Raw genomic sequence first — 130376 nt, 5'->3', positions numbered from 1 at the left:
TACCCCCCGCTCCCCCTCCCCTAACCCCGCTCCTCCTCCCCTACCCCGCCTCGCCTACCCCCCGCTCCTCCTCCCCCTACCCCCCGCTCCTCTTCCCCTACCCCGCCTCGCCTACCCCCGCTCCTCCTCCCCTACCCCCGCTCCTCCTCCCCTACCCCCACTCCTCCTCCCCCTACCCCCGCTCCTCCTCCCCTACACCTGGGCTAGACAGCAAGGCATCTGTTTCAGGCCACAGCTTGCACCCCCGACCCCAGGCTCTGTCTGGCCTCCACATGCAGGCCCTAAATCAGTGACCACAGAGAGACTACAGAGGTCACCTCCCCTCAACCCCCACATGGCCATATTGTGACATCCAAGTGTCGCTTCAACAGACTTGTGGTGTGTGGAGTCGGCTTCTGACCCGTGAGACAGAAATACTGCCTTCATTTCCTTTTTCTTTACATTTTTCAATGTCTGTTTGTGTGCTTCTCCACCAGCTTTATGAAGACCTATAGAAAAGAAATGTAGTCAGTGTTCCAACAGAGAAGTTAACCTATACTGTGGAAAGTTGTGTGCGTACCATGTTAAGCATAGTCCTTTTGGTGCACAGAGAACCTAAATCATTTTCTGTTACAGTGTGTGTTAAGTGTGTGTGTTATGAGAGAGAGAGAGAGAGAGAGAGAGAGAGAGAGAGAGAGAGGGGGGGTCCTGGGGCTCTGTTCACAAACACAAACAGACCCCACAGAGCCCCAGGACAGCAACACAATTAGTCCCAACCAAATCATGAGAAAACAAAAAGATAATTACCTGTCACATTGGAAAAAATTTACAAAAAAACAAAGAAAACTAGAATTAGATTTGGCACTAAACAGAGTACACAGTGGGACAATACCTGACCACTGTGACTGACCCAAAATGAAGGAAAGCTTTGACTATGTACCAACTCAGTGAGCATAGCCTTACTTTTGAGAGAGGCCTCCGTAGGCAGACTTGGCTCTCAAGAGAAGACAGGCTGTGCATACTGCCCACAAAATGAGGTGGAAACTGAGCTGCACTTCCTAACCTCGTGTCAAATGTATGACCATATTAGAGACACGTTTCCCTGAGATTACACAGACCCACAAAGAATTTGAAAACAAACCCAATTTTGATAAACTCCCATATCTATTCGGTGAAATACCTCACTGTGCAATCACAGCAGCAACTTCTGTGACCTGTTGCCACAAGAAAAGGGCAACCAGTGAAGAAAAAACACACCATTGTAAATACAACCCATATTTATTTGTTTTCTCTTTTCTACTTTAACTATTTGCACATCGCTACAAAACTGTATATAGACGTAATATGACATTTTATATGTCTTTATTCTTTTGGAATTGTGTGATTGTAATATTTACTGTTCACTTTTTATTGTTTATTTCAATTTTGTTTATCCATTTCACTTGCTTTGGCAATGTAAACATATGTTTCCCATGCCAATAAAGCCCCTTGAATTGAATTGAATTGAATTGAGAGAGCTGTGTAAAACCTCACTCTCCTTAACTTGACCAGTGACCCAGGAGTATGCCCTATGTATTATGTGCTGTCCTCATAGCCCTCTGAGGAGCCCTTAGAGTGCTTGTTTGTACCTGTCATGTCGCTCTGCTCAGCATGTCATTCTGTAACCCCTCAGAGATTGTTGTCAGTTAATATTCCTCTCCTCCTCTCCTCCTCCCTGCTCAATGCAGACTCCCTCACAGCACTGTGTTGACCTGAACTGCCCACGCTGCTCCTGATGGCACTTTGACCTTTTCCTCCTCTTATCAATATGAAGGGCTTGCCTGGATAAGGTAGGCAGTCCCTCGTAAGGACAGAGTGAGTGTGCTGCTTTCTTTCCCTGCCCTTTCCCAGCCAAATAGACTCCTTCTCCGTATTTAATTGGACATTGAAGCTAAAACTTTTGATGTGGCTCTATACTCAAGCATTTTGGATTTAAGATCAAAGGTTTCATATGTTGTTATTGTTGATCCATTTGCAGTTTGTTTTGGTTGTGTTTCCGATGATGTTGTGCCTAATAGAAATGAATGGTAAATAATGTCATAAGTGAGAAAGTTAGAGGCATAAATATCATACAGATTACAGAGGCACAAAGATCTTTGTGCCTCTGTAATCTGTAATCATGGTAGCATCCTTTAGTGTTCAGAAATATATTATATTCTTATTTACAATACAAGTGACTCCAAAACGACACAATATATTATTTACCATTCATTTTTATTGGGCACAACATAATCCGAAACACAACCAGAACAAACTGCTAATGCATCCAACACAGAGTCACAAGCTTTATGTAGTCATTGCGTGATAAGAATATGGGACCAAATACAAAACTTTTGGCTACTTTAATACAGTAAAAGTGAATTTGTCCAAATACTTATGACACCTTCAAATGGGGGGACTAGATACATAAAGTGCTTTCATTTCTAAACGGTAAAACAGACATGTATGAAAATACCCTTAAATATAAGATGTCATTTTGTATTGTCACCTCATATAAAATGTTTGATCTCATATCCAAAATGAAGTAAGTAGCCTTGAACCGGAAGGCTCCTGCTCCTATGAGCCCTATCTCCTGTTTCTTTAGCTTGAAGCAGCTTGATGTACAAGTACACCCCCTGGACAGGATGCTTGTCTATCACAGGGCCTCACCCCAAATCTATCTCCTGTTTCTTTAGCTTAAGGATGCTAGTCTATTGCAGGGCCTCACCCCAAATCTATCTCCTTAATAATGATGCATCTGGTCCCATTTTTAGTCTTTGATATGACTAGTGCCGGGATTCAAACTCCTATTCTTCCAACCTCAGGGCGGACACTCTAACCACCAGGTCAAATAAATACATAGGGGAGAGTAGCTGGGCCTATTATTCATGTTAGCTGAGAGGCTATCTTAGACCAGTAAGTCTGGTTATATATTTAAGTAATAAGGCCTGAGGGGGTGTGGTATGTGGCCAATATACCACGACTAAGGGCTGTTCTTATGCACGACACAACACAGAGTGCCTGGATACAGCCCTTAGCTGTGGTATATTGGCCATATACCACAAACCTCTGAGGTCCCTTCTTGCTATTATTAACTGGTAGTCAATGTAATTAGAGCAGTAAAAATAAATGTTTTGTCATACCCATGGTATACGGTCTGCTATACCACAGCTTTCAGCCAATCAGCATTCAGGGCTCTGACCACCCAGTTTATAATTTACAATAAGTACAATTAGAGCTTGTGACATGTCTCTCACTTTGACCATGCAGACTCAAGGACGACCCAGACGTGATCTGCACAACGATGCCTCTCTACCAGACGAACTCAATGCATTTTACGCTTTGACAATAACAACACCTTGCCGTGCACGAGGGCCCACATCGACCCAGAGGGCTGTGTGATCTTGCTCTCCGAGGACGATGTGAGTAAGGTCTTTAATCAGGTCGACACTCACAAGGCTGAGGGGCCGGACGGTATTCCAGGGCGCGTTCTCAGAGCATGAGCAGAACAGCTGGCAGGCATATTCACAGTCATTTTCAACCTTTCCTCGTCCCAGTCTGTAATCCCGACAATAACTCTAAGGCTTCATGCCACAATGACTACCGCCCTGTAGTACTCACATCCGTAATCATGAAGTGCTTTGAAAGGATGGTTATGGCATGCATCAACTCCATCATCCCAGACACTCTAAACCCATAGATGACGCAATCTCAGTTGCACTCCACACTGCCTTCCCCCACCGAGATAAGAGGAATACCTATGTGAGAAAGCTGTTCATTGACTACAGCTCAGCGTTCAACACCATTGTCCCCTCCAAGCTCGTCACCAAGCTTGGGACCCTGGGACTGAACACCTCCCTCTGCAACTGGATCCTGGACATCCTGACGGGCCACCCCCAGGTGATGAGTGTAGGCAACAACACATCCGCCACGCTGACACTCAACACGGGGTCCCCACAGAGGTGTGTGCTTAGTCCCCTCCTGTACTCCCTGTTCACCCACGACTGCGTGGCCACGCACGACCCCAACACCATCATCAAGTTTGCTGAAGACACGACGGTGGTAGGCCTGATCACCAGCGACGATGAGACAGACTACAGGGAGGAGGTTACAACAACCTCTCCCTCAACGTCAGTAAGTCCAAGGAACTGATTGTGGACTACAGTAAACGGGGAGAGCAAGCACGCCCCCATCCACATCGACAGGGCTGCAGTGGAGCAGGTCGAGAGCTTCAAGTTCTTCGGTGTTCAAATCACTAAGGACTTAAAATGGTCCACATACACACAGTCGTGAAGAAGGCATGACAGCGCATCTTCCCCCTCAGGACGTTAAAAAGGTTTGGAATGGGCCCTCAAATCCTCAAAAAACTCAACAGCTGTACCATTGAGAGCATCTTGACTGGTATGGCAACAGCACCGCCATCAAATATATATATTTGTTTTTTTTTTTGCACTGTCTCTATGCACACTCTCAGGACTCTACACACACACACACACACACACACACACACACACACACACACACACACACACACACACACACACACACACACACACACACACACACTCCATTTGCTCACACTACCCTAACATGCACACACATTTATACTGACTCTACACACATGCACACACACTCACATACAATCATCATATAGGCTGCTGTTACTCTGTTTACCATATATCCTGATGCCTAATCACCTTACCCCTATATATACTGTGCATTCGGAAAGTATTCAGACCCCTTGACTTTTTCCACATTTTGTTATGTTACAGCCTTACTCTAAAATGGATTAAAGTCCTTTTCCCCCCTCATTAATCTACACACAATACCCCATAATGACAAAGCGAAAATAGGTTTTTAGACTTTTTTGCATATTTCTAAAAAATTTAAAACAGAAACACCTAAATTACATAAGTATTCAGACCCTTTGCTATGAGACTCGAAATTGAGCTCAGGTGCATCCTGTTTCCATTGATCATCCTTGAGATGTTTCTACAACTTGATTGGAGTCCACCTGTGATAAATTCAATTCATTCGACATGATTTGAAAAGGCACACACCTGTCTATATGAGGTCGCACTGTTGACAGTACATGTCAGAGCAAAAACCAAGCCATGACGTCGAAGGAATTGTCTGTAGAGCTCAGAGACAGAACTCTGTCGAGGCACAGATCTGGGGAAGGGTACCAAAAAATGTCTGCAGCATTGAATGTCCCCAAGAACACAGTGGCCTCCATCATTCTTAAATGGAAGAAGTTTGGAACCACCAAGACTCTTCCTAGAGCTGGCCGCCCGGCCAAATTGAGCAATCGGGGGAGAAGGGCCATGGTCAGGGAGGTGACCAAGATCTCGATGGTCACTCTGACAGAGCTCCAGAGTTCCTCTGTGGCGATGGGAGAACCTTCCAGAAGGACAACCATCTCTCTAGCACTCCACCAATCAGGCCTTTATGGTAGAGTGGCCAGACAGAAGCCATGCTTCAGTAAAAGGCACATGACAGCCCGCTTGGAGTTTGCCAAGAGGCACTTAAATGACTCTCAGACCCTGAGAAACAAGATTCTCTAGTCTGATGAAAGCAAGATTGAACTATTTGGCCTGAATGCCAAGCAGCACGCTGGCACCATCCCTACGGTAAAGCATGGTGGTGGCAGCATCATGCTGTGGGGAAGTTTTTCAGCGGCAGGGACTGGGAGACTAGTCAGGATTGAGGGAAAGATGATTGGAGCAAAGTACAGAGAGATCCTTGATGAAAACCTGCTCCAGAGCACTCAGGACCTCAGACTTGGGCGAAGGTTCACCTTCCAACAGGACAACGACCCTAAGCACACAGCCAAGACAACGCAGAAGTGGCTTCGGGACAACTCTCTGAATGTCCTTGAGCGGCAGAGCCAGAGCCCGGACTTGAACCCTGTTGAACATCTCAGGAGAGACCTGAAAATAGCTGTGCAGCGACGCTCCCCATCTAACCTGACAGAGCTTGAGAGGATCAGCAGAAATGAATAGGAGAAGCTCCCCAAGTACAGGTGTGCCAAGTTTGTAGCATCATACCCAAGAAGACTCGAGGCTGTAATCGCTGCCGAAGGTGCTTCTATAAAGTACTGAGTAAAGGGTCTAAATACTTATGTAAATGTGATACATTACATTTTTTACTTTTAATGTATTTGCAAAAATTTCTAAAAACCTGTTTTTGATTTGTCATTATGGGGAATTGTGTGTAGATTGATGAGGGGGGGAAAAACTATTAAATCAAGTTTAGAATAAGGTTGAAAAGTAACACAATTTGGGAAAGGTCAAGGGGTTTGAATACTTTCCGAATGCACTGTATCTACCTCTGTTTTATGCTATTGGAATTGACTGACCCTGTATATAGCTTACTTACTTCTTGTGTTCTTCTTATTTCTTATTTGTATTACTTGTGTGTTTTTGTTCTACCTTGTGTATTTTTAGTCCTACATTATATATATTAATTACTGCATTGCTGGGTTTAGAGCATGCCAGAAAGGCATTTCACTTTCCTTGTGCACGTGACATTAAAACTTGAACTGTGTCACGGCTGGGACCTATTGACCCAAGAAGTATTCAACCAGTCAACCAAGTCATAACCCACGGGTTTATTCAACCATTTAGGTCATGTTATATGTGGATGACCTAAATGCTCTTAGAAAGACATACAACTTTTCCATATTACTTGACCAGTACCTGTTTGTGAAAAATACATTTAATCATGTTTTCAATCCTCTTCTCCTCAGCCTTACAAGGCACACAAGGGGTTAAATAGTTACCTTTTCCCAGTAATGTCACAACAGCCCATCTGGCTACCGTTGTGTGTATTTATGGGTGTGCAGACCGCAAAGTCAGACAGGGAGGACTTGTGTTCAAAGTCACAACGTAGTCCTGCCCTGGATGAAGGAAATGGTCCCATTGCTGAAGACAAAGCAGGTTGGGGAGAGAGTCTGAGGGGCTGGGCGGTCGAGTTCTAACAATGGGGGCTGTGCACTCAGACTGTGGGCCACACAAAGGCCAGGGTAGCCCCCTCCTCCCCGCTCACACATTGCAATAGAGCTGTCATTTCACACTGGCCTGTGAACAGCCATTCAATCAAACTACTGTTTAACCTGACCTCTGGCCTACACAGAAATCAAGATGAGTCTGGTGGGATGCATTTCGGAAGGTGACCCCATCGACGACCCCCCTAGTCAGTTGTACAACTGAATGCATTCAACTGAAATGTGTCTTCCGCATTTAACCCAATCCCTCTGAATCAGAAAGGTGTGGAGGGCTGCCTTAACCTTTCCCTTTCTCCTCCCACCCCCGCAGCCTATACCCTCTCCACTATTGCCGCTAAATCAAGTCAAAGTTTATTGGTCATGTGCACAGGACACAGGTGTAAACTGTACAGTAAAATGCTTACTTGCTAACTCTTCTCAACAGTGAGGTACAATATCAATATAAATCGAGGATTAAATGCCAAATAAAGTCCAAGAATAACAAATAGTTCTCACGTCTGCTCCCACTCCCCCTCTCTGGCGCTCGAGGTCGCCAGGCTGCTCATCATTACGCACACCTGTCACCATTGTTACGCGCACCAGCACTTCATCGGACTCACCTGGACTCCATCACGTCATTGATTACCTCCCCAATACCTGTCACTTCCTCAGTTTTATTCCCGTGTCTGCATTGATGTTGTTATATTTCTCCTGTCCAGACGCTGTTCTTGTTTTGTTTCATGTCTATTTATTATTAAATCCACACCCTGTACTTGCTTCTCGTCTCCCAGTGTCTGTCGTTACAGAACCGTTACAGAATGCTGACTCCCCCAGCCTACGTCCAGGGTGCAGCTGCAACGTTTCCTGGCATTCGCCAACTTTTATCGCTGCTTTATCCGGGGTTACAGCACCCTGGCTTCCCCCCTGTCTGCTCTCACCCCTCCAAAGGTTCCGTTCACGTGGTCCCCAGCTGCTGACTGAGCACTCCAGGATCTCTAAAACTGTTTTACCAGAGCTCCCATCTTGGTTCATCCTGACCTGTCCCGCCAGTTCGTGGTGGAGGCAGATGCTTCGGATGTCGGAGTGGGGGCTGTCCTGTCCCAGCGTTCTGCCCTGGACCTCAAGTTACATGCCTGTGCATTCTTCTCCCATCGCCTCAACACCATGGAGAGGAACTACAATGTGGGGAATCATGAGATTCTTGCGGTAAAGACGGCATTGGAGGAGTGGAGGCACTGGCTGAAGGGGCGGAACATCCGTTCATTGTGTGGACCAACCACAAGAACCTGGAATATCTCCGCACCGCCAAGCGTCTCAATTCCAGGCAAGATAGGTGGGCCCTGCTTTTCACCCAGTTCAAGTTCTTCCTCTCATACCGACCGGGATCCAAGAATGTCAAGCCGCTATAGCCCCACGGCTACTACCTCGTAACCCTAGACCATCCTTCCCACCTCGTGCCTGGAGATGGCACTCAGCTGGGGAATAGGGAAGCATGTTCGTGAGGCGCAGCGTTCCCAGCCGAACCCCGAGGGGGAGGGGGGTGTGAGATAACCAGATGTTTGTTCCTGACGCAGTCCGCTCCTTGGTCCTGGAGTGCCTCTCATCCGGGCTCCCGTCGGACCCTGGCCTTTGTGCGACAATGCTTTTGTTGGCCTACCATGGTTTCTGACGTCTCCACGTTCATCGCCGCATGCATGATCTGTGCGCAGAACAAGACTCCTCGGCAAGCTCCGACTGGTCTCCTTTAACCTCTGCCTGTCCCAACCGTCCCTGGTCTCACATATCCCTGGACTTTGTCACAGGTCTCCGCCCGTCTGATGGCAACACCGCCATCCTGACAGTAGTGGACCGGTTTTCCAAAGCCCCCCACTTCATTCCTCTCCCTGAGCTACCCTCTGCCAAAGAGACGGCCCAACTCATGGTGCAGCATGTCTTCCGGATCCATAGACTCCAATGGACATGGTCTCCGACTGGGGTCATCAGTTCTTGTCCCGGTTCTGGAAGGCGTTCTGCCCACTCATTGGGTTGTCGGCCAGCCTGTCCTCCGGGTTCCACCCCCAGTCCAACGGCCAGTCGAAGCGAGCCAACCAAGACCTGGAGTCGACTCTTCACTGCTTGGTCTCCGCCAACCCAATCCAGGAAGTATCACATCCGGCCGTGATTGGGAGTCCCATAGGGCAGCGCACAATTGGTCCAGCATCGTCTGGGTTTGGCCGGAGTAGGCCGTCATTGTAAATAATAATTTGTTCTTAACTGACTTGCCGAGTTAAATAAAAGGTTAAATAAAAAATGTATTTAAAAAAACACCTCCTGGAGCCAGCAACTAGTGTGGGTTGAATATGCCCGCAACACCCTTCCTTGCTCTGCCACAGGTCTCTTGCCCTTTGAGTGTTCCCTGGGTTATCAGCCCCCGCTCTTCTCTGAGCAAGAGGAAGAGGTCGGTATGCCTTCGGCCCAGATGTTTGTCCGCCACTGTCATCGTACCTGGAAGAGAGCCCGGTCAGCACTTCTCAAGACCACCTCCAGGTATCGACGACAAGTGGATCACCACCGGAACCCGGTCCCCGGTATCGTCTCGGGCAAAAGATATGGCTGTCCATCCGAGATCTGCCCCTCCAGGTGGAGTCCCGCAAACCTTCCCCCTGGTTTATCGGCCCTTTCCCCATCTCCAAGGTCATTAGCCCCTTTGCTGTTCGTCTTCTATTGCCCCGTACCCTCCGTATGTCTCCCACTTTTCATGTGTCTAGAATCAAACCCATTTCTCACAGCCCCTTGCTCCTGTCTGTTTCTAGTTTTCCCAGTTTTGACCATTCTGCCTGCCCTGACCTTGAGCCTGCCTGCCATTCTGTACATTGTCACTTCACACTGGATTATTGACCTCTGCCTGCCCTGACCCTGAGACTGCCTGCCGTTCTGTACCTTTTGGACTCTGATCTGGATTACCGACCTCTGCCTGCCCTTGACTTGTCGTTTTGCCTGCCCCCTGTGACTTTGACACTGTCTGCATCTGGGTCTTCCCTAAAATGTGATAATAGTAATAAAGAGTAGAAGGAAATAAAGGAAGAAAAACATTATGATGACTGTTATATACAAGTAGCAAAGTGAGAAGTGACTTGGTATAGCAGCTTAAATAAATAGCAATAATAAATGGTAACAGCAGTGGTGACCATTGTGTGTGTGTGTGTGTGTGTGAGAGAGAGTCAGTGCAAATAGTCTCTTAAGGTGCAGGCGGGTAGATAGCTAAGGTTTAGCCGTTCAACAGTCTGCTGGCAGAAGCTGTCTCGGAGCCTATTGGTCTGACACCCAATGTTCAAGACTGGAGTCCTTGACGATCTTCTGGGCATTCCTCACACACTGGCTGGCGTAAATGTTCTAGAGGGCAGGGAGCTCTTCCCCAGGAATGTATTGGGCCGTCCTCATCACCCTCTGTAGAGCCTTGCGGTTGATCACGGTGCAGTTGCCATACCAGGTGGTGATGCAGCCATAATAATTTATAATTTGGGGGTGCTTGTATTTGTCTTGTACAAGGGTGTAATGATTTTTTTTATTGCGTATCCCAACTTGATATATGTAAAAAAAAAAGTTAAGGATACAAGACTGTGTAGTGTCAATACCGGAGTTAGGAGGCAAACAAATGACTCATCGCATACAGCATTGAGGTCTTTGTTGTCCAGTCACAGAGCAGATGCAAGTCACATGATCTGTTGGCGAGCACATGATGCCGTTTGATAGATGTGGTATTGTCCAATCACGGGGCAGATGCAAGTGGCGTGATCCGTTGGCACACACACGTGTTCGCTCGCGGATCACGTAACTTGTATCTACTATGTGATTGGACGACACAGACCCCAAGGCTCGTGGTTAGTGTCGGTTTTTTTCACCAGAAACTGAGAGTAAAAACATTACATCAACATATGAATTGTGTCGCAATCTCGGGAGAAAATAAAATGTCTACATTGCACAGTAATATTGCTATCGCTAATATTTATTATCACAATGGGTGATTGAATTGAGAATTCACTTCCTGGAACCTCTTGTCAGTGCTCTATGGTGCACCTAAAAAGTGTAATGGTGGACTCAAAGAAGCCAGTTTTCATGGTGACTGAGTATAAGACAGGCAAAGAGTGACGTACTGTACCTTATTGAGTATAAAAGTATTGGCTGCTGAGTATTTAATGAGATCTGTGGATAGCTCATCTGAATATGGCATCTACAGAGGCATGTACAGTATGTACTCAACAGGGCAGCCTTACATTGCTTGAGGTATGTGTGAAGGGGCCAATTGCACGCTAGGGAATGAGAGGCACCGCCAGACCCCTCGTCTGGGTCAACTGCCCTTTGCCCAGGGCTGTGGAGAGACCACAAGCCCCCTTTCCTCTCAATGGACTGCTCCTCCCCTCTCTACCTGTCCACGGCATGGATCAAGGTGTGGGGCTGAATATCAAACAAGCCTGAGCCTTTGATGTGGATGGAAACACAAACACTGATTTGACCTGAGTCGTAACAGCTTATTTGTCCCCTTTAGTCATTCATGGGCTTCTTGTTGAATGTCTATGCCTTCTACGGGCTTTCTTCCATGGGCCGGTTGTACACTAGCCATGGTGGCTCTGAGAGGGCTCTGACCTGCTAGGTCAAGGAGGTCTGGGGGAAGGCCATCTGGCTTCCTGTTCCTTAGATTTTATATTGATTTAATGATCGTACATGTGAAGATAGGAGGACATCAAATGGCCACCCGGACTATTTACATTGACCCCCACCCCCTTTGTTTTTACACTGCTGCTACTCGCTGTTCATTATCTATGCATAGTCACTTTACAAATTACCTTGATTAACCTGTACCCCTGCACATTGACATGGTACCAGTATCCCCTGTATATAGCCTCGTTATTGTTATGTAAATGTGTTACTTTTTGATAGATTTTTTTTACTTTAGTTTATTTAGTAAATATTTTATTAACTCTATTTCTTGAACTGCATTGTTGGTTAAGGGCCTGTAAGTAAGCATTTCATGGTAATCGATGTATATGACAAATACAATTTGATTTGATCAGCTGCCAGGAGGAGCCCAGAGCTTTTAGTTCTACCCCTACCCAGCCTCCTCCTCACAGATAGGCAATGGGCCTCTTCATCTGCATCCTTGAAGACAAAGCCAAATCTCAGAGTGTAGTGAGTTACACAGTAATACATAATATCTAGCATTTTTCAAAGCATAGATATTCATTATTTTGCCTAATATGCAAATAGACACATTTTGCAAACAGGAGAGGGAAAAAAACTGTTGGGCATGTAATTTCTCCCTGAAAATATTACCTAAACAAAAGAAAATTCTGGAACGTCAGTCAAGGTTTTATTTGATTTTGAAAGCTATTAGACTGTGCTGGTCTGGTTGATGTAAAATGTAATATATCTGAAAGTGCAGTATGCCGTAATAAATATAAAGTACACTTTGTTCGTCACTACTGAATTTCTGTGCTGTGTGGGTCATTGCAAACAGTCAGTGGTAAGCTTTCACAGTTAACCCATTACTGAAACCATTCATTTAAAAGCAGGCTTCTGTGCATAACAACTCTATCCTCCCTGTGAAGTGGGTCAGAGAGTGTGTCTTGAGTCTCTCTACTGTAGGCCGGAGGTGTTGACACAGTGCCTGGATTCTGCTTATCCTTCATCTCTCCCACCATTTCATCCCTCACCCAACCACACCATCCCCACCCCATCCTCTCTTTCCCCTCCTCCTCCATCCTCCCCTCCCTTCCCAACACAGGTCTGTGATGTGGCTGTCCCAGATAATGAGGTGCGATTGTATTGCAGTAGTCTCTGGGCCTGGCACCAGTCTGTGAGGAGGAGGGGGGAACCCCAGTCTGCCTGGTGCAAATCCCCAGCAACATCCCAAATCCCAGTTACAGTTCCTCCAGCACTCCCACTTCAAAGTGGGAGATCAGGGGTAGATTTGCGCATGACATGCCAGGGCATGACAATGCCCCACCCAGCCTTCTCCTGCTGCTGCTATATGCCAGGCCCTGGGACATGGAGATAATGGACAAAAAAAGAGGCTGGTGGCTCCTGAGCCTAAGAGTGGAGGAAATACTTATTTAAGGAGAGGGCTGGGCAAGCAGGAGGGCACTAGGTGTAGACATACAGGATAGAGCCAGTGCTCTATCCCTATCCCATACAAAGGGCTGTGGGGGATGACATTGTGAGTGAGGGGGAAAGAATGGACACCAGATGACACTGCTGTCCAGGCAGTGGAGACCGTGTGGCAACACACCCTGGGTGTCCTGTGAAATCGCTCAGGCACTAATTGATAAGATGCAGCACACACACTTCACACCACTTATCTTTCAAGAATCCAGCCCATTATCTTGTATTAGGAACCACATGCATATGACAGTGAGATCAAAGGGGTCTTTCCTAGCACTTTCAAAGGAAGCACTGGGTCTTTTATTGCTCTTGGGACCAGGGAAAATTCTCATTCCCACTCTGACATTCTTCAGTTGGAGCGAGGTGACACAGTCAAGAGGAGAACCTCTGAAACCGAGCGCCTTCCCAGGCTGAGACGTCATTTGAGTGCGAAATTACTTCAAGCATGACTCCTGTCGATCTCCAACAAAGGCACTTACTGCCTGTAGAAATTAAAATAGTTTATGTTGACTTCAGGAAGGCCTTTGGTGACTTACTATCGGTTCCCTACTTAATGATATGAACCAATTATACACTACATACAAATGTCTGTGGACACCTGCTCGTCGAACATCTCATTCCAAAATCATGGGCGTTAATATGGAGTTGGTCCCCCCTTTGCTGCTATAACAGACTCCACTCTTCTGGGAAGGTTTTCCACTAGATGGTAGAACATGGCTGCTGGGACTTGGTTCCATTCAGACACAAGACCCTTAGTGAGGTCGAGGACTGATGTTGGGCTATTAGGCCAGGCTTGCAGTCGGCGTTCCAATTCATCCCAAAGGTGTTCGATGGGGTTGAAGTCAGGGCTCTGTGCAGGCCAGTCAAGTTCTTCCACACCGATCTCGACAAACCACTTCTGTATGGACCTCGCTTTGTGCACGGGAGAATTGTCATGCTGAAACAGGAAAGGGCCTTCCCCAAACTGTTGCCACAAAGTTGGAAGCACAGAATCATCTAGAATGTCATTGTATAGTGTAGCGTTAATATTTCCCTTCACTGGAACTAAGGGCCTAGCCGGAACCAGGAAAAACAGCCCCAGACCATTATTCCTCCTCCACCAAATTTTACAGTTGGCACTATGCATTGGGGTAGGTAGCGTTCTCCTGGCATCTGCCAAAACCTAGATTCATCTGTCGGACTGCCAGATGGTGAAGCATGATTCATCACTCCAGAGAACACGTTTCCACTGCTCTAGAGTCCAATATCAGCGAGCTTTACACAACTCCAGCCAATGCTTGGCTTTGCGTATGGCGATCTTAGGCTTGTGTGTGGCTGCTCGGCCATGGAACCCATTTCATGAAGCTCCCGACGAACAGTTATTGTGCTAACGTTGCTTCCAGAGGCAGTTTGAAACTCGGTAGTGAGTGTTGCAACCAAAGACATGCAACAACCTTCAGCGGTCCCATTCTATGATCTTGTGTGGTCTACCACTTCGCCGCTGAGCCGTTGTTGCACCTAGATGTTTCCACTTCACAATAACAGCACTTACAGATGACCGGGGCAGCTCTAGCAGGGCAGAAATTGTACAAACTGACTTGTTGGAAAGGTAGCATTCTATGACAGTGCCATGTTGAAAGGCACTGAGCTCATCAGTATTTATTTTACCTTTATTTAACAAGTCAGTTAAGAACAAATTCTTATTTACAATGACGGCCTAGGAACAGTGGGTTAACTGCCTTGTTCAGGGGCAGAACTATAGATTTTTACCTTGCTCGGGGATTCGATCTAGGAACCTTTCGGTTGCTGGCCCAATGCTCTAACCACTAGGCTACCTGCCAATGCCAATGTTTCTCTATGGAGATTTCATGGCTGTCTGCTCGATTTTATACACCTGTCAGCAACGGGTGTGGCTGAAATAGCCGAATACACTAATTTGAAGGGGTGTCCACACACCTTTGTATATATAGTGTAATTGTCTGTCTACAACATTTCCATATCAATATGAACGAGTGAACCATTTTACTTTAATTGATCATCCATAATCTAGGTTTATCCTCTTTGCCCCCATTTTCATCAAGATCAGTAGCTCAGCATTTAGTGGTAAACAGTATTCCCCCTCACCCACCCACCCAACCACACCCTGCCCCACCCCCGGTGAAGACGCAGAGCGAGGAGGAACAAGAGGGGGAGAAACCTCTTTTGAACAGGCTGTCATTTCCTCTGGAGGGTTCTGTTATTCCAGTAGCCTTTGTGAATGAGCCAAGTGGCCCAGCCACCGACAGGAGGTGGGCTCTTCACAGGCAGCTGAGGTTGTCAGCCCAGCAGGGGACACAGGCAGACACAGGCAGAAAACAAACATGGGCCTTAACAGGAAAGGAACTACAAGACCCTGTTGGTAAATAGGAGAGAGAGAGATGAGGGAGAAGTGGAGGTATATGTATGGCCAATGTATAGAGGGTTCCAACTTAATATGAAAATGGGAATGTCTTGGTCAATCATGAACTTTTCACCTTTAATTGAAAGCTTTCCTACCTAAACCCAAATAATAATGAATGTAGAAAGTATTTCTATGACATGCATGATCAATACACAAGGGGAGGATTATTCATAAAACTACCACCACAGCAAAATTGTTACCAGTCAACTATACTGTACTATATTATATTAATGCATACCATACTCAGAATATATGAGAGTAAACTGTTAATAACCTCATGGATTTTCTGAAGTTTTCGGAATGGCCTCCTGGCACCAGAAAAAGCTCTTATTATATAGGCATGTGTGCTCTGAGTGCGCCATCTTGTGACAAAAACAAACAACAGGGTGCTGTGCTTTTGGGACAGGGGGTAGAACCATGCAACCTGTAATCTGATGCAAGTGACCGACTGCATAGTGTTCCACTGCATAAGGTTACTGGGTTTAGACCACCCCCTAGAGGTCTTTTAAATAAGTACATGAATTGATCATAAGTGGAAGCTGAACGCTTTCCACTAGTTACCACAGCCATAGAAATTGGCTATATCTTGAAATGATTGAAAACAATAATGTGCTTTTTGGTCTTAATTTAAGGTTATGGTTAGGAATACGATTATCAGTGTGGTAAAGGTTAGCGTTAGGTTTAAAATCACATATTAAGAAGATACATTGTAGAAATATGAGAGGTTTATGACTTTGTGGCTGTGATAACTAGTCACTAGCAAACTGAACCCCTTCATGAATCTTATTTGTATCCTGTGAACAATGGAGTTTGTGGATCACTTAACCCTAAAAGCACACATTTCGACCCCTAAAAGCAACAACAGGGGACATTTCTGACTCCAAGTTGGAAATTATGGCAAAAATACCCATTCTGTCAAACAGTAACTGATGTTATTTTATTAATTAACCTTTTGTAACACAAGTAAATGGTTTCAATTCCCCAAAATATGCATATATTTTTCAAATCTTCACACATTTATATAAAAATGTATGTTTCATTTTGTATGTTTTTCCTGTTTATAACATATACTGTAGTTTGATCAATTTCATCCATCGCCACTTACATTTCAGTTAAAGGCATTCAGTTGTACAACTGACTAGGTATCCCACTTTCCCTTTGTAATGAAAATGTGTCTGTCATTCATTCAAAGTATTGTACTGTCTTGACATTCAGAGGCTGCGAAATTGGCTATTGAGCTAATCTGACATACCGGGTACGACCTAAAATGGCCACCGATATGGTCAATTTAGGTGATATGGATGCCGGTGACATCAGACTTTAAGCTCTAACTATGGAATTCTATGGGCTATCAACTCAGTTCCAGTTGCATCTACACTAAACAAACATATGTAAAGTGTTGGTCCCATGTCTCATGAGCTGAAATAAAAAATCCTAGAAATGTTCCCTACGCACAAAAAAAGTTAATTTCTCTAAAATGTTGTGCACAAATTTGTTAACATCCCTGTTAATGAGCGTTTCTCCTTGGCCAAGATAATCCACCCATTCATTTCTATTGGGAACAAAATAATCTGAAACACAACCAAAACAAAGAGCAAAGCATCCAACAATGTTTTGTTGTTGTTGTTGATGTAGTCATTGCGTGCTATGAATATGGGACCAAATACTTAACCTTTTACTACTTTAATACACATATAATTGAATTTGTCTCAATACTTTTGGTCTCCTAAAATGGGGGGACTATCTATTTACAAAAAGTGCTGTAATTTCTAAATGGTTCACCCGATACGGAATTAAATACCCTCAAATTAAAGCTAACAGTCTGCACTTTAACCTCACAGTCATTGTATCACTTCCAAAGTGCTGGAGTACAGAGCCAAAACAACCAAAAATGTGTCCCTGTCCAAATACTTTTGTAGCTCACTGTATACCTTTCCAGGATACATAAATCTATCTCTATGCCAAAGTTGGTGCTTTTATCACAAAGTTGACTATTGATTCCACATTTTTAGCACATTTTCATACTAGCACGCACAACTAGATATTCTATTTAATTCCTCCATATTAACACTAAATCATGATACATGTTTTTGGGATTGGTAACTAGTTGCTTGACAAAGTCCTAAAACTTCAGAAGGATAAAAAAAAAACGTTTTTGAAATTATGTGCTTTTAGGGTTAAATCATCATTAAATTATTATTAAGAAATTAAATATATGAACCTCTTGGCTTGCCAGATCTTATGGCCATTCTACAGGCAGCTAACTTTTACCTACTACCACGTGCTCATGTTTTCATGAATTTTTATATCATACAAGATAGTAAAGTAGTCCTACAGTAGGCGAGATGTTAGTGATGTGCGGGTTGACTCATAACGCGCATAGCCGCGGGGCTGGCGGGTTTAGGGTCATTTCATATTGGGTGGATGAAGGGCGAATGGTCATTCTATCGATTTAGACTGAGGCAGTTGCGGATTGGTTATTAGCAATTGCGGGTGAACAAACAGCTGACCCGCGCACCACTAGTAAAGTTAGCCGACATATATACATTAATAGCCACCAGGGGCCAAACATTTTCCTGGAAAGAGAACCTTAAACGTCCCCATGCCCAGTGCACTCAGTACCTCCTCCCCTCAGAGCAACGTGACAGGAATCAGGACACCGGATGATAAACAATATGTGCTGCTGGTCCTACAGACCCTACCGATTAGGTAGCAGCATCGGCTGAGGAAAATTGGTTACATACATATTGAGAGTAATAATGGCAACAGTTAAACAAGATGACAGACTGACAAGTTCTCAGGGCTTCATGTGCGTTGGTTTTGCGGGAGTTTTCAGTAAAACTGTCACGTCGCCCCTGGAGGTGGTGAAAATCAAGAGTCAAGTGGGCACATTTCACTGTAAAAAAGGCTTTCTCCACAGCTTTCTTGTTGTCTACCAGAAAGAAGGCATACGAGGATTTTGGAAGGGGAACCTCGTCTCCTGTCTCCGCCTGTTTCCTTACAGCGCCGTCCATTTGGCAACATACAAACAGTGAGTGAATAAGCAATTTGGTGTGTTGTTTCTCATTTATGAAAACGTTCATCTTAGACAAGTAGCTAGGTTGCTACTAGCTAGCTATAACGTTACAGCTAGCTAGCAGTATAGTTCATTTAATTACCATGCTAGTTAGCTATATTCAACCAGGCTGATACTGCCTTTTGTCCCAAACATGCCCTACGTCTTTATACTGGGTTGACATATTTGCAAATACATATTATGATTACTTAGACGTCGTCAGCGGAACTGGTTTAGCTAACGATAGTGCCACACATTTCCATCCAATTCACTTCCGTTGTTTCTAAGAATCTTGTGAGACACGCCTTCTATCATTGTCCAATCAGACTGCTCTTAAAACTCATCCGAGTATGGTGTCACTTCATATCCAAACAAACTCCGAAGTAGTCATGTCTAACTTCTCGACGTTTATGGTTGTTGTACTCCCATTCGACCATACCATGGTAACTGAGGCGATATGGTACATGGTGTTTTCTAATTCTAGCGCTGACAGTAAGACCTAACGCGTCAGTGTATGGGCACAGGTAAACACGAACCCTGCCCCGCGCCCCAGGGAAATGTTATGTACATCGTGTTCCACGCAGGGGTTCCAAGTAGAGGGCAGCACCTCTCCTTTCTTGACTCAAAGTGAATATTTATTAAATCAAGTTTGCCAGACTTTATGGCTGTTTATTACATATCAGATGAGATTTACTGCAGATCTACTTCGACACCCATCTTAATTTTCGGACGTATGGTTTGGATTCTCAATGGAGAATATCATGTTTACTTTGCATGGTATGTTTACTCTATGAAACATACATTTGAACTGTTCTTGAATTAGATGCTCAGTCTATTACAGTTATGTAACATGCAGTTACTTACTACTAGGATTTCTGGCAGTATCTTGAAAAACCTGAAGACATAATAATACCTATATTCACTGGCTGTACTTGCCTCATGAATAACGTACGCAATGATGAAAGTAAATATATTTAAGGTAATTATCTTTATAAATGAGCCTAAGATCCAAAACATTGACCTCTGTGTTCTTGACTTTCCAGGATCGTCCACCTCCACATGGATGAATTGGGCTACGTCTCTCAGTGGAGGGCCATTTTTGCTGGTGGGCTAGCTGGTATAGGTGCAGCGCTGGCCACGTACCCTCTGGAGGTGGCAGAGACTCGCCTCATAGCTCAGAACTGCAGAGAGCCTACATACAGGGGGGTGGTCCACACGCTTTCCAAGATATACCAGACCGAAGGCCTTCAAGCACTCTACAGGGGCTTCTCTCTCACAATCCTAGGTACGCACTTATGTCTGTATACTACAGAAATGTGGAGAAAGATATTCCTAAGAAAAGCCACACAATGATTTAGTATAACTTATAGTATCACTCTACATAAAGTTTGTCTAGTCTGCTTACTTGTGAAACACATTTCTTACAGCTTATAGAGCTTTCATTGTTGTTTGAAATTTGGAACAGCCAAACGGAGAATATTTCTATCATGATGATAAGTTTTTCTATGGGGCAGTGTTGACATAGCTAGTAACTGTGGATCTATTCTGCAACAGGTGCATTTCCCTTCTCTATTGGTTGTTATGCAGTCTACATCAACTTGGACAAGCTGTGGCGGGAGCCCCAATTCCGGTTCACTGCCCTACAGAACTTCATCAATGGCTGCATAGCCGCAGGAGTGGCCCAAACCCTCTCCTACCCCTTTGAAACTGTGAAAAGGAAAATGCAGGTAAGTGCGCCCAACTCATTGGGCCATTTTATGAGACACAAAGAGTTTGGTAATACCACATCCGGCCATATGGTGGTGCATTTGTACACATTTTTACCGGTGCCTCTGACAAGTACATACCGGTAGTAAAATAACTTGTCCTTACACAGCAAAACACTTGCCCTTGATAAAGTAGCCTACGGTTGGATGCGTTTTTTCTACTTTCTAAACAAAATGCAACATACAAGCTTAGAAAATAGCCAAAAAATAAATGTTTAAACTAAGACTAATAATACATCTTCATAGACTTTAACTACAATAACTGACCATAGTTATTGGCACATACCATACATTGGGCTGATGTATGAGTTCATGTCTCCCCTCATATGTCCTTCTCTGTATGTATGAGAGGACACACAGGGTTCAATAGGACTTCTATGAAGGACAGAATACTACATCCGTTTTTATCAATTTATTATTAGCGACCACAAGGTGCTGCAGCAGCTGAGAATGTGAATGCTGTTCAGGGTCTGCCTGAGCTATAGAGAAGTTCTCTAAATATAGCTGACAGCTATCACACAGTGGACAAGCACAGTCACTCCAATTGAGAAGGCCATAAAACAAACTGCACCTCTCTTTAATTTCCTCTGTCTAGTTTTAGACACACAGAATTAATAAATATATTTTGTTCATGTTTTGTATAGAAGTATATCAGATTTTTTGGGGGCCAAAACAAGAAGTTCAATTTGAAACGGATGACACAACCCACAAGGAAATACTTTGAAGGAAGCTTAAAGCATGGGTGCAGTTCTTGTTTCTTCAGCCAGTAACATAGCATTTCCTTAACAAACTCAGCCTGTCGTGACTGGAAGTGTGTTGTCTTTGGGGGATGGTTATTCTCATGGATTAAAGTGCCCTCCAAGGTGGAGTGGTTCATGCTTGACAAAAGGAAATTACAGTTTGTTTTGGAACTTGTAAAATACCGACGTCCTGTCTGTGAAAGTACTGAGACCACACCCACATTTGCTCAGTTCATTTGGTTTCACATATATACCATTTTTGAGTGAAGAGTCATTGTAATGAATTACTTCAGTGCTGCAGTCAGGATATAGCTAGTCATGTGACATCCAAGTTACAAATGTCCCGTAGCACAGATCCCTGGTTTGAGCAATTATTGTAAATGTCAGGAATTTCCATTCATAAAAATCATTCCATTAATTCCATAGTCTCTCTCCCCACATAAAAAAAATACTACAGTTTACTATATTACTTACTATGGAATTCTATAGTACATTATTTTTTTATTTAACTAGGGAAGTCAGTTAAGAACATTCTTATTTACAATGACGGCCAAACCCGGACGACGCTGGGCCAATTGTACGGCACCCTATGGGACTCCCAATCACGGTCGGGTGTGATACAGCCTGGAATCGTACCAGGGACTGTAGTGACGCCTCTTGCACTGAGATCCAGTGCCTTAGACCGCTGCGCCAGTATACTGTAGAATACTATACTACACACTTGTATCCCTCATCATTTAGTGCTTTCTTTAGAATTTTTAGATCGATTGGACTGCTAGATAGCTTTGTCGATGCAGAAATTAGATCAAAACGGATTTGAGTTTTCCGGCATTAAAATCACCAGCCACTAGGAGTGCTGCCTTTGGATGAGCTTTTTCTTGTTGACTTACAGCCCTATATACAGTTGAAGTCAGAAGTTTACATACACCTTAGCCAAATACATTTAAACTCCGTTTTTCACAATTCCTGACATTTAATCCTAGTAAAAATTCCCTGTTTTAGGCCAGTTAGGATCACCACTTTATTTTAAGAACGTGAAATGTCAGAATAATAGTAGAGAGATTTTATTTCAGCTTTAATTTCTTTCATCACATTCCCAGTGGGTCAGAAGTTTACATGCACTCAGTTAGTATTTGGTAGCATTGCCTTTAAATTGTTTAACTTGGGTCAAACGTTTCGAGTAGCCTTCCACAAGCTTCCCTTTTTCCTCCAAATATAATGATGGTCATCACGGCCAAACAGTTCTATTTTTGTTTCATCAGACCAGGGGACATTTCTCTAAAAAGTACAATCTTTGACACCCATGTGCAGTTGCAAACTGTAGTCTGGCTTTTTTATGGCGGTTTTGGAGCAGTGGCTTCTTCCTTGCTGAGCGGCCTTTCAGGTTATGTCGATATAGGACTCGTTTTACTGTGGATATAGATACTTTTGTACCTGTTTCCTCCAGCATCTTCACAAGGTTCTTTGCTGCTGTTCTGGGATTGATTTGCACTTTTCGCACCAAAGTACATTCATCTCTAGGAGACAGAACGCGTCTCCTTCCTGAGCGGTATGACAGCTGCGTGGTCCCATGGTGTTTATACTTGCATACTATTGTTTGTACAGATGAATGTGGTACCTTCAGGCGTTTGGAAATTTGGGACCAAATTTTCCCATGTTGTCAAGCAAAGAGACACTGAGTTTGGAGGTAGGCCTTGAAATACATCCACAGGTACACCTCCAATTGACCCAAATGATGTTAATTAGCCTATCAGAAGTTTCTAAAGCTTCTAAGGCACAGTCAACTTAGTGTATGTAAACTTCTGACTTCAACTGTAGTTTGTTGAGTGCAGTCTTAGCTATACATCTCAGCACCATTCGTTATACTGCAGTCATGTCTGCAAAAACACTACAGTAAATAATACAGTATACTACAGTCATGTCCGCAAAAACACTACAGTAAATAATATAGTATAAAAATATAGTAATACTACAGCATTTAGACCATAGTATTGTTTTCATGTGGGTCACTACTTGGATCACACGCTTATGAGTTTGTCCCAAATATCTGTCATTCATTTATCCTAAATGCATTTATTTTATACTGGTGCTCTCTAGGGTCACTTTCCTAGTAACTGGAAATCTCTCATTACATAATGGAGTGTCATAACTCATCTAATCAGGAATGTTTGTCGTCCTCTCTTTCTCTCGCCAGGCCCAGAACCCTCAGCTCCCCCATTATGGCGGCGCTGATATCCACTTCACTGGAATGTTGGACTGCTTCAGGCAGGTGATCAGAAACAAGGGCATCCTGACACTGTGGAGTGGCATCACAGCCAACATGGTCAAGGTAGGACCACCTAAGTCATGTTCCCATTTTTTTTTTTATACATTAGCCTATTACTGTAATGATTTATTGTGCTCTACCCCCAACCCTCTACCAGTCCTCCTCAGTCTTGTCTGCTGTAGATATAGTGCAGTAATAGATATAGTAATATACAGCCAATGCTGTTTTTATATCAGAGTGAAACAGTAGAATGGCCCAGAACTTGGGAGATGGACCTTGAGAGAGATGTGCTTTGTGGGTAATTTATAACAGGGTTATTACAAGCTGGCAGATGTGGGCCTGATCCTAGAACAGCATGCAGTGCTCTCATCTTTCATCCCCAAATGGCTTTTCACGATGGCAGTGGAGTTGTTTCTTTTACTGATCTAAAATCTCCTCTCATGATCAGTCTACCAAGTAAATTGTGTACTTTGTGGACAAGAAGATCATAACCAGGTCCTACTACCAGGGCAGATTTTAACCTAGCTCTTCACAGTTTATAGAGACCTTTCAAAAGCAATTGATCTGTTTGTCCTCCTCAGATTGTCCCCTACTTTGGCCTTCTCTTCAGCTGCTTTGAGATGTGCAAGCAGGTCTGTCTGTACCGCAACGGGTACATTGTGTCTCCATTGAGCTATAAGTTGGCACCAGGCGTGGACCAGAGCATGGGGCCTACTGAGGTGGAGGAGGTGAAACGGTACCTGAAGAATAGGAAGTTTCAGTCACAGCAAGGAAGTCGCTGGTGAAACTGGTGGAACAAATCCTGCAGAAGGGGATGATGACCATTGGTATAGGAAAGTGTCTGAACTATCAAAAAGAGTCAGGAATATTTGTTGGAATGCAATACTTTGAAGATGACAATTTGGTTGATGTCAGGTCTTTTACAGCTTTTTGTTTGTGAATTAGCAACCATTTCAGAATCAGAGGTAGATCCATTGATAGACGAATCATGCTGTATTGTTTTTTTAAAGTTGCAATGCAATCATAGGAATTGCACTTTTATACTTGACACATGGATTTAGTTTTTTACTGTTTTGTTCAGAGCAAGGTTATGGTATTTTCTAATGTTGTTATACAGTTTGACAGTATTTGATACTATTCCACTCATTCCGCTCCAGCCATTACCAGGAGCTCGTCTTCCCCAATTAAGGTGCCACCAACCTCCTGTGTAATATGTTCGGCCTTACGTAAAGGTCATGAAGAGGAACACAAAGCACAAACCTGTTATAAGATGGAATTAGCTTATTAATGCCAATTAACGTCATGGCTATTTTAACAGACTTGGGTATATCATATTTATATGCCTTAAAGTTTCCTTATTTATTATAAGGCTTATTTCACTGACTGTTTTAATTATGCGTGGTAGTTATTCACCCAAAGGATCTGATTGTGTCCTAGCCACTAATCAGTCACTAACTTTCATAGCACATACTGTATGTATCATTGTGTTGTGAATCTAGCAATACGATTGTAACTGAAGCACACCAATGTCACTGAGAATTAAGTTTACGGTATGTAATACATTGGATTGATGAAACAATGCAAATCTCTGTTTTAGATTGAGATGATTCAGAATCATTGAAGTGAAATGTACTTGAACAGTCATTGTAATGGCTGATATTTGTACTGTACATCAACGCACAATTAGAGAAGTGAAAGAGGTGGCGCGAGAGAGGCTGATGTGCGGGCACCCTGACAAAACTACACTATATATACAAAAGTATGTGGACACCCCTTCAAATTAGTGGATTCGGCTGTTTCAGCCACACCTGACAGGTGTATAAAATTGAGCACACATCCATACAATCTTCATAGACAAACATTGGCAGCAGAATGGCCTTACTGAAGAGCTGAGTGACTTTTAACGTGGCACCGTCATAGGATGCCACCTTTCCAACAAGTCAGTTCATCAAATTTCTGCACTTGTCAACTGTAAGTGCTGTTATTGTGAAGTGGAAACGACTAGGAGCAACAACGGCTTAGCCGCGAAGTGGTAAGCCACAGAATGGGACCGCCGAGTGCTGAAGCGTGTACAAAATTGTCTGTCCTCAGTTGCAACACTCACTACCGAGTAACAAACTGCCTCTGGAAGCAACCAGTTCGTTGGGAGATTCATGAAATGGGTTTCCATGGCCGAGCAGCCACACACAAGCCTAAGATCACCATGCACAATGCCAAGCGTCAGCTGGAGTGGTGTAAAGCTCGCCGCCGTTGCACTCTGGAACAGTGGAAACGTGTTCTCTGGAGTGATGAATCACACTTCACCGTCTGGCACTCAGACAGATGAATCTGGGCTTGGCAGATGCCAGGAGAACGCTCCAGTGAAGTGAAATCTTAACGCTACTGCATACAATGACATAGTCGATTCTGTGCTTCCAACTTTGTGGCTACAGTTTGGGGAAGGCCCTTTCCTGTTTCAGCATGACAATGCCCCTGTGCACAAAGCAAGCTCCAGAAGTGATTTGTTGAGATCTGTGTGGAAGAACTTGACTGGCCTGCACAGAGCCCTGACCTTAACCCCATCGAACACCTTTGGGATGAATTGGAATGCCGACTGCGAGCTAGGCCATTCAGCTCTTGTGGCTGAATGGAAACAAGACCATGCATTAATGTTCCAACATCTAGTGGAAAGCCTTCACAGAAGAGTGGAGGCTGTTATAGTAGCAAAGGGGGGACCAACTCCATATTAGTGCCCATGATTTTGGAAATGAGAATTTCGACTAGCAGGTGTCCACATACTTTGTAGTGTATCACAGATTACAAAGGGAAACCCAGCCACGAACTGCCCAGTGAGGTGAGCTTACCAGATGAGCTAAATGCCTTCTATGCTCGCAAGCAACACTGAACCATGCATGAGAGCACCAGCTGTTTCGGATGACTGTGTGATCACATTCTCCGTAGTCGATGTAAGACTTTTAAACAGGTTAACATTCACAAGGCCACAGGGCCAGACAGCTTACCAGGACACACTCAGAGCATGCACTGACCAGGTGGCAAGTGTCTTCACTGAAAGTTTCAACTTCTCCTTGGCCCAGTCTGTAATACCTACATGTTTCAAGCAGACCACCATAGTCTCTGTGCCAAAGAGCGCCATGATAACCTGTCTAAATGACTATTGCCCCATAGCACTCACATCTGTAGACATTAAATGCTTTTAAAGGCTGGTCATGACTCACATCAACACTATCATCCCAGACACCCTGGACCCACTACAATTCGCATACTTCCAACAGATCCACCGATGACGCAATCTATATTGCACCCCACACTGCCCTCTCCCACCTCGACACTAAACTAAGGACCCTGGGACTGAACACCTCCATCTGAAACTGGATCCTGGACTTCCTGACGGGCCACCCCCAGGTGGTGAGGGTAGACAACAACTCATCCACCATGCTGACCCTCAACACGGGGGCCCCTCAGGAGTGCGTGCTTAGTCCCCTCTTGTACTCCCTGTTCACCCAATGACTGCTTGGCTGCGCACCACTCCAACACCATCATTAAGTTTGCTGATGACACGATGGTGGTAGACCTGATCACCGACCACAATGAGACAGCCTATAGGGAAGAGGTCAGAGAACTGGCAGTGTGGTGCCAGGACAACATCTCTCCTTCAACATCACCAAGACAAAGGAGCTGATCGTGGACCACAGGAAAACAGAGAGCCGAGCACGCCCCCATCCACATTGACAGGGTTGTAGTGGAGCAGGTCAAGAGCTTCAAGTTCCTCAGTGTCCACATCACTAAGGATCTATCATGGTCCACACACACACACACACACACACACCTGACAACACCTCTTCCCCCTCAGGAGGTGGAAACGATTTGGCATGGGCCCTCAGATCCTCAAAATGTTCTACAGCTGCACCATTGAGAGCATCTTGACTGGCTGCATCACCGCTTGGTATGGTAAATGCTTGGCGTCTGACCGCAAGGCGCTGCAGAGGGTAGTGCGTTCGGCCCAGTACATCACTGGGGCCGAGCTCCCTGCCATCCAGGACCTCTATACCAGGTGGTGTCAGAGGAAGGCCCTAAAAATTGTCAAAGCCACCCAAGTCATAGACTGTTGTCTCTGCTACCGCACGGCAAGCGGTACCAATGCACCAAGTCTGGAACCAACAGGACCCTGAACAGCTTCTACCCCCAAGCCATATGACTGCTAAATAGTCAGTTCGGGTAGGTATTTGGTTAAAGCTACAATATAAAACTTTTTGGGCAACCCCACAAAATTCACATAGAAATGTGAGTTATAGATCTGTCATACTCATTGAAAGCAAGTCTAAGAAGCAGTAGACCTGCTCTATGTGAGATATTTCTATGCTTCCCGTTAAGTTTTGTTTTTGTATCTTTTACTTTTGGTTTTGTACACCAGTTTCAATCATCTGAAAATACAATCTTTTTGGTTATGGAAAAGATATTTCAGATGGGGCGGCAGATAGCCTAGTGGTTAGAGCATTGGGCCAGTAACTGAAAGATTGCTAGATTGAATCTCTGAGTTTACGAGGTGAAAATCTGTCGTTCTGCCCCTGAACAAGGCAGTTAACCCACTGTTCCTAGGCTGTCATTGTAAATAAGAATTTGTTCTTAACTGACTTGCCTAGTTAAATGGTACAATGATTCTCAACACAATGAATGCTTGTTTTGTCGCAAACTTTTTGAATATTAGCAACCAGGTAAAAGTGGAGCGATTTCTACGTAGTGCATCTTTATCTATCTGCGTTGACCCTTTTTGGACTAACTTTTAAAAAAAATTATAAACGCATACGCTGCTGTTACTGTTTTATTAACCATCCTGTTGCTTAGCCACTTTATTCCTAGATATGTACATATCTACCTCAATTACCTCGTACCCCTGCACATCGACTCGATACTGGTACCCCGTGTATATAGCCAAGTTATCATTACTCATTGTGTATTTATTATTACTTTTATTATTGTGTTATTACTTTTCTATCTCTTGTTTCTCTGCATTGTTGGGAAGGACCCGTAAGGATGTATTTCACTGTTCAAATTTTATTGGTCACATACATATGATTAGCAGATGCTATTGCGAGTGTAGCGAAAATACGTAAAATTATTAGTGGCATTATTAAAGTGACTAGTGTTCCATTTATTAAAATGGCCAGTGATTACAAGTCTGTATGTAGACAGTGTGCTAGTGATGGCTGTTTAACAGTCAGATGGCCTTGAGATAGAAGCTGTTTTTCAGTCTCTCGGTCCCAGCTTTGATGCACCTGTACTGACCTCACCTTCTGGATGGTAGCAGGGTGAACAGGCAGTGGCTCGGGTGGTTGTTGTCCTTGATGATCTTTTTGGCCTTCCTGTGACATCGGATGCTAGAGGGCAGGTAGTTTGCCCCCGGTGATGCGTTGAGCAGACCGCACCACCCTCTGGAGAGCCCTGCTGTTGTTGGGGGCGGTGCAGTTGCCGTACCAGACGGTGATGCAGCCGACAGGAGGCTCTCAATTGTGCATCTGTAAAAGTTTGTCTGGGTTTTAGGTGACAAGCCAAATTTCTTCAGCCTCCTGAGGTTGAAGAGGCGCTGTTGCGCCTTCTTCGCCACACTGTCTGTGTGGGTGGACCATTTGTTTGTCTGATGTGTACTCCGAGGAACTTAAAACGTTCTACCTTCTCCACTGCTGTCCCTTCGATGTGGATAGGGGGGTGCTCCCTCTACTGTTTCCTGAAGTCCACGATAATTTCCTTTGTTTTGTTGACGTTGAGTGAGAGGTTATTTTCCTGACACCACACTCCGAGAGCCCTCACCTTCACCCTGTAGGCTGTCTCATCGTTGTTGTTAATCAAGCCTACTACTGTTGTTGTCGTCTGCAAACTTAATGATTAACTTGGAGGCTTGCATGGCCACGCAGTCATGGGTGAACAAGGAGTACAGGAGAGGGCTGAGCACGTACCCTTGTGGGGCCCCAGTGTTGAGGATCAGCGAAGTGGAGATGTTTCCAACATTCACCGCCTGGAGGTGGCCCATCAGGAAGTCCAGGACCCAATTGCACAGGGTGGGGTTGAGAACCAGGGCCTCAAGCTTAATGATGAGCTTGGAGGGTACTATGGTGTTGAATGCTGAGCTATGGTCAATGAACAGCATTCTTACATAGGTATTACTCTTGTCCAGATGGGATAGGGCAGTGTGATGGTGATTGGACTTATTGGGGTGGTAAGCAAATTGAAGTGGGTCTAGGGTGACAGGTAAGGTGGAGGTGACATGATCCTTGACTAGTCTCTCAAAGCACTTCATGATGACAGAAGTGAGTGCTACGGGGTGATAGTCATTGGTCTGCGCATGCTCTGAGGACGCGGATAGGGATCTGGGCCGGCAGCCCTGCGAGGGTTAACACGTTTAAATGTCTTACTCACGTCGGCCACGGAATAGGAGAGCCCACAGTCCTTGGTAGAGGGCCGTGTCGGTGGCACTGTATTATCCTCAAAGCGGGCAAAGAAGGTGTTTAGTTTGTCTAGAAGCAAGACGTCGGTGTCCGCGACGTGGCTGGTTTTCCTTTTGTAGTCCGTGATTGTCTGTAGGCCCTGCTACATACTTCTTGTGTCTGAGCCGTTGAATTGCGACTCCACTTTGTTTCTATATTGACATTTTTCTTGTTTGATTGCCTTGCGGAGGGAATGATTACTCTGTTTGTATTCTGCCATATTCCCAGTCGCCTTGCCATGGTTAAATACGTTTGTAAGTCTACGCCTGTTGTTTACGAAGAATGTGACGAATAAAATTGTATTTGAATTAAATTAATTTGCTAAACACGGTGTGGCTTTCCTGAATATGAGTTGACAATGTATGTATGAATGACAACACAGCTGTTTGTACTTATACAAAGGATCTGAATGGAGCAATTGCTCCCTCATCATATTTGGCAGGACATTCAGAAGAACGTCTCTGATGGAAATGTTGAATACAGATAAGATTTATTGTTCACATGTAGTTCTTTCATGAGTTCTATCTCAAAGGCTCTGAGCGGTGCACCCTGAGAAACCCCTAGTCTGGTGACTGTAACCTGATCTGCTAGTTCCCCTAGTCCCAGCTGACCTCACCACTACCACCTTACTACAGTAGGCCAATGTCATACAAGGAAGACAGCAACATTTTATTTTCCCAAAAGATGTAGGTTGTTGAATGGATATTTGAGGAGAAGATGCATTCTTTTTTCCCCCCCAAGGAAGTTTGATCACAGGACTGATTATCATTATTGTCACTTAATTGTAAGACTAAGATGAGTTGTCATTGTCATAATAATATAACATCATTATGCCAATTATATCAATTATAATATCATTAGATCTGCTTGACCGTGGTATATAATCTAAAAGGAATTCTATATCAAATCAAATTTTATTGGTCACATACACATATTTAGCAGATGCTATTGTGGGTGTAGCAAAATGCTTGTGTTCCTAGCTCCAACAGTGCAGTATTATCTAACAATACACATATCTAAAAGTAAAAGAATGCAATTAAGAAATATATAAATAGATATTGTGAGGAAATGCAGAGTCAAGGACATTTTAACCTGGTAGTGAATGGGATGACCTTTTTCCCCCTATATGTAAGCACCCTCTCACAGCTGATCATTAACTCAAGAGTATACAGGAGTTTCAGCCAAAGATGATGGATCACTCAGGCCACTTTAGGGGGGTGGCTCTCCCATAGGCACCGATGCCATTGCAGCTGGGTCTAGTATACTCAGGCTGCGTTTACACACGCAGCCCAATTCTGATATTTTTTCCACTAATTTGACTTTTAACCAATCAAATCTGATCTGATTGTTCAAAGGACCAATTAGTGGAAAAAAAATATCAGAATTGGGCTGCCTGTGTAAACGCAGCCTTCCTCTTCTGTCTGTTTCAGCTACTCCAAGCTTCCATGCTTTTCACATGACCTTGGGTCCAGAACTCACCAACCAAAAGCTTGGTTGGTAAGGCATAATCAAGGTGTGTCAAATGTCATTCACAACCATGTAGGCCTACTTAGCCAGCAACCTATTGAATGACAACTCAAAATTAGCTATTTAAACCTTGGATAACTTTAATGTTATCACATTTAATATTATAGGCCAGTCTTTCATGTATGATATTAATTAAATGTTTATTTTGAAAGAAAGAAATACTCTTGGACACAGGCCAACAACACAGTTAAATTCATGAAGGCAGGACAAATTTCTCAGGCCAGGGGACGTTCATAAAAACATCGTCTCCGCCCACTAAATCCACCAGCGCACCAATGGCATGCCGCCTTTCAGCTTCCTCTTTGTCTCGCGAACACAGTGGTATTAAATCCGCTCTCAACTAAACGTATCGGCCATTTCGACTGAGCCGGCATACCTCAGCAGTCTTTGGTTGAGCGGGAAGGTTTCCGTGTATCAACGTCCCCGATAACAACACAAAAATGAATGAGACCGTCGTCTCGTTCGCTAAGGACTTCTTGGCTGGTGGTATTTCCGCTGCCATCTCCAAAACAGCTGTAGCTCCTATTGAAAGAATCAAGCTTCTGCTTCAGGTAAGTTTGACTGGCTTTTCAGAAATTAACTTTAGCTATAGTACAGTACTATAACGTTAACACCGATGAAAGGGATTCGTTTGGTACTACCTGGCTAAGTTACTAACGTAACTCTCGTACATAACATTTAGTTTATCTTTAAAAAAATATATATATACTTGGGTTACCTAGCTAACTAGCTTCTGTAACTTAGCTAATGTCATTGGTGCCTTGCAAGGTTGAAAAGATGCGAGTGACTCGTCCATTTTGGTTCATTTTGGGACTGTCAGTTCAGCAGCAAACCGGTGTCTGTCTTGTCTGGGTATTTGGCTAACGTTAACTATTTTGCTTGCTGCAAATGACAAACGTTATTATGCAACCACGTAACGTTGAGTTTTTAAAGATATGTGTTATGCTTATTGGCATTCCTACTTACTAGTTATTTGTTCACGAGCTAGCTTGGACATTGAACATCGTTGTGTCCTCCGTCATCAAATTACGTAACTTGCAGTTACTAGGCCCGAGAAGTTGCCAAGGTCGTAGCAAGGGGAGGCTTCATCCTGTGTTTAGCTGAGGCCTAGCGAGAACCACTCTAGTGCTGAGGAGGCGCGTCCTTATGCTGAATGGAATGTGGAAAGGCAAAGTGCTTGGTGCTGATGGACAACGTTACCTAGCTTGCTTCTTGTCTACATGATTTTAGCTACTATTAGCCGTGTATCCACAATGTTGCCAACATTTAATTACTATGAATGGTATTGTTAGGGGTGTTGACTTATTTAGTTGACCTAGTTGGCTAAGGACATTGAATGTTTGAAGCACACCTGTTACACTTTTATTGATAAAGGTAGGCCTTGTCCTCTATCTTTGTCATTAAACTGCTGTTTCCTTTTCTTATCAAAAATATTGTATGAAGACTGAGCGTTGGCTTTTGATGTGTTTGTGAATACAGGTGCAACATGCTAGCAAACAGATCACCGTTGACAAGCAGTACAAGGGTATCATGGATTGCGTCGTCCGTATCCCCAAGGAGCAGGGCTTCCTGTCGTTCTGGAGAGGCAACTTGGCCAATGTCATCAGATACTTCCCCACCCAGGCTCTCAACTTTGCATTCAAGGACAAATACAAGCAAATCTTCCTGGATGGCGTGGACAAGAAACAGTTCTGGAGGTACTTCGCTGGTAACCTGGCCTCTGGCGGTGCTGCTGGCGCTACCTCGCTGTGTTTTGTGTACCCCCTCGACTTTGCCAGAACCCGACTGGCTGCTGATGTTGGCAAGGCCGGTGCTGGGCGTGAGTTCAACGGCCTGGGCGACTGCTTGAAGAAGATCTACAAGGCTGACGGTCTGAAGGGCCTGTACCAGGGATTCTCCGTGTCGGTCCAGGGCATCATAATCTACAGAGCATCTTACTTTGGCGTCTATGACACAGCCAAGGGTGAGTCCATGGACTGCTCTGCGCACAGGCCTCAATCCTCATGTCTGAGAAGCACTGCAAGTGTGTGTTTATTTCACAAATCTTAAAGCCTGTTTTAATCTGCTTGATTTCTCTGTAGGCATGCTGCCAGATCCCAAGAACGCAAGCATCTTGGTCAGCTGGGCCATCGCTCAGTCTGTGACTGCAGTCGCTGGTCTTACATCCTACCCCTTCGATACCGTCCGTCGTCGTATGATGATGCAGTCTGGACGTAAAGGAGGTAATTGTCAACTTTTGAACACTTGTCTGTATTTTTGTTTCAAGTTATGTATTCACTGTCATGCTATCCACCAACAGTGGGCAACTGCTTGTGAGTAACATTCAGCCAAGGCATGACCTGTGTTGCTTTTGTTTTGCAGGTGACATTATGTACACTGGCACCATTGACTGTTGGAAGAAGATTGCGAAGGATGAGGGCGGCAAGGCCTTCTTCAAAGGAGCCTGGTCCAATGTTCTCCGAGGCATGGGTGGTGCCTTTGTGCTGGTCTTGTACGATGAGTTGAAGAAGGTCCTCTAAACTGTTTTTAGATGTCTCCCCATAAATGTTTAAACTGTAACATAACTTGTACATTTGGAAGGACTGTCAAATTCCGCCTTATTTATAGGGACCAACTAGTATGTTTGTGCTAGTTGTACTGGAGAAATCGTTTTTGCGCTTTTAATTTGCCCAATGTTTGTTTCTATTTTCCCCTCCAGAATGTCATTCCCATTTCAAAAAAAAAAAGTTACTATGCCAGGTCTTCAAATGTCAACCTGTTTCATCCAGATGGCCTGTTTCTAGTCAATACTGTAAAAATAAAGGCAACCTACTGAATGAACCTACAATGAGCTTTCCACTTGGTTTGTGTTTCTTTGGCAGTAGCATCACTGAATGGCATGTAGTGTTACTCCTGGCCTTTCCCCTGGTGTGGTTTCTCTTGAGAGCCAGCTGGTGTCTTATTCGTTGAGGTGTAATCTTAAGAGCTGGGTTGTCCTTGACAGTTATGGTTGGGCTCCAGCCAAAGTCAGCTGTCTGGCGCTAGGACTGGGTGGGTGTAATCTATAAACTGGTGATAAGGTTCTAAACATGGACGGTGAGAAAGAAACTGCTACAGAGTCGTGGCATGAAGTTGGCTTGTTTTTACCTGGCTCAAAATGCATATTTGAGCAGAACTTACTCAAACGAAGTAACTGACATCCACTTCTGAGAGGAATACTAGGATTATCTGTTGCGAAGTGGATTACTTCAGGCTTCTAAATATACTCTTCGTTCTCTCAAGCCTCTTCTGTCTCAAGCTGGATGCTGGACCGTTACCTCTATGTGGAGTCAACTGTTTATAAAATGACAATCCTGCTCAAAGATCGTTGAACGTGAGTTTGACTGGGTGCCAATCTACATTGCTCCAGCAAATAGACTGCAGAGAAGCAAACTCAACCCTCCCTTTTTAGAGAAGTTACCTGGAAAATGTTGGGTGAACGTCGGAATAAAGTACTAGGAAATAGTGGGTGCCGACATGTTAAGTCTGAGGCTCTCCTGCACTAGTGACATTGCTGAGAAATTCCTCCAGATCGCGGCAGCTGTTAAATGGGAGCCTATCCAAACTCATGTCATCAAGAAGTCAGAACGCGCCTTAAAACTTTTCACAACTACACCGTTAAGACTTCGGTACATCAGTGCTGGCTGCAATATCCGGTTGTAATCCCGTCTTTCGGTTACTTTCACCAGCTAATGTCAACTACCAGAGTAGGCAGGCCAATGTCATGCTCTTTGTAGACATGGTATTGTCTATGATGTTCTTCAATGGAGGACACTCTTAATTTAGCTCTCAATGCCTCTCAGATTACACATGATTTACCCAGCAGGGTATGGAGTATCTAATCTTCCCTGGGCTGCTGGGAGTTAGGAAGTCATCCTTGGCATCAGCATTGCTTTAGTGACACACCAAATATGGTCCTGACTGGTGATTTACCCAAATTGTTGGTAAGTAACTTCAAATGTTTCAGCATGCCCTTTCCACTTCTGCATCATTACAGCTGAAATAGGAGGCATATACGAGTCGCTTAGGTAACACCCATTTGAGGTCATTGGTGAGAGCTCAGACAAGCATGCTTTCAGTAGTACCACACCTTTGGACTTAAACTTTAGTGTCTTATGGTCTATTGCAGATTGAAATAAAACCAGTATTACAATTACTCACAGTATGGGCTGTTATGTAAGAGGCATATTTTTGCAGTGAGGTCATTGACAGGTGAGACTGGTTTGATCTGCCCTTAACTGGCGTCAACCTAATGTCAAAGAACAGATCCTGCTGATGGATCACATGGTTTTAGCAGATTACTCATCACCACTGGGGGCATATACTTGGCTGCTGTTTCATAATCCTGTCCTGCTGAATGACGTCATTTACACGTCTCTGCTCGTCACTGATATGAAAGGAATGTGATTATGGAACCGCAGAATTGGTTTCAAATCAGATCGGTGACTTAGATTTTTTTTTTGCTATATATATATATATATATATATATATATATATAGCCAATTAGCTGCTTCACTACAGCACCTTAGACTTAAGTAAATACATCCTAAAACATATGAGAAACACTGGATAAGAGGCAGGGGGTGCTCATTTAGACTACTTAGTAAATATTTTAATTATACTCCATATTTAAAATGGCATTTTGAATGTTAAACATGTAGGATCTGAATGTCTTTTTATGCACCGTTTTACCATCGCAAGTATGGTTGATGGTTACCTGCCAGCTCAAAGAAATGCAGAGATTGCCATCATGTGGTGAATCTGTTATTTGCATTTTTTCTATTCTCTTTACACACTGTTGGTGGAGTGGGTCACCAACAAAATCGTAAATGGAGCAAAAGCATTCCTTGACATTTCGCATTTTATTTCTATGATAAATCTATAGTGCTCAAAGGAAATTCCTTGAGAGCAATTTTTTTATTTTCAAATGTATATCATTTGTTTACAAAGTCTCATGACAAAACAATGGTCCTTAGTTTTTGGGTTATGATAAAGTAAGAGTTGTGCTAGTGAGGTATCTTATTGAGAAAGGTATAGTTAGTGTGTAACAGATTCCCAGGATTTTAATTTGCTCACAACAATATATTGCAGCCATTAAGCATACCAAATGTAAAAAACCATGGCAACTTTGGTTGGCCTGCTTCAGGTTTCCAGGAAGCTGTACTTGTACAACTGTTCATGTAGCCATAACACGTAATTGTTTTCATAGGTCAGCCTGTCCATAGGTCAGATCAGTGCCCAGTTCAGGCCGCACATCCTGAACAGTCTCAGGTCTCTGTTTGGCACTACACTTGCAATTTGTGGTTAATTAAACAAAAATACAGCACGAGCTTGGATCCACCAAGGGGGGAAAAAAGTGTCATTATGGTTGTAATATCCAATTAACTTTAAAACATTGATGGGAAAACGTAAGGATTTTTTGGGGGAAAAAACAAAGATGTTATCCCCCCTGTATGTGAATGTACTACTAGACAATGACTTATACGGTATTACAGCCTAACGAGATAAAATCTGATTTATATTGGATATTTGGTTCTCTGCTCAATAGCTACTGAACCGAGCATGCCATGACTATGAAGATGGTATATTCTGAATCGGGTGGATGGAGAACAATCCACTTTTTAAATATTTTATAAAAAAAAAAAGATTTCAATCTTCAACTACCTCTTACACAAAGCGTGCCATTACTATAAAAATATATTCTGAATCAGGGGAAGATATAATTTTTTTTGTTTTCCATTCTCCCCGATTGAGAATATCCTTTTCAAAGTCATGGCATGCTTTGTGACTCCCTCCCCAAATAAAAAATAATATACAAAAAGTATGTAGACACCTCTAAAAATTATTGGATTTATTGCTGACAGGTGTATAAAATCGAGCACACAGCCATGCAATCTCCATAGACAAACATTGGCAGTAGAATGGCCTTGCTGAAGAGCTCAGTGACTTTCAACGAAGCACTGTCATAGCATGCCACCTTTCCAACAAGTCAGTTCGTCAAATCTGCCCTGCTAGTGCTGGCCCCGGTCAACTGTAAGTGCTGTTATTTTGAAGTGGAAAGTCTAGGAGCAACAACGGCTCAGCCACAAAGTGGTAGGCCACACAAGCTCACAGAACAGGACCGCCGAGTGCTGAAGCGCGTAGCGAGTATAAATCGTCTGTCCTCGGTTGCAACACTCACTACCGAGTTCCAAACTGCCTCTGCCAGCAACGTCAGCACAATAACTGTTTGTCGGGAGCATCATGTAATGGGGTTCCCTGTCCGAGCAGCCGCACACAAGCCTAAGATCACCATGCGCAATGCCAAGCATCGGCTGGAGTGGTGTAAATATCGCCGCCATTGGACTTCATCCATCTGGCAGTCCGATGATGAATCAGGGTTTGGTGGATACCAGGAGAACACTACCTGCCCCAATGCATAGTGCCAACTGTAAAATTTGGTGGAGGAGGAATAATGGTCTGGGGCTGTTTTTCATGGTTCGGGCTAGGCCCCTTAGTTCCAGTGACAGGAGAGCTTAACCATACAGCATACAATTACACTTTAGATGATTCTGTTCTTCCAACTTTGTGACAACAGTTTTGGGAAATCCCTTTCCTGTTTGAATGACAATGACCCCGTGCACAAAGCGAGGTCCATACAGAAGTGGTTTGTCGAGATTGGTGTGGAAGAACTTGATTGGCCTGCACAGAGCACCTGAATTTAACCCCATCGAACAACTTCAGGATGAATTTGAATGCTGACTATCCTCCTGATTCCTGCTTACAAGCAAAAATTAAAGCAGGAAGCACCAGTGACTAGATCAATAAAAGAGTGGTCAGATGAAGCAGATGTTAAGCTACAGGACTGTTTTGCTAGCACAGACTGGAATATGTTCTGGGATTCCTCCTATGGCATTGAGGAGTACACCACATCAGTTATTGGCTTCATCAATAAGTGCATCGATGATGTCATCCCCACAGTGACCGTACGTACATACCCCAACCAGAAGCTATGGATTACAGGCAACATCCGCACTGAGCTAAATGCTAGAGCTGCCGCTTTCAAGGAGCGGGAAGCTTTAAACCCGGAAGCTTAGAAAAAAATCCCACTATGCCCTCCAACGAACCATCAATACAGGACTAAGATCAAATCGTACTACACCTGCTCTGACGCTCGTCGGATGTGGCAGGGCTTGCAAACCATTACAGACTACAAAGGGAAGCACAGCCGAGAGCTGCCCAGTGACACAGGCCTACCAGATGAGCTAAACTACTTCTATGATCACTTCGAGGCAAATAACACTGAAACATGCATGAGAGCACCCGTTGTTCCGGAAGACTGTGTGATCACACTCTCTGCAGCCGATGTGGGTAAGACCTTTAAACAGGTTAACATTCACAAGGCCGCAGGGCCAGATGGATTACCAGGACGTGTACTGTGAGCATGCACTAACCAACTGGCAAGTGTCTTCACTGACCTTTTAAACCTCTTCCTGTCCGAGTCTGTAATACCAACATGTTTTAAGCAGACCACCATAGTAACCTGCCTAAATCACTACCGACCCGTAGCACTCACGTCTGTAGCCATGAAGTGCTTTGAAAGGCTGGTCGTGGCTCACATCAACACCATTATCCCAGAAACACTAGACCCACACCAATTTGCATACTGTCCCAACAGATCCACAGATGATGCAATCTCTATTGCACTCCACACTGCCCTTTCCAACCTGGATAAAAGGAACACCTCAGTGAGAATGATATTCATTGACTACAGCTTAGCGTTCAACAGCATACTGCCCTCAAAGCTCATCAATAAGCTAAGGACCATGGTCTAAACACCTCCCTCTGAAACTGGATCCTGGACTTCCTGACGGGCCGTCCCCAGGTGGTAAGGGTAGGTAACAACACATCCGCCACGCTGATCCTCAACATAGGGGCCCCTCAGGGGTGCGTGCTCAGTTCCCTCCTGTACTCCCTGTTCACTCATGAGTGCACGGCCAGGCATGACTCCAACACCATCATTAAGTTTGCAGATGACACAACAGTGGTAGGCCTGATCACTGACAACGACGAGACAGCCTTTGAGGAGGTCAGAGACCTGGCTGTGTGGTGCCAGGACAACAACCTCTCCCTCAATGTGATCAAGACAAAAGGAGTTGTGAGCTACAGGAAAAAGATGACAGAGCACGCCCCCATTCTCATCGATGGGGGTGCAGTGGAGCAGGTTGAGAGCTTCAAGTTCCTTGGTGTCCACATCACCAGCAAATTAACATGGTCCAAGCACACCAAGACAGTAGTGAATAGGGCATGACAAAACCTATTCCCCCTCAGGAGACTGAAAAGACTTGGCTTGGGTCCTCAGATCCTCAAAAGGTTCTACAACTGCACCATCGAAAGTATCCTGACTGGTTGCATCACTGCCTGGTATGGCAACTGCTCGGCCTCCCACCGCAAGGCACCACAGAGGGTAGTGCGAACGGCCCAGTACATCACTGGGGCCAAGCTTCCTGCCATCCAGGACCTCTATACCAGGCGGTGTCAGAGGAAGGCCCTAAAAATTGTCAAAGACTCCAGCCACTCTAGTCATAGACTGTACTTAGTCATAGACTGTTACTTTTATTTTTTATTCTTATCTGTATTTTTTAAAACTGCTTTGTTGGTTAGGGGGTCGTAAGTAAGCATTTCACTGTATGGTCTACACCTGTTGTATTCGGCGCATGTGACTAATAACATTTGATTTCAGCCAGGCCTAATCACCCAACATCAGTGCCCGACCTCACTAATGATCTTGTAGCTGAATGGACGCTGAAGCTGAAGTCCCTGCAGAAATGTTCCAACATCTAGTGGAAAGCCTTATCAGAAGAGTGGAGGCTGTTATAGCAGCAAAGGAGAACCAACTCCATATTAATGACCATGATTTTGGAATGACAAGTTCGACAAGCAGGTGTCCACATACTTTTGGTAATGTAGTGTATATACAGCAAATTCGGAATGTATTCAGACCCCTTTACTTTTTCCACATTGTTATGTTACAGCCTTATTCAAAAAAATATTACATTGTTTTTTTCCTCATCAATCTACACACAATACTCCATAATGACAAAGTGACAACAGGTTTTTTGAATTTTTTGCAAATTTAATACAAATTCCCCACAGATCTGGGGAAGGGTACCAAAACATTTCTGCAACATTGAAGGTCCCCAAGAACACAGTGACCTCCATCATTCTTAAATGGAAGAAGTTTGGAACCACCAAGACTCTTCCTGGAGCTGCCGCTCAGCAAACTGAGCAATCAAGGGAGAAGGGCCTTGGTCATGGAGGTGATTAAGAACCGAATGGTCACTCTGACAGAGTTCCAGAGTTCCTCTGTGGAGATGAGAGAATATTCCAGAAGGACAACCCTCTCTGCAGAACCCCCAATCAGGCCTTTATGGTAGTGGCCAGATGGAAGCCACTCATTAAAGGCATATGACAACCCGCTTGGAGTTTGCCAAAAGGAACCTAAAGGACTCTCAGACCATGAGAAACAAGATTCTTCTGATGAAACCAAGATTGAACTCTTTGGCCTGAATGTCAAGTGTCACGTCTGGAGGAAACCTGGCACCATCCCTACGATGAAGCATGATGGTGGCAGCATCAGGCTGTGGGGATGTTTTTCAGCGGCAGGGACTGGCAGACTAGTCAGGATTGGGGGAAAGATGAACAGAGCAAAATACAGAGAGATCCTTAATGAAAACCGGCTCCAGAGCACTAGACCTCAGACTGGGGCAAAGGTTCACCTTCCAACAGGACAACAACCATAAGCACAAGGCCAAGATAATGCAGGAGTGGCTTTGGGTCAAGTCTTTGAATGTCCTTGAGTGGCCCAGCCAGAGCCCGGACTTGAACTCGATCAAACATCTCTGGAGATCTGAAAATAGCTGTGCAGCGACACTCCCCTTCTAAGAATGGGAGAAAGTCCCCAAATACAGGTGTGCCAAGCTTGTAACATCATACCCAAGAAGACTTGAGGTTGTAATCAGTACCAAAAGTGCTTCAACAAAAGTACTGGGTAAAGGGTCTGAATACTTATGTAAATGGGACATTTCAGTTTGTTGTGTTTATCTTCCATAAATTTGCAAAAATGTCTAAAAACCTGTTTTTGCTTTGTCATTTTGGTCATTGGATTGGTGCGGGGAAAAAACTATTTAATGTAACATGACAAAAAAATATATTCTATATATAAAAACGTGGATATTTGTCCATCCTCTCCTGATATATATATATTACACAAACCAAAAAGGTCCACATGTCATATAGAATATACCATCTTCATAGTCATGGCATGCTTGGTTCAATAGCTATTGACGAGAGAAACCGGAATATCCAATATAAAACACATTTTACCTAGGTCTCTGACCTAGAGGTCCAGAATTTAAGCACTCACCCAGGGGATCACTGGATTAAGCCCCAGTCCATCTGTTCCAAATTTGTGGTAGGCAACAAAAATACTCGTGGTTAAAAAGAAGTGAAAGAAATTGAGCCGTGAAAAATGTCATCTTAAATGTTTTAGTTTTGTTGTTTTCCATTCGCCTCTGAAAAAAGGTGGCGCATGCTACATCAGACTTACCTTTGTCAGTCGTTTGAAATTATTTTTGAATTTTAACAAATCTTGGCAAGCTCAGTTGATCCAACTATGGCCAATAAATAGCATGTCATGCCATAAATCAGTATCAGATACCCAAAGAGTAAAAATCATCCCTCTGACCAATCAGTGCCCTCCCCTGGGTGCACTGTATTTTTTTTCTTCTTAATGTTTTTTTTTTTTTTTCAAGACCAAGGACAAGCAAGTTGAAAATGGCTTTTGCCATAACTCCATGCTTTTGTTGATTAAGATCTATATTTTAAGTCTGAAAAGCTACACGAATGGAAACTTCGTAGTGGAAGGAATGTTACTGGTGTCTTGCAAAGATAGAAAATGTACCTTTGGCGCTTCTCTATCGCCATGATTCTTGGGCTTGTTTGGTATTTCTCGGACTGCGGACAGGTTGTGGCTCAAATAGTTTTGTGTTTACTGTTTTGGCCATCAACCCCTAATTTTTTCATAAAGACCGGACGGGAAAGCGGCACTCAAACATACGATGTGGCTGAAGACAACTCATTTCAGGTAATTTAAATCGTCATATACATTTCATACGATTCACTATTCAATTGCAGTTATTTTTTCGTCTGTCCTAGAGATCATCATCGCAACAATGTAACGCTGGTCACGAGATTCAATGTAACATGGCGTGAGCCATGCACGTTACTTCTGTTTATAAAATGACACAATGAAACTAAGCTTATGGATCATGTCGTTAATACCACCAAACATTTTAATATTTCAACGGATTGTCAGTCTGTGATCTATTACAAATCGTTAGACCATGAACGATTACTGTTGTCTAGTAACTTAGTTGTGGTATCAAATGACACTAAACTTATGACATATCATTTTAATGACATGTTCTTGACATGGACCTCCTCGTGCCCTATAAAGCTGGTGGAAAATTGCCCATATTTTTGCAAGTGGATGGAAAATAAGGTGAGAGTTGAATATACACATTGGCAATGAAAGCAGTGCTATGACAACAGCTGAGAAATAATGGTGTCCCTCATGGTGTAGCCATACACAAAGGTGAAGCTATCTTCCATGCACATTACTCTTTGTAGTTTAGCTGGTTTCTTGCTGTGTACACATGCTATAGGGACTGGACTTGTGCCATCTTTCTACTAGGTTTAATCTACATGGTAAGGAATGAATGATGTCAAAACACTATAATCCTTTCTGAATTGTTTTACAGGCAACACTAAAGGATGAACATTTAGGTTGTGGTGTGACTGATACAACAAGCACTAAAGCTAAAACATCACAGGAGATACAGTTTCCCCATGTGAAGAGGTCTCTCCAGCAAGGTGTGTAGTTGTGCTCCGCATGAGCTGAGGGCCTTACAGAATTTGCCATTATAACGTAGAACATTTTTGTAAATCATCCTGTCAGGCTTTTTTCCAGGTTGAGAGATTTGTAAAGAAGTGTCTGTTCCTAAGATCGGTTAGTAACAAGACAAGGACGAATAACGGAAACATTTTGTGCCGAGATTCTGCCATTTGTTTTAGTGATATATGGTCAGCCAAATGTAGGTCTGTATTCTGCGACAGTTGAATAGGACAGCAAATGCGGCTGCAGACATATCTCATGGTACATGATCTGGGAGGGGCTTGGGTATCAAAGATGTTGGGGGAATAGACATTCCACACCCTTTCAATGTGCTTTGCTTTGGAATATGGAAAGTGGAGGTTTTACCAAGTTGTGCATGAAAGAGGAAATGGAACAACTTTGTTTGCATATTTTGTATAAGGCATACTCAGAGAGGTTTGGGCTGTTTTCTGTTAGGAAGTTGTTTTGACAATCCTGCTAAAATGGACACAGCTCACTTCAAACTGCACAATATGTAAGTACAATATGTAGCCTAGCTTATTGTTTACAATAGTCCGGGCTCTTTTAAATGTAAGTTATTTTTGTCCATGGCAGCTGTTTTGCTTTTGGGTTGATTTTGAATGTGTGTTCTCAGTGTTTGAGTGTGCCTACGCCCAGCTAGTCCTCCCCTGGTACTGCGTCCCTGAGCCCTGTGACAGTCAGCTCCTGCACGAGGTGCTGTGGAGGGAGTTTGACCAAGTCATTGATCAAGTCATCAGCAGAGGCAAAGACTTTGATGTCTGCGCAGCAAGTGTGGGCTGCATTCGCATCTTGACCCAGCACCTCCATAGTGCCAAACAGTCTGATGGGTAATGAGGCTCTCCTGAAGTCACTTGTAGAATACGTATTAAGTTGCCGTTCTCCAGCTATATCGCTTGCCTATACTGTTGAATTGGTTTCTGTATATTTTAATGTTTAGGATAAATCATTATCAATCGAAGTTCTGAAATTCAAACTTTTATTGGGTGTAATGCATGTTTTTGACAGATTTCATGTGACCTAGCTAGGGAACTATGTATGTTTTCACATGTTGGAACAATGACCTGTATTGAGGTGATAGAATTTATCGCTAATACATTTGTAATGCTCTGTCCTAATGTCATTTATCTTCATAGTAATACTCTGTTTGTCATTAGTCCAAAAAGGCAATTTTTATTGACTTTGTCTCTCTGTTTGGCTCTGTCTGTCTCAGAGAACCATTGTTCAGCTCTAGAGGAGAGGAGGTTGAAGTTCTAAGAGTGTTCTCTGAAGCACTGGTGCGAAATCTTTTCCCTCAGTCTCTATGGGGACTGGCAATCAGCCACTGTGCCTTAAATGAGATTGTTGCCTTAAAAGGTAAACCCCACAACATAAGCCTATCAGTGCCTCACTTTGCTCTCACTGCTCAACTTTTGAAAACGAGAATAAATTAGCATCAAACATCATGGATAGCGATACTGTACATACTGTGCTACAACTAAAATAAGGGCTGTCCTTAGAGGACAGCTAAAACAGTGTGTTATCATCGAAACCTACTGATAATGGTTAGTGGCCTTCAGTGGCTCTGATCACAGGAGTCAGTGAAATGAGTTGAACAATTACATATATGGCTTAGTAATGGTAAGGGATTTTACTGTTGTTGATAAAATATTAACTTCTATATTCTGCATCTGTAACTCTTGAAATGTATCACAATTCTTTTTTTTGCCTGGGAGACATGGACAATGGTGGATACTGGATATGTCCGTTAGTATAAAAGTGAAACCAGTGGAAAGTGTCACAGTAATTCTGAGACTAGGTGTGTTTGTTTTTCCTATGTATATTGAACATGGCTTTGTCCTACCATAAGACTTTACTCTGTATAGCCCTTCACATTGACTTTGTCATCCATGCCCTCAGTGCTGGACCTGCTGGTGCGGTGGCTATCAGACCCTGACAACCTCAACCAGCTGGTGGTGAGTCAGCTGGATGGAGGGACCCCCAAGAGCTCTGTGGAAGAGCTGTGTGAGTCTAACTCTGACAGGGCCTCTCCAGCCGCCCTGGAGAGCCAGGCCAGTGAAGCGTGAGTGACCCTTTTCTTACCAGGCTGCTTCTCTTTTTTTCTTTGGTAGACACGCTTCAGTGCTGTTAGGGTGATGTGCCGAGAACACCAATAAATAAATTGTGCTTTGATTTTGTTTGGTGGCCATTCTAGAACACTGGAAGAAACCGAGAATGCTCAAACCGGTGACGGCAAGTCCAAAAAGAAAGGTGTGGGTGTGTTTATTTGGAACAATAACTAGGCTAAATTGAAACACTTGTTTGGCACAAACAACATTCCATGGACCAAAATAAAGTTAATTTATTTTGTGTCCAGTTGTTTCTGTTTGTGCCGTCATGTTTACATTTTTTTTTTTTTATGTTAGTTTTGTTTCCCCTGTGCCTTAAGATTATTGCCGTTTGCAGTCAACTTGTGACACAGTAAAGGCCACGGAAATGTGGAAACTTAGCTAATTGGATATGTGTTGTTTTTCCAGCCAACAAATTGAAGGAAGGCTGGTCTAAAATCCTTGACAAGATGAAATCAAAGAAAGATAAAAGGAAGAAGATGAAGAAAAAGGAGCAGGTGCTGGTGGTCAGAGCCAAGTCTATCCAGGATCGTCCATCAAAGGAAAGTGAAGGTAGTAGCCGGGAGTGCTCCATCCAGAGCCAGCAGGACCCCGACTGCGTAAGAACACTGCACCAGATAGAGCAGGTCTGCACTCAGCACTGCACTATTCACTCTGCTCTAATCCTTTTCATAGGAAATGTAATAGATTTTTATCAATTTTATTTGATATCTTACAGACAGTACATGTTTTGCCATCTATCCAATAGAAGATAAACCTGAAAGCCTTATTTCAGGATGCCCTCTGAGTTTGAAACATAACACGGCTGACGTTAGGTTTTGTAATTGGTTTGGTTCACCAGGAGGATGGTGATCTGGAGAGCTACTTGACCAGCGTACAAGAAGAAATGATGGAATTCAAGCTGTCATATGAGATGTGGCGGGTTGGCCACTGGGCTGTCAGCGTCCCTCATGTGAGTCACAAATCACACACAAGTCACTGTGGAATGCAACTACTGCTCAGTATGAAAGTGAGTTTTGTGAAGACATGTCCTTGGTCGTTCTGTTATCTATTAATGTTTGCGCCAGAATGGTGTGTAAAGTAAGATGTTACTGTCTGCAGATGGAGAGGGAAAACGAGGAGCTGTGTTTTACAGTTCACCTAGAGGAGAGGGACAACCCTGAGAACCTTCACTGGGACGTAAGGAAGACCCAGACGGACATCATCCATTTCCGCAACCTATGGCAGGTTAGAGATGGACGAAGAGGGAGATTTTATTGTTGCAATTGTGTTCCACAAGGTACCGTTTTCCTATGTAACCTCATGGCCATTGAAATGAGGTAAATCCACTATGCGGTTCGGTATTGAATCAGTGTAAAAGTTTTTGAGAAATGGGACCAATGCATCCAGTTACATATTTATAGAAGTGTAACACTGCTGTTGTCAGAACAGACTGCTGTAGGAGTTTGGAATGCATCAGATACTGCACTGTTTAATTTCATCTCTGACATCTTATGAATGTTGTACAATTAGATAAAAACATTGCAGGTTCTAATAGTCTGAGTGCACCCTCTTTTGACAGTAGTCTCTTTTGCATCCTCTATATCATATCATATAATTATGTCACACATCATCATTCTTAAATATCTTTCATGGTTTGTGTTTTTTGTTTTGTAGGACTCTGCTAATTTACCCTCCCTGTCTGTGTTAGAGGCAAGCACTGAGGGTAACAGTGAGGATTTTAGAGAAGCCAGAACGTCCCTCAAGCTCTTCTTACAGGTACACTTGCACACTTCAGACACGAGCAGAAATGCACATGCTATAATAAAAAATGCATGTCTTAATCTCCATGCCCTCTCCAGGAGCTGGTCTCTGATGCTCTGATGGGCCACACTCAGCCAGTGTTTCAGTTTCTGTGTCCTCTGGACAAGCTGCTGAGTGAAGAGGAGCATGTGGGGGGAGTGTGGGGTCTCCTCAGTGGCCTGGCCTACTTCCTGACTCCAGGGCAAGAGGAAGATGAGGTAGGCATTTTAATTACATGTTGAGCAAGGCATTCAAGATCATCCATCATAATGGGTCACCACAGATGGCAAATAATGCCCTCTGCTGGTGCATTAAGAAATCACAGCAGCTGTGAATCTTAAGCAGTCAGTCCGTATTTGTAAAGGTATTGCAATGCACTTTGCATTTTTTAGGACAAGCACAACACTCTTCAAAGAGGGACCAAATCAGATGATTCCAACACAACTGAGAATGCAGACCCATCTGCAACTGAGAAGCTGGATGAAAACATTGACGATACAAGGGATGGTTCTCCTTCAGAACCAAGTTCCATTGAGCGCTGCAGAGGTAAAGCGACGGTACCAGTAGAGAAATCAGACTGTTTGGTTAATGCAGGCAAAACAGAGGACAAAATAGAGGAATCGGAGAACCCTGTAACTTATCACCTACAGATGCTCAACAAAGAGCTATCCAGATCAGAGGAGTGTCTGACCCAAACAAAATCAGACAACCCTGAAGACCAGACCGACTCTGTCTGTAGGCCGCGACATTTCAGTCAAAATGGAGTTTCGCAATATGACCTCACTGACAGTCCGTCGTGGTGTTATTTAGTTGGAAAGTCAAATAAAAAGGAGAAACTCACTTTCAAAATGTCAGGAGGGATCCACAGGAGTAAAGGAAAGGACATGGAGAGTCAGTCAAAATTAGAAGACTCGCAGTGCTTGAAAAAGAACCAATCCAGCTGGGAACAAATGGAAGCAACCAAAGCCATTTTTGATTTGTTGAAAGCAATATCTGGTTAGTTTTCACTTCCTAATTTGTTCGAAATTGTAATTTTTGATGTTTTATATTTGAATCAGTCACCTGTAGTAGTGTGTAATAATCAGCGCCCTACTTTTCCCTCCAGGTAATTCCATCCTCCTGAACATATTTGATGCGATTCTGAAACCCGTCATGCCGATATTGAAAAAGTAAGAGGTGAAATATTCTCCCGTTTTCCATTGCAGTCCTGGTTCGTCATAGTGACAGAGTAATAAGATGATCTACATTTGGCCTTTTGAGAATCCCAGCATGACTTTTTATAATCTCCTCTAGGAAAGTGAACAGCTTCTTGAATAAGATGAACCCAACGGATGCCCAGATGGCCTCCTATATCGACAACCTATGTGAGAAACAGTGGCCCGAGGGCTCGCCAGAGGTGACCAGCCCTAAACCCCATCGCAGCAGTGAGGAGAAGAACGAGACCAAAGACCGAGCTCAGCACCTCATCAATGCCAGATGTACAGGATATACACACTGTTTTTCACTCTGATCAACACAGCTTCTAGAGTTTTTCATTCTATGCTTTTCATTCTAAGACGGAGATGTGGGAATTGGCCCAGTTTACTAACATCGTGTTATCCATTATAGATTCAAACTATTTAATCTTGAAGAAGACCGATATGGAGACGGTGTTTAAGCTCTTCCAGGACTGTGAAGAAAACAAGAAGCTGGTCTATGTGAGTGTTTAGCCTCTTGACTTTCTGTGGCGAGCACTGGAAGAGATGTCAATGTCCTCTCATCAGTGTTGCAGCGCTCGCTCTCTGATGTTTGTCAAATGCCATAAAAATGTGTCTAGACTTTCTTGTACAGTTTGGTAGAAACATTGGCTCAACTTTTGCTTCTCTTTATTTTCAATAGATGCTGCTTTCATTCCTTTTGAGAGAGCTTCTGCCGGGTGAGGATGCCCTTAATGTGAGTGCCGTAACCCTGCAGAAAGTGAACGCCAACTAATTCATTTTAAGATGTTCACAGGTCATGCTTTTAAGTGAACTGTAGTTCTGATGTTTTAGAAAATTAAACCATTTATTTGATTGGTTGTCATGCCTTAACAGTCCCATTTACGTCTACACTTGGTTGGAGTATTATAATAAAGAAATCTTATGATACATTTCCAGAAAAGTATATTTTACCTCATGCATTAAACATGCTGTGAATCATGCCTATTATTTTAAATGGATCATATGTTGATTATGAAATAAGTTGACGTGTTATGTATTTGGCAATATCAGCACACTAATGTGAGGTTATTCAAGTTAAAATATCCTCTACCAGTGTAGAAAATAGAAACATTTGCTATCAAGATGGTAACAATGTACTCTATTGTCAATCTCAGAGGGGGCATAAATGTACTTTGATTTCACTGGTAGGTACACACAGAGCACTTTGAATAAAATGTTGAAGTTTTGACCTAAAGGTTTTTGAGCACTTTGAGCACTTTCATAGTTGACGGGGAGATGTGTTAAATAAGAAGCATTTGAAGAATGTTGTTCATATTTTGTCATTCGGTTTTGAGAATTTCCAGTAATTGCACATAAAAGAAATTTTGCAAAGACACTGAATGTGAAATTATGTGCCTTTTTAATAAAGCTATTTTATATATATATATTAGATTTTCCTTGCTTCTTTGGCTGCGTTTTACACAGGCAGCCCAATTCTGATGTTTTTTTTTTACCAATTGGCCTTTTGACCAATCAGATCAGAATCTGAAAAAGAGCTGATGTGATATTATTGGTCGTAAGACCAAATCATGGGGGGGAAAAATCAGAATTGGGCTGCCTGTGTTAGCACAGCCTCAGACATATGTATGCTTTAGATTGTGCAGTAGGTATATTCTGTCTTCTGACTGTGGCTTCTTCCAGTCCTGCCATATGGGATTAATGAGCTTTAACGACTTTCTCTATGTTGAGCATTTTTTATGTTCACAATTTTTTAAATAATTAAAGTAACTATTTAGCGTTTCCAGATGTCTATGAAATAGAACCTTAGAATGTGATTGAAATTGTTTTCCTTCCCCAAAATGTTGTAAGTATATTAAAAGGCAGCTTTTCTTTGTTGGAATACTGTGTGCGTACCCCAACAACAGAATGGTGTGGGTGTATACCGGTAGATAGAAATATTAACCCATGTAGACGGCTGATTGGCCAGTTGAGGATGACATCATCCTCTAAGTAAATGGCAAGCATTTTTTTAACTGTCTGAGATGTGGGTTCGAAGTGCTTTGGCCACATGAGTATAGGATGAGTCAACAACTTTATTTGGGTATGAGTTAACAGAATATACATTTATAAAAGTCAGATTTCACTGGACAGTTTCTTTTAAAAAAGACTGCATGTGGGCTTTAAAGTATTTTTAAATCACTATGTCCATGAAAATAACTTTATCTTATTAACTTTAAATATATTTACATACACAGCCCTGATTGGCTGATATAATTGTCTAGACCAGTGTTTCCCAAACTCTGTTCTGGGCCCCCACCTGGGTGCAAGTTTTGGTTTTTGCCCTAGCACTACACAGCTGATTCAAATAACCAACTCATAAAGCTTTAATTATTTGAATCAGCTGTGTAGTGCTAGGGCAAAAACCAAAATGTGCACCCAGGAGGGGCCACAGGACCAAGTATGGGAAACCCTGCTCTAGAGAAGTGATTCCCAACCTTTTTTGGTCACTGTACCCCAATTGACGTTACATTTGCTCTGTCTGGAGAACCCACAAAGTACCCCCTCATGTGCATGTTACCAGTAGGCCTATGGTCACTCATGAGTTTTCCCAAGTACTTCCTGTGGATAGCACAAGTATCCCAGGTTGGGAACCACTGCTATAAAACCTACCCTGCTTACCCCATCAAAGAAGGAGGATACATATGCAAATAAAAGATGACTGGTCATTGGTCTGAATAATCAGATCATATTGTGATGTCATGCTGTGGACCAAAAATTCAATCCCACCTGAACCGGCTGAATTATAAATATTTTGCTCAAAAAGCTCTTACACTAAAAGAGCATTATCAAAATGTTACAAATTCCAGACTGTTATTTCGACCTCATAGTGTGGAAATGTTATAATAATTTTAAAAAATGGGAAATCACATTGTTAACTGCACTGCACCTTTAATGATTAGCCTAATGATGATACCCAATTAATATTTGGGTATCATCAAAACAGTAATATTGATCTAGCTACTCTATTCAAGCCAGTCAGTGTTGTTTTCAATATCTTTTTTTGAATGAGAAGAAAGTATCTGAAAATAGTAAAAATACTTCTGTCTTAAACAGCTTCTTTATTTGAAAGCATGTACTCTAGGCCTTAGAGTATCGTTGTGTTTAGTGCTCCTTTACTCTGATGAATCTGCAGAAGGGCATGAGACAAAGGAATCTGTAACATTAGGGAGAGTAGTGGTATGTGTTAATTGTAGGGGTGCCCATGGGGCTGGGGATCAGAAATGTGAAGTGTGATAGAGGCAGGTTGAGGTTTCCAGGGTTAGAGTAGTGCATCCGTTTTCATATGCTGAGGCAGTTAAGAAAGTAGAGGAAGATGGGTAAAGGGAAGGGATCCTGAGAGGAGTGGTGTGAGTAGTAGATCTGTATCAGTACAGAGGGATAGGCCAATAAGTGATATATGTTTCAGTAAGATTGGATTTTTAGCATTAATTGCAATGGTTATCAACTGTACTGCAGGGATGGAACGTAAGTCTCAGAAATTTTAGGTTGTGGTGGCAGCTGCAGAGAGCTATTTGGGTGTGTGAGACTTGACATCAGAAGAGTTACAGGGTGTGTTAAGTGGTGGTGTTCCATCCCTTCAGGTTGTTGGCCTGAGGTAGGTCTAAATAGATTGAAATAGTGGAGTAGGGTGGTGTGATTTTTATTTAATTTTTGTGAGTGTAGTGTTATATGGTAGGGTATTTGTTTATTAATTTATTTTCAAGCAAAGTATAAGGGGCTTGTACTTCAGTCTAGTAGGTGGTGGTAATGCAATAATTATTGGATGCCAACCGCCGTTAAACATCATCGAAGAAGAAGATGAACGCGATTCCTGTTTCCCTCCAACACAGTAGGTGGCGTCCTCACCAGCGTGTCTGGTTAATCCAAGATGGCTGCGCCCTGAGAATTAGTTACAACGTGAAGGTGCTTCTGCTTTGGACATTGAATAACGGATAGGTATGGTACAAATTACAATTTCTTACTTACATTGAAGTGTTTGCAAGCTACGTTTTTCCTATTTCGTCATCTCTAATGTGTAGATTTATTTAGCTAGCTTGTTTCAATCGTGCGATTGCTAGCTAACGTTATTTCCTATTCTGCAAAGTAGCTAGCACGAGCTGACACTAACTTGCGAAGTGTAAAGTTATTAACTAAATGTTGTATGAGTGTCTTTGCAATAATGCTCAAATCAGTATTTTCCACGTTATCCATCTTCCTATTGTTGCAGGCTTTGGTTTTTCCATTTATGTTTTAAGGTTGGACTTTAGCACATAGGGCCCACTGATCTGTGTCATCTCGTTAGTGGGAAGGTCTTTCTCTCCATATTTGATTTCTAGAAAAACATTTATTTGTCTTCCCTGTTTTTCGTTTTGCTCCACTTTTGGTTTGCATCCTGTCTTTAAGTTTGGTGTGGACTTTAATTTTGTTAGTCTGTTAGTGGGCACATTTAGTGGGCGCTCATGGCGGATGTCTTATTAGGTTCCAGTTGTTGTTACCGAGGTAAAAACAGTTTCTGGTTGGATATTCGCCTGTAGTTTTCCTTACGTCCACCAACAGCAGTTAGGGACCGTCAACATAGTGACAAATCACATTTTTCAAATTTCAATAGTTATTTATTAACCAATACTCCTAAAACTTTCAAAGCTGGTTCTAGCTAACCCGATGGTATAGACACACATTGCACGCATTTATTTTTTGTTGATTTGCATCTCGCACTATTTTAAATTATTTATTTACATTTTTAAATTTCAATAGCTCATTGGTCATATGACCTACTGGACTCAAACAAGGTTCAGAATGCCCACTGACTACCCTTCTATATTGCACAACCTTTAGTTTGTCCATTTTCATCTCACAAGATTTTACATAAATGTTTCTAAATGTAAAATTTCAATAGCTCCTTGGTCATGTGACCTACTGACTTCAAACATGGTGCAGAATGTACCCTTCTATATTGCACACTCTTTTTTTGTGTACTGTAAAATCACGCGGTTTAACGTACATTTTTCATAGTTTTACATTTCAATAGCTCCTTGATCAAGACAATTACACACCTAAGATGCGTTCAGTGGATATACACCCATATTGCATAACCTCTAGTTATGTCTCTTCTATATTGTTGTACATTAATATTAGTTTGACAATTAGGGGGTTCAGTCCAGTGTTGTGTTTACCCTTTTCTTTAATGTTTATCTATAATAATTGGTAGTTCTAAGTACTTATTTTCCCTGTTTTTTATTTTTCCACAGTATATAACAGCGGTACACAATAGGAGAGAGACAGATAATCTCCTTTTGTCATTAATATCAACCATAAAGGGCAAAGTACGAGTGTCATGCTATTAATTGTCCAAAGCAGGGATGGAGAGTGAGGTAGCCTGCAGTGGGTTTGCTGGTCAATACATATACTGAACATGTAACCACAGTAATGGTGGCCAGTAAATCAATGAATATAAATGGAATATTGACAAATTAAACAGAAATTGTAAACCTTTAATCTTTTCCAACATGTCAACAGACACTTAACTTCAAATAAGTATGAAGCATTTCACAGTGTTAACTTTCTCTTTATCCCTGGTTGATGTACATGTCAGAGCCTCTTCAGTGTGGATGGGGTATAGCAGACATTTTCAACAACAGACTGCACTTCCAGTTTGTGTTCTTTACTCTGTTGAACTATTTTATCTTCATTCCTAGTTACAGCACATGGAACCACTGTTGGCATGCAAAACATTCAATCTAAAACAAAACAAAGCTTAACACGTTATAAATAATATCAATGTAGAATGACGAATTAGCCATCCATTGTGTTATATCATAAATTGTCTTACATGCCATCACTGTTGTCAAAAGATTCTAAACATGTTAAATAAAGTTACTAAAACCCAGTCAGTCTTTGGGCCACATCCAGGTTCTTTATCAGTGGCACACATGAAGCAGTTGTTGGCTTTGTTGAACTCTGAAATCATAGGCATGAACTGAACATATGGCTGTCTGACACAACTACATAAAAATAAAGAATTTACATTTACTTTGAATTAAATGTCATTACATACCAGACATTTTTAGTATATCCTCAGCCATTTCTTTTCGCAGTTGCTCCATGTGTTTTTGAAGGTTCCATATCAATTTGGGAAGGGATGTTGGGGAAGTTCTGTGCAACTTCCTTGGCCATCTACACCAAAAAATAAAATAGTTTTTGACCTAATTGTCACATAACAGCTAACCATTCATTACTGAAAATATAACTATCAAACCTGCATTACAAAGACCCCGCAGCTGAAGGTGTCCTGCTGCATGGTGTGAGTTATTTCCCCTCCTTTCCACTTTATATATACCCAGTCGTCTTTTCCATGGCAGGATCTTCTCATTTTGAAGTGTTCTCTTTTTTTATGTAAACATAATGGAATTATGATTAGTTATAGGCAAATGAATACACAAGCCAAATGTGTATGCTGTTTTCCTTATCACTGTAATTTAGTAGTAGAGGTCATTTCCTTTATGCCCCATTCTACACACACACACACACACACACAGCCAAATTATAGGCACTGAACCATTTACAGGACAATAATAAAAGTAGCATATAGGATGCAACCCTATCACAGAGTGAATAAATGTAGAGCGTTTGTAGACTTTAAGAAAAAATATTAAGTGATAGTTTCATCAGTACGTGCTTAAAGAAAGTTATATCACAAAGATCACAGATGACAGTGTCCACCAAATCTATGACTATAGAGAATGAATTGTAAAATATCTCAAAATGTCAGTTGTTGAACATAATACTTCTTTTTACAATAGCAATTTATGACATATGCAGTTGAGGAATATTCCGTGTACCAACACTAAATGTAGGACGGACATAAGACATTCCCACATACAGTATTTTTTATTTAACCTTTATTTAACCAGGTAGGCCAGTTGAGAACAAGTTCTCATTTGAACTGCGACCTGGCCAAGATAAAGCAAAGCAGTGTGACACAAACAACAACACAGAGTTACACATGGAATAAACAAACGTAGTACAGTCAATAACACAATAGAAAAGTCGATATACAGTGTGTGCAAATGAAGTAAGATTAGGGAGGTAAGGCAAAAATTAGGCCGTAGTGGCGAAATAATTACAATTTCGCAAATAAACACTGGAGTGATAGATGTGCAGAAGATGAATGTGCAAGTAGAGATACTGGGGTGCAAAGGAGCAAAAAAATATATAAATAAATAACAATATGGGGATGAGGTAGTTGGACGGGCTATTTACAGATGGGCTATGTACAGGTGCAATGATCTGTAAGCTGCTCTGATAGCTAATGCTTAAAGATAGTGAGGGAGATATGAGTCTCCAGCTTCAGTGATTTTTTTTTTTTGCAGTTCGTTCCAGTCATTGGCAGCAGAGAACTGGAAGGAAAGGCTGCCAAAGGAGGAATTGGCTTTGGGGGTGACCAGTGAAATATACCTGCTGGAGCGCGTGCTACGGGTGGGTGCTGCTATGGTGACCAGTGAGCTGAGATAAGGCGGGGCTTTACCTAGCAAGGACTTATAGATGACCTGGAGCCAGTGGGTTTGGCGACGAATATGAAGCCAACGAGAGCATACAGGTCGCAGTGGTGGGTAGTATATGGGGCTTTGTTGACGAAAGGAATGGCACTGTGATAGACTGCATCCAATTTGCTGAGTAGAGTGTTGGAGGCTATTTTGTAAATGGCATCGCCGAAGTCAAGGATCGATAGGATAGTCAGTTTTATGAGGGTATGTTTGGCAACATGAGTGAAGGATGCTTTGTTGCGAAATAGGAAGCCAATTCTATATTTAATTTTGGATTGGAGATGCTTAATATGAGTCTGGAAGGAGAGTTTACAGTCTAGCCAGACACCTAGGTATTTGTAGTTGTTCACATATTCTAAGTCAGAACCGTCCAGAGTAGTGATGCTATGCGGGTGGCCAGGTGCATGCAACGATCGGTTGAAGAGCATGCATTTAGTTTTACTTGCATTTAAGAGCAGTTGGAGGCCACGGAAGGAGAGTTGTATGGTTAGTTAACAGTGTCCAAAGAAGGGACAGAAGTATACAGAATGGTGTCGTCTGCATAGAAGTGGATCAGAGAATCACTAGCCGCAAGAGCGACATCATTAATGTATACGGAGAAAAGAGTCAACCCGAGAATTGAACTCTGTGGCACCCCCATAGAGACTGCCAGAGGTCCAGACAACAGGCCCTCCGATTTGACACACTGAACTCTATCTGAGAAGTAATTGGTGAACTAGGCGATGCAGTCATTTGAGAAACCAAGGCTGTTGAGTCTGCCGATAAGTTCCTAACTTCCCTGAAAAGTTGCATATCACGGGGGGCTATTCGATGCTAATGCAGTACGCCACAGGATGTTTTTGTGCTGGTCAAGGGCAGTCAGGTCTGGAGTGAACCAAGGGCTTATATGTTCCAGGTTCCAAAAATGTTGAACGTGGCATGCTTATTTAAGATGGTGAGGAAAGCACTTTTAGAGAATAACCAGGCATCCTCTACTGACGGAATGAGGTCAATATCCTTCCAGGATACCCGGGCCAGGTCAATTAGAAAGGCCTGCTCGCTGAAGTGTTTTAGGGAGCGTTTGACTATGATGAGGGGTGGTCGTTTGACCTCGGACCCATTACGGACGCAGGCAGTGATCGCTGAGATCCTGGTTGAAGACAGCGGAGGTGTATTTAGAGGACAGGTGGGTCAGGATGATATCTATGAGGGTGCCCGAGTTTACGGATTTGGGGTTGTACCTGGTAGGTTCCATGATAATTTGGGTGAGATTGAGGGCATCTAGCTTAGATTGTAGGACGGCCGGGGTGTTAAGCATATCCCAGTTTAGGTCACCTAACAGTACGAACTCTGAAGATAAATGGGGGGGCAATGAATTCACATATGGTGTCCAGGGCGCAGCTGGGTGCTGAGGGGGGTCTGTAATAAGCGGCAACAGTGAGAGACTTATTTCTGGAAAGGTGGATTTTTAAAAGTAGAAGCTCGAACTGTTTGGGCTCAGACCTGGATAGCATGACAGAACTCTGCAGGCTGTCTCTGCAGTAGATTACAACTCCACCCCCTTGGCAGTTCTGTCTTGGCCAAAAGACCCACAAGGTTGAGGTTACTCATGGACAGTATTTTTTTTTTTAATTTATGTATTTTTTTGCATTGATGCATTGTGTCTTCTAACTGTCCAAGAATAGGATCCAAAGTGTTAGGAAATATTTGTTCCCATAAATACAAAGGAGGATGTCTCTCCTCATACCTCTGGCACTTTAGTCAGACTGCCAGACTGTGCACCACAGAGCCAATCAGGAGAGAATACATACAGGTCAACGGTGCCAATTGAAGGTCAAGGGGAGTGTCTGTGCCTTTTGGATTACTCTCTCTTTACAGAGAACCCCTGTGGTTCAAGTCAAGAGCTACCTTTCAGTCTGCTCTGCGCATGTCTGAAAGTGACAGAGCCAGCAGCCAAGAGTTTTTCACAGAATGTCATAAAAAATGATTACAATTATGAATGTATGTAAAATGCTAATATGTATTAGATCCAGTACAATGGAATAACTAAGACCTGAATTTGAATGCAGCTTGTAATGATTCCTCCTCTTTCTGTCCAGCTGGGTCAACCAAAAACACTTGGCCTGATGGTTCATGCAGATACTGGGGAAGCAATATAGCAATGTATTGATCCCTTAAATGATTTTACTATTAAATGACCCATGTCACAACCCTTATTCCTCTTCACAAAAATGTACCTAAATCAATTTTGGAAAAATGATTTTACTCACAAAAGACGTAGGGATTTATTTTTCCAGTTAGAAATAGTAGGCCATGCATCAAATAATTATTTTCATCAGAAAAACCAACCCTCAAATGCACTATTGCATTTTGTAAGTTGTCTGCAGGTGGCTTGTTGTGAATGCACTCAAATATCAAGTCATTATCAGGTTATGTAAACTGCGTGTTAATACTCAACGTAGAAGGATTTGTCTTAATGTACAGTATATGAAAGTGATGCTATGAAAAGGATTCTTTCACCTTATCAAGCTCACTGTGACTGACAAATCACTGCCTATTACTGTGATTAAAAAGAGCATATGAAACATTGTTTTTCATGAGACATACCTGTGCGCCTCTGTTCAAACACCTCCTGTCCTTGATCCATACCAGATACAGCCATTTGCGGATCTTCTCAGTGTCAATGTAAAAGATAGTTATTGCGAGGCTGGAACATTTTGTTAACTTAAAAAAAAAAATATTGAACACCCATGTGAAATGAAGGCCTGCAAAAGCTTACAGATTTAAGTCTAATAGCATGATATGAAAGTAGACAAACATCAGAGTGAGCGATATGAAGGTATAGTCAGTGGACATTCTGAACCTTGTTTGAGGTCAGTAGGTCACATGACCAAGGAGCTATTGAAATTTAAAATTTGGAAAAATTCATGTAAAATCTTGTGAGATGAAAATGGACAAACTAAAGGGTGTGCAATATAGAAGGGTAGTCAGTGGACATTCTGGACCTTGTTGAGTCAAGTAGGTCACATGACCAATGAGCTATTGAAATTCGAATGTAAAAAAAATGTGTACTTTGTTTACGCTCCCTAATTAATTCAACTAGGAATACAAAATGCTGCTCACATTTCCACATGTTTATTAGCTTTGGAAAGCGAATTCATGTCCAAATCGTGAAAATAATACCTGTGCAATGTTGTGCGCAATTTTCAAAAATAATGACACTTATTTGGAGTCTGTGGCTCAAGTGGTTTGAAAGCTATTGAGGTTTGAAAGCGCGAATATCCGTCGAATATCCAACTTGAAACTGTCTTTACCTCGGTGTTGTTGTTGCTAGTCAACTTTCAGTGGACACCCCCATGAGTGTCTTTCAGAATCACTCCTAAAACACCACCTGTTTCGTTTTGGTGGTTGTCAGTGACTTTGTGAGTTCCCCCTTCTATTTGAGCGACGTCTGTTTTCTTGCTGTGGAACGTAACAGAATGGGTGCTCGTCTGGGATCTTGTTTCCTATGAGTATGGTATTGTGTTAGAATTCCTGTCACTGACATCCAACTTGAGGGTTTATAAGATTGGTGGAATAATTTTGAAAGTTGCATAAACACACAGGCTTCTAAAATAATTTGGAAGCATTTGTGGAAAACCCAACATGGGAGATGCTAGAAATGTACAAAGGTGAGTCTGCTCATCATTTCAAAGCATTATGACATTAAGGTGGCATCTGGCGATCTAAAAGCAGTAGTCCGAGTTGATCGGTACTGCTTTGATGGAGGAAGAAATCCTTCCAGAGAGGAGGATGATGAAAAGGGTCCTACAGGTGGTAGAGTACACCTCGTAGACATGCAACTGCGAGAGGTAGAACTAAAAGGCAAGATGGGAAGAACTGGAATTAGAGCTTGAGCAAAAGGAAAGAGAACGTGAGGAGAGATTGGAGGAACAGAAATTAGATTTGGATTAGATTTGGATTACAGGGAAGGACAAGATGAGCGTGCAGCCAGACTAGAACAAGAAGAACGTGTGCATGCCATTCGAATAAGAGGGATGGATCTGGAAGCGCTCCGAATCCAGTTAGGCCATCTTGCACCCTCAATAGAGTTTGATCTTAGTTGGAACAGCTGGATTGTACCGCCTTTCAACAAAAAGAAGGTATATATATATATATATATAAATACTCTGTTTGAGCAGATTGCCACATCCCTAAAATGGCCACAAGATATTTGGTCACTGCTCCTCCAGTGTTCTTGTGGGAAAAGCTCAGTGTATGCCGCTTTATCGCTTGACCAGAGTATGACACTGTTAAAGCTGCTGTCCCTCTGGGACGAGTTGGTCCCAGAGGCATACAGAAAACAGTTCCGTAAATGACGAAAGACAGAATCACAATGCCATGTTGAGTTCGCAAGGGAACAAGAAATGTGCTTTTGATCAGTAATGTGGTTCTCAAGAGATCAAGGACCATGAGGATGTAAAGGCACCCGTACTTCTCAAGCAGTTCAAGAATTGCCTTCATTAAAGGGTTGCGACCTACATTTTTGAGCACAAGGATTTCTCTTGAGAAAGCTGCATTTCTTGCAGATGAGTTTGTGTTGACACATAAAACTACCTTCACAAACATAGCACCCAGTAGTTATCCCTGCACAAAAAGCAATCCAGAGATTCAGTCCATCTCTACAGTGCCCAAAGATAAAGATCGGCAGAAAACTGGTTTGTCATTACTGCCGTGAGAACGGGCACACTGTCTCTGTGTCCTAAGTTGAAACACAAAAATTAGAAGGGCGAAAAAGCGGTTTATTTTTGTGGGAGCACTCCAGCCCATTAAGTCTCTGGTTGGGTTATCTCCTAAGCAAGATTTTGGATCAATGTTATTTAGTGTTGTGTTGTCTCTCTTGTTGTGATGTGTGTTTTGTCCTATATTTATATTGTATTTTTTTATTTTAATACCAGGCCCCCGTCTCCGCAGGAGGCCTTTTTGTATGCCGTCATTGTAATTAAGAATTTGTTCTTAACTGATTTGCCTGGTTAAATAAAGATGTGTATGAACCCTTTGTTTCAGATGGTTTTGTGTGTTTGTAGAGTGGCGATGCTGTTAAGCAGCCAGTGAAGATACTGAGAGACACTAGGGCAGCCCAGTCCTTCATTTTGGAGGGTGTTTTGCCTTAGTCTGACACTGCAGCAACTGGTTACAGTTTGTAAGTACAAGGCGTGGAGGAGATGGGTTGCATGGAAGTTCCTTTGTATAATGTTGAAGTCTGATTTTATTTCTGGTTCTGTTGTCGTTGGAGTGAGGCCTAGCCCACCGGTGAAGGGGGTCTGCCAAATCCTGTCATTTTGTAAGCAACCCAGAATAGAGGTACCTGATGGGTTATTAGAAAAATATTAGGGATGCACGATATATCAGTGAACATATCGAAATCGGGTGATATTAGCTAAAAATGCTAACATCGGTATCGGCCGATGTCTAGTTTAAAGCCGATGTGCAAAACGGATGTTAAAGCTGACGTGCATACCTATATAATGTATGTACATGACGTAATAATGCCACGTAACATTTTGCACTACACGTGCAACACATTATTCCTAACTTAGCCCACAATGTCTGCTGTGTAGATCGAGAAGTCATTTGAAAGAGTAAAAACATTTCAGCGAGACAACTCAAAGGCAAAATCCATGCTACCAAGTATATGCATATCCTAGCTTCTGGGCCTGAGTAACAGGCAGTTTACTTTGGGCACGTCAGTCATCTGAAATTCCAGACAAAAACCAGTATGCTAATGAAGGCACAGTCAACTTAATGTATGTAAACTTCTGACCCACTGGAATTGTGATACACCGAAATAATCTGTCTGTAAACAATTGTTGGAAAAATTACTTCTGTCATGAACACAGTAGATGTCCTAACCAACTTGCAAAAACTACAGTTTGTTAACAAGAAATTTGTGGAGTGGTTGAAAAACGAGTTTTAATGACTCCAACCTAAGTGCCTTTCAACTGTAGGTGCTCATTAGTGAGTCTAGAACGGTACTTATTGTTAATGATGTTCATAGTGGAGAGAGAAGACTCACAACTGTATGTGGAGCCAAACATGGTCACGGTGTGTAGTGCTGCTTTGTTTTCACTGGTCTAACCAGTCTCAGACACAGCCTGCAGCCAGAAAGTGTCATGATCAGTTAGTTGAAAGTCCTCTCTGTGCAACATTTGCTTGCAGATCAATCAGTTCCATCTGTAGAGATCCAGCATGTGCCCACTTGAAGGTCTGTGTCACCTCCTTTTGAAAATCCCCTGACATCTGTGATGAGGAATGGATTCTCAAGTAGAAGGAGGAGCTGTTGTCCAAGGCTGAAGTTGTCAAAGCGATTTCTGAAGTTTCCAGTCAGCTTATCTATGAAGTCAACACGAGGAGAAACGTCTCTCTCACCCTGAATCTGTTCCTGCACTTTTGGGAAGTGTGCACAGTCTCCTTGTTTTCTCTGGAAGGAGCGGACAGATGTCATCAGATCACAAACTGAATTGTTCTTGCCCTGTAGTTTCATGTTGAGCTCATTAAGGTGTGATGTCTACCAAAAAAGCAACCATATCAATTTTGCTCTCGTCTTGCAAAAAAAAGTGAAAACGGTGTTGTCTTCTGACTCTTGAGCTGTACTAGGAAAGCTGTTATTTCCTTTCGAATGGACCAACACCAACACCCAGCCTTTACTGAGCCATCTTACATTGTTGTGCAGCAGTACTTCATTTGCCTCAACTTCTTTCAGGAATTCTCTCAGCAGGCGATGTTGATGAGATGAGGATGCCCTGAGGAAGTGGATGAGTCTCATCATCGTATTCATCACTTCAGCATACTCTGACAGATTGGCGAACAGGACAGCCTGGTGACTGATGCAGTGGTAAGCTGTGAGATCAGGGTTGTCCTCATTCAGCCGTGCCACAGCTCATCTCTCTCTTCCTGTCATGGCAGGGGCCCCGTCTGAGGTGCTAGAGATCACTTGTTTTAGATCTATCCTCTTTCTCAGCATCTCCTTTATGGCCATGTATATGTCCTTTCCTCTTGTATGTGTCTCGAGTGGTGTTACACCTAACAGGTCTTCACAGAATTCCTTCTTCTCTGTGTGGTAAGATCTAACACCAGAAGCTGGGCATTATTACTCACATCAGTAGATTCATCAACAGCTAATGCTATGCATGGTGCACTCCGAATAGCTTCATCAAGCTGTGTTAATACGTCCTCTGTTAGTATTTCACTCTTTGTTGCTGCTCTTGTACGTGACATTGGGATTTGCTTGATCTTTTCACACTGCTCGTCTTTTGGTTTACCGTCAAGTAAAGTTTCAGCAACAGCATTCATGCACTTCATCACCGCTCCCCCATCATTAAATGGTTTTTGGTGTTGACCCAAAATCGAAGCTATTTTTAGTGAACATTCGTTTGCATGTTGTTGGGCAGTGAATGCATGGGAGAGAGGACTCTGGTGGGTCGATCATACTGGGCTTTGAGTTGGTTTATTTTGTATGCCCTCACCTCAGACTGCTGTGGATATGTTTGCTCAAAAGATCCGTGCTTTGTCTCATAGTGACGCTTCACGTTGGCACTTTTTATTACAGCCACGGCCTCTGAACATATCAGGCAGAGTGGTTTCACACTCGCTGCGGGAATGATAACGACATATTTGTCTGTCCACTCTGAAAGCTTGACTTTTCTGACTTTTGCGCAAGCCATTCTATAATTTCTCCTCTCGATTCCGATTTTGCTTCTCTCGCTGTGTCGCTCTCTGACAACATCACTCTCCTAACATGCATTGTAAAAGCTTTGATTGGCTGTGTTTCGGGAAGTGATTTAAATAAGGCACGTGATTGGACAACACACAGTAGTATGGAGCGTTGTCTGGGACCTTCCCAGCTGCGCTGAGCCAGTGCAGTATGTGACATTGGGGGAAAAAAAGGGTTGCTTCATCGGTATTTAATTGAACATTTATTTATGAGTAATGAGTCGAGGTCCAGATAGAACCTTCACTCGGTCCGGACGCAGACCGAGGTCCACCAATTGTGCACCTCTGTCCTAGGACAAATTAGCAAGCAATAGCATGCTAGCTAAATGTCCATACATTTTTTTATTTGTGTTCTGATGATGAGTTATATAAACCCTGGATTGATAATGCTATGAATTAGCCATTGAGAGGCTTTGAAGCCACCAGTCGGCCATATTGGCACTATTTTTACAGTAATTAAATGTTTCAATGACAAAATGACATGTATTTATTTTTGTTGTGGGGACTGTAACATTAGTATAAATAGTTTTTTTTTTTTTGTTTCCATAATATAGTTTAAATATATGCATTAAGATGTCTAATGGAATAAATGTATGAAAAACAGATGTACACTTTAATAAATGCATTTCTATAGCTTCCCAAAATAACTTTTTACAATTGAGTAGGGGTTCAAAGATGGCTGCGCGGTGGCTTCAATACAGCGCCCCCTGTCAGTCATCCACGGTTGATACGAATCATTGGTTTTGACCTGTCCCCAAATTATACTGAACAAAAATATATAAACGCAGCATGCAACAATTTCAAAGATTTTACTGAGTTACAGTTCATATAAGGAAATCAATCAAATTAAATAAATAAATTGGGCCACTAATCTATGGATTTCACATGACTGGGAATACAAATATGCACAGACACCTTTAAAAAAAAAAAAAAGGTAGGGGCATGGATCAGAAACCAGTCAATATCTAGTGTGACCACCATTTATTTGCCTCATGCAGCACGACACATCTCCTTTGCATAGAGTTGTTTGTGACCTGTGGAATGTTGTCTCACTCCTCTTCAATGACTGCGAAGTTGCTGTATATTGGTGGGAACTGGAACACGCTGTCATACACATCGATCCAGAGCATCCCAAACGTGCTCAATGGATGACATGTCTGAGTATGCAGGCCATGGAAGAACTGGGACATTTTCAGCTTCCAGGAATTGTGTACAGATCCTTGCGACATGGGGCTGTGCATTATTATGCTGAAATATGAGGTGATGGCGGCAGATGAATGGCACAACAATGGGCCTTAGGATCTCGTCACGTTATCTCTGCATTAAAATTGGCATAGATAAAATGCAATTGTGTTCGTTGTCTGTAGCTTTTGTTTGCCCATACCATAACCCCACCGTCACCATGGGGCACTCTGTTCACCACATTGACATAAAAAACTGCTCCCTCACACAACGCCATGTACTCTATCTGCCCGGTAAAGTTGAAACCGGAATTAATTCATGAAGAGCAAACTTCTCCAGGGTGCCAGTGGCCATTGAAGGGGAGCATTTTCCCACTGAAGCCAGTTATGATGCCAAAATGCAGTCAGATCAAGACTCTGGTGAGGACGACGAGCATGCAGAGGACCTTCCGTGAGACGGTTTCTGACAGTTTGTGCAGAAATTCTTTGGTTGTGCAAACCAACAGTTTCATCAGCTGTTCGGGTTGCTGGTCTCAGACGATCCCATAGGTGAAGAAGCTGGATGTGGAGGTCCCAGGCTGGTGTGGTTACACATGGTTGTAAGGCCGATTGGATGTACTGCAAAATTCTCTAGACGACAACATTAAATTCTCTGGCAACATTAAATTCTCTTGTGGCTTCCGAATGGCGCAGCGGTCTAAGCACAATTGCACAATTGGCCCAACGTCGTTAGGGTTTGGCCGGGGTAGGCCGTCAATTTAAATAACACTGGCCTAGTTAAAATAAAAACAGCTCTGGTGGATATTCCTGCAGTCAGCATGCTAATTGCATGCTCCCTGATAACTTGAGGCATCTGTGGTATTGTGCGACTACAACGGCACATTTTATTGTCCCCAGCACAAGGTGCACCTATGTAAGGATCGTGCTGTTTGATCAACTTCTTGTTATGCCACACCTGTCAGGTGGATGGATTATCTTGGCTAGGAGAAATGCTCACTAACAAGCAGTGGTGTAAAGTACTTAAGTAGTAATTTAAAGTATTTATACTAAAGTTGTTTTTGGGGGTATCTGTACTTTACTTTACTATTCATATTTTTGACAACTTTTACTACATTCCTAAAGAAAATGATGTACTTTTTACTCCATACATTTTCCCTGACACCCAAAAGTACTCGTTACATTTTGAATGCTTAGCAGGACAGGAAAACGGTCTAATTCACACTTATCAAGAGAACATCCCTGGTCATCACTACTGCCTCTGATCTGGCGAATTCACTAAGCACATGCTTCATTTTTAAATTATGTCTGAGAGTTGGAGCGTGCCTGCCCCTGGCTATCCGTAAATAAATAGAAACTAGAAAATGTGGCTGTCTGCTTAGTATAATGAATTCAAAATGATTTATTCTTGTACTTTGAGCAATTACATGTACTTTTGATACTTAAGTACATTTAAAACCAAATACTTTTACTCAAGTAGTATTTTACTGGGTGACTTTCACTTTTACTTGAGTCATTTTCTATTAAGGTATCTTTACTTTTACTCAAGTATGACAATTGGGTACTTTTTCCACTACTGCTAACGAGGATGTAAACACATTTCTGAAGAACATGTTTGAGGAATAAGCTTTTTGTGCGTATGGAACATTTCTAGGGTCTTTTATTTCAGCTCATGAAACATGGGACCAACACTACATGTTGCGTTCATATTTTTGTTCAGTGTATTATAGTTAGTTCACAGTTGGTTTTGTTATTTTAACCTGCGTGTCATGAACTCGTCTCGTGGGATAGACATTTAACATCCGTAGACGCGTGTACAGAGCCAGTTTGGTCAGAATGTTGGCGCCTATTGATGAAAGTATCTGTTTACTGGGGGACTTAAGTTGACATGCATCGCTTGCAGTATGTGTTGGAAACATAAGGAACTTATCTTTCGTTTCAGCGAGGAAAATAATTACAAGGTTAAATTATTACATACTAGTGTTGGAACGATTGCTGGAGCTACGATGCAGTTTTCAAAGCACTACTGATCCAACACAATGTACGGATGCTCGTTTCAAAGTAATGTTATCAATGATGTCCGAAGCTTCGTTTGATCACGTGGTTTTTCAAACAGTTTTGCAAAATACGAGATCCCAACCAAGGGGCCAGGGTTCCGGTCTAGAAGCACGTTTTCGATTGCTCCTACTGTTTAACTAACGCCCGGCCCAGAAAGACAATTACCAGAGACCGCCACATAGGGAAGTCATATTTGAAAATTCCTGTGCACAAAACATCCTTTGAATTAGTCAAATTGTTGCAGAGGCAGACATCACTCACAGCCGAAGATACTAACATTTTACATCAATACAATGTCTGCCATATTTTTGGATGACGTCATCACTGCTCCCTGTGCTCACTAGGTGCTAGTGTGCATGTGATGTTGGTCCTTATAAACCGGATGAAACCCGGATATACAGTAGACAGTCCATGATGATTACTCTGCGTCTGACCGTTGTTTTCAGTCTCTAGTTCTTATTATACCTAAGTGGATCAATCAAATTTATACTGAATAAAAATGTAAACGCAACATGCAACAATTTTCTGAGTTGCAGTTCATATAAGGAAGTCATTCAATTGAAATAAATGAATTAGGCCTTAATCAATGGATTTCACATGACTAGGCAGGGGCGCAGCCAAGGGTGGGCCTGCAGGTGAAGAAGCCGGATCTGGAGGTCCTGGGCTGGCGTGGTTACATGTTGTGAGGCCGGTTGGACGTACTGCTAAATTATCCAAAATGACGTTGCAGGCGGCTTATGGTAGAGAAATGAACATTAAATTCTATGGCAACAGTGCTGGTCGACATTCCTGCATTAAGCATGCCAATTGCACGCTCGCTCAACTTGAGATCTCTGTGGCTTTGTGTGACAAAACATCACATTTTAGAGTAGGCTTTTATTGCCCCAGCACAAGGTGCACCTGTGTAATGATCATGTGGTTTACTCAGCTTCTTCATATGCCACACCTGTCAAGTGGATGGATTATTTTGGCAAAGGATAAAATGCTCACTAACAGGGATGTAAACAAATTTGTTCACAAAAAGCTTTTTGTGGGTATGGAACATTTCTGGGATCCTTTTCAGCTCAAACATGGGACCAGCACTTTACATGTTGCGTTTTATATTTTTGTTAAGTGTGTTTTATAAAGCCTTTTTTACATTAGCAGATGTCACAAAGTGCTTATACAGAAACCCAGCCTAAAACCCCAATGAATAAGCAATGCAGATGTAGAAGTACAGTGGCTAAGAAAAACTCCCTAGAAAGGCAGGAACCTAGGAAGAAACCTAGAAGGACCAGGCTCTGAGGGGTGTCCAGTCCTCTTCTGGCTGTACCGGTGGAGATTATAGGAGTACATGGCCATTAAGGTGAGATCCTTCATCAAGATGTTCAGACGTTCATAGATGACCAGCAGAGTCAAGTAATAATCACAGTGGTTAACAGGTCAGCACCTCAGGAGTAAATGTCATTTGGCTTTTCATAGCCGAACATTCAGAGGTCGGGACTGCAGGTGCGGGAGAGATGGTCGAAAACAACAGGACCGGGATAAGGTAGCCGGTCTGCTGAACAGGTCAGGATTCCATAGTCGTAGGCAGAACAGCAGGAACTGGATCAGCAGCTCGACCAGGTGGACTGGGAACAAGACACCCAGGAGTCGTCAGGCCAGGTAGTCCTGAGGCATGGTCCTAGGGCTCAGGTCCTCCGAGAGGGGAGCGAGAGAGAGATGGGTGCATTAGAAGGAGTATACTTAAGATCACACAGGACACCAGATAAGACAGGGGAAATGCACCAGATAAGATCTCCACCACCACACGATCCTGAGGCGACGCAAGACCGGACAGGAAGATAATATCAGTGACACAACCCACTCAAGTAGAGGATAGAGAAAAAAGCCTGGCAAGTCATGATGCACCCCTCCTAAGGATGGCATGGGAGAGCACTACCAAACCAGTGACTCGGCGTACGTGGCATTTCGACTACTTTGAAAAAATACTTTATTCGGAGTTGTGCCTGCTGTCATATAGATGAAGGACTCATCATGGATATAACCCTTTTTAGCATTGACATTGCCATTGACGGCAGAGAGAATAAAGTAGACGGCATCGGTCAAAATTGTGATTTATGTCCTGATGACGCGTACATGCCCAAATAAGGGCATCCGGTCAGGACATCCTGGCTGGAAGGTGTCACGTGGTTAGGGCCATATAGTTGCATCCTGTTCCGTCATGTGTTAGTGTGTTATTTTATATCTATATTGCATCTATTCCTTTGAAGTTGTCATGATGATTGATGTGTAGGGTTGAACTGGGGGGGGTTGTGTTTGAACATTTCAAAGAGGATGGCCCCACACCCCACCTATTTTATTGCTCTTAGGGTTGTTGTCTATGAAGTAGGAATGTCTGGGGGGGGGGGGGTTGTGTTGGCGGCAGACGCCTTATAAATAAGACCCAGAACAACACATGCGGTACCCAGAACACTAAACAAGATTTAAAAAATAAAACCCTGAACATTAAACAGAAAATGATGTCTCCTAGGCCAATTCTCGGGGTACTATGTGCCTCTTGTCACGAACCCAATGATAAAAGCATCAAGGACCTTTTGTGTGAGGCACCTGAATGTTTTAAAGGAGTTTTGGATACGAGTGATGGCCATATGACTTACATATTCCAACCTGAGGATTCAACTGTTTAGATTTTCACAGACAGCGGTCCCAAACCCCTTTATCATGCAAAACCCGGGGTTTTTTCTCCTGTGCTGCGTACGAGAGAATGGAAAACATTATTGCATGTTTCAACATTGCGCAGTAATTGTTTTTTTAACTAATTATAAGCTGTTTTAAAAAGGTCTGTACTAAATATTATGAATTAAATAAATGGTTTTAAAGCTGTATCTCACCTTTAACAAAGGGACTACAATAATACAACAACTACAATAATATCACATTTTTAATATCCATACAATTCCCTGAAAATACCTCTCCAAATCTAATATTATTTTCACTAACTCACCTTCAGAAAGCTCCATTAGGACGGATTCACAGCTGATCTTTTTAGCTGTTCTGGGCTGATATCTCTTCTGGCTGTTGGCCTGGTGTCTGGAGTTGTGCTTTAAGCCTTTCGTACTCTAACGAGAGAGAGATTCTGCAATGAGCTTACAGAGCGGGGGTGCTGTTTTTCGGGCGATATCCTGTATGCAAAAATGGTCATATAAAGTACCACATAATGTCTAGAGACCCAAAAACCACAGGCGGGTGTCTCGACATATTCTGTCTGCCGGTATTGCGTTGATGCTTCATAGCACAGCTTTGGGGGGCACTGATTAGAAATAACATATGTTTTAAACCGTAGGAGGTTGTCTTGACAAGATAGATTCTGCCAGGGTTGTTTGACTTTTTAGCCTCCCACATCCTTGGGGGTGAGAAATACTTATTTGAAAGGCTTGTGTGGTAATAAAAACGAAAGTGCCCAAACCCAATTGAAGAGACGCACACCCAATCCTAAACAGCATCCCTATCCTTATGGTTTCAAAAGCCCCCATGCTGAGACACACACCCCCCACCCCCTTTTTGTTTTGAAACACACACACATACATGCCCCGCACACGCCTGTCCGGAATCCTTTTTTCTCCGGGACGGGCATGTTGATAGAGCGAAAAGGCAGAGTCCCTTCGTTAAAGGTGAGATACAGCTTTAAAATCATTTATTTCATTCATAATGTTTAGTACAGACCTTTTTAAAACAGCTTATAATTAGTTTTAAAAAATGTACTGCGCAATATTGAAACATGCAATAATGTTTTTTATGTAGAAACATTGTTGTACAGCAGGTCAGCCGCCATTACCTGGCACAGTACTACACTTTTTAATAACCTTTAATGTTTCTAACATGTTGTTGTAGGAAAGACTATATTCGTATAAAATAAGACATTGCATTTCTCCGCGACAGACCGGGGCCAGAGAGAAAAGACAGATTCCCGTTCGTTAAGGGGTGAGATATAGCATTAATACCCTTTTTTCAATTCTAAATCTTTAGTACAGACCTTTTTAAAACATGCTATAATGACTTAAATATTTTTACTATTCCTTTCTTACAGATAAAGGGCCCTGTTATAGGGTTGTCCCTGACCCCCCCGTCAGTTTCCAATCCCCCTCGTCAAGACATGCTCTCTTCCTCGCAGGATATCCCACACACGCTCTGTCAAGGCTCCGTACATTTTCACTCCATGGATAGATCAAACATCTTACATGTAGACTGGGTATGTCTTAAGGATAGAAGCGGCCAGCGACGTAATTGTTCACGATTTTGGAAAAGACTGTCCAGCTTATTCATCAAGGTTATGAATATAGGGTAATCAATCCATTTAAAACTAAACACTGGCATAAAAAAGTTCACATCCTAGCAGGCTTTGGAAAATACATATGAACTGACAGACTTCGTCGCATTTGTACTATCAACATGTTCACATGCCAAAATTGTCACTTTAGAGTCGGGGCTATACGCCATTGAAGAGATCCTTATGGCTTTCAAATCATTGCGCCCACCCACAAGCTCTTCCAAGGCATAGCCTGGCACGGTTGTACCACTCAGGGCCTGCTCAATTTGACAGAGTGCTAGCCGTATCTTAAGCCATTCTCTCGTACGCAGCACAGGAGAAAAAACCCCGGGTTTTGCATGATAAAGGGGTTTGGGACCGCTGTCTGTGAAAATCTAAACAGTTGAATCCTCAGGTTGGAATATGTAAGTCATATGGCCATCACTCGTATCCAAAACTCCTTTAAAACATTCAGGTGCCTCACACAAAAGGTCCTTGATGCTTTTATCATTGGGTTCGTGACAAGAGGCACATAGTACCCCGAGAATTGGCCTAGGAGACATCATTTTCTGTTTAATGTTCAGGGTTTTATTTTTTAAATCTTGTTTAGTGTTCTGGGTACCGCATGTGTTGTTCTGGGTCTTATTTATAAGGCGTCTGCCGCCAACACAACCCCCCCCAGACATTCCTACTTCATAGACAACAACCCTAAGAGCAATAAAATAGGTGGGGTGTGGGGCCATCCTCTTTGAAATGTTCAAACACAACCCCCCCCAGTTCAACGAGGTCCCTACACATCAATCATCATGACAACTTCAAAGGAATAGATGCAATATAGGTATAAAATAACACATGACGGAACAGGATGCAACTATATGGCCCTAACCACGTGACACCTTCCAGCCAGGATGTCCTGACCGGATGCCCTTATTTGGGCATGTACACGTCATCCGGACATAGGGTCATAAATCACAATTTTGACCGATGCCGTCTACTTTATTCTCTCTGACGGCTTCCACCATTTTTAAAGTAGCCAACTGGGTGGGGATGTCTACTTTAAAATGGCGATAGCGTCAATGATAACACAGAAATCAATATTTATTTTATTTCACCTTTATTTAACCAGGTAGGCTAGTTGAGAACAAGTTCTCATTTGCAACTGCGACCTGGCCAAGATAAAACATAGCAATTCGACACATACAACAACACAGAGTTACACATGGAATAAACAAAACATACAGTCAATAATACAGTAGAACAAAAGAAAACAAAAAGTCTGTATACAGTGAGGGCAAATGAGGTAAGTTAAGGCAATAAGATGAATGAAGATGAATGTAGAGATACTGGGGTGCAAAGGAGCAAGATAGATAGATAGATAGATAGATAGATAGATAGATAGATACAGTATGGGGATGAGGTAGGTAGATGGAAGGGCTGTTTACAGATGGGCTATGTACAGGTGCAGTGATCTGTGAGCTGCTCTGACAGCTGGTGCTTAAAGCTAGTGAGGAGATATATGGTGGATGCCTATTGGAAAAGAGCTTTTTCCTGCTTCTCAGCTCATTCTCATCAGTGAAGATGAGGGAAATAATATAATATCTGATCAGGACCCCTTGGGCTTGTTCAGGTAATAGAAACATGCACGGCATTACAGATGGAAATGTAAACTGCTGGAGCAGCCCCTGGAGGAGACATCCCACCCCCGCCCCATAAGGTTGTTTCACCTAGCTATTTTAAGATTTGTCGCTCTGATTAAGAGTGTATGCTAGATTACAAAAATGAAGTCAATATTTTAAGCTTGGGCTTGGTAGAGTGATCTATTGCCTTGTCAGTTAACATTTTGGAGGATTTCTCCAAAACGTTACTTCTGGGGTGCTTTGTCTGGCATCCAGACTGCCTGACGCTTTGACTTAACTGCATTCGGTATTCATCTCTGGTGCTGGAGAGTTTGAACTTGGTTTGAATGCTAATGTGTGACAAGGGAAACCGAATAGTTAAAAGATAACTTGACATCTTAACACAGCCATATCAGGATAGTTTCACAATATCAAATAGGTACAGCAAAAGCTAGGTGTGTTCTCATGTGTTTTGAAATGGCCAGTTTGTTGTTTAGATAGGCCATGCCATCTGTGTCAAAATCCAGATTTCTTAGTTGACTTTGAAAACCACTGATTTTGAGTTCGAATGTGTAGATCGTGACCGCTCTGGTCATCACTGTTTAAACTTCGACGCAAGCCGTATGTCTGGGGATAACATGGCATGGACTGCAGTGAATTGTAATGTACTCCAATGATGTCCCAACTTGTTTGTCAGTTCCCACTTCCCAATCAGTTGCAATATGGCTTTGAAAAAACAAATATTGTCACTGACACCTAGGCTAGTTGCTTCCAGTTTCCTGAAGTTCTCATTCTGGTAGTCTGCCAAATTCGGAGATTAAAATGGCAGGTTGTCAAAATAAGTTTCAGGCATGTTGAGGTGGGAGAGACCATATAAAGGCTAATCTCTTCACAATATTGTTGTCGCTTATCTCTGTTTTCACTTTACCCCTAAAAAGTACTTGGCTAAATCAGGCTTTGATGGATTTCGGTTTGAAATGTGCTGCTTATGCTATTTCTGCCTTCAAATAGGCTATTGCCTGAAAAATGGGTTGCACTTGGAACAACCTTTTATGCAGCTGGGGGTTGGTGCCCTTGCATTTGATGTGCTCGTTTATGGAAATATAGCCTAGCCTGCAATCTACAAACTACAGCGTTCAAGGGGAACTTACCAACGGGATTACTTTGTAATTGGTGGTTTGTCGCTATTTTTCCTCTGTGCACTATTATCAGCTTTTAATCATGATTATTCTCTTCTGTGTTTTGTCTATGTTCGTATCTGTATTTATCACAAGATCTCCTTTTGCCTTTGTTTAGTCCAATCTTAATCTCATCTAGACCGGCTCTGCATAACGTCACAGTGTTTGACTTGCAAAGCTTTTTTGCTCTGATGACATATGAAACTGGTGTCCGTCTCTCTGCCTTTGACTGATTACTAGGCTAAGAGGGTACAGGCCAAGTTGACATTCCTTTGTGTGTTATTTACAGAAATTAGAATATTCAGACCCCTTGAATTTTTCCACATTTTGTTAGCTTACAGCCTTACTCTAAAATTGAATAAATCGTTTTTTCCCCCCTCAACAATCTACACACAATACACCATAATGACAGAGCAAAAACAGGTTTTTAGAAATGTTTGCTAATTTATATATTTTTTAAGCTGATCACATTTACATAAACGTTTTCAGACTAGAGGTCGACCGACTATGATTTTTCAACGACAATACCGATTATTGGAGGACCAAAAATAGACGATACCGATTTAGCGGCCAAATTTTATTTTATATATATATATATATATATATATATATATATATATATATATATATATATATATATATATACACATACATACACACACACACACACACACACACACACACACACACACACACAGTTGAAGTCGGAAGTTTACATACACCTTAGTCAAATACATTTAAACTCAGTTTTTCGCAATTTCTGACATTTAATCGTAGTAAAAATTCCCTGTATTATGTCAGTTAGGATCCACACTTTATTTTAAGAATGTGAAATGTCAGAATAATAGTAGAGTTATTTATTTCAGCTTTTATTTCTTTCATCACATTCCCAGTGCATCAGAAGTTTACATACACTCAATTAGTATTTGGCAGCATTGCCTTTAAATTGTTTAACTTGTGTCAAACATTTCTGATAGCCTTCCACAAGCTCCCACAGTAAGTTGGATGAATTTTGGCCCATTCCTCCAGACAGAGCTGGTGTAACTGAGTCAGGTTTGTAGACCGCCTTGCTCGCATACGGTTTTTCAGTTCTGCTCACAAATTTTCGATAGGATTGACGTCAGGGCTTTGTGATGGCTACTCCAATACCTTGACTTTGTTGACTTTAAGCCATTTTGCCACAACTTTGGAAGTATGCTTGGTGTCATTGTCCACTTGGAAGACCCATTTGCGACCAAGCTTTAACTTCCTGACTGATGTCTTGATGTTGCTTCAATATATCCACAGAATTTACCTCTTCATGGTGCCATCTATTTTGTGAAGTGCACCAGTCCCTCTTGCAGTTAAGCACCTCCACATCATGATGTTGCCACCCCCGTGCTTCACGGTGGGGATGGTGTTCTTTGGCTTGCAAGCCTCACCCTTTTTCCACCAAACGTAACGATGGTCATTATGGCCAAACAGTTCTATTTTTGTTTCATCAGACCAGAGGACATTTCTCCAAAAAGTACGATCTTTGTCCCCATGTGCAGTTGCAATTCGTAGTCTGGCTTTTTTATGCCGGTTTTGGAACAGTGGCTTCTTCCTTGCTGAGCGGCCTTTCAGGTTATGTCGATATAGGACTCGTTTTACTGTGGATATAGATACTTTTGTACCTGTTTCCTCCAGCATCTTCACAAGGTCCTTTGCTGTTGTTCTGGGATTGATTTGCTCTTTTCGCACCAAAGTACGTTCATCTCTAGGAGGCAGAACACGTCTCCTTCCTGAGCGGAATGACGGCTGCGTGGTCCCATGGTGTTTATACTTGCGTACTATTGTTTGTTCAGATGAACGTGGTACCTTCAGGCGTTTGGAAATTGCTCCCAAGGATGAACCAGACTTGTGGAGGTCTACAATTTTTTTCTGAGGTCTTGGCTGATTTCTTTTGATTTTCCCATGATGTCAAGCAAAGAGGCACGGAGTTTGAAGGTAGGCCTTGAAATACGTCCACAGGTACACCTCCAATTGACTCAAATGATGTCAATTAGCCTATCAGAAGCTTCTAAAGCCATGACATCATTTTCTGGAATTTTCCAAGAAGTTTAAAGGCACAGTCAGCTTAGTGTATGTAAACTTCTGACCCACTGGAATTGTGATACAATGAAATAATCTGTCTGTAAACAATTGTTGGATCACTTACTTGTTTCATGCCCAAAGTAGATGTCCTAACCAACTTGCCAAAACTATAGTTTAACAAGAAATTTGCGGAGTGGTTGAAAAATGAGTTTTAATGACTCCAACCTGAGTGTATGTAAACTTACGACATGTATGTATGTAATAATGACAATTACAACAATAAATATCAAATCATAGGCTTAATTATAATATAATAAACACAGAAATACGAGCCTTTGGTCATTAATATGGTCAAATCCGGAAACTATCATTTAGGAAAACGTTTATTCTTTCGGTGAAATTCGGAACAGTTCCATATTTTATCGAATGGGTGGCATCCATAAGTCTAAATATTGCTGTTACATTGCACAACCTTCAATGTTTTGTCATAATTATGTAAAATTCTGGCTAATTAGTTCGCAACGAGCCAGGCGGCCCAAACTGTTGCATATACCCTGACTCTGTGTGCAATGAACGCAAGAGAAGTGACACAATTTCCCTAGTTAATATTGCTTGCTAACATGAATTTCCTTTAACTAAAAAAATATTCTTCTATGAATTGATTTTAAGAAAGGCATTGATGTTTATGGTTAGGTACATTGGTGCAACGACAGTGCTTTTTTCGCAAATGCGCTTGTTAAATCAACACCCGTTTAGCGAAGTAGGCTATGATTCAATGATAAATTAACAGGCACCGCATTGATTACATGCAATGCAGGACAAGCTAGTTAAACTAGTAATATCATCAACCATGTGTAGTTAACTAGTGATTATGTGAAGATTGATTGTTTTTTTTAATGCTAGCTTAGCAACTTACCTTGGCTCCTTGCTGCACTCGCGTAACAGTTGGTCAGCCTGCCTCGCAGTTTCCTCATGGAATGCAATGTAATCGGCCATAATCGGCTTCCAAAAATGCCAATTACCGATTGTTATGAATCGGCCATGCTGATTAATCGGTCGACCTCTAATTACATTTTACATTTACATTTTAGTCATTTAGCAGACGCTCTTATCCAGAGCGACTTACAGTAGTGAATGCATATAATTCAGACCCTTTTAATCAGTCCTTTATTGAAGCACCTTTGGCAGCGATTACAGCTAGAGGTCGACCGATTAATCGGAGTGGCCGATTAATTAGGGCCGATTTCAGGTTTTCATAACAATCGGTATTTTTGGCCACCGATTTGCCGAATTCTTTTTTTTTATTTTTTATATATTTTACACCTTTATTTAACTAGGCAAGTCAGATTAAGAACACATTCTTATTTTCAATGACGGCCTAGGAACGGGGGTTAACTGCCTTGTTCAGGGGGGATTCGGGGATTCGTTTTTGCAACCTTCCGGTTACTAGTCCAACGCTCTAACCACCTGCCTTACATTGCACTCCACGAGGAGCCTGCATGGCAGGCTGACTACCTGTTACGCGAGGGCAGCAAGAAGCCAAGGTACGTTGCTAGCTAGCATTAAACTTAGTTTTTTATAAGATATCAATCTTAACATAATCACAAGTTAACTACACATGGTTGATGATATTACTAGTTTATCTAACGTGTCCTGCGTTGCATATAATCGATGCGGTGCCTGTTAATTTATCATTGAATCATAGCCTACTTCGCTAAACGGGTGTTGATTTAACAAGCGCATTTGCGAAAAAAGCACTGTCGTTGCACCAATGTACCTAACCATAAACATCAATGCCTTTCTTTAAAATCAATAAACAAGTATATATTTATAAACCTACATATTTAGTTAATATTGCCTGCTAACATGAAATTGTGTCACATCTCTAGCGTTCATTGCACGCAGAGTCAGGGTATATGCAACAGTTTGGGCCGCCTGGCTCGTTGCAAACTAATTTGCCAGAATTTTACGTAATTATGACATAACATTGAAGGTTGTGCAATGTAACAGGAATATTTAGACTTAGGGATGCCACCCGTTAGATAAAATACAGAACGGTTCCGTATTTCACTGAAAAAAAAAAACGTTTTGTTTTTGAGATAGTTTCCGGATTCGACCATATTAATGACCTAAGGCTCAGATTTCTGTGTGTTTATTATATTATAATTAAGTCTATGATTTGATATTTGATAGAGCAGTCTGACTGAGCGGTGGTAGGCACCAGCAGGCTCGTAAGCATTCATTCAGACAGCACTTTTGTGCGTTTTGCCAGCAGCTCTTCGCTGTGTTTCAAGCAGTTTATGACTTCAAGCCGGGTGGGTATAATTTGTGGAACGTTCCAACAGGAATCTATTCCAAAAACTTCGTAAATAACAAGGTTGCCAACAAACAACGCATACAAAAATATAAGATACCGGGTAGTGAGTGGTCTATTTCATTGCGTTTTTCACTCATCACGTTTATTCCGAAAAATGTCTGTCCTCACTCTGGTTGCCTATGGACAAACATTAAGAATAAGCTACGTGGTGAGTTGATGCCTATTCGGCAGCTAGTTAGCTAGGTTTGTATGCGTTGCTACTTTGTATGCGTTGTTGGTTGGCAACCTTTTTATTTTACGTTTTTTGGAACAGATTCCTGTTGGAACGTTCCACAAATTATACCCACCCCTTCAAGCCTATGAACTCCCAAGATGAGGCTGGTGTAACCGATGTGAAATGGCTAGCTAGTTAGCGGGGTGCACGCTAATAGCGTTTCAAACGTCACTCGCTCTGAGACTTGGAGTAGTTGTTTCCCTTGCTCTGCATGGGTAACGCTGCTTCGAGGGTGGCTGTTGTCGATGTGTTCCTAGTTCGAGCCCAGGTAGGAGCAAGGAGAGGGACGGAAGCTATACTGTTACACTGGCAATACTAAAGTGCCTATAAGAACATCCAATAGTCAAAGGTATATGAAATACAAATCGTATGGAGAGAAATAGTCCTATAATTCCTATAATAACTACAAACTAAAACTTACCTGGGAATATTGAAGACTCATGTTAAAAGGAACCAGCAGCTTTCATATGTTCTCATGTTCTGAGCAAGGAACTTAAACCTTAGCTTTTTTACATGGCACATATTGCACTTTTACTTTCTTCTCCAACACTTTGTTTTGCATTATTTAAACCAAATGGAACATGTTTCATTATTTATTTGAGGCTAAATTGATTTTATTGATGTATTATATGAAGTTAAATTAAGTGTTCATTCAGTATTGTTGTAATTGTCATTATTACGAATACATTTTTTAAAAGATTTTTTTAAATCGGCCGATTAATCGGTATCGGCTTTTTTGGCCCCCCAATAATCGGTATCGGCTTTGAAAAATCATAATCGGCCGACCTCTAATTACAGCCTCTAGTCGTCTTCGGTATGACGCTTCAAGTTTTGCACACCTGTATTTCGGGAGTTTCTCTCATTCTTCTCTGCAGATCCTCTCAAGCTCTGTCAGGTTGGATGGGGAGCATTGCTGCACAGCTATTTTCAGGTCTCTCCAGAGATGTTAGATCGGGTTCAAGTCCGGGCTCTGACCGGGCCACTCAAGGACATTGAGACTTGTCCTGAAGCCACTCTTGCGTTGTCTTGGCTCTGTGCTTAGGGTCGTTGTCCTGTTGGAAGGTGAGCCTTCATCCCAGTCTGAAGTCCTGAGCGCTCTGGAGCAGGTTTTCATCAAGGATCTCTCTGTACTTTGCTTCGTTCATCTTTGCCTCGATCCTGACTTGTCTCCCAGTCCCTGCCGCTGAAAATCATCCCCACAGCATGATGCTGCCACCACCATGCTTCACCATAGGGATGGTGCCAGGTTTCCTCCAGATGTGACGCTTGGCATTCAGGCCAAAGAGTTTCATCTTGGTTTCATCAGCCCAGAGCATCTTGTTTCTCATGGTCTGAGTCTTTATTTGCCTTTTGGTGGAAGTGGCTTCTGTCTGGCCACTCTACCATAAAGGCTGCAGAGATGGTTGTCCTTCTGGAAGGTTCTCCTATCTCCACAGAGGAACTCCAGATCTCCGTCAGAGTGACCATTGGGTTCTTGGTAACCTCCCTGACCAAGGCCCTTCTCCCCCGATTGCTCAGTTTGGCCAGGCGGGCGACTCTAAGAAGAGTCTTGGTGGTTCCAAACTTATTCCATTTAAGAATGATGGAGGCCACTGTGTTCTTGGGGATCTTCAATGCTGCAGAAATGTTTTGGTACCCTTCCACAGATCTGTGCCTCCACACAATCCTGTCTCGGAGCTCTACGGACAATTCCTTCGACCTCATTACTTGGTTTTTGATCTGACATGCGCTGTCAACTGTGGGACCTTTTATATAGACAGATGTGTGCCTTTCCATATCATGTCCATTTAAATTGAATTTACCACAGGTGGACTCGAATCAAGTTGTAGAAACATCTCAAGGATGATCAATGGGAACAGGATGCTCCTGAGCTCAATTTCTAGTCTCATAGCAAAGGGTCTGAATACTTATATAAATAAGGTATTTCTGTTTTATTTTTAATACATTTGTAAAAACTTCGAAAAACCTCTTCACTTTGTCATTATTGTGTAGATGGCTGAGGATTTTTGGAATCAATTTTAGGTTAAGGCTATAACTAAATGTGGAAAAAGTCAAGGGGTCTGAATACTTTCTGAAGCAACTGTATCTTCAAATGATGTGCCAATTTGGCTGTTCCATAGAGGTTATTGCTCCCCTTTTTGATCAGTGTATGGCCAGAGAAAACATTTAATTCCTTAATTGGTAAGGATTATCCAGCCTCAAGTATTTTAGCATGCTCATCAATGGTAGGTTGACTAGTAGTAGTTGCAGAAATAGCAGTACGTATCACCTTCAAATAGTGTTTCAGCTGCCTAGCTCTAAAATAGAGCATATTGAGTCCGAGGTATGATTTCGGAATGCACGATGCAGTTCTGTGAAATGTGTTGTCAGTTGTTGCTATTATCTAGGTCAGTGCTTCAAGAGCCCTCTGCGCTTAGCCTTCTGATAAACAATTTCATTTTGAGAGGGAACTGCTGTTTTCATTATTCATACTCTGGAGTTGTGGTGTATCCACAGGGGTACTTGAGAAGACTCCATGAGACCATAGGCTTACTGGTCAAATGCACATGAGGGGATACTTCAGGGGTACTCCGAGCAGAGCAATTTAAATTCAGTTGGTGATACAGTAACCGAAAAAGGTTGTGAACCACTGCATTAAAGCATGACACCTAATTTCCTCAAACTACAAATGTACACTGAACTAAAATAAAAACACAACATGTAAAGTGTTGGTCCCATGTTTCATGAGCTGAAATAAAATATTCTAGACACCATATGCACAAAAAGCTTATGTCGATCAAATTTGGTGCACATGTGTTTACATCCCTGTTAGTGATCATTTCTTCTTTGCCAAGATAATCCATCCACCTGACAGGTGTGGCATAACAAGAAGCTGATAAAACAGCACGATCATTATACAGGTGCACCTTGTGCTGGGGACAATAAAAGGCCACTCTAAAATGTGCGGTTTTGTCAAACAACACAATGCCACAGATGTCTCAAGTTGAGGGAGCGTGCAATTGGCATGCTGACTGCAGGAATGTCCACCAGAGTTGTTGACAGAGAATTTAATGTTAATTTCTCTACCATAAATCGCCTCCAACGTCGTTTTATAGAAAATGGCAGTACGTCATAATGACCTTACAACCGCTGTCCACATGTAACCAGGCCAGCCCAGGACCTCCACACCCGGCTTATTCACCTGCGGGATCGTCTGAAACCAGCCACCCGGACAGCTGATGAAACTGAGGAGTATTTCTCTCTGTAATAAAGCCCTTTTGTGGGGGAAAACTAATTCTGATTGGCTGGGCCTGGCCCTCTGCCCAGTCATGTGAAATCCATAGATTTTGACCTAATTCATTTATTTCAATCGATTTGATTTCCTTATGAACTGTAACTCAGTAAAATCGTTAATTGTTGCATGTTGCTTTTTTATATTTTTGTTAAGTATAATTCCAAAATTAGAGTTCTAACCTCACATTCACTGCCATTCCTAATTTATTTTCTAGTATGTGGTAACATAATTCCACATCTTCCCTTGCATTTCACCGGCTGGTCAATGTGTGTTGGCATTTGTGTATCTCGGGTTGAATACCATTCTAAGGCAGTTTGTCAGTTTCAGCACTCGTGCTATTTCTTTGGTCATTGCGCATTGCTTTTTTCCCCAACCTGAAATTGGGGAGATTACCCTGCTCGTTGATGCATGCTGGACTCCTCTCGATTTCTGACTTGTTCACAAATCGATTTAAACTGCTACATGATTCTTTAACAGTGGAGTTGCAAGTTAGATGAGTAGCACAAAATTGACTGCCGAAATGTAGTGGCGGACGTGAGTGACATTTTAAAGGCAAGGGGTAGAGTTTCATTCTTAAAACCTAAAGGGTATTTGTTGCCCCAAAGTTAGTCAACCAGCTTAATGCCATTTAACATTTTTACAAAGCCCCACAATTACTTTTCACTTAAACAACTGTAGCTACACAACATAGAATCACAACTTCTTATTGGAAAAGTTTCTGCTACTTTGAAACACCAAAGCGCTCAGCTGTATCTTTTCGATTGTTTCTGCTCTTCATCTCTTCTTAATCTAATTGGTTACCCTCTGTTGCCCAAACTGAATTGTTTTTAGGTCTCCTCTCCACCTCCATTGAAGCTGTAACTTCTATTGAATGCGGGTCTCACCCAATATCACCTGGCTAAACCTTAAAATTCCCTACTTGTCTCTTGTCTACACCCATTGATCTCTGGGTTTTATAGCTGTGGTCTTTTCCAAGTGGGGATTACAGTCTACAGGCTTGCTATTTATGTGTTCTGCCTCCTTCTGTGGACCAGGGCCAAGAGTTCAGCCCACTCTCCTCACTGCACTAACGACTGGTAATTTGGTAAATGCATTTGAAGGTGGAATGAAAAAGATCCCTCACTGTGGAGTGATGATGCCTCCAACTCCTTTTTATTAATTCTGTCACTTATCCGCCTGACCGTGTCTTGGCTGGGTTCCAAATGACCCATGACCTCTGCTGGTGGGGGCTATGCAGAAATCAGTATAGAAAGACGAGGTGGCTATAAGTCATACAGGCTTGGTATCAGATTAGATGCAGTGGAGACAGTCCTCATCCCAAGGCCTTTATTTTCATTCAGACACTTACTGATCCACATCACAAACGCCCTTCAGGAGACCAGGTGACTCTCGCGGGGAGATCGAATGCAAAGATTTGTTTAATTACTCGACTGCTACGAAATAGAAAACCAGGGTTTAGCCCAGGGGTATCTCCTATCGATTTAGACTGTGTGGGATATTTGAATGAACCCGGCATGTTTGTAAATGAGTTGTTTAAAAGTGTCTTTGGTGGGTGAAGTTGATAGCCTTTTCTGCTCAGGTTTCTAACTCTGTAGTCTCTGTTTCTCCTTACAGACGGGCGGATAGAGAGCGTTCGAGACAGGCCACGATGTCCAAGATCTCCAAGGCCGCTAAGGCTGTGAAGAAGGTGGACATGGGGGGTGTGATCCGGGCCATCGTGAGGTCAGGGCAGGCTGCCCCCGGACCACCTCTGGGTCCTGTCCTGGGACAGGTAAACTCACTGTTCAGACTTCCCTTCCTGTCTCTCCTATTCTATTTTCTCCAAAACAAAAAGAGAAACATGGTGTCAAGCTCTTTACACGTCTCCTCTTGAATGTCTTCGAGTGTCAGGCTCTTGTGCGTCATCGGTTGGCAGTTGCGCTTAAAATATACTTGGAAGTTCCAGACAAAAATAAGTGGTGTTGGTGCCTTTTGAGAGCTGAGCTATGTTGAATGATTTAGATTTCCCTTCTGTTTAGTGTCTCCCTCTCCCACACAGTGGGTTGAAGAGCTCAGGAAAAGATAAAGAGCGTGCTAATGAGGTGAGACAGGTTGCGTCCAGGCAAGGCAAAGCAGAGCTGTATGTTTGTCTGAAGGGACCCTGTTTTTAGTGTGGTTTCGTATGCCGTTGTTGCGGCGCACCGTGCGAGTGTGTGTTTCTTTGCTGCCTTGCTCCACCAAGCGCTGAGTGTGTATGTGGTAGGCTAAATTGTACATAAATGCCAGTCGGCAGCCGCTCTGCTTTAGGCGCCGGCCTTTGGCCCTAATCTCCCCTCTCTCCTTGTTTTTTTCCCTTCCTCTCCTCTGACTAACCACCCCTGACAGAGGGAGCGCAAAGAGCCAGGTTGCCTGTCGGCCGCAGGGCATATTTAAACAAACGAGAGCAATAAAAGGGCGAACGGGAGACAAAAGGGAGGACCTGACGGCTTTGGTGGGAGAGAAGTAATTACAGTCCAGAGTGAAATTAACACACCCCAATGGAGGCGAGTAAAGAGGGAGAGGAGGAGGAGGAAAGAAGAGCGGGCCCACTATATCTTCAGGACCTCAGGAAAATGCTGAGGGTTGTACATGGGGCTTAACAGGTGTAACAAATCCAAGGAAGTAGTCATTTGCTGAAGCTGCTGCTGATGTAGTTACTGCCGTTATATTTGAAATATGAGACAAGTTGCCCAACGGGGAGTGCATCCACAATGTGTAGTGTTTGAAATGGAGAGTGAGGGAGGGATGAAAGAGCGCGAAACGGAGAAGCAGACTCCCAGCCTACTCTAGTTCACATCCCTGCCGATTCTCTCAGAACTACAGAGAAACTCCCTGGAGGAATGGCCTTGCTGTGTGTGTGTCAGGGTTGAGCTCAATTCAGAATTTTGGAATTGACTTCTGTTATGGAATGGGTTAGGTAGTATAGGTTTTAGGAGTATAGGTTTTAGGATTATAAGTAGATGCAACATACTACAAAAACAACATACTACACTTCCACACCTCATCCCCAGGGGGCAACAGCAACCAACTGGGTCAGGGGCTGTGCTCTGCTACGAAGCCTCTGAGCACATTAGGTGCTGCCAATTAAGGTGATTGACTGTCAACGTCCCAGCTGGGAAATCTGTGAGGTTGATGGTTTTCTTTGATGGCCACGAGGCCTATCGTTTGTTTTTTAGTCTTTTAGTTTGGGCATGCCTTTTTTTATTTGTTCCTTTTTGTAACCGTTTGATCCACCATCTGAACAAATAATGATCTGTTTGGACTGGCCGACCAAGAGGTCAAGAGAGATGTGCTGGTGTCTCCTGGGTACATGCATTCAACACCTGGTCGCGTACGCTTACTTGTCACATTAATGGACACGTGGAGTCAGATTACCCCCTAGACTTAGCGAGCACCGTGTTCACAGTTGGCAGTCTAATCGGTTTCGTAACACTCCCATTCAACTCAAGTTGAAATTGTAATTAGAATTGGCGACCCCGCAGGATGCAACATTTCAGATTGAGTGACATGAAGTAAAATTAAATTCAGTGCAATTCAAAGAAATTAATCTCAGTCATAGAATGAGTTTAATTGAATCTGACGGGTCACACTTTCAGATAGTAAAAAATATAACTTTTCTCTGTAAAAAATGTTCATGTACAGTTTTCTTTTTTACTTTAGTGCTTAGAATAGCCAATTTATGTTTCCACCAACCAATTTAATTGGTTTGGCTTCTTTTTTGAAGGCCTCGGGTGAACTTGAGGGTTAAACTAATGCATTCTGGGAAATATCATTCCCCTCCATATTGAACCAAATTTAAGGGATTAATGAAATATGCCTTTAGAATATTAGCATACATGTTTTGTTTTCCTTATTGATTCGATTCTATTTTCTTTCATTCAAATTGCAATTCTGTATCCTGCTAACTACTTTAACTCTAATTCAAGAATTGAATTGGAATTTGAGGCATTCTCAATTAAATTCTGAATTGAGCCCAACCCTGGTGTGTTAGCGCATCCTGTAAATATGCCCTGTAAACCAAGTATAAAGCTATCTAAGCTATTAGCATTTAGACAAATGGGTCCCAATCTCAATTAATAGTAGCATTAATGGTTAGAGCGGAGGCAGACTGGGTGCGGAGTGCATTAGGAACCGCTGATGGAGATTGAATAGACCCTTGCCTATCCTAAAAACGCCACTTCCTCTCACACACACCCTAGCACATCTGCAGGCTCCCCTGTTGAAACATTCAAGCCAGACCAGCAGACAAATGGCTGGCTGAAGGATCACCATGCCTACCAGGGCTGGCGCTGCTGGTTAAATTGTGATTATATGATAGCTTTTCCTCTCTGTCACTCTGTCCACATAGCACATCACGCTGCACTGCCTGCCTCTAATGTGTGGAGAGTTGGACAGCCAGTATGTCCCCTAGCTGTGAATGATCGACCTCTGATCCTGTTTTCTCCATTTGTTGGCGACAGGCTGCCAATACCCTCCCACGCATGGCCAATAAAGTGTCGGAGCCTGGGAGAATGAAAAACTTTATTTCAGTTTGTAAGCTGTCCTGGAGGTGTCGCTGACGACAGCTGTGGAAGAGCTTTCACAGGAAACACACTGACAAACACCACGGGATTATGTCCCATATGACACCGATGTCTGTGTGGAACCAGTACTAATTGTAGCTCCTTGGAAAACAATGCAGTTCTTCGCTTTACATTTCTCACGCCGCCTCAGCCCTCTCTCAAATAGTACAGGCGGCCGTGACCCAGGGGATGGATAAATCATCCCTTTAAACAAAGTGAGCTAATTGGACGAGTTACTGCTGTGATTGCCTGGGTTGGTTGCCTGTGGTTTTTAGTTTCTGTCTCAGTGTGAGGCCAACCGTCTTCTCTTCAGTGCTAAATGCTTCCCTGACCTGGAAGCTCTGATGAGCTTGACGGCTGATGCCGAGCTGTCTTTCTCTATGGACAGTTTCTAGAGTTCATGGGAGATGGAGGGGCCCATGGAGGTCCCTGTGGGATCCAGACTGACGTGGGACAGGGAGCAGCCGTGGCTGTGGGAGCGGGACGGTGTGTGGTAGCGAGAGGGCAAGGGGGTGGTTTTGCCTGTGGCTTGGTCCTCCGTCTGCTCTGAGCTCTGTGTTGCCAGGGTGGATTCCCCCCCCTGCCTCTGCTCCGTCCCCAGCCCCCATCCCCCTGTCCCCACCCTGCTTGTGCCTCTCCCAGGCTGAGCTCAGCTTCACAGCCAGGGCCAGTAGGTTCTTCCCCAGGAACACTGTAGAGACCCGGGGGTCCCTGTACCACAGCATGCCTGTTCCCCTGAGGGCCAGTGTGACCACGTTGATGGTGACCAGGCTGAGCCAGGGGTACAGAGGCTCCTTACGGGCCCCCTCTGTCCCGGCATGGCGGCGGCCCCCAACTCTGTGAGGGCCACGCAGGGCAGCAGGAGCAGCAAGGCGTAGCAGTAGAAGAACACCAGGCCTTCAGCCCACAGGGGCACCCTCAGGTCAGTGGCCCCTGCGTGGGCTTCCCACAGCCCGGCCTGCAGGTCCAGAACGTCCAACAGGTCCACCACCACCCAGAGCAGCCTCCCCCGCACCTCCTGCTTCCTCCGCATTGGCGTCATGTTGTCAGCCCCAGTCAGGATGAGGAACAGGGAGGGAAGGCAGATAGACAGCAGCAGGGTGAGTGTCTTCCTGGCCAGGGGGTCGGGTGGCCGACGTTCCGTCCGGTAGTTCTGGCAGACGAAGAAGAGTTTGAGCTGGAGCAGGGACAGGAAGAGGAACCAGAGGGTGTTGGCAAAGCCGCGGCGGGGGGAGAGCGCCTCCGACACCACGCCCGCCGACACAAACCGCAGCGCCAGCAGGAAGCCCAGGTCACCTAGCAGCACAGCGGCGCACGGCCACACGCCGGGCCCTGCCTTGCCGCGGGCTCCCAGCATGCTCTGCTCCAGCAGGTAGAGGTCAACCACTGCCATTGTGCTCACTGTGACCAGGGTTGATACGCACACCTGGGGCGTAGGCACCATGCCTGGGAGAGGAAACAGAAGGATGACAAGTCAAGAAACAATATACTATATTCAGAAGAACGGTTTTAGACTTTGTCCTCATACACCAATGGGAATTTCACTTGCATGATAGACCATCTTTCTTCAAGATGCTTGCTTACCTAACAGTGATGCCAGTCGTACTTTTTTGCTTGTTGCTATGGATAAAGATCATTTTAATGCCAATTCAGTGGTGAGGCTGTTCTTCCCTGACCATGCATGCTGAGGAACTGTGTACATTTTCTCACTCCTCTTCAGATATGTAAGTTTTAACCCTGCTCGGCACCTGGTCTAAAACTCTGAATTACCCAGGTTTTCTGCTGTGGCGTTTTGCTTGTGTGCCCTTAACTTATTCATTATTAATGAATTGTGTTGAAGTGCATCCAGGCAGGCAGCTTGTCTACTTGTTTTCCTTGCTGTTTAGTCGGCCTCATTGTTGCTGCGTGCTGCAATCTTAAGTCAGCGGAAAATTGCCTTCTCATTTTGGCGGAATATTAATAACGCTTCTCTTTAAGATTTGTTCTGAGGATGTTTTTTGACGGTAATTGCTTGCTTGTTCATGAACACGTGTTTGTCACTGCGTGTGTCCCTGCATGCAAGCCATTCTAATGGGCTAATTTGCCCATTTATGGAATGCCAATGTGTAAAAAATGTTGCGCCGAGCCATATTTTAAGTGGACTGTACAAAACCCCAGTATTGATTTGGGAGTGAGAAATGATCACCGATTTTTGTACAGTGAAATTCCTCTCCTTGACGTATTGAGGCTAAGAGACTGTAGCGTATGGTTCTCAGAGCAGACCCAGCCAGGAGCGCTGAGGAGAAGTGTTAGCCATCTGCCTACAGCACCACCAAGGGTGTCAACCACTCCACGGGATCGATGGTGTTTTAATATGAAATCATTACCACCTCCAGATATGCCATAATGGCAACACTTGAGTCTGATCGAGCGAAACGATTGCGGGCTCTCCGGCCAGCGAGGAACGGATGAACAGATCTACCTCTTAATAACGTGTGCTAACGTGTGCTTCTGATTGACGACAGGCATCAATCTTTTCAATGCAGCACTCATCTGAGCCCTGTCATCCACGGCACGCGAGAGACTGTCAGTGTCTGCAGGAGAGACTTGTGGGAGAGAGGGAATTGAAAGTAAGAGATTGATGCTCTTGGCTGTCTACATTCCTAATAAAGTATTACTACAAGGTAACAGTTCATAAATGAACTCAGCCTGGCAAGGAGGGGAGATGAGCGCAAGATGGAAGGTAAAGTGAGGAAGACGAAGCTGCAGACAGAATTTGGTGGAGAAAAAAAATACATTGTTTCTTACGCTAACTCTGAGATCAGAAGAAATGAAATGCATTACTACTTCTTGTGGAACAGATGACTGAAAAATGGATGACTGAGGAAATGACCTATACTGACAGATCCTCCTAGGGACATGGTGAGGAAGAGGAGGAGCCCAGACGTCAGAATCACTAATATATGATTATCAGACGACGGGCTTTTTTGTTTCACTGCAACCCACAACCTGATTTATCATTGCTGGAAATGAATGGATTCTAGTGTATCAATTTGCTGACTTCGAGAATATTGGAATTGAAAATGGTGCTTTAGCTGAACACCCCCCCCCCCCCAGAACTGCCGTCAGTGGCGGGAGAAAGGTAATCTGCCACCCCAGATGGTGTGGTTTTTTGTTGTTGCCTTTCTCATTCCCACCATGCCTCTTGGCGATTCCATATGCGTCTAAAATTGTACCCTGGAACCCCGGCGTTCCTCTGTCAGCCTGTGTTTGTGTTGCTACGGCTTGTCAACACACAGAATTGATTCTGTTCTGAGTGACCGTCCTGGATGACGGCTGTGTGTGTCCACTCTGCTCATCAATAATGACCAAATTCATCATCACTATGATTACAAATGGATACTGTAGCTGACAGGCTGATTCAGGCTTTTCCACTGCAAGTGGAAGGAAAGGGCCTGCAAAGGTGGACAGGTGAATGATTTGCTTGGGATTTCTCAGCCCAAGGTGTGTAATAGGGCAAAAAATGAAGACTTCTTTGTTGTGTGTATTGTGTGGTGGAGAAAGGAGTGTTTTTCACCAATTACCCAGGGTAATCTGTTATGGCTTTCCAATTGCCTCCCTTACACACACACACAGACTGGTAGCATTTTGAAATGGGGCTTGCCTCCTTGTTTGTCACTTCTGTTTTTCTCTATATATTGGAGGTCTACCAGGTGTGCTGGGCTGAAGGTAAAAGGAATATGAATTGCTCTAGACCTGTAATTCATCTATAAAAACATTCTGCCTGGAATGTTTGTCTTACTACAAATTAAATCAAATGCTTACTTGTACAAGCAAGGGATATATGAGTGAGACTGAGAGGACTGCCTGTTAGAGAGAAAGAGGTGATTAGGTGTCGGCAATTAAACTGGATGAATGAATGGGGGTGAAATCTGTATAAGTCTAATGTAATAGTAATGGAAAATCCTGTCTAATCCTGGTGACTGAGTTGCCCTTGGGCAGTAACATCTGAAGTCTCATGAGGCATTTGTAAACCTATGATAGGATTTGACATGTGTAGGGGATGGATATGTATTGGAGCATGTCCTCCAAAATGTAATGTTTATTTTCCATGATCATTTCAACAGATCTGTTTTAAATCCCCTCTCTATGGGGGATTTTGTCTTCCATTATGTTGATGCAGCCCCCAAAATGTAACCTAGTCATCTAGCCTTATGCAAAAATTTGATGCACCACCTGTTACATAATGATCTTTTTTTATTAGTAGATGCATACATAATTCAACTCTTTGAAAGTGGGGGATAGTTACCCAAAGCATGTGTTCTTGCTTTGCCGCTCCACCTGGCTTGATTGAGATCCACTTCGCCTATTAGTAGAAGTCGAATGGTCCCTGGATGAACATGAAGGTCCAAACTGATTCCTTACATCGATTTGCTTTGTTTGTTATATGTCCCAAAAAATATTTCAATAGGCTCCCTCTCTGCTATGATGGTCTTATCCTGTTAAATAGGGAAAAGTAATTGCCCTCTGTCGATCTTCGAGTTTGTCCAAATTAAGTTCCCATTTAAACAGTCAAGACTCTTTTCTTTCTTCGGAGTCGGTCGAATAAGCTTGTCATTTTGCTGAATTATTCCACGGTCACCGCGGCTGCAGGATTCTCTCGGTATGTCCGTCTTGAATTTGACACCTCGGGTCTGGCAGCCGAAAGACCCAGTGAGTCACGAAGGAGCTGTGCGGGCTTATTGGCCGTGCTCGGAGCTGTCGAAGTCGCTCAGAAGTGGACTACTGCTTGACGCGGAATCATTAACAGGAATAGACCCCCCCCTCCAAAAACAAATCCACATAAGAAGTATCGGCTGTAAAGCAAAAACCTTGAGGACACGAGAGCCATGAATAAACTCACCGAGCCACTAGACTTTGATAGTGGTGTTCATTTGTAGGCAGGTTACGTGCTCTCAGCTCCCTCGCTCGTTCTCCCTGCTCAGTTCCCCCTCTCTTCCCCCTCGTTCTCCCTGCTCAGCTCTCTTCTGCCACCTCCTCCTTTTTACCATCAGCTCAGCTGTATAACTTTAAGATCCAGACTGGAATACATGAATATTTAGGAGCCCACGGTTATGTCCATTGGTTATGGTAATTATCATGATGCCACTTTTCTGAAATTATAACTAGCATAATGGCTTTGTATTACATGGAAGTAGATTATGGCTTTGATTGCCCTGCCTGTAAAATATCAGATATACAGAATGCACCCTTACTGAAATGTCACTCAGATAAATGGAAGCAAGTAGAGCAAGAGATGCCTGTGGACACATTTCAAAGCCATCCTGTCTTTTTGTTGTACTGTAAATTTTAAACCGGTCCCAGTCGGCTGCAGTATAGCCTAAGGGTTTCCGAATGGAAGGGTTTTAGTGTTGGAGAGATTGTTTTGATGGTCAAGGAGAGTATGTTTGCGTCACCTTGTCATTGTGTTCCGTTAAGTGCATAGGCAAATCAATCTCCACCTTCTCAGCATTCAAAGACTCATTTTTCCCCTCTACCTTTTATTCTCTCTGTTCTCCGTGTTTGTGGGTCCTCTCCAAGGGAGAGCTTTAATCAGACCAGTGAGAAAGGGGAAGGAGAGTCCTATTTCTTGTCACAATCAGCTACGTGCTCCACTGGCTTCCACAGAGATTTTCCATTCCCTGGGTTCAATTGAGGGTTTTTCTCTATCCTTCTACTCTCCCGTTCTCTCTCCTTATGCCCTCCAGTTCCGTTCACTCTACCTCTCCTCCCTCACTCTCCCCCTTTTCCTTTGGTTCCCTGTGGGTGTGGTTGAAGGTCACTCGGCATTGGCTCTTTCAGCGTGGAGAGGCTGAGCAGGGTGGGAGGTGGGGACAGAAGGAGGGAGAGGGAAGGCAGCCTGTCCACAGCACTGCGCAGTCATCACTTCCCCTAGACATGAGTGGGGAAGGATGTGAGGTAAGAGACTGTCCAAGAATCCTAAGGACTGATTGGTACCAAGCTGATGTCCACCAGTGGCAGAGGCCAACCACCACCGGGCCAGAATAGAATGCTGTGTCACTCTCTCTCTGCTTTCACGTTTCCTTTCCGCCACTGCTCTAACTACCGCATAATTTAGTTTTATGTGGCAATTGGAGTGCTTTCTAAATCAGTTATTTGAAATAAATTCATTAGGCCCTAATCTATGGATTTCACATGACTGGGCAGGGGCGCAGCCATGGGTGGGCATAGGCCCACCCACGCCCAGCCAATCAGAATGAGTTTTCCCCCACAAAAGGGCTTTATTACAGACAGAAATACTCCTCAATTTGTCCAGGTGGCTGGTCTCCGACGATCCCGCAGGTGAATAAGCCGGATGTGGAGGTCCTGGGCTGGCCTGGTTACATGTGGTCTGCGGTTGTGTGGCCAGTTGGACGTACTGCTAAATTCTCTACAATTATGTTGGAGCTGACTTATGGTAGAGAAATGAACATTCAATTCTCTGGCACTAGATCTGGTGGACATTCCTGCAGTCAGCATGCACGCTCCCGCAAAACTTGCCATCTGTGGCATTGTGTTGTGACAAAACTGCACATTTTAGAGTAGCCTTTTATTGTACCCAGGACAAGGTGCACCTGTGTAATGATCATGCTGTTATATCAGCTTCTTGATATGCCACACCTGTCAGCTGGGTGGATTATCTTGGCAAAGGAGAAATGCTCACTAACAGGGATGTAAACAAATTTGTGCACATTATTTGAGAGAGAAGCTTTTTGTGTGTGCGGAACATTTCTGGGATCTTTTATCTCAGGTCATGAAACATGGGACCGACACTTTACATGTTGTCAAAAAGAAGAAAGTACCAAGGCATTCTAAATATAACTAGTAGTAGCAGTCTACTTCCACTGTACTCCAGTGAAACACTATCAAGTCAATAGCCCTGTAATACAGTTCCTGGCTCTCCCACTCGCTCCTCCAGAGTTCCTGATGCATCTTGTTGATGCCTCCAGTAGACCATTCAGCCTGCTGCTGCCGCTACACATGATTAATCATGAGGCACAACACTGTGTGAGGAGAACTTAATGGAGTTGAGAAATAACATGTTTTCTTTGCTATGATGTAATCACCTTTTTTCCCTGCCCTGCTTGCTCATCTGATTCAGCAGGTTCTCTGTAGTGTATAAACTGTCCTAGACCAGGCCAATATACACCCTTAGAGCAGAGCGGTGTTGCTGGATGATGCTCACCCATTTCACTTGTTATGGAGATGAGCTCTTTGGGAGTTTGTCCGGCGCTGTCCGTTGTCATCTTCCTTGTCATTTGGAAAATGTGCTTGAAGTAGCCATTTCTATTTCAGTACGATATTGTGGCTCGGAGGACCTGCGCTGTGGCTCGGAGGACCTGCGCTGTGGCTCGGAGGACCTGCGCTGTGGCTCGGAGGACCTGCGCTGTGACTCGGAGGACCTGCGCTGACGTGCTATTTTTGTCCTGTTTTGCGTACCACGAGACATCCATGTCTTCATCACTGGAAATATATAAACAGTTGAGTTTGATATCATTTACAGATTTACAAGCTTACAAACAGGGTTGTTTAAAAACAGGTTGTTTGATAGATGTAATATAATTAAAATTGTAACTGTAAAGTTGTACCACAAAGATGGTTGATGGTCCACACATCAGAGAATGTTGACTTGTATGGAAATATGTGTTAGTAATTAAAGTAAACATTTTACATGTCAATGGTGTTCCAGCTAAATTGCAGTGGTCTGACTCTGAAGGGATTGGGCCATTCTAAAAATTCTGTTTCTATGACTGAAATGACACGTGTCTCAACGGAAGGCAGGCACAACCATAAAAACCTGAGATGTGAAATGGTCTAAACTACAACATGTGAATATAAAAATGGACATTCACTTTTTTTTTTTTTTTTTTGCAACGCTTTTAAGTAATATCAAACTCAACCGTTTATCATTTCCAATGATGAAGACATGGATGTCTCGTAGTAGGGTGAGATCTGCAAAATGGGTCAACTTTGAGCACCTCTAAATGTTTTGCCGTTCAGGTCTGAAAAGTAACTTTCTTGCCACTTCTACCATTGGCAAACACGTATGGAATTTGTTTTTTAGGATACATTTTTGTTGCAAAAGGGATGCTGTCAAGTGGTTGAATTCAAATGGATTTACCCATCAACGACTTGTTTCTCAAAGATACACATTTATATGACGTATTAGGACATTCTCTCCCTCTGATAATCTGGTCAGGCTCAAATGAGTGTAGAGGAGACACACCCATATGAGTATCTCCTGTGGCACGTCTGTCTTCTCCCCTTGGTCAAATGAACCTTTTTCATTGTTCAAATATTGACGAGGAACACTGTTCACACCGAACACTCAAACCTACCTCCCAGCCATCTCTTCCTCTGCTTTCTCTCTCTTCATTCTGTCCATAAACACTCGCAGCCACCCTGGCTGCTCATGTCGGTGCTCGCTATATCTTGTTAAAAATAGTTAGTGAAGCTGAAAGGCCAATCACATTTTAACATGAGGTGTGACAGAAAGAGTGGAGAATAGGGAGTCAAATCAAATCAGATTTTAATCGCATATGCCTAATTGCTTTCTTAATTGTTTATCATAACCCTCTGATCTGGAAATAAATTGGAGCAATTACTCACTGCTGTCGCTGTGGAGTTAGACGGCTGAAATACCGCCGTAGATTAGCAGTTAATCCTGATGCACAGACAGGATCTCAGAGAAACTCTTTGAAGATGCGGGAGTTAAATACTCCTTCCACTAGATAATTTGTCGGCCCGCCTTGGGTGATGGGCTGCTGCCATTTTGCACTCTGGAGCCTAATCAGTCATGGTGCAGGAGGAGAGGATTTAGCCGGCTGCTCGTCTCTTACTGTGGGATGCTCAGATGGAGCGGAGCAGGGCCAGGGTTGGCTATTTGACCAGGGTGCAAATGCTCAGTGTCTCTTCCGCGGCCGTCAGTCGCTCTCCCTCTCTCTGCTATAAATGTCATGGGAAGTCAGGGAGCCAAGTGAAACTTGCTTTCATGGCATGCCAGACTCCTCTGCCAGTTTAAAGAGCCTCATTACAATTACCAACACGGCTCAATCCCAATAATGACTTCAATTAGGCTATTAGAAAGTGCGGGGGCGAGAAGGATACTAGCTCACCCTGTCATCGTCAAACGCCCCACTGACTGGCCCCTCATGTAATGTATTCATTAAAACGATTACCTGATATAGTTTACCTTGTGCCCACTTTCACTGTCTGGTCAGTCAATTTGCCTTTAACTTTCTAGAAGTCTGTCTGCTCCAGAGTATTATATATATTTTTATTTAACTAGGCAAGTCATTTAAGAACAAATTCTTATTTACAATGACGGCCTAGGAACAGAACGACAGATTTGTTCAGGGGCAGAACGACAGATTTTTACCTTGTCCGCTCGGGGGTTCGATCTAGCAAGCTTTCGCTTACTGGCCCAACGCTCTAAACACTAGGCTAACCTGCCTAGTGGTTAGAGCTTGTCCAATTTGGAGCGAGATTCCCATAGGCTGCAGCATCGACCTTCTTGCCCGCTCCAAGTATCGCTCACTTCATGAGCTCAGGGCACGCCTGGCCAGCATGCATTTGTAGTCTGCTTGTGTGCTGCTTGCTTTAGCTACTGCCATGGAGGTCGCTAAATATTTTCATAAAGAAACTGATAAAACGCACAGGTGCTAAATCAAGGTGACTTACAAAGATGAGAAGCAAGAGAGGGACTGGGGTGATGTAGAGTCCACAACTAAAGAATCATTGTCTGAAAAGACATATCCCAAAAGCATGATGGTGTACTTACTACGTGCACATGCTAAAAGAAAGGAATAAGGTGGTGTGTCATCGTAGCAAGGTATTTATAAACTAAACATCTTTATTTTCAGTTTAAACTAAATGTTTCATTCATTTTTGTTCTATTATCTATACAATAGGCCATATTTGATTTTGGCCCAATAGGCCTGGCATGTTCAAGGAGCTTTCCGTTTTGATTGGGTTGTTTTGCCTAAACCTTTAGGCCTACCAATAGAAACATTTTAAAACAACTCTGCATCTCTGCCCAGCCTGGTAAGTCTGGCCCAAAGGGTGTTTAGCATCCCCAGTAGCTCTGCAAGTGTGGCGAGGATATTCTCCGCTGCTCACCTGTTATGCCGAAAATCTTCCACCTGCCAGAATCCCCCCCCCCCCACCCCCCCCACCCAATTTCCTTAATTTTGTGTAGAGTCAATTACTTTTTGTGGCACACATCAGTCAAATACTTTCTAAATAACAAACTTCACGTCAGGATGGGCAACCGGAATTAATAATTAATGTATGTGTGTTATATTAAACGGAAGAGGGAGTAAAATGTTGGCAAGCAATCAACATTTCAGAACAACTATGGCTGAATTATTATCATTACACTTTCAAAAATACTAGTCGAATAAGACATGGGAGAGATGACGAATTTTGGCAAAGAGATTTATTTATAGACTAGTACAAAATTCAGTAGCAGATTTAGGTACGGGCGACACCGGCAGCCACCCAGGGCGACATCTTGCTGGGGTCTGAACGAGGCGCCCAACCGAAAACTGCGGACAAAAATACTTTCTGCTACTAAGATCAGTGAAATGTAGGCTAAACTGACAACGGAGTGAAGAGCAGAAATCTCAACTAGCAAGCAAGTCGCAGCAATGAAGAATGCGAAAGGAGGGAGATTTTCGACACAACACCGGCTCTCCAGGCACCATCGCATGAGCCTGAAGCCACAGACTGGCCAAACTTGAGTTTCTAAAAATGAATTCAAACGTACTGATTTTGTATTTCATTATAAGTAATTCACAGCCTATATGTGTAATTTGTACACTATAATGATTTAATACAACTAAATGTTTAAATGCTGAGCGCTTTGTCTCTAACAGCCTATTGTGTAGCACTTGCAAATCCTTCAGTGTATTTCTTTGTAGGCTTTCGCCTTGAAATAATTTAGCTTAAATAATTTATTTTCATTCCTTCTAGGCTCCCTGTCTGGCTCCTGACCTATTTGGAGTGTTTACATGCTGTTTAATTTGACATGTAGCCTATTTGAAATGACGTTCGCTTCTTACATTCACCTTTTCATGTTTATTCAAATACATTGCATTCAAATCCATATGGTTTGGTTCCGATACTTAAAAAACAATTGGTAGGTCCAGGTAGTCACCAAAATAGACGGGTGTTGGTTAAATTGTGATTTTTAATGAATGGAGCGAATTTGGAGGGCCAGTTTTTATTTTAATTTTTTTTGTCTTTTTTTATTTTTTCTTCTTGTGAGTGCGGAGTGGTTTTTAGTGGCGCATAGGAAAGCACATGGAGCACCGCGCAAGCACCACTCCATGAGCGGTATTTCCAACTGCTTAACTCTGCTCACATGCTCTGGTCTGCTCTGCATATGCTCCCTCTCTCTTTCTATATATACCGTTGAAGTCGAAAGTTTACATACACTTACGTCGGAGTCATTAAAACTGCTTTTTCAACCACTCCACAAATTTCTTCTTAGGAGTTTTGACAAGTCGGTTAGGGCATCTACTTTGTACATGACACAAGTAATTTTTCCAACAATTGTTTACAGACAGATTATTTAACTTATAATTCACTGTATCACAATTCCAGTGCACCAAGTTGACTGTGCCTTTAAACAGCTTGCTTGGAAAATTCCAGAAAAGGATGTCATGGCTTTAGAAGCTTCTGATAGGCTAATTGACGTAATTTGTGTCATACCTGTGGATGTATTTCAAGGCCTACCTTCAAACTCAGTGCCTCTTTGCTTGACATCATGGGAAAATCTAATCAGCCAAGACCTCAGAAAAAGAATTGTAGACCTCCACAAGTCTGGTTCATCCTTTGGAAAAATTGTCCAAAATGCCTGAAGGTACCACGTTCATCTGTACAAACAATAGTACGCAAGTATAAACACCAGGGGACCATGCAGCCGTCATACCGCTCAGGAAGGAGACGCTTTCTGTCACCTAGAGATTAACGTACTTTGGTGCGAAAAGTGCAAATCAATCCCAGAACAGCAGCAAAGGACCTTGTGATGATGCTGGAGAAACAGGTACAAAAGTATCTATACCCACAGTAAAACAAGTCCTATATTGACATAACCTGAAAGGCCGCTCAGCAAGGAAGAAGCCACTGCTCCAAAACCGCCATAAAAAAGCCATACTACGGTTTGCAACTGCACATGGGGACAAAGATCATACTTTTTGGAGAAATGTCCTCTGGTCTGATGAAACAAAAATATTACTGTTTGGTCATAATGACCATCGTTATGTCTGGCGCAAAAAGGGGGAGGCTTGCAAGCCGAAGAACACCATCCCAACCATGAAGTACGGGGGTGGCAGCATCATGTTGTAGGGGTGCTTTGCTGCAGGAGGTACTGGTGCACTTCACAAAACAGATGGCATCATGAGGAGGAAAATTCTGTGGATATATTGAAACAACATCTCAAGACATCAGTCAGGAAGTTAAAGCTTGGTCGCAAATGGGTCTTCCAAGTGGACAATGACCCCAAGCATACTTCCAAAGTTGTGGCAAAATGGCTTAAAGACAACAGTCAAAGTATTGGAGTAGCCATCACAAAGCCTTGATTTGTGGGCAGAACTGAAAAAGCGTGTGCGAGCAAGACGGTTTACAAACCTGACTCAGTTACACCAGCTCTGTCATGAGGAATGGGCCAAAATTCACCCAACTTATTGTGGGAAGCTTGTGGAAGGCTATCAGAAACGTTTGACCCGAGTTAAACAATGTAAAGGCAATGCTGCCAAATACTAATTGAGTGTATGTAAACTTCTGACCCACTGGGAATGTGATGAAAGAAATAAAAGCTGAAATAAATCATTCTCTCTAATATTATTCTGACATTTCACATTCTTAAAATAAAGTGGTGATCCTAACTGACCTAAGATGGAATTTTTACTAGGATTGAATGTCAGGAGTTGTGAAACTGAGTTTAAATGTATTTGGCTAAGGTGTATGTAAACTTCCGACTTCAACTGTATCTCTCTCTCGGCAATTCAATTTCAATTTAAGGGCTTTATTGGCATGGGAAACATGTTAACAACGCCAAAGCAAGTGAAGTAGTTAATAAACAAAAGTGAAATAAACAATAAAAATGAACAGTAAACATTACACCCCCAGACGTTCCAAAAGAATAGACATTTCAAATGTCATTATGTCTATATACAGTGTTGAACTATTTGCAGATCTTTACAAGTACAAAATGGAAAATAAACATATGGATTGTATTTACAATGGTGTTTGTTCTTCACTGGTTGCCCTTTTCTTGTGGCAACAGGTCACAAATCTTGCTGCTGTGATGGCACACTGTGGTATTTCACCCAATTTATATGGGAGTTAATCAAAATTGGGTTTGTTTTTGTATTCTTTGTGGATCTGTATAATCTGAGGGAAATATGTCTCTAATATGGTCATACATTTGACAGGAGGTTAGGAAGTGCAGCTCAGGTTCCACCTCATTTGTGGGCATTGTGCACATAGCCTGTCTTCTCTTGAGAGCCAGGTCTGTCTACGGCGGCCTTTCTCAATAGCAATGCTCACTGAGTTGGTACATAGTCAAAGCTTTCCTTAGGTTTGGGTCAGTCACACTGGTCAGTTACTCTGCCACTGTGTACTCTCTGTTTAGGGCCACATAGCATTCTAGTTTGTTCTGTTTCTAAAAAAAAATCTTTCCTATGTGTCAAGTAATTATCTTTTTTTTTCTCATGATTTGTTTGGGTCTAATTGTGTTGCTGTCCTGGGGCTCTGTGGGGTCGGTATGTGTTTGTGAACAGAGACCCAGGACCAGCTTGCTTAGGGGACTGTTCTCCAGGTTCATCTCTCCATAGGGGATGGCTTTGTTAGAGGTTTGGGAATCGCTTCCTTTTCGGTGGTTGTAGAATTTAACGTCTCTTTTCTGGATTTTGATAATTAGCGGGTATCGGCCTAAATCTGCTCTGCATGCATTATTTGGTGTTTTACATTGTACACAGATATTTTTGCAGAATTCTGCATGCAGAGTCTCAATTTGGTGTTTAACCCATTTTGTGAATTCTTGGTTGGTGAGTGGACCCCAGACCTCACAACAATAAAGGACACAACAATATGAGTTCTATAAGTGATTCAAGTATTTTTAGCCAGATCCTAATTGGTATGTTGAATTTTATGTTCCTTTTGATGGCATAGAATGCCCTTCTTGCTTTGTCTCTCAGATCGTTCACAGCTTTGTGGAAGTTACCTGTGGCGCTGATGTTTAGCCCAAGGTATGTGTAGTTTTATGTGTGCTCTAAGGCAACGGTGTCTGGATGGAATTTGTAAACTCAGCAAAAAAAGAAACGTCCCTTTTTCAGGACCCTGTCTTTCACAGATAATTCGTAAAAATCCAAATAACTTCACAGATCTTCATTGTAAAGGGTTTAAACACTGTTTCCCATGCTTGTTCAATGAACCATAAACCATTAATGAACATGCACCTGTGGAACGGTCATTAAGACACTAACATCTTACACGGTAGGCAATTAAGGTCACAGTTATGAAAACTTAGGACACTAAAGAGGCCTTTCTGCTCACTCTGGAAAAAGACCAAAAGAAAGATGCCCAGGGTCCCTGCTCATCTGTGTGAACGTGCCTTAGGCATGCTGCAAGGAGGCATGAGTACTGCAGATGTGGCCAGGGCAATAAATTGCAATGTCCGTACTGTGAAACGCCTAAGACAGCGCTACAGGGAGACAAGACGGACAGCTGATCGTGCTCGCAGTGGCAGACCACGTGTAACAACACCTGCAAAGGATCGGTACATCCGAACATCACACCTGCGGGACAGGTACAGGATGGCAACAACTGCCAGAGTTACACAAGGAACGCACAATCCCTCCATCTGTGCTCAGACTGTCTGCAATAGGCTGAGAGATGCTGGACTGAGGGCTTGTAGGCCTGTTGTAAGGCAGGTCCTCACCAGACATCACCGGCAACAACATCGCCTATGAGCACAAACCCACCGTCGCTGGACCAGACAGGACTGGCAAAAAGTGCTCTTCACTGACGAGTAACGGTTTTGGCTCACCAGGGGGGATGGTCGGATTCGCGTGTATCGTCGAAGGAATGAGCGTTACCCGAGGCCTGTACTTTGGAGCGGGATCGATTTGGAGGTGGAGGGTCCGTCATGGTCTGGGGCAGTGTGTCACAGCATCATCGGGCTGAGCTTGTTGTCATTGCAGCCAATCTCAACGCTGTGCGTTACAGGGAAGACATCCTCCTCCCTCATGTGGTACCCTTCCTGCAGGCTCATCCTGACATGACTCTCCAGCATGACAATGCCACCAGCCATACTGCTCGTTCTGTGTGTGATTTCCTGCAAGACAGGAATGTCAATGTTCTGCCATGGCCAGAGAAAAGCCCAGATCTCAATCCCATTGAGCACGTCTGGGACCTGTTGGATCGGAGGGTGAGGGCTAGGGCTATTCCCCCCAGAAGTGTCCGGAAACTTGCAGGTGTCTTGGTGGAAGAGTGGGGTAACATCTCACAGCAATAACTGGCAAATCTGGTACTGTCCATGAGGAGGAGATGCACTGCAGTACTTAATGTAGCTGGTGGCCACACCAGATACTGACTGTTACTTTTGATTTTGACCCCCACTTTGTTCAGGGACACATTATTCCATTTCTGTTAGTCACATGTCTGTGGAACTTGTTCAGTTTACGTCTCAGTTGTTGAATCTTATGTTCATACAAATATTTACACATGTTAAGTTTGCTGAAAATAAACGCAGTTGACAGTGAGAGGATGTTTCTTTTTTGCTGAGTTTATTTGGTCCTGCAAACTGGACCTTTTTTGGAACACCATTATTTTTGTCTTGCTGAGATTTACTGTTAGGGCCCAGGTCTGACAGAATCTGTGCAGAAGATCTAGGTGCTGCTTTAGGCCCTCCTTGGTTGGGGGCAGAAGCAGTAGACAGTTGACTTTAGATTCTAGTAGTGTGAGGCCAGGTGCTGCAGACTGTTCTTGTGCCCTCGCCAATTCGTTGATATATATGTTGAAGTGGGTGGGGCTTAAGCTGCATCCCTGTCTCACACCAAGGACCTGTGGAAATAAATGTTTTTTGGCAATTTTAAGCGCACACTTGTTTGTGCACGTGGATTTTATAATGTCGTATGTTTTTCCCCCAACACCACTTTCCATCAATTTGTATAGCAGACTCTCATGCCAAATTGAGGCAAAGGCTTTTTTGAAATCAACAAAGCATGAGAAGACTTTGCTGTTGTTTTGGTTTGATTGTTTGTCAATTAGGGTGTGCAGGGTGAATACGTGGTCTGTCATATAGTAATTTGGTAAAAAGCCAATTTGACATTTGCTCAGTACATTGTTTTCACTGAGGAAATGTACGAGTCTGCTGTTAATGATAATGCACAGGATTTTCCCAAGGTTGCAGGTAACGCTTATCCCACGGTAGTTATTGGGGTCAAATTTATCTCCACTTTTGTGGATTGGGGTGATCAGTCCTTGGTTCCAAATATCGGGGAAGATGCCAGAGCTAAGGATGATGTTAAAGAGTTTAAGTATAGCCAATTGGAATTTGTTGTCTATCATTTCATTGAGGATACCATCAACACCACAGGCCTTTTTGGGTTGGAGGGTTTGTATTTTGTCCTGTAGTTTATTAAATGTATTTGGAGAATCCAGTGGGTTCTGGTACTATTTAATAGTTCATTCTAAGATTTGTATTTAGTCATGTGTTTTTGCTCTTTGTTATAGGGCCAAAAAGATTGGAGAAGTGGTTTACCCATACATCTCTGTTTTGGATAGATAAAAACTCTTTGTTTAGTGTTTTCTAATTTTCCCAGAAGTGGTTAGTCTATGGATTCTTCAATTACATTGAGCTGATTTCGGACGTGCTGTTCTTTCTTTTTCCGTGGTGTTTCTGTATTGTTTTAGTGATTCACCATAGTGAAGGCAAAGACTCGGGTTTTCTGTCTCTCTGCATCTCTCTCTATATCGCTCTCTCTCTCTCTCTCTCTCTCTCTCTCCCCTTAATATGTTTCTAACACCATGGGACAGCATCTCTGCCGGTCTGTGACCCTTTCATGTCATCCTCTGTGTCGATCTTAAGCAGAAATGCTTATCTGTCTGTCTGACTCGGTGCATGTCCCTCTGTCTGTGCTTAAGCACTTTATAACCACATTAGACCCATCTCCTCTACTCGCTGCTAGTCTGTGTGGATTTTCATGTCATTGTTCCTTGGCCGTAGAGTCTCTGCCGGATCATTATCTGCCGGGGGAGAACAGAAGAAACGGGAGCCCGGATCTGTGTGAGGCAGCGCCTTGCTTCGACTTGCTCCCCAACATCCCAACCTTTTATAGTAATCCATATTTAATTAGACATTTTCTCTCCATCCTTCCTTCCTCCCCATTTGTTTGTTTAGCTCTGTTTGTTGTAGGAGGAGAGGAGGTGGAAGCGGGAGGGAAGCAGGAGGGAGGGAAGGCAAGGCAATAGACGGCAGTGAGGTTGACATGGGATTCCTGTTAATCAAATCAGAGGGAGAGGCTCCAGGGACTTTATGGTTTCATTTCATGAGTGAGATCATTATAATTCAAATGGGCCTCATCTGCTCTGAAACAATATCAGCCGTGACAAAGTTGTAACTTCATTCAGGTGTTTTTTTTTTTTAAAGGCTGAGAGAAGATGCATAGAGGCAGTAAGATTGATTGATCGAATGGATGGATTGACAGATCGATTCACACTCATTAGGAGTTTTGGTATGTCATTTTTTTTTACCGAGTGAAGCTAAAAAGAGTTTTTCCGCTCCTTTAGTCCCAAATAAAGGTCATACTCCTCCTGTCATTGAATAATGTCTGCTGGGATGAATGGCTTTTCATTCGAGACATTTATTAAGATCTGCAGGCAGTGTTCAACACAGTCCATCACGGCAGCACATAAGCTCCATTCAACTGTAAAAATCTGTTTTTCTCGTCCCTCGCATACTCTGAAATGAACATTTCAATCAGAGCTTGTGTGTTGCCCTAGGATAAGGATGGCGGGTGGTCAGTTTACATTTCAGCAGCGGTAATTAGATTGCTTTATAGTCATTGCCTCCCAATGCAACTCTGAGAAATGGCTTATTGTGCTGTGTTTGTGTGTGGAGGTAGGCTTAGGAGAGTGTGGGAGGAGGTAGGCTTAGGAGAGTGTGGGAGGAGGTAGGCTTAGGAGAGTGTGGGAGGAAGTAGGCTTAGGAGAGTGTGGGAGGAGGTAGGCTTAGGAGAGTGTGGGAGGAGGTAGGCTTAGGAGAGTGTGGGAGGAGGTAGGCTTAGGAGAGTGTGGGAGGAGGTAGGCTTAGGAGAGTGTGGGAGGGGGGTAGGCTTAGGAGAGTGTGGGAGGGGGGAGGCTTAGGAGAGTGTGGGAGGAGGTAGGCTTAGGAGAGTGTGGGAGGGGAAAGGCTTAGGAGAGTGTGGGAGGGGGTAGGCTTAGGAGAGTGTGGGAGGGGAAAGGCTTAGGAGAGTGTGGGAGCGGGGAGGCTTAGGAGAGTGTGGGAGCGGGGAGGCTTAGGAGAGTGTGGGAGGGGGTAGGCTTAGGAGAGTGTGGGAGGAGGTAGGCTTAGGAGAGTGTGGGAGGAGGTAGGCTTAGGAGAGTGTGGGAGGAGGTAGGCTTAGGAGAGTGTGGGAGGAGGTAGGCTTAGGAGAGTGTGGGAGGAGGTAGGCTTAGGAGAGTGTGGGAGGAGGTAGGCTTAGGAGAGTGTGGGAGGAGGTAGGCTTAGGAGAGTGTGGGAGGAGGTAGGCTTAGGAGAGTGTGGGAGGAGTTAGGCTTAGGAGACTGTGGGAGGAGGTAGGCTTAGGAGAGTGTGGGAGGGGGGTAGGCTTAGGAGAGTGTGGGAGGGGGAGGCTTAGGAGTGTGTGGTAGGGGGGAGGCTTAGGAGAGTGTGGGAGCGGGGAGGCTTAGGAGAGTGTGGGAGGGGGGAGGCTTAGGAGAGTGTGGGAGGAGGTAGGCTTAGGAGAGTGTGGGAGGAGGTAGGCTTCGGAGAGTGTGGGAGGAGGTAGGCTTCGGAGAGTGTGGGAGGAGGTAGGCTTCGGAGAGTGTGGGAGGAGGTAGGCTTCGGAGAGTGTGGGAGGAGGTAAGCTTAGGAGAGTGTGGGAGGAGGTAGGCTTAGGAGAGTGTGGGAGGAGGTAGGCTTAGGAGAGGGAGGTGGGGGTGCTCGTCGACTTAATGTCACCCATCCATTTCGCTTTCTCTGTTTGCCTGGCAGGCTCTGGAAACAGGAGGCTCATTTATCACATGGTCTCCCAGGCACCGGCCAAGCACATGCATTCTGTCATACCCTGACATACACACACACACAGTAGAGTACACAACCAACACAAAAACAACCACCCCCACAAAAACTACAGAAACAATGACTCAACCACACTTGCAGATGCTCTCACTCCCCGGGGCGGCCATGCGTGCTCATACACTCAGCCCGCTCTGAGAAGCCCTGTGATTGATTGACAGACCCAGGCTAGCCATTGGTATTCCAGCAGCGCGCTGCACCTACCGTAAGTGACACTCTGATGGATGTTTGCAGCTCCAGACACCTCATCCATTTAAAAAAATGTTTGCCCGTCTCGGTCTGTCTTCACTGTATTCTCTCCTGCTGTCTCCATCAGAAGGGCATCCCCATCGGCCAGTTCTGCAAGGACTTCAACGACAAGACCAAAGAGCTCAAGGAAGGAATCCCTCTGCCCATCAAGATCCACGTTAAGGTGTGTGTTTTTTTAAACCAGACTTAGGGCTTGCAACCTACTCAGTGTACCCGCCCCTGCTCCCTACAGCTTGCCCTTTCAGAGATCCTGCCTGATTTCACTGGCTGCATACATTACCCAAGAACCTCCATTATTCATACTGTTACACTGAAGAATGCTTTTCCATTTGCATTCATTAAGCAGTATCCAGGGGGATGTAAAAGTCGCACAGAATTTAGAGCATATAAAAGGATAGAATCATTTTTGTTACTCATGGGCTCCATCTGCTGGTCACTACCAGCATCTCCTCAATACACAAATGTCCTTTTGTGTGCAGTAGAATTTCCCTTGCCATGTCCATCTCCACAGAGTATTTATCATTCATGCACTTTGTTTGGCTTCATATAATACACTATATATACAAAAGCATGTGGACACCCCTTCAAAATAATGGATTTAGCTATTTCAGCCACACCCGTTGTTAACAGGTATATAAAATCAAGCACACAGCCATGCAATCACCATAGACAAACATTGGCAGTAGAATGGCCTTACTGATGAGCTCAGTGACTTTCAACGTGGCACCGTTATAGGATGCCACCTTTCCAACAAGTCAGTCAGTGAAATGTCTGCCCTGCTAGAGCTGCCCCCGTCAACTGTACGTGCTGTTATTGTGAAGTGGAAACATCTAGGAGCCACAACGGCTCAGCCACAAAGTGGTAGCCACACAAGCTCACAGAACGGGGCCGTCTGTCCTCGGTTGCGACACTCACTACTGAGTTCCAAACTGCCTCTGGAAGCAACGTCAGCACAAGAACTGCTCTTGGGATCTTCATGAAATGGGTTTCCATGGCGAGCAGCACACAAGCCTAAGATCACCATGCGCAATGCCAAGCGACTTTGGAGCAGTGGAATCGTGTTTTCTGGAGTGATGAATCACGATTCACCATCTCGCGGTCCGACTGACAAATCTGGGTTTGGCAGATGCCAGGAGAACGCTACCTGCCCCAATGCATAGTGCCAACTGTAAAGTTCGGTGGAGGAGGAATAATGGTCTGTGGCTGTTTTTCATGCTTCGGGCTAGGCCTTAGTTCCAGTGAAGGGAAATCTTAACTTTACAGCAGAGCATATACATTTGTGGCAACAGTTTGGGGAAGGCACTTTCCTGTTTCAACATGACAATGTCACCATGCACAAAGCGAGGTCCATACAGAAGTTGTATGTCGAGGTTGGTGTGAAAGAACTTGACTGGCCTGCACAGAGCCCTGACTTCAACCCCATCGAACAACTTTGGGATGAATTGGAACTCCGACTGCGAGCCAGACCTAATAGCCCCAACCTCACTAGTGTTCTTGTGGCTGAATGGAAGCAAGTCCCAGCAGCACTATTCTAACATCTAGTGGAAAGCCTTCCCAGAAGAGAGGAGGCTGTTATAGCAGCAAAGGGGGGACCAACTCCATATTAATGCCCATGATTTTGGAATGAGATGTTCGACGAGCAGGTGTCCACAGACTTTTGGTCATGTAGTGTGTATATACATGTATTGAGGAGCTTCACCCTCTAATGCGATCTCCCAGACAGACCTGGTTTAGCTAGTGTAGTGAATGTGTCTCTCCCTGGCGTGCCACAGTGCGGTTGGAACCTTTGCAGCCTTGAGCTGGCTTGTGTTCATTTCTCTCTCCCCGTCTGACACATCCTGTTCAACAAAAAGAAAGAAGTAGCAAATCTTATTTTACAAAGTCACCATCCCTAAATGGAGAGTAATTCTTGGATGTCTACCAGATCCATGCCAGGATCATTGGGCCGTCCCAACTAATGGCTATTTCATAGATGGGGACAAATGTTGTCATTTCAATGTGAAGTCACTAATGATAGATTGTTCCATTGACAAGGTAATGCAGAACCGAGGTTGTGAGAGCAACTTTCCACTTCATAAAGCGTCCATTCCTCTTTGATCACACCTTGATTGATGGATTAAAAGGCATCTAAAACTCTGTCCCTCACCATCTCTCCCCCTCCCTGCAGCCTGACAGGACGTACGACCTGACGATTGGCCAACCCACAGTGTCCTACTTCCTCAAGCAGGCGGCTGGCATCCAGAAAGGAGCCAGCAAAACAGGTAAGGTTTGGACCTTGTTGACTGGTGCCACTCTCTTCCTCCGTTTACTCCATCGCTGTAAACGTCTGTCTGAGGCCAGACTAGCCCTGTACCAGAGGGACGGACAGACAGACGACGTCTCCCACAGGGCGTTAGGGCTGAGATTGAATGTCTTTGATTGATGATATATTTATGATCGACGGGGGAACTTTAAGCCAGGCAATTACAGGCAGGAAGGTAGTGGGAGAGGTGGTGGGCTGAAGAAAGAGAATTATGGATTTCCCCCGTCTGCGCCGGCTACTCCCTCTCTCCGATCGCTCCTTCGTTTCCTCCCACACTCGGCTCTCCTTTGCTCCCCAACTTTTCTTTCTTCCACCCTCTGCTCCCCTCGGTTTCTTGTCTATCTTTCCCCCTCAGTTTCTTCATCTTATACCCATTCTGGACTCCATCTCTTTCTCCATCTCCAGGCCATGAGATAGCAGGGAAGGTGTCTGTAAGGGTGGTGTATGAGATTGCTCAGGTCAAGGCCCAGGACGAGGCCTTCAAGATGCAGAACGCTTCCATAGAGACTGTCGTCAAGAGCATCATCGGCTCGGCTCGCTCGTTGGGCATTGAGATCGTCAACGAGTAAGACCCTCCTCTCTCAAAGTGCCCAGTGTCATAAATGGGATTCCGCACTAAAGCACTGTGACGCACACACATGAGTAATATTGGTACAATACATAGTAATGAAAAACTATAGGGTCATACTCTATAGAGCCCCACAGTGGAGTTGTCATAATACCCATAAAACCTTGTTTCCACCATTAATATTCCCCATAGGGAATTTTAGAAAGACTTTAAATAAGGGCTGTGTTTCGTGTAGGCTTACCCTAGCGTGACGTATTGATAACCGTGTAAATCTCTCTTGGACAAGGTGACTTTTATCAGTATATAAAGGTTCTATTTACTCTGATTTGAAAATGCTAATTAGCATCAAAGTAGAAATCATGCAAGACAAATCCCTGCGAGCTCCTGCACATCATCTCTAGCTGACATCTTAGCTAACGGGTACAGTGGGGGAAAAAAGTATTTGATCCCCTGCTGATTTTGTACGTTTGCCCACTGACAAAGAAATGATCAGTCTATAATTTTAATGGTAGGTTTATTTGAACAGCGAGAGACAGAATAACAACAAAAAAGTCCAGAGAAACGCATGTCAAAAATGTTATAAATTGATTTGCATTTTAATGAGGGAAATAAGTATTTGACCCCCTCTCAATCAGAAAGATTTCTGGCTCCCAGGTGTCTTTTATACAGGTAACGAGCTGAGATTAGGAGCACACTCTTAAAGGGAGTGCTCCTAACCGCAGCTTGTTACCTGTATAAAAGACACCTGTCCACAGAAGTAATCAATCAATCAGATTCCAAACTCTCCACCATGGCCAAGACCAAAGAGCTCTCCAAGGATGTCAGGGACAAGATTGTAGACCTACACAAGGCTGGAATGGGCTACAAGACCATCGCCAAGCAGCTTGGTGAGAAGGTGACAACATTTGGTGTGATTATTCGCAAATGGAAGAAACACAAAAGAACTGTCAATCTCCCTCGGCCTGGGGCTCCATGCAAGATCTCACCTCATGGAGTTGCAATGATCATGAGAACGGTGAGGAATCAGCCCAGAACTACACGGGAGGCAGCTGGGACCATAGTCACCAAGAAAACAATTGGTAACACACTACGCCGTGAAGGACTGAAATCCTGCAGCGCCCGCAAGGTCCCCCTGCTCAAGAAAGCACATATACATGCCCGTCTGAAGTTTTCCAATGAACATCTGAATGATTCAGAGGACAACTGGTGAAAGTGTTGTGGTCAGATGAGACCAAAATGGAGCTCTTTGACATCAACTCAACTCGCCGTGTTTGGAGGAGGACGAATGCCGCCTATGACCCCAAGAACACCATCTCCACCGTCAAACATGGAGGTGGAAACATTATGCTTTGGGGGTGTTTTTCTGCTAAGGGGACAGGACAACTTCACCGCAACAAAGGACGGGGCCATGTACCGTCAAATCTTGGGTGAGATCCTCCTTCTCTCAGCCAGGGCATTGAAAATGGGTCGTGGATGGGTATTCCAGCATGACAATGACCCAAAACACACGGCCAAGGCAACAAAGGAGCGGCTCAAGAAGAAGCACATTAAGGTCCTGGAGTGGCCTAGCCAGTCTCCAGACCTTAATCCCATAGAAAAATGTGGAGGGAGCTGAAGGTTCGAGTTGCCAAACGTCAGCCTCGAAACCTTAATGACTTGGAGAAGATCTGCAAAGAGGAGTGGGACAAAATCCCTCCTGAGATGTGTTTAAACCTGGTGGCCAACTACAAGAAACGTCTGACCTCTGTGATTGCCAACAAGGGTTTTGCCACCAAGTACTAAGTCATGTTTTGCAGAGGGGTCAAATACTTATTTCCCTCATTAAAATGCAAATCATTTTATAACATTTTTGACATGCGTTTTTCTGGATTTTTTTGTTGTTATTGTGTCTCTCACTGTTCAAATAAACCTACTATTAAAATTATAGACCGATCATTTCTTTGTAAGTGGGCAAACTTACAAAATCAGCAGGGGATCAAATACTTTTTCCCCCCACTGTATTGTGCCAATTTAAGACTTGCACAAGACATTTTTCAGATTTGTCCATTTAAAGAAATGTAGCAAATGTATTAATTCCCAATGTAGTTATTAACATTAGTTAATCCAGAGATTCCTACCTTTGCCTCGATTCGGCAGCCTCATTCAGATCATGGCATTTGTAGTTCTTTATGATGGCCACATTAGCAGCTAATTTGCGTTTCATTTTTGGGGGGTAAATACAGGCGAATATATTGGTAAAAGTTGCCGTAACCTGTAAAGCTCTTGGACATCAAAACACCACGTCAGGGTAAGCCTACATGAAACACAGCCCTTCTTTTTAAATGTTTCTAAAATCCCCTATGAGAAAAATAAATGGTGGAGAAAAAAAAAGAAAATTGGAACCATTTCCTTGTTGGACCGCTAGGTTTTATGGGTATTATGACTCATACTTTGGTACTCTATTGTACTCTCATATGTATTGATAGACTGGAAATAAGTGTCATTGTCATCATTGGCATTGTTATGGTTCTGTTGTGACGCACCGTTATTCAGTTAGGACTGCTTTACTTTTGCTCCCTCTCTCCTTCCCTCCCTCTCATCCCACTTTCAGTTTATCGGCCGAGGAGTACAGTACTTTCCTGGAGGAGAAGGAGGAGAGGTTGAAAGTGGAGGCAGCAGCTGCAGACGAGGCAGTGTCAGTGAAGAAGAAATGAGAGCCGCCCTCATTCCTACAGATGTATTTATACTGGCCCTGTAACCTACACAGACCACTCACATACACACACATTCTGTCATAACTGTCATTTTGCTCTGTTCTGCTAAGCGAAATAAACGTTTGTTATTATGAATGGTTTTAAGTGTGAGTGTATTTATGCCAGTTTTCTCAGCAAGGTTCATGTTTTGCCTCAGAGTTGAAATATTTGATTTAAGGAATGCATCTCCTCTCTTGACAAACCAAGCCCAACCCGTTTTATTAAAAGGAATTTGTTATACAAATTGCTGCATCTCCTTTTGCTTGCCATCTGTCAAAACTGAGTGTGTGTGGCTAATGGCATTCTGGCTATGCATCTGGAAACATGTATTTGCATTCCCACCACAGCGTTGTACGCTTAACACGTTTGATGAGGGTATCAAGGAAGGAAGAGAAACTGCTGTACTTGACTAAACATTAAGAACACCTGCTCTTTCCATGACTGACTGACCAGGTGAGTCCAGGTGAAAACTAGGATGCCTTATTGATGTGGCTTCACAAAATGCTGCAAATGCTGCAAGCATTTAAAAGTGTACTAATTTTCTTGGCCACAAGATGACAGGCGATAGCTGAACTGCTCCATTGTCTCTGCTGCGCTCACATCCAGGAGGCTCACTGCAGTGACTGGTATGGTGCTGGAACAAAATGTTCGGTTGCAGGAACCAGCATGGTACGGCAGGGCTTTGTCTCTCCAGGTTTAGTTTTTAAGGTGTTGAAGGTCTCATATTTGCACCCTGTTTCCTGCAGCTCTGCCGCTGAGATGAGGTTTCAGGGACCTGGGGGGTGACTGTAATAAATGTCAAAGGAGACCAGAGAGGTGGCAGGATTCATTTACACTGTAACGTGGCAATGCCCATCAGTCAGCTAATGATTTTTACCCAAATGTACCCTCCATGATGTGAAGAGCATAGAACTTGCACCGGGTACTAGTCAGTGATTGATAGTACATGATTTATCTACCTGCTGTATAATTAGGTTCTGAAGCATTATTTCTTCATAACTGTCCATCACGCTCGCTCGCTCTCTCGCTCTCTCCCATCTGAGTTGGAGGCTGAGGAAAGGGGGGGCTGCTTGAATCAGAGCTCTGACAGGAATGCCTATATATGGAGTCTGAAACCATCACCGCGCGCTGTCAGTGTAGCAGGTACATTGAGTGAGTGTGGGCAGCTGCTATTTGTAAAGGGGGGGGGGGTCCTATTGTGTGGGTGTCTCAACGTCAGCGCGAGCACGCCTGCTTAAGTGGGAGGCCATGTGTGAGTGAGAGAGCCTCGGTGTGGAGCGTGTGCGTCAGTCTGAGTCAGATGGTATGAGACACTGCCTCCTCGTGTGTGTGCGTCAGTGCTGTTGCTGAGCGGAGCTCGCTCCAGGGGAAGAAACGAGGAGAGGAAGGAGGGATGATGATTGTAGGTAGGAGGATGAGGAGGACTGACAGTGACGACAGAGATCCAACCGCTTTAAGTGCACTTTAATATAAATGCATTTGTTTGACAAACAAATACACTTATCAGCAACACAAGAGAACACTGATCCACAATGTCCATTCAATATATCATCATGTGTATATAGATCCTCTTAAACAATAGAAATGTCTCTATGTACAGACTGATGTATTCATACAAATGTACAAATGTGTACAACCCTTAAAAAAAAAAAAACCGGCATGTGCATATATCCACAGACATAATGCTTTATGCATTGAACATCAATAATTGTTTTCAATATAACACATACAATAATATACCTACACATATGTTCAACTTAGCATTTAATAGCTAGAACGTAGGAATCAATCCTTTACTTGACCGTAGACAACTCTACGTTAGCATGTCGACACCATGGGAATAGTACCATTCTCAACCCGTGTCGCTTAGGAGGAACTGAATAGAAATAGCACCCCGTCACACTATTTTTCAGGTCATTTTTTAAAACAAAACTTCCATTTTTTTTCTCTTCCAACCCCTCTCAAAAAAGAAGAATCACATTGTCATTCGCGTAGTCGTGTTGTGTCTCACTATACCGTAACTCCATTCGAGCTATGATGTGACTGTCCATTGGTTAATGGACATGGAGAAAGAGTTCAGTTAGAGTTCAGCAGGCCATGGCCATGCCAGGCACACAGGAGCCGCTATAAACTGCCAGCATTGCAAATATTAATGCTGCAAGAAAATCCAGCATAGCTACCCTTCAAGCCAAGCCAAAGAGAACAGTGACCTAAAGAGCCCACATTCAGAGTCTATTGTACAATGTGCTGGTCCTGTACACAACAGAACCACACACAGTTGTTGAGTAACTTCCAGACGATTTCCATTTGGCAACACCTAGTAAATACCGGAAACCTTCGTCATGCGTTCCTGCTTGTGGACATTCCAAGATCTCTTGTCTTCATATGTTTTGTATTGTATTTTCTTTGCACATCACATTGATACACAAGTTTGTAATGGAGAAATAACATGAAGTCAAATGTTTTAAAATGTGCAGCCGCAAACTCAAAGATCAAAGTGTCTGAAGTATTGGCGTAGTTTAACTACAGTATTTGTACATTTTGACATGGCCTTCAAGGCTATGACAAGAGAGAGGAGTACCAGAAGGTCAGAGTAGAACTATGTGTCTCTCTGTGGAAACTGAATATTGAAGATGGGAGAGAGGAAATCGGATCCCCTTTTGTCAGCTACTGTCAGCGGTTGTACCAGGTCAGTAGAGATTTTGTAAACATAGACTTTCACCACATTTGTGATTTGGGTTTGCGTTGCTGCATTACAAGCAATAATGCCGTTAAGTCATTTCCCTATTGAAATATCAAGGAATGTGTTCTTTTTTTGTTCACAACAGGTTTTTCACTACGAGTGAATACAAATGCGCGTCTGGAAGTTAAACGGCGCTTTACAAGGTCAGAGGTTTTGTTTACGTCTCTGTCTGATCAAATCTGAAGCTCATGTTACAGAAAAGCTGAGAGGCACCAAATGGACCCAAAACTCAGTCAGTTGTGGGTCCATTCGGTTGGTAAATGTTGAACCATTATGTATATATTGCATCATTATGTAAATGTTGCACCATTATGTAAATGTTGCACCATTATGTAAATGTTGCACCATTTGTTGAAATAGAAATACAGGGATGAATATATGAACAAAAATATGAAGGCAATCTTTGTTCTCAGTAGACATGTAGGAGTTCAAGTCCTTTAGTAGTATACATTATGTATATATTTATACACTTAAATCATTTTTACTTTTCAGTAAAATAGCTCCACGAAATATGACAATATGCCATACTTAATGAAGTAAGTCACAGACTTATTTTAGAACGGAGGAACACTTCCACTCCCATCTGAAAAACACAAGAGACAAAGAGAAAGGGGTCATTAGTCTGGTATGTTCAGGTTTAAAACATCTTAATTCATTTCTCAAACAGAGAAAGACGGTAGAACAAGTGAACTGGATGATTCTCACCTTTGTGGAAGCACTGTGGCGGCTGGTGACACTGGAGTTGATACAACTCAGGTTGTTGACCCAAGCCGGGGGCGATCGAGGCACCGGCCCCAAACATGGGTTCCAGGGCGGCCAGCTCCTCCAGGAGGGACTGAGCGCAAGGCACGGCGGGTGTAGAGGGGTCGACGGGCGTTGAGGGGGCGGAGGTGGGGGAGGCAGTGAGTCGCAGGGGAGGGGATGCTGGGATGGAGGAGAAGGAGGACAGAGGTGATGACGCCACCTCAATCTCCATAGGCTCCTCCGCCAGCCCCTCCACTTCTGCCATCGCCCCGGATTCGCCGGCCAACATCACCCCACACCCGGCCGTGGGGTTACAGTGCGCCGATTGGACGCTACAGAAGTGGCTGACCCCCTCAAAGTGGGAGGGTGAGTGCCAGCACACTGGGTTGGGGGGAGAGGGCGGGGGGAGGGAGGGGGTGGGGGAGAGGGGCGGAGGGGTGGAGAAGTCCTGGAGAAGGGCTTCTAAGATGCTCTCTTCAAACAGAGAGTCATCATCATGGAATATGGGGAAGTCCAGGCCTCTCCACGCTTTAACAGGGTAAAACTCTCCCAGAATGTGGCTAGAGTCAACACCAGCGGTGTCTAGGGATGGGGAGAAGGAGGGGGAGGGAGGGGAGGAGGAGGGGGACATGGAAGGAGGGGAGAGCTTGGATAAGAGAGGATCCAGGTAGAATCCCTCTGCTAAGGAGCTGATATGCTGAGCTAAGAGGGAGATCTCTGCTCTCTCCTTCTCCCTCTCTCTCTCCAGGGAGAAGAAAGAGAGACAGGGCTGTTTACCGGGGGAGGCCTCTGGGGTGAGGAGGCCCTCGAGGGGGTAGTGAAGGGGCCCTAAAGGGACATCTACATACAGGGGTCCCCGAACCTCAGGTAAGGTCATCACTGTGCAGTCCCCATCCCCAGGGCTGTCAGGGGTGGGGGGTAGCTTCTCATAGAGAGAGCCACTGCAGGGATCGGCAGGGAAGAACAGGTCGGTGGAGGGGCCAGTGAGGCACAGGGAGGAGGGGGGAGCAGGACTGGAGGCTGTGGTGGGTGGGGCGGGTGGGGCGGAGGGAGAGAGGGAGGTGGCAATGGAGGTGGTGGCTGTAGCTGTGGTGGTGGAGGGAGGGGGGGTGGTGGTGCCAGTGGGGTCGAAGCTAAAGAGGGGCTCGCCGAACAGGAAGCTGCCACCGCCCAGCTGGGGTGTGTAGGGGGGCGTGCACACAAACTCTTTGGTCTGCTGCTCCTGGGAGGTGGGCACTGGGGGGAGGGGCAGGGGAAGGGCAGGCAGCGGAGGTTCGAGCTGGAAGGAGGGGGGCAGGAGAATGTTCTGAGTGAGGAAGTCCAGGTCTGCTACCGTGGCAACGGTAACCGGGGTGGGGGAGGAGGCAGCAGATGGGCTTTGGACAGGGGCAGGCATCTGCTGCTGCTGGAAGAAGCTCTCCTCCTCAATAGAGGAAATACTAGAGCGAGGGTCGCCCTCCACTTGCATGGGTTCGGTGGTGGTGCCCCCTGTCTCATCGGAGGAGCCCACACTCGACACAGTCATGCTGAAGTCAAAGGACTGGGCTGAGAGGCCACTGCTGCTGGGGGTGAAGACTTGGTCTGGGCTGGACAGGCTCAAGCTGTCCTGGCGGGAGGTACTGGTACTCAGTACCAGGGTCAGCTGGGTCTGCTCTGTGCTCAGCTGCTGTCTCACCGACCACGCCTCCGCCTCACTGAGAGAGAAACAGAAAGAGTGAGAGACGGAAATGGTTAGTAAGATTCCCTTCTGCTTATTGCAATCAGTCATCTCCTTTATATCTCTTGGCGATGTGTTATGATGATCTGCCATAGGGTAGAGCTAGTACCTAAGTATGTAGTTGTTGCTGCTGATGGGGCTGTCTCCTGCCTCCAGCTGCAGTACCATGTAAAGCCAGACCCAGGACTGGTCTGCAGACTCCACCCGTACCACCATCTCAGATCTACCTTCTCCTCCTTCTCTCACTGTGGGGGAACAAAGAGGGAAGAACAACATCAGACATCGGGTGTAAGTGGATACAGTGTAATTGTGTGGTGGCTGTGTGGTATCACTGAACTGGTGCTTACACAGGCTGCAGTGCTGAGCAGAGGCGTGTGACAGGTCCTGTGGGTGGAGGAGGCTGTACCAGGAGCGAGACCTCAGGGCTGACACATCGAGGCCTAGGTAAACACTGACACTGCAGGGAAGATGGAGAGAAGACATGGTAAGTTTATGCTATTTCAGAACTATATTATCACTCAGAAGATCCAATGCAACAGTTGGCGCGGCCTTGTTAGTGGGTGTGGCCTCACCTGTCCTGTGCATTCTGGAGCCTCATGTCTCGGCTGTGTTGAGACTGGAACGAGGCTAGGAAGAAGTTGTTCTCAGCAGCAGGAGGGATAAGAGCAGGAACGTGGTCCCCCCCGGGGCCAGAGCGGGTGGGGACGGCCTCCAGAGGGGAACAGAAGCACATCCAAACAGGGTTGGATGTCCAGTAGGTGCTTGGGGTGGTAGAGGAGGAGGGAGGGGACAGGCAGCGCGCCCGGATCAGAACCAGCTTGTTCCCAGCACTCTGCCTGCGCACCGACTTGGAAGTGTTGAAACGACAACGGAATAGACGATCTGAGGGAAAGAAGAGGCAAGGAGGGATTGTGAGTATCAACAATGATCTGAGGGAAATAAATGCAAGCCATTGGTACCGCTGTTCTGTACCACTGTCTTACCTGTGTCAGGTGAAGTAGGAGGGGCCAGGTTGGTCCTCATGATGAAGTGGTCAGTAGGGTCAATGATATCATACACACTGTCACCCTGGGCAACCAGATCCACCTGAAAGAGGAGTTCATATTAAACATATTGTCATGACATTTTTATTAACTTATGTGCTTAATATTTAGACATGACACGGTCTCCCGTGGACCCACCATGGAGTGGCCGAGGTGCTCGGAGACGCTGTCTGACAGGTAGAGCAGCTTGCCTTCCCCGGTCAACAGCAGCAGAAACCCAGGTAGCTCCTGCACCAGCTCCGACAGCTCGTGGAAAGACAGGAACCTCGCGCTTTCCTCGAGACTGCCAGCAGATCCCGATTCTAAAAACAAAATATTATGAAAAAAAATGAATTAACGTTTCTGTCTAGCTAATGGATGTCATCATAGCACCAGTGCAACGGTTCTGCTCCCTGCAATAGCTATAGAACAGCCGCATTAGATTTCAGTACCATGGATAGCGATAGAAGCGTTTCAGGAACTGGATAGCGACACACGGCTCTAAAAGCCTTTTTCACCCAAGAACTTCAAACCAAACACAATAATGTTCCATTATATGTATTCCTAAATAACATAATTCGCATGTAGACATGAAGTTCATCAACTGTTTCTTTCGACAAGACATATGGCACCTGTTGATTCAACACGTAAATCTCACGATAGCATGCCACTAGCTCAGACAGATTGAAGCAACAGTCTGTCAGTATATGTTTCATTCACAAATGTTTGTAGCTATGTATAGGTAGGTTATGGATTATACACTGAGTTTGAACTTGTCGATTCTAAACTAAATCGGGGCTTACCTTGAGAGAAGAAGACCGATTTCCTGGTGTACATGCTGGCAAGGGACATGATATGTAGGTATGAGAGTCGTGCCTTGTCTGCATCGGAGATAGGAAGCAAGTCCTTCAGGTTCCGAATCTCCGCGTTGATTTGGTCCCTCCGAGCCTTTGACGCTCCCTTCGTTGATCGATACATTGTAGCCTGTTATAGTGATTGACTAAATTCCCTGCGGTTGAAATTGTAACTCAACGGAATAGTATTGACCGTGACGTCTGATGAGGTCTGGGTATCTTTCCCTCAAGATGAGGTGTCAGAGATAGGCTAGTAGTAATAACCTTGTCGTAGTACTATTGGACTTTCATCTCAGCTCGTTCCAGAGTAAGGCTTCAGACCTTCTCCTATCAGTTATTTTTTTCCTCTTCGGTTCCGCCACAGCGTCCAGCAAGGTTGCTGGCTAACCGTTGAATGTATCTCCCCCCGTTCAGAGTGTGAGTGATTCGGCGGCTGTAGTAGCCGTCTCTCGCCCAGATGTCCGGATCCCGTAAATCTGGTGGAGGGACTCTGCTCTCGAGTAAGTTATATAGGCCGGGATTCCGGTGATGAAGGGGGGCTCCCAACGCGCCAACACCGACGTAGTAGGGAGAAGGGGGGCTAGAGGGAAGGGTGGACGAGGGGGATTCAATGTTAGCAATGGTGAAATTCTCTACTTCTGCCGCTCCCCCTCCCGCTCATACCCTCTCCTTTTGGTAACTATTTTCTGACGTCAGCCCTTCCCTCTACCAAGTGATGACGTTGGTTTGATTTCGGGAGCTCCGGCGACGCAAAAAGCCCGATTTGGACAAAACCGAGGAATGGGCGGAGACAAGCGTAAAATGTAGACGGAGTCACCGGACCACCGTGTACTGGAGGGGGGGTTGAAACCGAGATGCATACGAAAGAGACTGTGTGTTTCTATGTCTGGCACCCGAGGAACAATTTATCCTCCCTGAAAATGAATAATTACTAATATAGTGTAGGTTTGGTTATCAGTAGCCTACATGATGCAAATGCGTCTTTGCCTAGCCAAACTGGTTCATAATATGTTTATGTAATTATGAGATTATGAAGGATGCGATGCATTTCGTAAAACCTTCTGCCGTCGATCTCTAGGGTAACACGGATGCATGCCAACGTTATCCATTAAATATGCTCCAGCGAAAAGATAGTCTGGCATGGGTGGAAGTCTGCTTGAGGGAGAAACGCGGGGCAGAGTTACAGCACCAAATTCAATCGCTTTTTATGAATGGAATCCACCATTCTGACTGTAATTCAGTTGTCAGGCAGCGCAGTGCCTCCAGGGCTAACGCGCAAAGACAGAGGAGGGGGTGGGTAATTCTAAAGAGCATACTGTAGGAGAGACATAGGCTAATCGCGCTGTATACTCTATATCTTACATAAACTGCAACATCCTTCCTTATAAGGCAATTTGAGCGGAATGTGTAGCTAAGGGTGATACTGAGCTATGTCTAGTCTATGCATCGAAACCTGGCTGGTTGTGGGTCTTCATGCATCCAAACGGGGATTTATTTGTGAAATAAACATTTTCACAGGTTACAGTTTTGTCTTTATAAGCACCCATGTTTGTATTTTGCAGAGTTTATTGGCTTTGATAAGATGCATATCCCAACACGGTGATCAGAACCTAAGCCGTTCTCTATGGGCATTTTAGTTTGAACTGATAAGACCAGAGTTTGATCTTGCTCAAAATACATCCTCTTCAATGAAACTATCATACAAAACGTCGCCTAAATCATAGTCTTGGAAGGCTTGGGGACGTGCAGCAGGTATTCTTATCTACGTGTAAAAATCTGTGGCAGACGACAGTCAGATCCAGTAAATTGTGAAAGTTCAATTTGAGATGAAATGTGATGTTTTCTGAAGTTATTTGAAAGGAACTGTATGAAGGTATGTTGCCATGGTGTTGCCATGGTGTTCTTACCACGTGTTAAAGTTGAGCAAATAGTCTATGTAATACTTGAAGCATACAAACTGTTTTGTAGTCTTAAATATATTTTATAGGATGCTCGAAGAGTAGACACGCACATACATACACACATACACACGCACACCTGTTGCAAACTGTGCTTGAGTGCAGAGATGAATCTCGTCGTTTCTATAAATAGCTCTCACCGGTGACTGACATATGCACTCAGTGGCGCACCCCCGCTTACATCTCCAATCGCCCCTATTTTTATAACCTTTCTCCCTATTTTTAGACGGATGTTTTTGTCTGAGGCTCAAATTAGACATATATTTACGAGTCATAGGTGTCACGCGTCTAACATGTTGCATGTCCACAAACTTTCACGATTTCACGGACCATTAATGTGGTCCATTTGGAAATGTGCAGTAACATGTTGTGATAAAATAGTATAAACAGCATCCCACAATTGGATTGACATATATACGTTTGTCTGTGGCTAAAATATGCCATCACATTCTTACCTCTCCTGCAAATACTTTAGAGCGACCGCAATAGGTTTCAGCACCATGGACGGCGGCATTGCTTTCTCAGCACTCCGTAGAGATTCACTGCTCTCTCTCTATGAGCGTTTATTGTGCCTAAACATAAAAAACACGAGCATTTATGTATTTATGTATTCCTAAACAGCAATGTTCACATAGAGAGATGAAGTTCATCAAATGTTGCTTTCTGCAAGGCATATGTACGATCCAATGGACCTGCATTACATCATTGGTCCTCTTTATTCATACCTTCCTCTCTACTCATACCTTGCTTTCCCCTATCAGACTGTTGACCTGTGATGTTGTATTGTGGATAAAATCACAGACCTTTCTCTTAATGAAGATAACTACAACCACTACGTTCAGCACTGGGTAGAGTGAAAAGGGATTTTTCTCCTATGTAAGTTAATAGGCTGGTAGGCGTAGGTGTCTCCCATCCAAAAATGTTTGAGGAATCTATGCTCTGGTCTGTTGGTTGTTGGTAGGCTTCTATGGATTGTTACTCCAATGTACGGTCTAAGGAAGTCATTTTTGGATCACAAATATTCAAAATACATTTAATAGCTATTTCTATCCAATATTTCACCCAAAATAGTAGTCATCTCTATGCATGTACTCTCAGTGTACAATTACACATAGGCCTACACTCAAAGTTGTTTTTTCTGCCAGGCAGTCTCAGAAGCACTTAAAGTGTCCCACACACTGTGTTAGCTCAGCAGTGGTCCAGACAAATGGCCATCATTTCCATTACAGGGCTTGTCATGATAATGGAAGCCATTATGAGATGGGCCTGTGTAGGTATCACTGGTGGGTGGGAGACGTGAACCAGAGATGGAAGAGGAAGCGAGACACCTCACTTGCTTCTTTCTTCTGGTTCAAACAGTCAATGAACTACGCAGACCAGACCCAGCTGCCATGGGAGAGACACCCCTTAAGCAGACCGAAACTATGACCATTTGTATCAATGGTAAACAGCCTGAGTGGGACATCTTCACCATTTTTGACTGGAACCTGGCTGTGGCCAGGCGGTTGTGAGAGGGGAAGAGGGTCACAGGGATGACTGGCCTGTCTCTTTTGAGATGACTTCCATTAGGCCGTCTCATGGCTCAATGACAGACAGTGATGCCTCCACATTGACAAACTAACACATACATAATGCACACCTGCATAACAAGCACATAACTTGTAGGTAAAGAACAAGTTGTAGCCTACATGTTGGTTACATGAACTGCAGTCATACACTGGCATGTTTAATGTCCATAAAGGGCCAAATGGTTCGGCATCACCCATGGCAACAGGTGTCTCTCTGCAGTTTCCACAGTGTAAATATAATAGGGAGAATGTGTTGATTATGGGATAGAAAGCAAACAGTATGTACTACAATCTCTCTGGTCATCTGATCTAAGGAAATATTTTGTAATTCACCTGTCTTCTCAGAATTATTGTTTAACCAAGTTTAAAAAAATAAAAATAATCTTAACATTTCTCCCAGGTTTCATGGTATGTTTTGGTAAGAACTGTTAGATAACAGTAGTTGTTAGAAATAAATTACTCTTACTGGCATAGATTATTGTTACTGAAATAGCGATATCTATAGAGAGTTATCTTTATTCCATGACTGTAAGTGCATTATGTCTCACCTTCTCTGGGAAAGGTGAGTTTTGAGGAAAATAATTTACCAGACGCTTATATCCAAGGCCACTTACAGTCATGTGTACACATTTTACGTATGAGTAGTCCCGGGAATCGAACCCACTACTCTGGCATTTCAATAGCCATGCTCTACCAACTGAGCTCCAAAGGATCACAGCCAATAACTGTCTGGGGAAAGACAATGTGCGCCTCTAATAGCAGAGGTGAAGGCTACTTGTCCTTTTCCTTAAGACTCTTTCTTTTCACTGGTGTTTATTTTTACACCCAGAGAATCAAGTTCTGCGCTCCGCTTCTTGAAAGAAAGGAGCTAATCTGTCGCCTAGCAACACCTCCCACTCCTGCGTCGAAGCGCGAGCGAGAGAAGACAGGGAGAGAGGGAAGGAAGGAGTGTGGATTAAAGAGACTGTGGGACGTACAGAGAGGTTTAGGGCTACAGCAGTTAAGATCAGGTATGATGTGTTGGAATATTGACGTAGTCTAATAGGACAGAAGACAGCGAGATAGGACAGTCTGAGACATGCATGGTAGCCAGAGTGTGTGTGGTGTGGTTAATAGGATGTGTGACACCATATGCTTTTATAGTACAGTGCATGCTTTCACATGTATAGCATGCAGGTATAGTTGTTTCACACAACTTCTGCATGTTTGTCTGGTGTAAATGCAGCCAGATTCATAAACAGTACCAACCAGTAGAAGTGAAGCGCGAACAAACGCCCACGCACACCCACTCTCTGCTTCCAATCCCCCATCCTCCCTCAGCCCCCCTCTCTTCCTCTGTTGATGATGATGCTTCCAGAGCCTGTAGCCTTGTACTTCTTTCCTTTTTTCTAGTACTCAGTTTATTTTTAGAAGTTTGGTCTCAGAAGAGCTGGAGCAGTCGCCTAGTGCTGGGGGTGTCAAGCTCATCCTCTCTCCCCCCTCCCCTCATGGTCTTTAAGCTATCCCAACCCACAGGGAATCATGAGCACAATAGTTCTGATGATATAGTTTGAATGCAAAGATAGAGAGTTATTTTCCATTCTTTGTTCTTCCACCAACATAAAGTGTCTTATAAATAAGACTTTCTGGATACATTTCATGGTAAAAATGGGTATCAGAATGATTTGTCAACATTATTATATTCTATTAAGACCATCAATATGATTGTTAGCGTTGGGATGAGCACTGACATAAATGAGCGAAAATGTTCACCTGTATTGTGATTTAATTGAATTTGTGCAATCCACATGAAATGCATATGTATATATTATGTAAAAGCATCACACTGTTACATACCACCACAGACCATAGAAGTAAAATAATTATGTTTCTATGCCACAGACATTCTCATCCTCTCTGTCTCTCTCCTTTTTTAGTAAGTTGGTGCTGATGCTGTGTTGCTATGGTGATGTGATGTAGATGTGTGACATCACCAGAGACCTCCTAGCAGCAGTTGTTTTTCTCATTCACCCTCTGTCAGTCTTTCTATCCTGCACTTATTTTGGACAATAGGTTAGGAATGGGCAGACATGCAGTGGACCAGAGATGATTGTGTATTTGCTTATGGACAAGAAATCTGATGTCCACTAAATAGTGAGCGAGTTGGGAGGAGAGGGACAAAAAGGGGAAACCAATGAACAATTCCTGAATGTTTTGTCTTCCATTCCCTGTAAATATTTAAAAAGTCAGGCAAAGACATATAATCAACAATGAGAATCAGTGAAAATGGTGTTGGTGTTGTCGAAATGATGCAGAATTGTTAATGGAAGAGCGAGAGTGTGTAGTCAGAGAGGCACAGTACAGACGGGAAAAGAGAGAGTGAGGAAGGAAGAGAGATAATAAAGTGCCCTTCATTTTGGCTTTAGAATGAAGAGCCCATCTATACCTTTATTTATTTCGGTTCGATTTCTTCCACTGAGCCTCTCTCCAAGCACATCTCCTCCTGTTGGTTCATTGACCAGATTCTTTTTGAATTTGTCATAATTTTACTTGAGGTGCAGTGAATGCAGTGATAACCACCTTTCTATTTGTCCTGTTCAATCATACACTTATTCATTCACACAGAACATTCTGTATTTTTAGCAGGTTGACACTTATTCCTCTCTCTCTCTCTCTCTCTCTCTCTCTCTCTCTCTCTCTCTCTTTCTCTCCTCTCTCTCTCTCTCTCTCTCTCTTCTCTCCTCTCTCTCTCTCTCTCTCTCTCTCTCTCCTCTCTCTCTCTCTCTCTCTCTCTCTCTCTCTCATTGAAGTTGCCCTGACCAGATGCATGAATGGACTGAGTCAATTACTTGTCATCCCCCTCCTCTCCCCCCCCTTGACAAAAACACAGTGCCCACATACTCTCCTATAAGCTTAACATTGCATATAGGCATCTTATAATGGTGGCTTACCCTTTAACTCGTTCTATCCATCAGCACCCTTCTCTCTATAACCTGCTTATCATTGCCATTATGTTTTCTAACTGATATTATGGTGGAAGTGATAAAACCTGAGAAAGAACTAAATTGGCCATTGATCACGGTAAGGATGTTTGTGTTGTGTTTGTACAACAGCCAATATGGACATTTACAACACTGTCAAAGGGTATCAGAATCGTTTGGCAGAACTAAGGGGTGTCCAGTTGGTGCGTGGGAGACTGGCATTCGTTCATTCTGGAGAGGTGCGCCTCTCATCCCTCTTGATAGACTACTGATTTGTGTAGGCAAAGTACAAATGACCCAAAAAAATAGCATTTCTCCTTTAAGTGACATTTTTAACAGGGTCTCCAAATCCATGGTGAAATGTCCAAGGGGGACTATATGGATATCCAAGCCAGCGATTTGTTAAGGTATCAACTGTACGTTTGCACTCCGTCAAAATACACTTCAGCTTCCTTTCAATTACATAGCTTTCATAACCGTTTTTGTTTTCTGTTATGTATTCCTGTATAGCGGAATATTCTTTCAGCTCGAGCCCTTTTGCCTCCATACGCCCACGTGTCCATAGCAACACGTTGTCGTATCTTAGTAACCACGTTTACGCACGGAGTAAAGAAATGGAAGGTGGGGTAGATATGGAATGGGTTATTATTCAAAGAGACCACTATGAAGGTTGGAAGTATTTGCAACATTTAATGTCTGACCTTGAAAGGGAGAAAAGTTATGAAAACCATTTCTCAAACCAGCGAGAAAACATGAGAGATGCAGAAAGGTGTGGGATTAAAACCTAACATCCACTCACAGGTCCCTAGTTTCATAACTGTATGAATCTCAAATTCACTGGTGTACTGTAGAATTTTAGAGATTCTGTATGTAATTCTATGGTATTTTTCTCCATCTAGCTGGTTCCAATCCCTTACACTGGACAGCCGTGCACGTGGCCTCTTAATGCATTGGTCCATTAACTTCATTGAGATATTCAACATGTGTTCAGGATCTTACACTGACCTTGCGTAATTAACATATACAGCAATTAAATGACTAATTGGATAAAGGTGATGCGCTAATGGGTTACAAATTAGGGAGATGACTTGTTGTTAATGTCATTTGTAAGCCCTAGGCTATGTGGTATCTAGAGGTCAATTCAATTCTCTACAAACGAAGAGTGCAATTACCTCTCACCCACCGGTCTATCTTAGAGCAGGTTTCTCTATCTGACCTCACAGACCCATTCATGGCTGCCTAACTCAATGAGGTTTGGCTACAGATGAAGGCGCATCCACTTAAGAAGTTAACGACCATTCGATTCGTCCAGATTCAAATTCATGAAGCATCTTTTGATTTGGTAACATTTACTTACTTGGTTGCTATTTTTAGATAACTATTCGTGATTGTTGTTGGCTATTTGTGCATTGTTATCATTTTGGGTATCTCTATATAGGAGTACTCTCTTTATATATACAGGGCCATAGAGATCCCAAAATAGAATGATCATTTCCTGTCCCACCCCCCTACTCATTCAGAGTTGTTTGTGTTGTCGTATGTAGCAACTATTATTGATGACACTCACAGATTCCACAGCACTCTCCTGATTTGTATTAATGGACTCATTTCAACGATAGGGTGGGGGCTAAGGGCAATGTCATTACCTTCCCTTCCTCCCCTATTGATAAAAATATCCACAACCACAGTGGTTAAAGAGAGTAAGAGAGTGAAATAAGTTGCGTTATCCAATGAAGCTGAAAGGCTTTGTTCTATTTTGCTTTTGAAGGTTTGTGCACAGAAGATGGCATCTTATCAATTATGCTTAGTTGGAGTTTATGTCTTTAGCCTGGGTACAGAGCAGGTTATGTCTTTATCCTGGGTACAGAGCAGGTTATGTCTTTAGCCTGGGTACAGAGCAGGTTATGTCTTTAGCCTGGGTACAGAGCAGGTTATGTCTTTAGCCTGGGTACAGAGCAGGTTATGTCTTTAGCCTGGGTACAGAGCAGGTTATGTCTTTAGCCTGGGTACAGAGCAGGTTATGTCTTTAGCCTGGGTACAGAGCAGGTTATGTCTTTAGCCTGGGTACAAAGCAGGTTATGTCTTTAGCCTGGGTACAAAGCAGGTTATGTCTTTAGCCTGGGTACAGAGCAGGTTGTCTTTAGCCTGGGTACAGAGCAGGTTATGTGAGTTCTAGGAGAAGCCGGTCATGTTGGAGATGTCGTTAGATTGAGTGCCCTATATCTTCCATTAGATGTCTTCCCTGTGCTTGTGATTGTATTACGCTTATTTCACAAAATGAACAATTTTGTTTTAAATGAACATTTATTTCACCTAATTTTAATAAAGAGCCCATGTTCAACTTAATCAAAAACATGTTTACCTATTTCAAGAGGTTAAATAAAAAAATGACTATAGTGCCAAAAACAGTAACAGGGTTGACCATAACAGGGGTGACAAAAAAAACAGTAACAGTAAAAAACAGTAACAGGGTTGACCATAACAGGGGTGACAATTGAATCCCCTCATAAGAGGGGGGATGGAAGCTTGTTGTGTGCAACAGAGAGGGGCAGTTGAATGCAAGATTCACAAAAACATTTAAATAGTGAAAACATGTATAGCCTGTCTATCTATGGGTAACAGGGTTGATGTGTTACGTCCGACCCGTTCAGTTCTTCCCCACAGAACACCAGAAAATGGCCTAAAAGAGTAGAACCAGCTCACCTGGGTTTTACACTATGATTTGACTATTAGATGTTCAACGTTTCTTTCGAAAAATGATTCAAAAAGGAATAGTTTCATCCTATTAAAATGAGAGTTCAGTTCACGTAACAGGGTTGACCTTAAAATCAGGGACATGTTCTTGTTTTAGGACTTTGTACATATTTGTGTGTGTATCCATAGTGTCTTTAATCACATCTTCAGAAATGACTTTGTCAAAGCAACAAAATACCAATATTGGTGCACAGTTTCTACTTAGAATTTAAAAGGGACGTGAAAGGGACACATTCCGCGGAACAACCCATTACCGTCCCACTGACTCCCACCCCCACACCTGGCCCGCCCACGGTGGAAGGCTTGCCCAGGGAAATAAGCTCATACCTGGGTGGAAGTGGCAAAGACAGGCCCACTGTTCCGCTCCCTACTGCCACCCCAAACACTCCTCCCCACGTCTGCATACACACTCACATTCACAGTCTTATTACTCATACACAAACAAACACCCTCGCACATACAAATGCCCGTACACGCCCACACACAACATAGTGCCATCCTTCCCCGTGCCCACTGTGCGGGCACAGTACAGTCTGATCCCATTTCACTCAGGTCATTTCTGTGTCTCAGTGCCAACAGGAAATGCCATGGGACTTGTACCACTCTGTTCCTCCCCTGTAACCCACACACTCCTCCCACATACACCACTCCCCCCCTCCTCCATATCCCGCAACACCATCACGTTGTTAGCTATGATCTGACCACTAAGCCCTCAGCTAAGGCTAACATTCTGATGCCATATGTTTGGTGTGTGTTAATGTACACGTGTCCACAAAAGTATGTGGACACCGGCTCGTCGAACATCTCATTCCAAAATCATGGGCATTAATATGGAGTTGGTCTTCCCTTTGCTGCTATAACAGCCTCCACTCTTCTGTGAAGGCTTTCCACTAGATGATGGAACATTGCTGCAGGGACTTGCTTCCATTCAGACACAAGAAAATTTGTGAGGTCGGGTACTGACGTTGGGCGATTAGGCCTGGCTCCCAGTCCCAGACAGTTATACCTACTCCACCAAACTTTACAGTTGGCACTATGCATTGGGGTAGGTAGCGTTCCCCTGGCATCTGCTAAACTCAGATTCGTCTGTCGGACTGCCAGATGGTGAAGCATGATTCAGCACTCCAGAGAACACGGTTCCACTGGTCCAGAGTCCAATGGTGGCGAGCTTTACACCACTCCAGCCGACGCTTGGCATTACGCATGGTGATCTTAGGCTCGTCCATGGAAACCCATTTCATGAAGCTCCCGATGAACAGTTCTTGTGCTGATGTTGCTTCCAGAGGCAGTTTGGAACTCTGTAGTGAGTGTTGCAACTGAGGACAGACAATTTTTATGGGCTACACGCTTCAGCACTCGGCAGTCCTGTTCTGTGAGCTTGTGTGGCCTACCACTTTGCGGCTGAGCCGTTGTTGCTCCTAGACGTTTCCACTTCACAATAACAGCACTTACAGTTGACCAGGGCAGCTCTAGCAGGGCAGAAATTTGACAAACTGACTTGTTGGAAAGGTGGCATCCTACATCACTGAGCTCTTCAGCACGGGCAATTCTACTGCCAATGTTTGTCTATGGAGATTGCATGGCGGGGTGCTCGATTTTATACACCTGTCAGCAACGGGTGTGGCTGAAAAAGCTGAATCCGCTCATTTGAAGGGGTGTCCACATACTTGTGTACACTACACGTGGCTATTATTTGTTGTACATGTTAGTGTGTGGATCCATAGTGCCTCTGCATCTCTTAAGCCTAGGAGTTCACTGATAGAGAGAGGGAAGGCAGGTTCAGTAGTCAGGTTACAAAACCAGCAGATTCCATCACCTCGGGTTGTTACTATTCCTGTCTCAGCCTGGGAGAGAGAGCTGTGTGTCACACTGCCCCCTTGTGGCTGTACTGGCTACAGACTTCACCCTCGGCTCCTTGTGGCTGTACTGGCTACAGACTTCACCCTCGGCTCCTTGTGGCTGTACTGGCTACAGACTTCACCCTCGGCTCCTTGTGGCTGTACTGGCTACAGACTTCACCCTCGGCTCCTTGTGGCTGTACTGGCTACAGACTTCACCCTCGGCTCCTTGTGGCTGTACTGGCTACAGACTTCACCCTCGGCTCCTTGTGGCTGTACTGGCTACAGACTTCACCCTCGGCTCCTTGTGGCTGTACTGGCTACAGACTTCACCCTCGGCTCCTTGTGGCTGTACTGGCTACAGACTTCACCCTCGGCTCCTTGTGGCTGTACTGGCTACAGACTTCACCCTCGGCTCCTTGTGGCTGTACTGGCTACAGACTTCACCCTCGGCTCCTTGTGGCTGTACTGGCTACAGACTTCACCCTCGGCTCCTT

The 130376-nt window shown here is 43.6% G+C and overlaps 5 protein-coding genes and 1 pseudogene across 7 annotated transcripts; 4 read left to right on the top strand and 2 right to left on the bottom strand.

Moving 5' to 3' along the window:
- Nucleotides 1–18123: 18123 nt before the first annotated feature.
- LOC106604722 (solute carrier family 25 member 43) lies at nt 18124–24945 on the top strand. 2 transcript variants are annotated; one of them, XM_014199668.2, is made up of 5 exons: nt 18124–18570; nt 19638–19879; nt 20149–20321; nt 23295–23429; nt 23948–24945. In XM_014199668.2, the coding sequence occupies exons 1-5, from the start codon at nt 18299–18301 to the stop codon at nt 24149–24151; spliced, it is 1026 nt and encodes a 341-aa protein (XP_014055143.1). In that variant the 5' UTR covers nt 18124–18298; the 3' UTR covers nt 24152–24945. The 2 variants fall into 2 exon arrangements, with proteins under 2 accessions (XP_014055143.1, XP_045574073.1); XM_045718117.1 differs by lacking the exon at nt 18124–18570 and adding an exon at nt 19022–19371.
- Nucleotides 24946–31621: 6676 nt separating this feature from the next.
- LOC106604721 (ADP/ATP translocase 2) lies at nt 31622–34199 on the top strand. The gene is made up of 4 exons (XM_014199665.2): nt 31622–31923; nt 32852–33335; nt 33454–33594; nt 33734–34199. The coding sequence occupies exons 1-4, from the start codon at nt 31813–31815 to the stop codon at nt 33889–33891; spliced, it is 894 nt and encodes a 297-aa protein (XP_014055140.1). The 5' UTR covers nt 31622–31812; the 3' UTR covers nt 33892–34199.
- An 8984-nt stretch (nt 34200–43183) lies between these two features.
- LOC106604720 (uncharacterized) lies at nt 43184–49856 on the top strand. Its single transcript, XM_014199664.2, has 15 exons — nt 43184–43303; nt 43960–44173; nt 44557–44699; nt 45243–45405; nt 45538–45593; nt 45860–46077; nt 46293–46403; nt 46553–46678; nt 47108–47209; nt 47293–47451; nt 47626–48229; nt 48339–48402; nt 48527–48711; nt 48842–48930; nt 49112–49856. Exons 6-15 carry the CDS (start codon nt 45901–45903, stop codon nt 49202–49204), a joined length of 1710 nt encoding a protein of 569 aa, XP_014055139.1. The 5' UTR covers nt 43184–43303; nt 43960–44173; nt 44557–44699; nt 45243–45405; nt 45538–45593; nt 45860–45900; the 3' UTR covers nt 49205–49856.
- Nucleotides 49857–52281: 2425 nt separating this feature from the next.
- mrpl11 (mitochondrial ribosomal protein L11) lies at nt 52282–111817 on the top strand. 2 transcript variants are annotated; one of them, XM_014199662.2, is made up of 6 exons: nt 52282–52407; nt 83578–83734; nt 106187–106282; nt 108287–108380; nt 108827–108986; nt 111580–111817. In XM_014199662.2, exons 2-6 carry the CDS (start codon nt 83612–83614, stop codon nt 111680–111682), a joined length of 576 nt encoding a protein of 191 aa, XP_014055137.1. In that variant the 5' UTR covers nt 52282–52407; nt 83578–83611; the 3' UTR covers nt 111683–111817. The 2 variants fall into 2 exon arrangements, with proteins under 2 accessions (XP_014055137.1, XP_045574072.1); XM_045718116.1 differs by lacking the exon at nt 52282–52407 and adding an exon at nt 61025–61155.
- On the bottom strand, nt 86812–91344 carry LOC106604718 (transmembrane protein 121-like; annotated as a pseudogene).
- Nucleotides 111818–115046: 3229 nt separating the features above from the next.
- Nucleotides 115047–119563, bottom strand: LOC106604717 (neuronal PAS domain-containing protein 4A). The gene is made up of 7 exons (XM_045718115.1): nt 118751–119563; nt 118107–118270; nt 117909–118011; nt 117498–117807; nt 117273–117382; nt 117035–117170; nt 115047–116902 (listed from the first exon to the last, which is right to left on the bottom strand). Exons 1-7 carry the CDS (start codon nt 118923–118925, stop codon nt 115117–115119), a joined length of 2784 nt encoding a protein of 927 aa, XP_045574071.1. The 5' UTR covers nt 118926–119563; the 3' UTR covers nt 115047–115116.
- Between the last annotated feature and the right edge of the window lie 10813 nt (nt 119564–130376).

This window comes from Salmo salar, chromosome ssa05 (genome assembly GCF_905237065.1).
Source record: "Salmo salar chromosome ssa05, Ssal_v3.1, whole genome shotgun sequence".
In the NCBI taxonomy this organism is placed as follows: Eukaryota; Metazoa; Chordata; class Actinopteri; order Salmoniformes; family Salmonidae; genus Salmo; species Salmo salar.
The sequence above is the reverse complement of the archived record's forward strand: the minus strand, read 5'-3'. Positions and strand labels throughout refer to the sequence as shown.

Bases quoted from the DNA above. Each gene is read 5' to 3' on its own strand.
- LOC106604722 (XM_014199668.2), top strand. From the start codon at position 18,299: ATGGCAACAGTTAAACAAGATGACAGACTGACAAGTTCTCAGGGCTTC. The intron at 18,571-19,637 runs GTGAGTGAATAA...TTGACTTTCCAG, and splicing joins CATTTGGCAACATACAAACA to GATCGTCCACCTCCACATGG. The intron at 23,430-23,947 runs GTAGGACCACCT...TGTCCTCCTCAG, and splicing joins TCACAGCCAACATGGTCAAG to ATTGTCCCCTACTTTGGCCT.
- mrpl11 (XM_014199662.2), top strand. From the start codon at position 83,612: ATGTCCAAGATCTCCAAGGCCGCTAAGGCTGTGAAGAAGGTGGACATG. The intron at 108,381-108,826 runs GTAAGGTTTGGA...CTCCATCTCCAG, and splicing joins GAAAGGAGCCAGCAAAACAG to GCCATGAGATAGCAGGGAAG. The intron at 108,987-111,579 runs GTAAGACCCTCC...TCCCACTTTCAG, and splicing joins GGCATTGAGATCGTCAACGA to TTTATCGGCCGAGGAGTACA.
- LOC106604717 (XM_045718115.1), bottom strand. From the start codon at position 118,925: ATGTATCGATCAACGAAGGGAGCGTCAAAGGCTCGGAGGGACCAAATC. The intron at 118,012-118,106 runs GTGGGTCCACGG...CTCCTCTTTCAG, and splicing joins AGCACCTCGGCCACTCCATG to GTGGATCTGGTTGCCCAGGG. The intron at 117,383-117,497 runs GTGAGGCCACAC...TCTTCCCTGCAG, and splicing joins CTCCAGAATGCACAGGACAG to TGTCAGTGTTTACCTAGGCC.
- LOC106604721 (XM_014199665.2), top strand. From the start codon at position 31,813: ATGAATGAGACCGTCGTCTCGTTCGCTAAGGACTTCTTGGCTGGTGGT. The intron at 31,924-32,851 runs GTAAGTTTGACT...TTGTGAATACAG, and splicing joins GAATCAAGCTTCTGCTTCAG to GTGCAACATGCTAGCAAACA. The intron at 33,336-33,453 runs GTGAGTCCATGG...ATTTCTCTGTAG, and splicing joins CGTCTATGACACAGCCAAGG to GCATGCTGCCAGATCCCAAG.
- LOC106604720 (XM_014199664.2), top strand. From the start codon at position 45,901: ATGAAATCAAAGAAAGATAAAAGGAAGAAGATGAAGAAAAAGGAGCAG. The intron at 48,403-48,526 runs GTAAGAGGTGAA...AATCTCCTCTAG, and splicing joins GTCATGCCGATATTGAAAAA to GAAAGTGAACAGCTTCTTGA. The intron at 48,712-48,841 runs GTACAGGATATA...TATCCATTATAG, and splicing joins GCACCTCATCAATGCCAGAT to ATTCAAACTATTTAATCTTG.